Source organism: Xenopus tropicalis, chromosome 3, assembly GCF_000004195.4.
Source record: "Xenopus tropicalis strain Nigerian chromosome 3, UCB_Xtro_10.0, whole genome shotgun sequence".
NCBI classification, from domain to species: Eukaryota; Metazoa; Chordata; class Amphibia; order Anura; family Pipidae; genus Xenopus; species Xenopus tropicalis.
In genome coordinates this window covers 51,992,843-52,132,932 of record NC_030679.2, presented here as the reverse complement: position 1 = coordinate 52,132,932, position 140,090 = coordinate 51,992,843, and the positions used below count along the sequence as shown (strand labels likewise).

The following is a 140,090-nucleotide window of genomic DNA, read 5'->3' as shown; positions in this document are numbered from 1 at the left end:
TCATGACATGCCACAGCAAATCAGCTTTCACTCTGCTCTCACTCACACTGAGGCAGACCAGGGAGCCAGAGATTCAGAAAGGTGGGGGATGGGAAGACGCTTCAATAATTCACCATAACTTGTGCAACATTTTTAAAACCTATAAATTGTCAAGATGTTTGTCTATACTTTATATTTTCAATATTATAAGAAAAAATGTAAGATTGTTCCCCTTTAAACAGAACATCGAAACAGCATTTTGTTTTCCTTCCGGATATTTAATTTAAATGTAATAAACTACACAATAATCTTGGTATGTAAGATATTAACAAAATGACTGGCATGGCATTGGTAATCAGGATATTGGTGAATTATTTTGCATGTGCAATTAAGTTTTTAATCAAGAGCATTATGACTGAAGAATTCTCTTTCATCTTTAAGGAGCAGATTTATGATTGCTCATCCCTTTCGGCTTGAGCAAACCTAATGGAAATCCTGCGTAAATTAAAGGAGAAGAAAAGGCAAAGTCTATAAAGGATACCATTCAATAGTCCAACTACTGTTGATCTAAAATGCTATAGTTTTGGCTCTATTGTTGCAAGAATAACTGAGTTAAACTTACTACTAAGTTTACCATCGCTTTAGTGAACGGCGTCGCCATCTTGGAAGTGGGATGCCCACTTCCTTTCCTTCAGCGCATTACACTGCACATGAGCCTAGGCGCACTGTTCGGAATCGCTACTGTGTGTAGTGCCTCACCATAGCAACCGGACGCTTGCTATTGATGCGTGCTCATAGTGGGAGGGTGAGAGGGTGTGAAGGGGAGTGCTCCTGTTTGTGTGCGCTCACAGAAGAGGTAAATGTGCAGGAGCAATGCATTATGGGAATCCTCAGCGTTTTTTCTTCCTGTTTGGCTTCTGATCATTTGAACAGGTGAAATATGGGGAGACTTAAGGGCACTATTGAGACAACTGTAGGTATGCCTGCAGCTTGAGATTAACTCTTTAGTAGCCTTTCCTTCTTCTTTAAGGAAGTAAAAGGCTCAAGTAATCGTATATCTGCTCCTAGTCTTTGGTCATCTGAGGGCAAGAGTTGCGACTAAAGTATATACTTCCCCAAGATTGGTCTCTTCTTTCTTTGTAACAAGACAAAGTTGTAAGAATAAGCTTGTCGCAGGGCACCATCAGATCTAAGCAGCAACACTCCTTTAAAAAATATCAGCCAGAGCCCATAAAGTCATTTAACTCTTAAGCTTTAGAAAACTGAACACAATATATTTGTTCAGAGTATGCAAATATGGGCCTGAATTAATTTTGGTATTTAGCCAAATATGTTGTGTAATATTCCGTATTCGGTACATTGCTAATCTCAGTGGGCCTGTAGGAATGTAATGAGTAACATTTCAGCACTTGGATTGCAGATCCAGCCCTTTTCCCAGTTTAGGCCCTGACATATGACAGTATAGATACTCCAAAGTAATTATTAGCTAAAATTAATGGCCAATGTTTTAATCGTTTTAGTGATCTTTGTTAAATCCAGATTACAGTCCATGTTTTATATAGCTTGCCCCGAAGTACACAAATGGTTAGCTGGGTATACTGTATGGTGCTAATGGAGCCCTTTAGAGCGGTGCTGTCCAACTAGCGGCCCGCGACCCCCCTCTGTGTGGCCCCCCACCTGTCTGGCTGCTTTGATGGCTTACCTTTGAGTAAGCCTTAAATGGAATCAGTACTGTGATTAACTGGCCCCCTGCATGGTTCTCACCTCAGATTCAGGCTGTAATCCCTCCTGTATTGTTTAAAAATGTAATCCGCTGTGTTTTTCACACCTCTTAATACCTGCATTGTTCACCCCCTGCATTGTTCACACCTCAGGCTCAGGCTGTAATCACTCCCATTGTTCACTTCTTCACACCTCAGACATAGGTACTGTAGGCAGAGTATGGCACATACAGCCAGCATAGGGCAGGTAGAGTAGGCACACACAGGCAGCATAGGTCAGGGAGGGTATGGCACACACAGGAAGGGTAGGGCAGGCAGAGTATGGCACACAGAGGCAGCATAGGGAAGGCAGAGTATGGCACACACAGGCAGGGTAGGGTAGGCAGAGTATGGCACACAGAGGCAGCATAGGGAAGGCAGAGTATGGCACACACAGTCAGGGTAGGGCAGGCAGAGTATGGCACACACAGTCAGGGTAGGGCAGGCAGAATATGGCACACACAGGCAGGGTAGGGCAGGCAGAGTATGGCACACACAGGCAGGGTAGGGCAGGCAGAGTATGGCACACAGAGGCAGCATAGGGAAGGCAGAGTATGGCACACAGACAGCATAGGACAGGCAGAGTGCTGCCTGTGTGCCATATTCTGCTTGCCCTATGCTGCTTGTGGGAGGTGAACCTGGCGAGGTTTGTTGTGGGAGTTTGTTAGCAGTTGGAAATAGCCATTAAATGGTCCCTAAGGTGTGTAATTATGTACTGGGGGTTGCTCTGCTATCCACAGGGGAGGAGGAGGCATATGGAATTTAAGGGTATATCTTAATATGACATAATTCTTTCACATATGAATGATGGTTGATATCCCCACAGTAAGGACCAATCATTTGGGATTTTGCTGTGCTACCACCATTGTGATAAAATAGGTGTGGTTTGAAGTGGATGTGGTTTCAAAAAGGGGAGTGGTCAAAACTGGCTTCCATTAGTGGCCCTCCACCATGTATGCTTGAGAAATTCTGGCCCTCGGCACCGTAGAAGTTGGACAGCACTGCTTTAGAGGAATATATGTGTCATACAATCATGGACAAAAATGTTGCCATCTTTGATCTTTTAATGCAATTACATACTTCCTATAGCTTTCTACTACTCTGACAGTTTTGGCAACTATTATTTTTCTCTCTAGATCCTTCAGAGTTGAAGAATGCTTTCTCTCAAATGCAGTTTTCAGATATGTACAGCAGTGCATTTAGATCTGGATTCATTACTGCCCACTTTAGAACAGTCCAGCATTTTGTCTTTAACCATTCCTGTATGCTTTGGATGAAGCTGTATTCTTTGATCATTTTTTTCTGTTGCATCGAGGGACATGCTACCTGCCATGCCATGGGCCTAAAATATTTTGGTGCACAATGGACAGAGGATCATTGAGGTCTGTGGAGATTGATTTGTAGCCTTGAGATTGTCCATGCTTTCTTAAAATTTACAGTCTTATTCTGCTTAGTTCTTTTCTCCATGTGCAGTGTGGTACAGATATTGCAGGCACCTGCAACTCATCACAAGTTAACTAAATCTTAAAAATGAATAAGGCTAGAAACGCCTTATTTTATATACTGAACTTACTGTACCAGCCTTAAAGTTCAGCCCTGTAACGATAACAGTAATGATAAAGATTTTTAAATCTAACCCCCCAATATTACGCAAAGTACCCTTGAACGATATCCACATAGGCCCAACTTGTCCAAGCCTCTCAGCTGGTTCTATGCTATACTATTGCAGGGGAGTTTTGATTCTGTAAACCATATCAGGGTGAAATGGGCTCAGGATTTCCCCCAGTTTGACAATGAAACCTAAGAAGATATACTTGAACAAATACCTGAAATCAATATAGCAACAAGAGACCGCTATATACATGTTAAATTCCTCAACAGAGTATACCTAACCCCCCACAGGCTGGCACGAATATATCAGGGATATCCAGATGTGTGTGTGAATGTAATTTAGACCAGGGTAACTATTTTCATGTATTCTGGGACTGTCCTAAAATCCAGCAGTACTGGGCCACCATACTTACCTTTACCAACTCTTCACTGGGATTCCCAAATATCCGGTCACCTGAATTCTGCTTGCTGGGACACACTGAAGGCCTTATCCTACCCTCCAGTGACAGACTTTGCCTGCAGCAACTCCTGTATTACACCAAGGCCATCCTACTGACATGGAAAGCTACAGAACCACCCACCCTGGGATTCTGGATAAAACTGGTGGATGATCCACCATGACAGAAACTTACCTGGCACGTGGATGTCCTGCTAAGTTTGATAAAATATGGAACCGCTGGTTGGCGGACCTATGAACCAACAGCACAACTCATTAACACTGCCCAGCTAGACGCTCAGCAAACCTCAGACATGTAGTTAGGCACTGTTACAAATGAAACTGCCCACCACCGACTATTACGAGCATCTTTCTTTCCTATTCTCTTTCACTTCCTACTTTATTACTCTCTTTCTTTAAAAAAATCAATAAAGAAAATCTTTAAAAATAAATTTGTACACGGGAGCTCACCATCTTGAAATTTGTTAGAACTGTCCGTGACACTGCACATGCTCAGTGGGCTCTGAGTATCTAAGTAGCTAAGCTTAGGGCTTGTCACAAATGATCAAGCAGGAAATGGGAATTGCCTGTCATAGCAGCTGAAATTACAGAGCAGATAGCACTAGTGTTTGAGCATGCCTTGTATCATCACTATTTTTATTCAATGTATAGAGTATAGTGAGTTGATCCCAGAGCTCAGTGACAGCAGCTGTGAATCACAGCACAAATCTTTACTGCTAAAGGACTGTGGTTGCATTGAGCTGGTACCGAAGTCCGAAACATAATGTGCAGTACTTCTACCATACTTCTTTGTTAAGCTTTAGTTCTTTAAGGGTTTTTATGTGGTTTTATTAAAAAACTTCACAAAAGAGAATTAACAGAACTCAGACAAGGGCTCAGGTGACAGGTGAGAGTTTCTTCATGCAGTTTCTTGCTTTGGATCTTTCATGCATTCCACCACAAGGAACTGCATAAAGAAACACAGCTCTTATTTTCCTATGTGATTGTACTTATTGTGGTGCGGGCAAGCACCAAACACAGGTGAAAAGCTAGTGTTACAAACAGGACCCATACCAAATATGCAAGGCCTCTGGTGGCTATTAGAACCTTGAGATAGTAAATAGGCTGCCTATTAGGCACAATATTTGAAGAAATATAAATTGTAACAATAAAAGTAAAGCAAAAAGTAAAGGGCATTCTTTTTTTTTGTAGAGGTTTCTTGTTTCTGCTACTCGGGGTTTGACATTGTTAGGTCAAGAGTTGTGCAGATTGTTTATTAATCAGATAAATCATGCGGTTATTTCTCTTTAAGCTTTCCTCTCAGTGCAATTCAATAATGCTTTTTACATTTCACTCAGAATCAATACATGCAAATGATTTTAAGTGCTTGAATCACAGTAGAATAATGATCGTTGTCTGTATGTGAGTCGACTTCTAAATTAGTAAAGTAAATTGGAGCCTCCACGCATAGTACCCAGGGAACAATATCTGTCAGGATACTTTCTCTTTAAATTTTGATGGCTTGTACCCACTGGTGGATACATCCACTTTTGATGTCTCTGTGTATTTTGAAAACATGTTTTAAATTTCATGTTATTAGTGTAGATATTAATTAAGTTTTGATAAAACTACAAAATGTACTATTTAACGTTTGATTTACTAGGGGACCTTTTTGCTGAAAAAAAAATAATTTTTAAGATAATCTGTAGATGAGTTTTTTACTACAGTTGTCAAGATGCTTCCTCCGGATGTAAGGGAAGCTTTTCGCTACCCAAAACCACTCAAGGTGATGTTCTCATTTTGACTCATAAGAGATGTACCCCTGGACCTTCAAATCTAGAAGAGGAATATTTCCTACATTAGTGTTTATAAAGAAAAAGTAAACTCTAATGTATTGTATTGATGAGCTTTTATCCCCTGAGAATGAATCTGTATAGAAATTATAAGAAAAATTAAACCTAAGTAAACCATTGTGCTTCCCTAATTTTCCATATTAGAGATGATGTAAAGGTCTTCTGATAAAACTTCTTCCTATCACTGCTATGTTGCCTTATTATTATTCTAAAAAGTGAGATTATGGACAATTTGGTATTTCTGAATGGCAGATAGTGTTGTTTAGATTGCTATGATGCCATAAACCAAAACCATTGTGCCAGATGGACAGAGTGCAGGATTCTGTTTGGAGGACCCTGATATTAACTGGAGAGCAGTAAAATATTTCCCGACCTACTTGGAAAGTATGAGGTTTGAAGCACACGGCCCACCTTTTTTCCAAGGGGCATTGAAACTCGTGTTATACCTTAAGTCAAGTGATATGGGAGAAGAAACAATGACTTATATAAATATCTACATATCCGACACTATTTGTCAAGTTTTCCTTTCAACATCCATGATTTGTGAGTTTCAGAAGTTCCAGAAAATTTGGTCTAGATGGTTAGAATATAGCAACTAGCATGGTAGCAACTAACCTGTATATTGTATGCCTAGAAAATAATAGTACACATACTATAGTAGTGAATACTTATTTGGTGCAATTATGTTATAATATCTCGCTCCTAATTTTTTCATTGCCAGAATGCTAAAATTCTCTTTCCATTCTGATGTTGCTGGAATATAAACACTATGGCCCAATCATAGGTTACCAAAATACTGCTGCACTACAACCTCCAGCTCACTCTAATATCTCATGCAGCGCAAAGCTGGCCATACTCGCATCAATAGTTTCGTATAATATTTGGTGCGTGTATGGCGAATCGACAAGATGACCAATATCGCACAAAGCTTCAGATTTTGGTTGTCTCGTTGATTGGGGGGGGTAAAAGATTTAGGGCTGAATCGTCCAGTGGAGGTAGAATCCCAATTGTTTCTACCTCCATATCTGACAATTCATCCCTGAACGGCAATGGAGGGAGGGAACAACCTTTCCTGGGACCATTAGTCGCAGGAAAGATCGTTTTTGGTACGTGTATGGCCACCTTTAATGAATAATGGGAACTGTTGCCCAGCAGCCTCTTAAAGTGATAGTATACAAATCAGCAGTCCATTAAGAAACCCAGTGGTCTAACTACATATACAACACACCCCAGGGGTTGTGGACCCTGGGGTCTGCTGTATCATTGCCCCCCTCCCCAGCCCATCTTCTATGTTAAACTGCAAAGAAAACTAGAGGTAGAGGCGCAAGCAGGTAACGAGTGGGCCTGGGGAAACAGGACTGTTTGCTCTGGGCCCCTCTAAACATATTTTGTAGGTGGGAGAGGATGGTGCTTGAAAGTTACACTGCTAGAGAAACCCTAAATTTAAATAAGCCTCTGCCTTCCACATCATGAAAAGGATCATTCTCTGCCATTCTTTAAGTATTCTTTTTTTTAATAATATAAAAATTAGACTATCCTAAAATTATTTAGTATCTTACATAACATGGGACAATAGGAGATTCAGTTGTGTCCTATTTCCATTCAATTCTGAATATTAGCCACTATGCAGGTTTGTATGAAGTGTAAGATAAAAGGATACCGTGCAAAGATTTATAGTTTGTGGTTTTATTGCCAATAAGGTAATATGAAGACCATAAGAAATTAGGGCATGTGGCTGCAGTTTCTCCCTTGGCCCTGCTATCAATAAAACATCTTAAAAAGCTTCCATTTACTAGCAGGAGTGAGAGCAAATCAATACCTGACCTGCTGGTTCTGCAAATGTTTTCGCAAGGGCACTGTCTCTGACAACTGGTATGAGTTACTCTGCCTCTCTTCAGATAGACTCGAGCATGTCGATAAGGCTACATTCCAAATCAGTGATCACCGCCCCAGAGCTAAATATAAGAATAAGTTTGCATTTGCTTGCTAATATCTTCATTCTAATCACCAAGCTGGAAGTTTTAAACAAATAGACTATGTCATAACAAATATATTTCATTTATTCCCGTACTTTACAGCTAGCTCAGTCCTCTGGGTTGGCAGATTATCTTCTGTAAAGGAAATGTAGCTACAAAAACTATGGGCCATAATAAAATCCTTTCTCATCTTAAATGGTCACATTTTCCAACAAATTTGTGCTCAGTACAGGGGATGCATCAGGTAGGATTCATGGTAAATCTGTGTGAGGGCTGTTTGTCCTTGCTATGGAGAACTCCACCTACAGTTCAGCTGAACAACCCATGCTAACTTCTTGTTAGTCGATTATAACACAATAGGAAGGTCTTTGGGTCAGAAAAGAAACAATAAAAATTCTACATCCCAGTCTTTTTGAGCAATACCAGTGCAGAAAAGAAAAGCTTAAAGTGTAGTGGCCTATTAATAATCAGAACTACTAGGAGAAATAAACCCAAAAGGAAAATAGAAATAAATTGTTTCTTAAAGGGGAACACTACCTATATATATGTATATTGAAATAAAATGTAATTGTAAGCAACGGTTTGATTTGTAAATGTAATTTTTGTTCTCTGTCTCTTTCTGTACTTCTGGCTCTGACTTTTGAAACAATGTATTAGAAGTCACTTTACAGACCTGTGAAGGAGCATGCAAGTCTTTGTAGGAACTGGAGTCTTTGCTGGAAGATAGATGGCTTCTGATACATTGTTTTCAGGAGTCAGAACCGACAATATAGGTTAAACATAAGCTTTGCTTTAGACTGCAGTGACATATACAAAGAACTTTAAAGTTACCTCTGATTAGTGTGTATTAAGAAAAATAGGTGGAGTTTTTTTTATTAAAAGTAGATAACTATACATTTGCACTGAATTGCATATATTCTTGTATTTAAAGGCCTTTTCTGTATAGAATAAAAGATTGCCATACACAGGCAAACTGGCTACACTGTCTGCCCATTCAGCCCACAGTACCCAGCTATTGGTTTTATATGGCACAGATGGGTACTACTTACTGTGATGCAGGGCCCCACTTTTTTACATTTCATTATAGACCCCCCCCTCCCCACACACACCATAGTAACCAATTAATCCCACCCCTAAACACCCTAGGATTTCAAATGAAAATATAGAACAGCCAGTGGCATGACTATGGGGGAAGCAGAGCCTAGGAGTGTTGGGGTCCTCTATAGGGTATTCAGTGGGACACTGACTGATTATAAAAAATATTCCCAAATGTCAGAAGGAAGCAGTCATACCACTGAGTGCAGCAGAAGGGTAAGCATTGCAGGCTTAGTCTCACCTGTATTTCTGATGGATGACAGGCAATATATAATTGCATCCTCATTCTATGACTATGGTAGAAGACTGGAAACAGAGATACATAGCACAAACACTACAAGCAAAACAGGGTTGGTTGGGAGGCTGAAAGTGCTGTTTGAATGCATAAGGGCACTACTGGGTTTTCTTTTAATTAAGGAATTAAAATTTCAGGCTGTGCTGCGGCAATTTATCTTTAACTAAAATGAGTGGGCGTGGGTGATACAATGTAGCACAATGCACTCAAAATAAAGGGCCTACCCTTGAGTGTAGGTGTGGGTTTGTGTGGTGTTGTAGAAAAGCAAAGGGGCTTGTGGGAGCACCCTAAGGCTAATTTAAGTAGGGTATAATGAAGGTGTAACCAAACTGGTCACATTTGTTCCAAACTTACGAAAAAAGAGTGGTTGATCAATGCATATTCCATGGCCCATGGCATGCAAGTATATACATTTTCAAAAACAGGGATTTTTTGTTACACAATTAGGGCCATAAAATTGCTAAGTCACCATGCTATGTCAAGGTAAACTCCATATGGTGTCCTAACTGGCACCTCTGTGTGGTGCATCTTTTGGGCAAAATATCTCCTGCTCAAAGCTTACAGACTTAGGGGCTGATTTACTAACCCACGAATCCGACCCGAATTGGAAAAGTTCCGACTTGAAAACGAACATTTTGCGACTTTTTCGTATGTTTTGCGATTTTTTCGGATTCTGTACGAATTTTTCGTTACCAATACGATTTTTGCGTAAAAACGCGAGTTTTTCGTATCCATTACGAAAGTTGCGTAAAAAGTTGCGCATTTTTCGTAGCGTTAAAACTTACGCGAAAAATGCGCAACTTTTCGCGTAAGTTTTAACGCTACGAAAAATGCGCAACTTTTTACGCAACTTTCGTAATGGATAGGAAAACTCGCGTTTTTACGCAAAAATCGTATTGGTAACGAAAAATTCGTAAAGAATCCGAAAAAATCGCAAAACATACGAAAAAATCGCAAAATACCGATCATTACGAAAAAAACGCAATCGGACTCCATTCGACCCGTTCGTGGGTAAGTAAATCAGCCCCTTAGACTCGCCAATATATATGATATATAGTTACATGATCATAAGTAATTGGCTTCTATGTGCAAGTAAAAAAAATGGCAATAATTTTTTGAAAATAAAGTAAAAAACAATTTATTCTGTCAACAGTATCTTTTTTACATTTCTTATGTTTGGAAAGAAAAATCAGTAACAATAAAATAAAAATTCTAATAGTCTATATATACATTTGGGACACATTATTTTGCATTTGTGTATGATTGCGGCTGGCACTACTACAGAACCATTTGCAATTCTCGGCACACATACCCACCGATGTAATGATGGATCATTTGTCTATATCACTTTGCTCTATCTTCCATGGCAGATAAATCACTGCATGCTATTAAACCAATGACAATAAATTTCCCCTTCACTTTAAAAGCCCGCTGTTGGATATCTGAGAGCCACATTATTGTTAGAACTGACGGAATTCTACAGGGGAAATAAAAACATACAAGAATATTAGGGCAACGATTCTGAGATCTGAAAGGAAATAATTGCCCTGTTTCTCTGAGATATTTGATGGTTTAACATTGCAGAGTCATTTTGTTGTCTAGGCACTGACCAAAGAGCATTGGATTGCTGGCTGCCCAAGCATTACCAAAGGGGTTAATCCTTATTCCCCTTGGCCTGGTGTTTCCCCCAGGTGCAGCTACTCCTACTCTGCTTCCAAACTATTTACAGCAGAGGTTAGACCAGCGATTGCTGGGATGGAAAACTCATTTCTCCACCCCGCCTTTTATTTACACTCCTATTAAAGAGGCTTTCAGTCATTTTAGAATATCAGCAAGAGGCTGAAGCGAAAATCTGGCATAGCGCCAGCAAAAAACATTACCATGCCGATGAAAGATAGTCTGCGGCCATTTTAACCTTTCTCTCTCGCCTCCGTTTAAACATGCATTTGCCTGAAGGAGAAGAACAATTACTGAAAGTGATAAGAGGCAGGGGAGGGAGAAGCACTGAAAAATCTGTCATTTTAGATAAGAATTGGGTGCTGCTGCAGTGAACAATATTATAAAATGCAGGGGACATACTTTAATAACTAGATAATATATTTATTTTTATAAGCAGAATGACTTCATTCAGTTCACTGACATTAGTGACTATGCATCAACATAAATCTCACCTAACAAGTCATGTCATGTTCATGATTCTACAGTATATGTTGCTTTCGTTATAACTTAAAATAGACTATAATATATAAACGTCATCCAGTCTGTAACAAAAACTACCCTTTTTTATCTTAAGCTAACCATACATGGGCTGGTTTAGCTACTGATTTGGCCCCTTCAGGCTGAGCAGGCAGCTTCTCTGCCCATGTATGGACCCTTCCCAACAGATACCTGGCAAAAATGTGTCCAGATATCTATCTTTTTGTCCCGTCAGAGAGTACTACATCAGCATCTGCTATTATCCATTCACTGGCCTGGGAGAACCTTTTAGCCTGACAGGAAAGAGCCGGTGGTTTAAAGATGTACGACACTGCCTTTAATAATAGTTCTCTAATAATAGTTCTATGTATTAGAACCCCAAAAACATTTCTCCATGCTTTTAAGGGTGGTTACCCAAGGTCCCCCTGAGGTCCCTCCAGAAGAAAAATAACAAAGGATAGGTTAACCCTAAAAACATTTCTGTAAACCTAGAGCTCTCTTCTAAGCACTTTGCAATTTACATTATTTTTATCTGTTTAATTTCCAAGATATTAGACATATTAGACAAATTAAAACTAATGAATTTGATGACAACAGGACCACCTGCTGGTTATTTTGGCCACCTGGCTACAGTCAGGAAAAAAACAACTACAAAAAGACAGGTGTTGTTCTGTTTCTCTGTTAAGAATATTAGAAGGTATATTTGCATATATGGAGTAACTCAGATATTCTTTACCAATACATGCACATGGATGACCAGTGAAGGAAGAAAAGGAAAGAGAATGAGAGAGGAGAGGTATATACAGTGGCTTGCAAAAGTATTCGGCCCCTTGAACTTTTCCACATTTTGTCACATTACAGCCACAAACATGAATCAATTTTATTGGAATTCCACGTGAAAGACCATTACAAAGTGGTGTACACGTGAGAAATGGAACGACATTTTTTTTTACAAATAAATAACTGCAAAGTGGGGTGTGCGTAATTATTCAGCCCCCTTTGGTCTGAGTGCAGTCAGTTGCCCATAGACATTGCCTGATGAGTGCTAATGACTAAATAGAGTGCACCTGTGTGTAATCTAATGTCAGTACAAATACAGCTGCTCTGTGACGGCCTCAGAGGTTGTCTAAGAGAATATTGGGAGCAACAACACCATGAAGTCCAAAGAACACACCAGACAGGTCCGGGATAAAGTTGTTGAGAAATTTAAAGCAGGCTTAGGCTACTAAAAGATTTCCAAAGCCTTGAACATCCCACGGAGCACTGTTCAAGCGATCATTCAGAAATGGAAGGAGTATGGCACAACTGTAAACCTACCAAGACAAGGCCATCCACCTAAACTCACAGGCCGAACAAGGAGAGCGCTGATCAGAAATGCAGCCAAGAGGTCCATGGTGACTCTGGACGAGCTGCAGAGATCTACAGCTCAGGTGGGGGAATCTGTCCATAGGACAACTATTAGTCGTGCACTGCACAAAGTTGGCCTTTATGGAAGAGTGGCAATAAGAAAGCCATTGTTAACAGAAAACCATGTGGGGGACACAGCAAACATGTGGAAGAAGGTGCTCAGGTCAGATGAGACCAAAATTGAACTTTTTGGCCAAAATGCAAAACACTAGGGGGCACATTTACTAACCCACGAACGGGCCGAATGCGTCCGATTGCGTTTTTTTCGTAATGATTGGTATTTTGCGATTTTTTTTTCGGAAAAATGTCGCGACTTTTTCGTTACTAATACGATTTGTGCGAAAAAACGCGAGTTTTTTCTAGCCATTCCGAAAGTTGCGCAAAATCTGGCGATTTTTCGTAGCATTAAAACTTGCGCAAAAAGTTGCGATTTTTTTCATAGCGTTAAAACTTGCGCGAAACGTCGCACCTTTTAAGTTTTAACGCTACGAAAAAGGCGTTTTTTCGCGCAAATCGTATTGGTAACGAAAAACTCGCGACAATTTCCGAAAAGTCGTAAAGACGCCGAAAAAATTGCAAAAAATACGAAAAAGTTGCAAAATGTTCGTTTTCAAATCGGAATTTTTCCAATTCGGTTCAGATTCGTGTCTTAGTAAATGTGCCCCTATGTGTGGCGGAAAACTAACGCTGCACATCACTCTGAACACACCATCCCCACTGTCAAATATGGTGGTGGCAGCATCATGCTCTGGGGGTGCTTCTCTTCAGCAGGGACAGGGTAGCTGGTCAGAGTTGATGGGAAGATGGATGGAGCCAAATACAGGGCAATCTTGAAAGAAAACCTCTTGGAGTCGGCAAAAGACTTGAGACTGGGGCAGAGGTTCACCTTCCAGCAGGACAACAACCGTAAACATAAAGCCAGGGCAACAATGGAATGGTTTAAAACAAAACATATCCATGTGTTAGAATGGCCCAGTCAAAGTCCAGATCTAAATCCAATGGAGAATCTGTGGCAAGATCTGAAAACTGCTGTTCACAAATGCTGTCCATCTAATCTGACTGAGCTGGAGCTGTTTTGCAAGGAAGAACTACTTGTAAGGAGTGGCTACTTGTAAGGAGTGTTGGAGTGACCCACTGGTATACCAGGAAAACTCCTGGTTGGCCTACCTTTTTCTAACCAATTGGCCTATTTCATGGTCAGCCCCTTTTTGTGTATGGAAATTAAGAGGCTAAACAGATGGAAGAACAGGTTATAGTATGTAAAGAAGAGATACTAGGAGAATAAAGAAATTGAGTGAGAAGTTTGGAGAGTGGCCCTATGGTCTAAGGTTTCTGGGGAGGGGGCTGGCATTTCAGAAGGGCTGTGGGAGGCGAGAAGTATGTGCAATTAATTAACAAAGTATTCAGTGAAATAAACAACCATTTATTGGCTCAAAATTATACAAACAATTAAAAAAAAAACAAACATACTATACCAAACGATAGACAGGTGCATCCCAATGCCTCATGGTACCTATACTCCACTTTTGGAGTATATTGGAGTACAATTATTTGTATAATTTTGAGCCAATAAATGGTTGTTTATTTCACTGAATACTTTGTTGATTGATTATATATATATATTCAGGACCTATCAGTGACAAGTATGTGCCCAGAACTCATGAGCTTTAAAGTAAATATATACTCCTGTTTTGAACATGAACTCTTCAGTTGTGTTATGGAAAAAAAAACTTCATAGTCATCTAAATTCCTAAAATAATAATAAGAAGAAGAATCTAAAGCACCATGAATTCCACAGCACTCAGCAATAACATTTTCCCTTTAAACAAGGCTAGAAAAACTAGAAAACAAACTAAGTAAAAGGGGAATAATAATGAAGCTCTTCATATTTCCATTATACAAACCCAAAAAAGAAAATAAAATGAAGGTATAGTGCCCCTTTAAATGGAAAGGCTAATGCACTGTGTGGGTTTTTACATGCCAGTCCTTATCTGTCACTTTAGGTCAGTGGAGGATGATGTTTGCAAAACAGGAACCAGTCCGCGTTCCTTAGGGACCCTGCATTCTGAGAATGCAAATACTGACAATTTCACCTTAATCTTTTGATCTGAGTTCTTGTTTCCAATCATTTAACCAGCTGCTGATCCATGAAATTGCTTTTTCGGCATATCCTTGGATTGTTTGGTTATTTGTGAATGGCATTTATCAAGTGACCTGATGAAACGGCATTGCTGAAAGCCTGCATTCACTATTCAGTTTATCTCCCAGCCTTACAATATATTTGTGCGAGATATTGTGTGCCCTGCTGAATCAAAACAATGCTGTCATTTATGTGATAAATATAATAGCATGATATATCCTATACTTCTCTATTTCATGTTTATCTGTTTACAGCAATTGCTGCCATGATCTTAGGTGACTTTTAGTATACTTTATTTAAATAGTGGAAGCACAAGGATTATTATTATTGTCAACACAATGTGAATATTTTTCAGTGGAGATGCAGGCATCTTTTTTACAAACCAACCCTTCCTCTCCCCTATAAAGCATGCAAGTAGCCACTATGCAAAGTTTCATTTATATCATGATCCCGATTGATATTCATATTCAAAGGATATTGGTCAATATCAAAGATTAGGCAGATAAGGAAGTGATGAGAAGCAGCAACTATGGATCAGACAATTACCAATTAACACTTTGCTAAAACCTTACTCTTTATTGGTCTTTCTAATTCTGTTTTGTGATTTTAGCTAAACTAGTTAAACTTGATATGCTACAGTTTTCTAGGGCAGTCTTTATGTAAATATGTAAAACACAGTTTCTGGGTTGAAAAAGAATGGAGAATGGTGATTGTTGTATCAGTCTGTGTTCTGAGCATCAATCTCCTGACCTGCCACTGTACCCACAGGCCCAAATAGCTAGCATTAAACTCAGCAGAGAGATATTCTAGGCATGTTGTTGCCTGGAAAAACAGTGTGCCCTTGCCATAAAGTAACACAGCTCAATATAACATTATCCAAATCCTCCATGGCCAGAGGCACACTTAGTGCCAAGATATCATTTAATTAAAATCCTGCATCCTGATCTGTAGGGAGAAATTATAATTCCACTGTTCTAAATTGTTAAAGCTCAACAATAAATTTGGCTACAACTGCTGTATCTTGTGTTGGTCTTCTGAACCAGTCTAAGCCCCCCTAGCTAAAAGGGCTTAGTTTCAGCTAGCCAGGGCACCCTGAGCATGTGCAATGTTGCTAAAACTCAAAAGATGACCCAACAAAATAAGTTCTGCCATGGACAACATTTAAGGCCTGGATCATTGCTGTTACAGAGCTGCTGAATATTTGTGCTGGACAGTAGGTATTGTATATAAAATACTGCATTTCCAGGCATATTCATATTTTATCTTTTAGTTCTCATTGAATGAAACCATATCCGCCTTATCCAATAAATGTAAGAAGTTCCTTTAAGATTCTTGCCTGCTCTGTTTCCACTTGGCTTCCAGGTTTCACTACCTAAACCTACTGAATTCCGTATTATTGTATAATAACACAAAATGACTGATAGACTGTAGAGCTAATTGAGAATCTTTTCTTATGTGTAATTAAGATCAGAAGAAGAAGGGCCAGTGAAGTGAGAGAAGTTTACAGAAAATTGCCCAGGGGCTGACAAAAGATCTTAAATGATCTTAATCTGGTAATATATAGAAAAAACTTTGCCTTTGATGACTGCTGCTACATGTCTGTTATATGCTAAGGGCTTGCCAGACTACTGTGTATACAAAGAATGTATTTTCTAGGAAGTTCATATAAACAGCAGAGAAATCTCTTCCTGTTCCTGAAATCTCTAAATGCTTTTAAAGCTGTCATGGTGTAACAATCCATGTGCTTGTGACAAATATTTTACATGCACAATTCCAGAGTGAATGCTTAGGGGCAGATTTATCAAAATGTGAGTTTAGAGCTTAATACACAACAACTCACCAACGTTCTATTTATTCCTATGAGATTTTTAGAATCCTATTTATCAATGGGTGAAAGTTAGAGTTCACCATTTGATAAATACGCTTTTAAAAATCCCATAGGAATAAACAGAACATTGGTGAGTTTTTGTGTATTAAGCTCTAAACTCACATTTTGATAAATCTGCCCCTTAGTGTAATGACTTGTTCTCATGTAACAACCATATATTTTAACTGCTTTAAATGACTATCTTATCTACACATATAGGAAGGAAATGCTTCATCATGCACCATATAGTAAAATTGTCCAAACTTCCAAAACAGACACTACTACTCTCCCTTAAATGAAAAGGCCGATCCTGCTAGTAAGTCAGAAGGTTATTTGAGGCTGAACGCTTTGACACTTTATGAGCTGTGCACCCCAGGACCCCAACCGGAGGGACTCAGTGCTTTCAAATTGTGCCACTGTAACAAACACACAGGCATATTTTTGCATAGATTTGTTAAATGGTTAAGAGGTGTCTAGAAGAAGTCAAACTTTCTCATTGTTTGTCTACGTTGAATAACTTAGTGCATACCAACCAAAACAAATGCTACAGACACATTTTTGCTATGAATATCCGAAATTCAGAAAGAGGTAATGTACAAAGATTGCACGAGGTCTAGAATCCATAGCAACCAATTACATGTCTTGCTTACAGGCTACAAATACAGGTACGGCTATAGGACTGCAACTACAGTGTTAAAACTGCAATGTTTGGCACAAGTTGCCATGTTTTTACAATGCAACATCTTTTCCCATAATTCCAGCGCAGTTGTGGCAGTGAAGTGGTGATGTGGCTGATGCAATTGTGGGTGATGCATTAAAACACATGCAGCTGTACATTCCATTCAGCGCTATTTTGCTGTAACTCTGCATCCATTCATGCAGGCAGCTGTGGAAACCCTAAATCATGGATCCCCAACCTCTTATGCACGTGAGCCACATTCAAATGGAAAACATGTTGGGGAGCAAGACAAGCAAGGAAAAGGTTCCTGGGGGTGGAAATAAGAGCTACAATTGGCTACTTAATAGCCCCTATGTGGACTGGCAGCCTACAGAAGGCTCTGTTTGGCTTTGGAACCACATAGAGAACATTATGATGCACAATATACATATACTTGATATGTCACAATTCTGCAATATTGTATATAGTTCATACTTTTTTATAAACTTGAGATTTGTTCTTTTACTGCTGTGTGCCAACTGTGGTGTTACTTTACTGAGTAAATGCTTTCTAGAAGTCGTTTCATTATTTCTTTTCTTCTATTTTGCAATGTCTGGTTTTCTATTCTTCTTCCACCTGGGAACTGCATTTAAAAAGCAAGTGTTATTATAGAAATATTGGCAAGATTTGAAGGTTTAAGCATGGGAACTATTAGTCAGTATTTCAGGAGAACTCCTTGCCGTGTCACATGATTCACTAACAGTAAAGGGCTTTGAGTCTCTCAGCGCGCTGACTGCCCAGCTCAGGCCTGGGAGGCATCATTGGTGATTCATGTAAATGAGCCAGAGAATGAACAGCCCATTAAGTATGTAGAGATGTACTCAGTGCCTGAATATTTGCCAAAAGAAATAAGCTTTTTTTTCAGCAAACATTCATGAACAGAATACCCTGATGCAAAACACATACCAAGGGTGATCTGCTCAAGGGCTTGTATTGGGCTTGTGTAAGGAGATTGCTTTATAGACACATCAGTTAGATGCTAAAATATTATCATTTTCATGTTATATTAATGTGATCACCATAGTTTAATGCTTACATGAAATGTACTGTACTTGTCATAGAAGGCAAATTTCAGTAACTACAATGCCCAGCCTTCTGGTAAAGCTGGAGACATAGATTTTGGTGGGTGTCAGTGGCATAAATAGATGTTACTGGGCCCCACAGCAATTTTAACTTAGGGCCCCAAAACATTGGTAAGTTGACCTCTTCCACCAAGTTGCTCATTAATTAGGGCATTAGTGGCCCCTATACTCCCAGGCCCCCCTGCAACTGCTTCCTCTGTAGTTATAGTGGGTAGGCTTTGGGTATTTGCATGATTTAGCTATTAGGAAATACCTGTACAAAGCAAGCAGCAGCATGTTTATATGCCGATATAAATGTTGGTACTCAATATAATACTTTTAATTTCTGGAATAAAAATGTCTGCTCCAACCTTGGGTTTTTTTTTTCACCTCTATACCAAACATACAAAGCGTGTTCCTCTAATACCGGGGCTGTGCTGCATGTTTCTCTTCTGCTCCCTCCTATACACACCCCTCCTCTAGGCATATTGGCAGCCTTGATAGCCGCACCCTTGCCAGGAAAATTATGTTAAAATATATTATTTCTCTCTGTTACAAAAGTCTAAGGAATGATTTTGTCTGGCCCACTCACAACCTAACATACTCAGGCTGGAAGGAGCTAGACAGAAAGTAGGGAGGATTTAGGGGTTTTGCATCAGGTCTTGGTGTAACTAGATGGGGCTTGAGTGGATTTGGGACTTGGTCTTTATTGTATCATTACTGTTTAGCTTCTGGCTCTCCACTTCTCACCCAAATTTCAGCTATTAGCATGCCTGAGCACTGAATGGGGAATAACAGATATGCCCCAAATTGATTATCGCTACAACATAGTGAAAGTATTGAGTAGATATTGTATAGTACAAAAAATTATGCAAAGTACCAGGTGCATGCTGGAGCTGGGAATGTTCCTTCTCAATATCTAATTGTGCTTCCCACAAACCCTTGTACTGCAGAATATCTACTCAGTTTACTGTAAAGTCGATTCATTTGTGTCATATCTGTAATCTATAGGGTGTGATGATAATTGCACTTTTTCCGTTGTAGTTATTGCCTGTAAATAAAATGTTATTCCACTCAAAACATGTGTGCCTGGCCCCTTGCCAAAAAAACATCAAGAGACCTGGCGCTTACCCTTGGTTGTGCATGTTTTATTAACATGGTGAGGGGGACATTCAACAATAGAGCAGGTAATGGGTCCATGGACCCAGGACCCCTGTGGCAGCAGGGTCAGCTGTATTGTATTTGACTCCACTGGTCTAAATGTGACATTAGTATATATTTATCTGTTTCTACTCCACAAGTTACAGCAGCCAGCAATCACTGACAGTCAAGAGATCACCCAACAAATGTATATTTCTTATGCAGGTCTCACTCCAGGTGATTTGGGGTGCTCAGTAGGAATCCATAACTCTTGTAAGGAGCATACAGGTGCTGTACCCATGCTGAGTGGTGCCATAATACTTGTGCTCAGGGTGCTTGTCCCTTCTCGTCACCACCAGCTACAACTTGCCAGTAATTCCAAAACTTTGTCTACAAATTGCATCAATAGGCTCAGCACCATAGTAACTGGCACCCGCAATTGTGTTTATATTGTTGCATTGGACACAATGACACTGGAATTGGAGGGACATGCTGCATTGTGGGTAAAAACTTTGCACAATACATATCTAGTATAGGTAAATCTAAAGCAACTGGACTTGCTAAGTAATCATTAAAGACGTGCTTTAGATATACTTATACTCGATATACCATGACCTGGATGAATAAAAATCTTCATAGTCATTTTGCAGAAACACTTTTTTAATACTTGCTAGTTGTGACAAGGCTTTTAATAATGTTGTAAGATTTCCAAGCTTGTTTGTTGTTGATTTGGGATATTTATGGCATCACCTAGTGAAAGAATCCACCCAGATGCTCCTGAGAGAATGTCACATAGTAACTTTTGTTACTATCTATGCCTTTTAGCATATTGGCCAGTCTTTCACAATATGGGTGGCTTTAATATCTACAAACGTCACCCACTGTGGCAGTCTATTTAGGAGAAAATAAATGGAAGACTAACCCTGCGTCTAGAGATGTAGATATATATTTTTGCTTTAAAATGCTACATATGCTTGTGGTACAGTATATTGTCCCAGGGCAGGTAAAAAATATATAAAAACACCAATAAAAAGATGATTGGAGACGCTGTCCATTTTCTTTGCTGTCTTTTTTAATCTTGTGATGGGGAAATGTAGATAAAGCAACATCTGTGCTTTGCCACTCTCAGTTCAAGCTGGCTTTTGTCTCCAAGGCCTGTTCTAGCAAGGCAAAGGAGATTATTTGCGGATTGTATTGTTGAACTCTGCCTGTCAGTCACAGTATGTGTGTAGATGTATTTACTAGCATGAAATGTTTTAGAATTACCCAGGGAATTCCTATTACTGCTAAGCAAATCTATTGGTTTTCTGAAGAAGCTGTTGATACAAAGATTTATGACCGGCTATTTTGTGGCAGCAATTAGATGGGGGGCATTTGAGAAAAGGAAGTAAACAGCTGATTTTGTCTGTTTTGTCTATCCCTTGCCCATTCCACTGTTGGCTGGGAGACTTAGAGAATCTATACAGCCCTGGGAGTTCATAACTTGTCACTGGTGATAGTGGGATACTGACAAACAACAGTCCATTTATTATAAGAGCTTTGTGTCTAGAGTGTTCTTGCAGCAGCCGTTACATTAAAGCTTATAAGTTCTTCAATATTAATCATAAAACAAGTAGACTGTACTACCAAAAGTATCTGCCTGCCCAACATCTCATTCTAAAACTAATGCTACTATATCAGCCTCTGTTCTCCTGTTAAGATGTTCCCCTGTTACTTTGATTGTCTAAAGATGTTTAATTAAAAAAAATTATTTTGAATGGAATAACTGCTTTCAGCCTTTAACTTATGGGGTCCGGACCAGTGGCAGCCTCCCCTTGCTGAAGTTCTGGGGCTTCAGCACTCGGACCTACCAATAATTGGTAAGCTTACACTTACTTCACATTGCATTGGATTACTATTATAAAGAAAGAAAAACTGAATTGAAAAGAATGTAATTATATGTTTTAGATTTTGCTTTTACAGGGGCCAGAGGAGAAACAGGGCCATTATTCCCTCTCTGCCAAATAGTTGGCAGCCTGGTGGGTAATGTCCTTCTGGCACCCACCAAACCCAGATTCATCCATTAGACTGCCAGCTAGTGACAAGTGATCCATTAAGGATTCAGAGGACTCATTTTCTCTGTTCCAGAGCTGAGCTGGGGCAGCCTTTACACACTCCAGCTCTTAGCATTGTACTTGGCGGTGCCACATATTAGGTTTTGTGTAGCTACAAGTCCAAAAATGCATGATGTGTATGATGTGTAAGTGTCATAGAGACTGATGTGAATTAAAATAAAATCTCTAAGGCTGATAAATGCTTTGCCTCTGGGAAAAGTTCTAGTACAACAAGAACCACATCTATGATTTTCTTGTATTGATGGTTCTTCATTCATATTCCTTTCTCTTTCATTAATTTGGTTTAAGCCTTACCCCTTGTTTTCACTTATTCAATATCACCATTTTTACTTTTACCTACATTTTCATTTCATTCTTATTCTTTGGTTTGAACTTGTTTGGTTATTCACGTGGATTTTAATCGACACTGATTCCTAACAGGTTTGCTATACACATCACAACTTGGTGCAAATAAGAGTACAAGAAATACTGCACTATATGATATATCTTCATTGCTTGTACTGTGTAGCCCTAGCACTGGAGTATTTTAAGTCTGCTCAAATCATAATGCATTTTAATATGCCCAGTTCTAGTAATTTAGCTGCTGACGCATGGGTCACTCAGGAGGAAATTCAAAAGAGACTTGAACATGTAAAGGTAAAAAAAAGGTCCAGGACCGGGTATTAAGGTCCAGGTCCAGGGTATTAAGTGAGCTTAGTTCTGTGATTGCCAAACCTCTTCACTTAATTTTTCAGGATTCGTTGAGGTCTGGTATGGTGCTGAGAGACTGACGAATTGCTAATGTGGTGCCGTTATTTAAAAAAGTATCCCGTTCTCAGCCTGAAAACTATAGGCCTGTTAGTCTGACATCAGTAGTAGGAAAGATTTTGGAAGGGGTAATAAGGGATAGGGTACTTGAATACATTGCAGTTCACAATACTATTAGTTTGTGCCAGCATGGTTTTATGCGTAACAGATCTTGCCAGAATTTAGTCGCCTTTTATGAGGAGGTGAGCAGGAACCTCGGTGCTTATTATGGCAGTTGATGTAATCTACTTGGACTTTGCTAAAGCGTTTGATACAGTACCTCACAGAAGGTTAATGATCAAACTGAGGAATATTGGCCTAGAACATAATATTTGTAATTGGATAGAGAAGTGGCTGAAGGATAGATTACAGAGTGGTGGTAAATGGAACATTTTCTAATTGGACCAGTGTGGTTAGTGGAGTACCGCAGGGGTCAGTCCTTGGTCCTTTGCTTTTTAACTTGTTTATTAATGACCTGGAGGAGGGCATAGACAGTACTGTTTCTATTTTTGCTGATGACACTAAATTGTGCAAAACTATAAGTTCCATGCAGGATGCTGCCGCTTTGCAGAGCGATTTGACAAAATTGGAAAACTGGGCAGCAAACTGGAAAATGAGGTTCAATGTTGATAAGTGCAAAGTTATGCACTTTGGTAGAAATAATATAAACGCAAACTATCTACTGAATGGTAGTGTGTTGGGGGTATCCTTAATGGAGAAGGATCTAGGGGTTTTTGTTGATAACAAGTTGTCTAATTCCAGGCAGTGTCATTCTGTGGCTACTAAAGCAAATAAAGTTCTGTCTTGTATAAAAAAGGGCATTGACTCAAGGGATGAAAACATAATTTTGCCTCTTGGTAGGTCTCTGGTAAGGCCTCACCTTGAGTATGCAGTGCAGTTTTGGGCTCCAGTCGTTAAGAAGGATATTAATGAGAAATTATTCTTAATGGAGAAAGTGCAGAGACGTGCAACTAAACTGGTAAAGGGGATGGAAGATTTAAACTATGAGGTGAGACTGTCGAGGTTGGGGTTGTTTTCTCTGGAAAAGAGGCGCTTGCGAGGGGACATGATTACTCTGTACAAGTACATTAGAGGGGATTATAGGCAGTTGGGGGATGTTCTTTTTTCCCATAAAAACAATCAACGCACCAGAGGCCACCCCTTTAGATTAGAGGAACGGAGCTTCCATTTGAAGCAGCGTAGGTGGTTTTTCACGGTGAGGGCAGTGAGGTTGGGGAATGCCCTTCCTAGTGATGTGGTAATGGCAGATTCTGTTAATGCCTTTAAGAGGGGCCTGGATGAGTTCTTGAACAATCAGAATATCCAAGGCTATTGTGATACTAATATCTACAGTTAGTATTAGTGGTTGTATTTATAGTTTATGTATGTGAGTGTATAGATTGGTAGGTGTGGGTTGTGTGTGCTGGGTTTACTTGGAAGGGTTGAACTTGATGGACCCTGGTCTTTTTTCAACCCTATGTAACTATCTAACTATGTAACTATTATTTTATGTGTCAGATATGGGTACCCCACAAATATTCTACTTTATTCATAATGAGACCAAGAAGCCAAAACCATTCTAATGCAAAAATGGTTGGTTAAATAGTATATGAGTAAAATGTAAGTCAGATTTGACATCCAATTAGAACATTTTTGCTTGCAGACTTAAAAAAAATGATAAATTGCTGATACTCATGTTATTTTCTGAAATAGTTTTTTCTGTACTCATTTACTCAGTGATTTAAAGAAAAGTAGTAGAAGCTGGAAAGGGTCCGCTTACCTAGCACATACCTCCCTGATTTCCTTATGGGTGGTATAGAGACGCCAGAAAACTAAATATATAATGCATATCCACAATTTCCTGTTGCTTATGCATTACCCTTTATATGCCACATTTGTTTGACATTGGCAGGATATTTCAGAAGATAAACAAATGAAGAACCTTCTGGTAATTCCCTCGTTTACACTCATCTATTAAAGAATCGCTTGTGTGAGGCCGATGGCTTCATTGGCGAGTGGAGACGTTGCTATTTATGGGCTGTTTATGTAGGTGTAGAAGCTCATTTGCAATTTACCCTTGAGGAAGACGAGTGGTTTTGTTGTTTAGCTTTCGGCGTTTGCCATTTCTGGCTTGCAAAACATTGTTTTTAATTATTCCCTGTATTCCCAAAATGCTTTAAGTCAATCTATAGGAAAGGTGCATCAGCTAAAGAATCTTCCTCATCACAATTAGGCTCTGATGGGACTGCTTTCCATAGGGAGGTATAACAACAAATCAGCAAATGATTGTAGCTATTCTGATATTATAGCAACTGGCTGCTTTATATAATACAGAGAAACAGCTGTTTCTTGCACTGGCCCAGTACAGGCGCTGGGAACACCCACAACTGCTGAGATTTTAGAAAGTTTAACAACACGTATGGAGTGTACAATGTAAGGGTACAAACCAATGGTGCCTTCCTCTTCTTCTATTTTGGGAATAACTATGCTGCCTTCTTCCACATTAGGGCGATGTATTTTTAATGGGAAAATCTGTTTTATGAAAGACTTAAATAAATAGCTGGGAGTATGGCAAATAAATCAGCTCACAGTTCCAGCACTTGTTGCCCCTGTGCAGAGTTTATTTATACATATCTTGCATTCTTGCTGATTCAGTAAGACTAATTTATGTACCCTTCTTCTCAGTTAATCTCTTCCTGATAGAGGCACAGGAGGAGCTGACTTGGCTCTTTCTATCACATCCCGGTAGAGTTGCACATTCCATTGCTCCACTTACTGTGCATTGTTATTGCTGTTTTTTAAGCAGGAACATGGGAATAGCAGAAGAACCCTTACAGATATTTGACTAGATTCCTTCTTTAAGAAGTAATATCAGTATTGACATAGTTTAACATTTGCCTCCCTTAAGCAATATGACATGTAGTCGAGTTATACCAGGTATAAACATGCAGTGTGGTCCAGTTCTAGTAACCCACATTAACCAACCAGCGAGACTTCGCTGGTTTACCAAAGTAATGTGTCGCACTACAGCACCCAACAATTGCAGCCTTTATCTGTTGAAGGATGCTGGGTGCTATACTCTAACAAAGGTATTTGACTTTCCCAGTCACTTGTGCATCACAGAACATTATTTTATTCTCAAACATTAGTAATGGCAAGCACATTTACCATTTGCTCCTTAGAACATGTGACAGAAATGTGTTATTGGCCCAAGGTGAGGAACAAGTCAGAGGCATTGCTAGGCTTAAGAACCCAAGGGATGTCCCCCAGTGCTATAGGTCTTTTTGATAAAGATGGATCATGTATAGCCCTAGCTGCAGGGCTCTGCCTCCAGTCATTTGGAAAGCTGCCAATACCCCCAATAACAGAGAAAAAAGGGGTATAAAGCAGATAAAATGTAGATGAAATAGACAAAATCCACAATTTATATGTAGGTTTAATATTTACCTTTCCAGTAGTAAACCTACTCGATTACATTACTCTTTCAAGTGCAACATTTACCTGGCATTTTTATTATTCCATATGGGTGGGTGCGACCATATGGGTCGGTCTGAAAGAGAAGCAACAGAATATCATCCACACAGTTCTTTCAGGTAGCTCAGTTTTCTGTGTAACTGGTAAAATGTAAATTGCATTTATCAGGCACTAACTCACTATATCTCACCATTTCTTCAGTTTTTATTGCTTCTCAGATTATAAAATGTAACATTTCTTTTATGTTTGTCAGCAGGAAATCATTGCATGAGAGCTACAAGCCAGTGTTCATAAGATTGCTCAATGCGGCACATTATGGAATACATGTTGTTACACACCTATTGATTTTTTTCTGTTTGCTTTAGAGGTGTCTTCTTTGTACTGGGGTTAAAATCACAGGAAGTATTATCAGACTACCTATTCTTGGCAGGAAACACAGAATGCTGCTTAGGTAGACACATACGTCATAAGATCACAAAGACCTTTTTTTTGAAAACTAAGCACTGCTTCCAGGTCCTTTATACCTCCATGTTTTACTGCCCCAACTGATTTGTCTAATGGAAGAAGGGGGCCGGCCTATGGGCGCCCTATAGTGAAATCTGGCACTGATGATTAGGGTTGTAAATAGCAAATTATACAACAGGGCATCTACTTTTGTTCACTTATTATGAAATAACACAAAGGGGGTGATTTATTAATGCTTGGGTTTGATTATTTTTTCACAATTTGAGTCTTTTTTATGCTAAAAAAAAACTCAAATTTGAACAATATTTCAAACACTCGAATGTCTGGTATTTATTAGGTGCAAAAAAAAATAAATAAAAATTGTATGTAAAGATTTGCCATCTAAAAGCTTGGGAGTTTCTATAGTCATTGGGAGTTGTCCTAGGCTTAGTCAAGCCATATTTCAAATTTAAGATATTAAAGTTTTTTTTGAGTTTGTAAACTTAAAAATTTGACGTATTCAGGTTTTTTTTATTCAAACGAGTTTACCACATTAATAAGCGAGCATTCAATATGCTAGTTTATTTGATTTAGAAAAACAAACGAATACACAAATTCGAAAATGTATAAATAAGTCTTCCTTGATAAGCCTTTGGAAAGTTTCCCCATATTATACAAGGCAAAGGGTCTGCTTTATGGGGCTTAAGCCTGGATACTAGCAAGAAATCCTCTGCACTCACCCATTATCCCAGTGGAGCCAATAAAAGGGGCAACTATTTGGGGTTCACCATGAAAGCAAGTACGTTGCAGGTAAAAGTCAGTGCCTTTGGTAAATGTATATTGAAGCAGCAGAATTCTTAATGAATCAGACAAAAGTGAATGTAGGACTGGCCAGACCGGGGCTGACTTTGATGTAGTTGGCCAGCTTGAAGTATATTGCAATATATGGATAAACAACCCTTGTTTTGCTGAAAGGGAGACGGCATCTATTGATCTTAATACAGAGATTGTCTTAATATCACACACACACACATATACATACATATATATATACAGAAAAGAACAGAGCACACCCTAATAGTAATCAAATGCCCCAGGTGCTTGCAAAAACCATGTATATAGCAAGACAATGAGCCGCACACGCAGGGACTTTTTTAGAAAACAAAAAATTTCTTTAATGAAAACGATCCAACGTTTCGAGCACCAACTGTGCTCTTCCTCAGGGACAAACATATATATATATATATGACATTGGGCGAGTGCAGACGACTTCTTGTTCTTGCTGTTTATATGAATTTTGTGGTTACAAATTTAGAGGTGAGGACAACTTCCCCTCACTTCCCCTAGCTTTAATCAATTGCCCATATTTTGTCCAGTGGGACAGCTTACCGGTCTCTACAATGTGCCTTCTATGGGCAGCCATATTTATATTCCATGTCAGGCAGATGCATGATTTTCTTTATTAGATTTTATTGCCCCATTACACTTTCAACTTTCCTTAAACAGAGAGGTCGATTAAGGCAATGGCCTTAAACTAGTTTCTGTTCCTAAACCAGTTCCTTTTTTTCTTAAAATGTATATACAGTCACATGGAACTTACCAGTAAGACAAAACAAAACACTGAAAAGACTAAACAAATAACAGTGCATGTATAGTTGCCTATAACTCCCAACCAATATACATATACTATGGATACTGATTGGTTTGTTAAAACAATGGAAAGCTGTGTCCCTTGAAAGGTATCCATTTGTTTGGCCCATGGGATGATCAGGCAAATACCATGCCTAGTTGGCCAGTGTATGGCAGCCTTTAGGTAGAAAATCACTAATTAGATATGTACCGAGTTTAGTTTTCCAACACATGTCAGCTAAGGCTATAGGTACATGGCTGCATTCCTATAGGTACATGGCTGGTACTAGTAAATCCACAGGTACTACACCCAATATGATTACAGTGGAACATATCACTGGTAGAAATTAAGGATCATGTCATATTTTCAAAGATAAAAGCAGAGCAGAAAAAAGGGTAATATTAATGACCGCAAACAGGTAAACTATACTGCATATTGTTAAAATAATCACTAATAATTAGTGACCAATTTAAAATATATATGAAACTACTTATATTAGAGTCCTACATTGGGTCAGTGGGTAGACAATGGGTATGGGAGTTAAAGTGTGACTGTAATCCCCCCAACCCTTTCAGGAAAAAGACAATTTTACCCATTGACCTGGTTGACTCGGCTCCGGAGTGAAGTCACTTCCAGTTGTGTGGTTTCCTGGGTCAAAACCCAACGTGGGCCTTTCCAGGTATGGTTCCAGTGGGTTTGGAAAAGGGGCATAGCAGTTTTGCGGGTCCGTTTTGAACACTTATCTGCCTGACAGACCTGTGCAGGACTAAAGAACTTAAGGTCTTAAGCTGCGCTGAACTATTGTGGTTTAATAGAGGTAACACAATAAAAGTATTAGCAGAAATAATACCAAGCATACACCATTTTGGATATATACTTTTATATTTTGATCTCTTTTCAAAATTGTAATATACTATAATGTCTTTTTTCATTTTCATTGCACTTTAAATACATTTCAAAACACGTAAAATATATCCCTGTACTAAACTTCTTCCAACTACAAAAGGTTAATATTTCACAGTCACAAGAGGAACATTGGTTTAATCATTTGCATCTAAACATGTATTTTCCATTTATTTTTGGTAATTAATGCAACATTTACAAACAGATTACGTAAAATGCAACCACCATTTAAATATATGACCAAAAAAGGAGAGAAAAAGAAGAAAAAAAAAGCACAAATATACAAGGGGCAAGTAGCATGAGAGAGCCCCTTTTGGTGTTTAGGAATCACGTAGATCACAACAGATGATTATTGGCCAGAAAACGAATAAACATTAAAAGAAAAGTCCATCCATGTAATTTAAATCTGAAAGACAGAACATGAATGTTGCACTGGCATTATACAGCATGGCATCCAGTGTACTAAAATAACTCGTACAGGGTTATACTTGTTATTTATACATATATATATATATATATATATTTAGAAGAAATCTACAGTATATATACACTTATCTTTTTTTTTTTTTGCTTACTTAGAATTTTAATAGAACCCATGAAAAAATATTTCTGAACTAAAGACCATGTACAGGAACAGAGTAAACATATCAAGAAAAAGTACTCTTAACCCTTTAAAATATTAACTATTGTGGTTTCGAAGCATGTATGGAAACTGAATGCCACGAGGAGGAGGAGGCCTATAAACGTCTAAGCACCATATCAGATGCAATATCAGGCCATGCATAAGCTGCGGCTTTGTAGTGAAGGAGAGTCCTGTCTTGGCATAGAGCTGGCACAAACTGCCATAGAAAACTTTAGTGTACTCTGGCTATTATGGAGAGAAATGTGGGCAGAAAGGAGTGCCAGTCAGTAAGAAACAGAGGTGTTCGGATCCCACACAGAGATAACTAGCAGCACAATGGGTGTAGGAATATTACACAGAACTCAAGTGAAAGATAAAAGGCTCACTCATTCCAACATGTCCAGTCAGCTCTGTAACTTCAGTGTGTTTAACCAATGTGCTTTAGTCTCCAGTCCAAGGCTTTCCTAGAATTCATTACACAGCTGGCTTAAATATGCAGAATGCATCATCTTTCTAAGGAAAGGCAAATGTAAAACATAGTTCAGGATGCAAGAAAAGATAATTAACTCTTTCAGCTGCAACGGTGGGACACAAATAAAATGACTGCAATAATTCCATCCCTCCAGAACGCGTGATTTACAGTTTAAAGGAGGGATGGATAGAACTACATGCAGTAACAGAGGCACGCAGCCTAAGGCTGATGTCAGACGTGGCGTATTCTCAGCAAGCCGAAAAACGCTTGCCGAGAATGTGCCCAGCTACTGTAAATGCGTCCTACCTGTTCCTGCACCCAAATGAATGAGATGCGCTCGGGTGCAGGCACATGCAGCCGAAACATGCATAAAAATGCGAGAGGATGCAAAGTCTCACATTTTTATGCGTATTTCGGCTACATGTGCCTGCACCCGAGCGCATCTTCATTCATTCGGGGGCAGGCACAGGTAGGGCGCATTTAGAGTCTGACATCAGCCTAAGGGGCATCTCTGCCACTGTTTTGCCCACCTGGAATACACAATGCAATGAGGTTACACTGTACTCACCCTGTTTGCACACACAACTCTCTTATGTTTTGTAGCTCTATGGGAGGGGAACAAAATACTTGAAATCTCTTCCGTTTTACTTTGAATGGGAATCACCTGCAAGTGCCAGTGCGATTTGAGAAATGCCTAGTGAATGGTGGGCAAGCATACTGGTTTGTTTGTTGCCTTAACTTGACCACTTATATTAACACATACAGCTGTATGAAAAATGACTATAGAACACACCATCATTGGAGGCCAAATTTGCATTATATAGCCTCCATACCTTATGCAGGCTCTCTCTTTCACTATTTGGCCATCAAACAAATGTCAGTTTCCTCTTAGTACATCTATTTTCAGTTCTGGTTTATGGACAGTCATGTATCAATATATTATCCCCAATACATTTCTGAAGTTATCGTGGCTTTAAAACATTGTGTGTCCACAAACAGCATAGTTACACCATTGCATTTCTATGATATATCAAGGCCTGGAAACATACATTGTATCTCACCTTTATCATTTGTATGTTTGTTAAGATTGGTTTGCTTACATTAAAGTACTGGGCCAATACAATTTAGGTATCATTATGATTTGGCAGGTTACCCAAAAAGTCACATGCTAAATAGACTTGTACAGTAATACGAAATGGGCTCATCTGGCCTTAGTGAGCAAAACTTTTGTCTCTCACTTTACTTTAGGTATATCAAACAAGGCATGGGGTACTTCTACATGTGTCCATCACCCTCAACTCTAGCACCGGAAATATCCTCAGCATATTGTAGTGACTTTGCTTCCCAATGCAACCAAAGCATGTGTTAAGGTGGCCATACACGCACCGATATTATCGTACGAAACCTCGTTTCGTACGATAATCGGTGCGTGTATGGCATGTCGCAGGAAGCTGCCGATATCGGACGACTCGCCGATCGGACAAGTTTGAAAATTTTGATCGGGCGCCATAGAAGGCGCCTGACCAAAATTCTCCCTTCAGAGCTGAATCGGCAGAAGGAGGTAGAAATCCTATTGTTTCTACCTCCTTACCTGCCGATTCAGCCCTGAATGGTGTGTGGCGGATCTTACGATGTTTCGTGCGACCGATGGTCGTACGAAACATCGTCAGATCGCCACGTGTATGGCCACCTTTACAAGGGTAAGTCTGTTGCTTTTAATAAAAGAATAGGTTATATGAGTGTTTACAAAACCAACAATAAGATCAACGATTGGCAACCATCACCACCACAGGACTGCAATTCCCTGAACCCCCCTTCACCTTATACAGATGGCTAATGATGGAATATTTTAGTTTTTTACCTGGCTGCATATCAGAGAAGAAGATGACAAAAACTTTTTGGGATTTTGATCAGCTCACAGGACATCCTTACTCTATAATTATACTGTAATGTCTCACTGGCACAGATTCAGCATGCCTGTGTTTATAAGCAGCACCATAACAGAATATGTGATGCACAAACATAACCCAATAACCAGAACATTCATACAAACAGTGGTGCTCATATGCGCTGAGGGCAATGACGAGGCAATGAATCCCCGGTGATGGGACACTGCAGTAGTTTTATGTTTGCCAACAATAACACTTATACAATCAATTGCCTTTTAACAGCTTTTGCCTTCAGAAACTCAGGGAATATTTTGAATTATGTTATTTTTCATACAGTATCTGTAGCCTTACTTTGTATTGCATGTTCTCTGAATCTGAATAGACTAGTTGGCAAAGCACATGTGTGCGGCACATGATAGCAAAGGGAATGCAAAATCTGCTACCATTCTGTACTTGAGTTAGTTCCCTGGCTTTTGCTTACTGACTCCAAAGAACCTTGTGTTATTTTCCCATTCAGATACTCAGTGCCTGCTTTACTGTTAAAGGAATATGTTAGATACATTTTGCTTTTGAAAGGCCATTCTGATTATTTTGCAAAAGCCATAAACATTTTTAATTGTGTGTCTTTGCTGAACATGTCCATCGCATTACTGTCATCATCAACCCATTTTGATCTCTTGTTTACAGCTTCCCACTAAAAATTGTTCTACCTTGGGCAGATGGTGGTCAATGGTACAGTTTTGGTGTTAACAAGAAGTGGTGAGAGTCAGGATGTACTGACTTCTGCGGTTCCACCTGATACCATGTATACCACACCTGACTGTCGTCCACAAAAATTTCATTCTTGATGATGGTATTTTGCTATGATTAAAAGTCTCTTTTATATAAGTAGCTGGTTAGACTTCTTGCATTTTTAACCACACAAGTTATGGGGAATGGTCGTGGTTTAATTTGGGTCCATCAAAGAGAAAATATATACTGAAGACTTTCACCTGCTAAACTACATCAAAATCATTGTGATATATTTTCATGTTTTAATGTATTAGCTACAGCAGCCAGTAGCTGCAAATTATTCTTTTGGAGCTACAGTTAAAAGGACAACTAAAGCCCATATAACATTAGTCAATAAATAATGTGCATACCGCTACTGTGCCAGCTTGGGAGTTCCATGCCTCTAAAACGGTCCCATATTTCATGGAGTCTCTGAGCGACTGATGACATCCCTGGAATGTACAAAGCTTACTAATTCACACTTGAGCCTGCCCAGAAATGACCTACAGCAGCCTGAGCATGGGCAAGACCACTGACAAGAGGATGAGGCCAACCACAATCAGAATAACTAAAGCTAAACAGGAAGTGACAGCACTATTAGGTAATAGCGGTGACTGTCAGACATGTGGGCAGATGCATTAAGCAATTGTCCTGCAGCAACTAATTTGGGTTTAGGTATTTTTACTGTAAAGGAAAACAGATATATATACTGCCAATTTCAGCCCTGTACAAATATATTTTATGAATTACAGTCTGTATAACACAGACATCCTCATTTATGAACACAGGGGCGCAAATATTATCCTGGGTAACCTGTGTCCCTAACTAGGTGATTAAAACCAACATTTTACTCAAATACATGCTACACTGCAGACTGAATTTTGGTCATCCTGGCAAGTAATCAGATAGGCTGTACTAGGTCAAACCCTACTGTTTACATATAAGGCAGATAAAAAAAAAACATTTTCAAATTGCCTGTCAGGGCAGAGAGAACATAAAGCACTCTAAATCCATCATATGGGTGTTTAGTATGCAGCCTATGTATTATCAAAGGAACATACAATCACACTCTGCATGAATGAACAAGGCAAGGGGGCTGCTCTGAATACCAATGGAGTTACCTTTAGGGTTACCAACAGTCTCTCATAAAAGCTGCTCGTCATTAAATGAAAACTTTTGTTCATAAACCTAAAAACACTTGTTGGTAAACTTATATCCTATCTTTGGATATGTACATAAATGCTTGTAAATTGATAACAGCATTGTACAGATATAGATTTAAAAACAGTTTTCACATAGGTATGAAGCCAGGCGTCTGCAAATCTGCGTTTCTCTCTCTCATTGTGCTCATCCCTATTACAATATATCAGAAGTATGTTTCAATATCTCCTCTGTGAGATTACAAATACTGCTCCTTAGAGGATTCAAACTTCCATTCAAGGGGGCCATATACAGAGACAGGTCATTTAGCTAACCTCCAAGTCAATAAATGTTGTAGGAGAATCAATATAGATCTACAGTGATGCCATCTCTAGCTCTCATAATGAGCCACATTTCATACAGAGCAGTTATGGGTAATGAGATCTCTATGGCATCCTGCATAGATTCTCCACTGGGTAGCATTCATATGAAAAATGCAAATCATTTCCGTTTGGTTTGGAGGTTTTGTTTGATTTCTATCAGTATACATTCAAAGTTATGTTTCCCATGGTCTCCTTAATAGTAGGGCAAAATCTGCCAGAAGACATCGCTTAAGAGCCCACATAATGTATGCTACAGACTGCAGAAAGGGTCAACTGCTCTGTGTGCGCCTGGGAATCTATATCCCCACTTACTGTTTTATTAATGTGCTTCCTTGACCTAGGATTTGTATCCCCTGAGAAGTGAATTAATGTATCCTAAACCTCTAATTTCTTTCCCCACATGAACGATATCACAAATCAGAAAAAAAAGACTGGGTTGAGGGATTAAAATAATAAAACTGTGATTTTAAATGTGACACTAACATAAAATGATAAAAGGGCAATCCAGCTAATCTGCCCACCATGGCTCATTTATACCACCACTAGCGTCTTTCTTTAAGCCAATTTCAGTACCTGCTTTGAGCCACAAATAGTGACTACTGAAAGCTCCAAATGATAGGAATTACATCTACCATAGACTCCATTTGAATCAAATATTTCGAAATGATTTTTTCTGTTCTCTGTAAAAGTCTGTGTAGTGTGTACTTAATGGTAACTAAGCTGCATGAATCCATATTGGTGGCAAAAAAATCCTATTGGATTTGTTTAAATAATTTTAAGCAGTTGTAAGATATGGAGGTCTGTATTGCGGAAAGCCCCAGAAAACCCCAGGTCCCAAGCATTCTGGATAAAAGATCTTGTACCTGTATAATTAAAACTGTGTGTGAAAAACATTCATTACAGAACCACTAGAATGTGGTAAATTTGTACTGGATTTACACGACTGTTCCTTCAGTAAAGGGATAGAATAAAGCAGCCGACACATGGCTATGAAGCTAGAAATTCATGTCTTATTAGGTTAGTAAAAAAAAAAAAAGTACTTAATCCTTTGCTAATGGCCTTTATCAAGTATCTGTAGTGCTTTTAACACTTGCCATAAATCAGTGTAAATATTATTTAAATAGTAAGCCATTAAAAAAAGGACTCTTGAGGGCACTGACTGCTTGTGCATGCCTCACTATGTGACCGTCTTGGGCAGCACTGTTCAAAAGCCCTAAAAAGGGCCAAACCTATACAATGTTTTGCTATGTTTGTAATAACAGAAGGAAGAGAACCAAATACATACAAGATCAGTCACCAGTTTGTATGAAAACAGATGCCTTGAATAGATTTGATTATATGGCATAGGAGCTGCTACAGCAGCATGGAGGCAACAACGATAAAGACATGAAAATAATCAACTAAGGAGATAGATATTTCTAACAGGCACACAGAGTGCATTGCTACATCTAAACAGCCAATGACCTTTTAGTATGAGGGCAATTCTTACTGGATACTGCCAATTGCTCCTTTGCAGCCATACTGCTGTCTAGTTAAAGTGGGAAGCTTAGTTTGCAAAAATGTTACAGTACACTCAGATAGGTAAATACTACCGCATTTTTAAGCAGCCTTTTCTGCCAAGCGTAATTTTAAAAGGCACACTTGCAATATTTATGGTTTTCTTATATAAAATGAGCCAAACCATATGAATGCAGATAACGGTTTTACTGCACAGCCAGGTTGTAGAAGAAAATAGCATGCTATTCTCACATTTATGGGCTTATTTACTAATGTAAGGCAAGGTACAGAGTAAGAAAAAAAATCAATCTTTTGCACCTACAGCTTTCAGGAGTAAACCTTTGCATCGCTGATATATGCACTTTGGGCGCACGGTTGTGCCTATTATCAGGCATAGCTCTTGGGTCTGGTAAATGAGCCCTTAATACTTGTCTATTTGAGAGTTACTATTCACTTTCAAAACCAACACAATGCCACAGAGCTAACATATAACTAACATATAAGCCAATGCTTGTTTATTGAAACATAAATGCTCTTGCTTCTCCATTAATCTAAATGTGTGAGCAGCCTGATTATGCTTTCTGTCAGCGCTAACGCAATATTTGGCTTTAGTGAGTAAGAGGGCAAGCTGACAGCTTTCTTATGCCTTTTGAACTGTTCTGACTTTGATCTCTTCTGTGTAGGACCATTTAATCAAATTGCATGCTTTGGGCAGACAGAAATGGAAATGTGACAGAAAAGGGCTTAATAGATGAATAAACATACAAACAAGCAAAATGTTTATAGAAACAGGGAAAAGTTCAGCTTGCACTGTGAGGTGCAGTGCAAATGAAAAACACCCATTTTAAAAAGAATACAGCTTCTTAAACTGCAAAAACCAAACTAAATAAATAAAGTTAAATATACTCAATACATTTCTCTATGACGTTTAAAAGGGTCCTGACATGTACCTCTTTTTAGACGGAGAAATACAGATGGAGAAGCCTTTAGAGGTAATTCCATGCTGCTGCCTGCTCTTCTTGCAACAGTGCAGTTATGAGAATACAATAAGTACCTATCCCCACTGATGCACAGTAATGCAGCAATATCAGCACCAAAGCCTGCAGGCAGCTGAATGGATAACCTATTGGGATGCTCCATCTGCAAAAGCTTGCTTCCGGCTTAGCAGCCTACATCACCTAAATCAGCAGTTAGCATTTACTTTAGTGCTCCATGAAAGCAAATATCTGATTGAAAGCTATGAGCTACTAGACTTAGAGCAAGCGGTGCACCTGTTATTGCATTAACCACAACAGGCTCAATATCTTCCTTCTATTTTAAAATAAATGCCATAATGTAAAGAAGTACTTTTTGAACAAAAGGAAAACCAATTGCTTTAACTGGTGAATTCACATAACATTAGCAGCATTTAAATATACTCTCTCTGAGGTTTCTAAACCACAAGGTAAAATACAGCAGGGTTTTTTCCAGTAGTGAATTTGCTTTCTGTTCACTTTTAGAACAAATTAAATGTATATAAACAATAAAATCTGCCTTTTCCCAAAACGAATGCAGCCACAAAACGTTCAGATCATGATACTCTGTTTCCATGTTCCAAAGGGATGACGTAAACAGAGATGTCATCTCCTGAGCCCAGCCTGTCGTTGGATATTCTCCAGCCCCGGTCCTTGAGCACGCCTCTCGCCCGCATTACCAGGTCCTGTGCTGCCAGTGTGTATCTGTGCGACAGCAAAAACTCAATTACATCTCACAAACTGTGTGGGGCATGTTAAGCACTGCTTTTCTGCATTCTTACACTATATTGATCCCACCAGCACTTAAAAGATTAAACGGCAAAGACATTTATTATTTAAAGGCGCCAGAGCACTTGTGCATTTATATGCTCTAGGGATGCTTGTGAATGCAAGGCCCTTTTCTTCAATAAACTTTTATGGAAACACTTAAGCCTTATAAGTCTTCAGTTGCTATTACTTTTGAACATACTAGCATGAAACATAGTTCTGCTACCAATAAACTTCCAAAGGCTTATAAAATACAAGCACGTTAGATTTACGCACTGCTGTTTAAGCTCCCTTTGGAGACCAAAGGTTGAAATATGTTGGACACGTAACTTATAGCTGAGGGGTAAATATATCAAACATGTATAAAGTTGTGTTTATGAAGCGATATCCCACTATACTGTGCATATAAATAGTGTTGGCAAAGCACAAAGATACATCACCAGCTAGCAATGCCTCCCACAACTCATAGAAAACACAGAATGGAACACACATTTAAAAAGCATAAAAGGAATTATGCATCTCCATTTAATGATATTATATACTATACAATAAATCAATGCTTTGTCCTGGTATGTTTCCACAGAAGAATATAGTGTGTGTTACGTGTGGAAGGCACTACAATTGTATGTATCTTGGGCAGAATACTCTTGTTTTGGCTCGCCAAACTGTATATCAAAGAAGTTCAATGTTGACATAATGCATTGTATCATGAACTTCCCGAGGGAAGGAAGGTTTATAATTCTTAATTCTTGCATGTTACACAGGGCTAATAACTAATAACAACCAAATGTTTCCTTTCAAAGTGGTGACCAGTAAATACAACCTCTTGATTGGTTGCTACAGTTTAGTTTAGTAGATCTGGTGCAAACTTTTACTGCATTACCCCATATGATCTTTCCAGCTTACTGTTGCATCTACACTTGAGATAAATGTTGCTTCAGTTCATTTCATTTCTGCAATGATATGTATACAAACCTGTGAGGGTCATCAGGATCACAGTTTGCAAGGAAGCTCGTAACAGCTTCTAAAACCTCTTCATTGAACAAGACGTCCCATAGTCCATCAGTTGCCAGAACAAGCACGTCATCTGCACTGTGTTCATGTTGAACTAGATCATAGACTCTCACCTACAACAACATAGACACAAACAATTGACTTTTTGCCAAGCAACTTTACAAACAATAACTGGCAGCACAAATACCTTTTATTTACTCCATATTAAGTGCTATGAGAGCAAGTTGTGAAATCACAGCATTATTATTTACACTAATAAAAAATCATCTGGATTCAGACAACATAAAAAATAGCATTTAGGTTTCAGATCCAGCTGCTGTAACCTGAATTACCTCTCACAGTCAGCCTGACCAACTCCTCCTGGGAACTCACCAAGAGCCCGTACTGCTATCTGACCCACTTTTCAGTGTAATGCTTTCCATAGTTGGCTGCAACTGATCAGTGTATTAACTGAGATAGTAAGGAAGGTATATAATGCCGTACTATTTGCACCTTTAACAGTCATACTACAAATGTTAACCAGAGCCCAACAAATGGCTGTGGTAAAAATGTGATTATTGTACAAGCCCAAAATATAGGTCCCCATGCTGTTTGGGGTAGGTCTCTATAATCTCTATATTATAAAAATCTAAACAAGAGATATAAGTGGTTTCTAAACCAATTATAACCATCTAAACAAGTAGTTCTAGACCACTTTTTTTCAATCATTATATCTTTGTGTAAATAAGCTATCTTCCCAAAGTTTGGCAGGGCACATAAATTAAATTTCTGAGAGGCTCAGTAACTATAGCTATGTCAGTCACCTCCAGTAAAAATGGTTGTCTATGTTAAACCACCAAGTGACAAAAATGACATGGTCATTGGCTATATCGCCAAGATACACTTTACAATTTATGACCAATTCATTCCTGAAAAACAAACCCACTAAATGGTATTTTGTAGTTGGCTGTTTTGCTTCCAAATGATCTACATATTTTAATGTCAAATATTTCTAGGTATTCCTCAGCCAAAACTGGCCACATGAAGATACACATTCTGCCTGTGTTTACCTGTGATTATCAGCAAACTTCTATGAAAACACAGAATGTAATTATACATTGTATGCGGGGGAAGCTGCTTTAAAAAGAGAAATCTCTGATGGGACAGATGCCTAGAAATGCATGCACCCACAATAAGGCTAATCTTTCACAAAGTGGTTTTTCATGTATTGACTAGTAGAGTTTACACAATCCAGAGACAGGAGCTGGCCCATGAAATAGATCATTGCAAAGCTCTAAAAGGAATCTTTTGTGGAGTCTCTACTTCGTTTTCTTTGAGCCAGCATTCCAACTGTCACTGCACACTTCTTGAATTCCACACACTGAACCTTCCAATGTTCAGGCAGAGCTCGCAGCGCACTTTAATTAACCTAAGAAACAGCAGTCGATTAAAAGAAGCATGACGGCTACAGCAAAAGCTGCCAAGAGAAAATTATATTCAGTATTCCATTCCGGAGATGTACGCCTAGTCAGATATGCTGGTTAATCCTTTCAGTTTAGCAGTACATCTGGGCTGCACAAGCTCGTCTAAACATGCACTTTATTTGGCATAGTTACACGCCTCGGATGGTTTAATGCGCTTTTCTGCATTCTTTTCTCTCTGCGAGAAGGAAATGTTTATAAAATAACCAATCATTTTTTTGCAACTGATTTTCCACTTCTGACTCCTAAAATGAAGAAAAAAAAAAACTTAATTAACTTGTAGCCAATTGTGAATTATTCTGTAATTGTTAAAGATGTCCAAAAGCTGAGGTGCCATGGCTGCTGAAATAATGTTGCTAAACAAATCAGTGGCTATAAATGAATCGTCCTGGCAGAAAGCTGCAGCCATTCATGCTGCCAATACTCTGCTTAGATTCTTTAAGGCATGTAGAATTATTTGGAAGTGAAGCATTCAAGCAGATTTCCAAGAGACTTTATAGCTCTCTGCGTTAAACATGTAATGTGAAGTAATCTCTGGCACATGTGAAGTGACAGATATTCTTCCTCACATACAGGATTTATTAAAGGGTAAGTTCACAAGAACAAGAAATGTCATGTTAATCTAAATGTTGAAAAGCTGCTAATGTAAGAATCTTCAAATGTTCTTGATTTTTCACAAGAAAACCTGATTTGATTGCTTAGGAGTGCCTCGAACTATGGGCACTTGTGATTTGAGGTTATTCAAAAAAGTTGAACTGTCTTTATTAAATTGAGATATTTTCCATGGAGACTTGAAAAAATTGAGAATACGTTATGAAATCTCAATGAAGTAATATATCAGACCAAACAGGGAATAGTTTCAATGAGATACTGGTAAAAAGTAACAAGAAAACTGAAGCCTCACAGAGAAATCATTTATTTGTCTACTAGAAAGCTGCAAAGAGTTGGAAGAAGGTAAATAATTATTACAGGTATCGGACCCCTTATCCGGAAACCCGTTATCCAGAAAGCTCCGAATTACGGAAAGCCCGTCTCCCATAGACTCCATTTTAATCAAATAATTCAGAATTTTAAAACTGATTTCCTTTTTCTTTGTAGTAATAAAACAGTACCTTGTAATCGATCCCAACTAAGATATAAATAATCCTTATTGGATGCAAAACAATCCTATTGGGTTTAATTACTGTTTTATTGATTTTTTAGTAGACTTAAGGTATGGAGATCCAAATTACTGAAAGACCCCTTATCCGGAATACCCTTGGTCCCGTGCATTCTGGATAATGGATCCTATACCTGTGCTATAAAAATAAATAAATAATTAAACCAATTTAAAATTGACCATTCTATAACATACTTAAAGGTGAACACCCTTTAATGCACAGGTGCTATTTTTGCCTAATGTTTGAAAATGAGTCCAACTATGTTTTTAAGCAGGGCAGCCCTGAATAAATGACCCCTGCTTCAGATTCCAATATGAAATCACCCATCATCCACAGACTTAAATAAAAATGTACCTAATTATCAAATAAAATGGCAGCATAATGAGGCAAAAACTGCCCTGCAGACTGTGGCAAACTATAATGATAGACTAGAAGATCCAGATTTGATCAATGTATTTGTTCCTGATCCACTGGGGTATGGATTCTCTGTAAAGCACTGCACACATGTCTCATAAGTAAAGAATATTAAATATCATAGTATAACGTCTACCCATCATTAAAAGGAAGTGGGGGGGTGGAATAAGCAATGTATGTGTCAGTGTTATTTTCCCTTTTATATGGTGAGTCAGCCACTGACTCATGCAGTTCAATAGGCACAGGCACAGCCAATGGCTAGAGCATATTAAGCAATGCTGCCACCCACAACAAGTGAAATGAAGCCAGCAGAGCACTGATAGTTTGCCAAATATAAGGCCTATTTTAAACCTTCAACAATTATTATTAATACATAAGGTACAAGCAAGGTGTATACATCAAAACAAACAGATTGCATACAGAAACACACTTGCAGGAGGCACTGCATGAAATAACGAGGGAATCTAATGCAGTCATTTAATAGGATCTGAATTCAAAGGTAGTAAATGCAATATCTATGTAGCAATACAGGCAGACAGAGCCGATTCTACATGTGGGCTATCACTCACAGGTGCAGTCCAACAGAAAACACCAACATTTATAATACCTTTATTTAGTTACACCTCAGGCACCAAATTTTATAGGGCCCAGAGCTACAGAAAGGCGCAATCATGGGAATAGAAGTCTGCTGTTACATTCTTTACAATGATTAAAGGGGGTAGATCACCTCTAAGGTAACTTTTACCTCCATATATATTAAAAGGGCCTTTATGTTTCTGCTCATGTGTTTTTACTGCTACTGAAAAGTTTTGAATAAAGTGTTCAATGGGGCAATAGTGCCCTTAGTGCTCTCAGTGCTATAGAAGTGTATTTGTATAGTAAGCCACGACTGGTAATGAAACAAATAAGCCTTTGATCATTTTATTTCTCTATTTCAATAGGAGCGCAAAGTATAGGTTTTCATTACAAAGTCCAGGGTTAGCTGCTGGTCACAGAGATTACCTGAATTTTAAGGCAACTGCATGAGGAAAACTCATTTTGTACTGCCATTAAGCTTAGTGGCTGAAGGTCTGTGCAATTTGTAGAAGGATTAGCAAAATGGTCTCAATACGTTTTACATTTCAGACTAATTCAAGTGATATGCCAACCACAAAACAGATGATTGAACGAAGGAATTCAAACCATGCAATCTGATTGTAAGCAGATCTCCCCTTTCCTTTATTCTCCCTCTTAAAATCTTGCCTTTCAATACCTTTTGTCTTTTTCTTTCCCATGCAGTGTTCTGTCTTCCATCTGTGTAGTTTAATGCTGCCTTCTCATTCTTCCCCAGATGGAGATGGCAATATATGACTTCAAGATCGAACATTCTAAGGTTTAGGCATGTCATTATATTTTTGTGTGTAAATACAAGGAAATTTGAGAAATAGTTGCCCCTACAGAGCTTAAGGCAAATGGGCTTGTCAATATTGTTTTCATTTTAATTTTCAATAGAGCTGCTAAATGTCGCTGTGGCACAAAACTTTTTTTTTTTTTTACCACTTTGCTGTCTGCCCCTCTGCCCCCCACAGTTCCAATGTCTATGCTATAGAGTAAACACTAATTGCATTCAAACATTTTCAATGACAGGGTCAAATAATACATCACTTCCCAGCCAGTTGCTCTGTGGACAATGTTCTTTAGGACTAGCCCTTTGTGGGTGGTGGGGACACAGGGATGTTCTGGTATTTATAAATCTTAACACAGGCAGCGATAAATTAATTGGGAGTAAAAGTCCTTGCACCCCATTCTGGAGCACAAAGACCCATAGGTGCTCACCAGAGGCAGGGTGCAAATTGCAAAAATGACATGGTGAATTGCACATATGTGCCCCAACCCCTGATCACTTCTGTTTGATAATGACATTTATAGGTGGCACAAATGTATGTGCAAATTAAAATGCCAAAATCCTACATATCATTCCTCAATCTGTCTTTTAATGGAGTAGACTCTCTGGGGGTCATCTATTAACACTGGGAAATTTGCACACAGGAAGCAAATTTGCCCAGTATTTATAAAAGAACCCCCCTATGGTCAACACATCTGTTACTTGCTAGTTTTGATATTTTTTTTAGACATTACTGAGTCCTTTAAGTTACTTTTGCCTCTTCCATTTAAGTGTGTCATATTTGAAATGAAAGATGCCATAAGGAAAAACGTTGGTATTTGTCAGTAATTAGCAGTTTATATGCAGTTAAGTATAATGTCCTGTTACCTTGCACTGAACCAAATCAAAAGAATTAGGGCAGGCAGAAGTGGGCTCAGGTAAGGCCCCAAAAGGAGATTGTCAGCCTGCGTAAAAGTCCGCAAGTCCTTAAAAAATATTCTAATTGTGCCTGTACCTGGAAGCAATGAATACACCCAGTTGCAGGCACAGCCAGCCGATATCCACCAACAAATGCAAAGTCTCACGTTAGTTGTCTGACAATCTGCCTCATGGGGTCTTTCCCTTAGGAGGGAGTACTGAAAGTACTTCTGCTTGGCCTTTGACAAGGCAAAGTTGAGGCATGACAATAGGAATTTATAATGGATAGTGTAGGGGATTTCTTCCACATACATTCTGCAGATCGCATACAGAAGCGTAAGAATCTGGTTTGTGAGTTCAGCCAGGAGCGTGGGTTTTGACCCCGAGTATGCTTAGCCTGTAACGATGGAAATGAGCCAATGGTGGAGGGTAAATGTGGTTATAGTCACTAAAAAGAATATCAGGGTCAGACATAACCCTAAAGGAGGAGAACTGGACCTGAAAGGATAAACTAAGGCTCGTAGGGCTATATCATATGTATTCCAAATTAGGACAGTGGTGGAAGGAGAGTATGAGACAGAAAATGCAACCAAATGATGATCAAAAAGGGGGACAGATTTTTGCTAGGCTAGAAAGATCCAAAAAGTGGCCATCCTTAAAGTTGGGGTGTTTGTCCACTGCTGGAGTTCAAAAGAGGAGATTTGGTGGAGAAAATGAGAGGGCCATGGTTGTGAGGGTTTATCAATACGACAGTTAAAACATCCAAGAAATATTTCAGGTATGTCAGTACAGAAGAAGAAAGAGAAAGGTAGCAGAGGAGAAGGCTAAGGAAGGTCTGTAGATGATGAACACAGAGAGAGGATGCAAGATCAGGAAAAAGTGAGACAGAGTAAGAAAGCCTGATAAATGGGGTCCACAACATATTTCCGACAGGACCCGAGAGTAATAGCGGCACAAACACGGCTGTGGGGATCTGGATGGAAGTAGCTCCTTTTGGCTGACAGCACCACTTAATAAGAAAAAGTAGAAGTGTTAAGAATCACCCCATGTGGCTTAACTCTGAGGTAAAGAAGTTAATAGGGAAAAAAAGGAAAGCTTTTAAGAAATATAAGTCAGAGGGGACAGTAGCTGCGTTTAATGATTATAAACACTATAACAAGTGTTGTAAAACAGCAATCCGGAAGGCAAAGATAGAAAATGAGGAGCGCATCGCGGCCGAGGCCAAGACTAACCCCAAAAAGTTTTTTAAGTATATTAATAGTAAAAAGATGCAGGTTGAGGGTGTGGCCCCATTGAGTTATAATAACAATATGGTTACAGCGGATACAGAAAAGGCAGATGTGCTTAACCAGTTCTTTTCTTCTGTGTATACAGTAGAGGAGCCAGTGGGCCAAGTCTCACCCAATAGCTTCACTGTTGCCTCAGCTCCAACTTCACAGTGGTTGGCACAGGATATGGTGCTTAAAGGGTTACACACGATAAATGTAAACAAGGCACCTGGGCCAGATGGAATACACCCTCGGGTACTGAGAGAGCTAGGGGCAGAATTGCAGTGGACCTTGTCTCTGATATTCTCAGACTCTCTTTCATCAGGTATGGTACCTAGTGATTGGAAGAAGGCGAATGTCACTCCCATATTTAAAAAGGGAATAAGATCTCAGCCTGGCAATTATAGGCCTGTAAGTTTGACATCCGTGGTGGGCAAGTTATTTGAAGGCTTGTTAAGGGATCACATTCAAAATTATGTAGTGGAGAATGGCATTATGAGCAGTAATCAGCATGGCTTTATGAAGGACAGGTCATGTCAGACCAATTTAATTGCTTTTTATGATGAGGTAAGTAAGAAGCTGGACAGTGGGGATGCAGTAGATATAATCTATTTGGATTTTGCCAAAGCATTTGATACCGTTCCCCACAAACGACTGCTTTCTAAGCTAAGGTCTATTGGTCTTAGTGAAGTCGTTTGCACATGGATAGAAAACTGGCTACAGGATCGGGTACAGAGGGTGGTTGTTAATGGCACATTCTCTACTTGGAGTAAGGTTCTCAGTGGGGTCCCTCAGGGTTCTGTACTGGGTCCACTTTTGTTTAATTTGTTCATAAATGACTTAGGGGAGGGTATTATGAGTAATGTATCAGTGTTTGCAGATGACACAAAACTCTGCAGACCAGTCAATTCTATCCAGGATGTGACATCCCTGCAGCAGGATCTTGACCAACTGGCAATCTGGGCAGCTAAGTGGCAGATGAGATTTAATGTGGATAAATGTAAGGTCATGCACCTGGGATGTAAAAATATGCAAGCCCCGTATACCCTTAATGGGACTGCACTAGGCAAATCCATAATGGAGAAGGATCTTGGAGTCCTTGTAGATAATAAACTTGGCTGTAGCAAGCAATGCCAGGCAGCAGCTGCAAGGGCAAACAAGGTTCTGAGCTGTATTAAAAGGGGTATAGATTCACGGGAGGAGGGGGTTATTCTTCCCCTTTACAGAGCGCTGGTAAGGCCCCATCTAGAATATGCTGTTCAGTTTTGGTCTCCAGTGCTCAAACGGGACATTATTGAGCTAGAGAGGGTCCAGAGAAGGGCAACTAAGCTGGTAAAGGGTATGGAAAGTCTCGGTTATGAAGAAAGACTGGCCAAGTTGGGTCTGTTTACACTGGAGAAGAGGCGCTTAAGAGGTGACATGATAACTATGTATAAATATATAAGGGGATCATATAATAACCTCTCTAATGTTTTATTTACCAGTAGGTCCTTCCAACGGACACGAGGGCACCCACTCCGTTTAGAAGAAGGGAGGTTCCATATAAATATTCGGAAAGGATTTTTTACAGTGAGAGCTGTGAAGTTGTGGAATTCCCTCCCCGAATCAGTCGTACTGGCTGATACATTATATAGCTTTAAGAAGGGGCTGGATGGATTCTTAGCAAGTGAGGGAATACACGGTTATGGGAGATAGCTCTTAGTACAAGTTGATCCAGGGACTGGTCCGATTGCCATCTTGGAGTCAGGAAGGAATTTTTTCCCCTCTGAGGCAAATTAGAGAGGCTTCAGATGGGGTTTTTTGCCTTCCTCTGGATCAACTTGTAGTTAGGCAGGTTAGGTATAGGCATTATGGTTGAACTTGATGGACGTATGTCTTTTTTCAACCCAACTTACTATGTTACTATGTTACCACTTCAAAATCTGGGATATGCATAGTGGTTTTAAACTAGAGATGCGTTCTATGCCTGGCTGGCAGCACAGAAGCTATCAAGGGGATGCCTGGTAGAGTTGCCCATTAACAGGTTTGTTAAATTGTTAAATATTTGGTGCCAAACAGCAAGTTTGTCAGTCTAACAAACTGAAATGGTCAGGAACAGCACTAAAAACCAGGACAGCATATGGCAAGCAAGGGATAAATTCCATCTGGGAAGGGGACAGAAGTGGAAAATTTGCTGGCAGAAACTGACTGAAAAAGAGAATTTCTAGAAACCACAAAACAACAACTTTAGAACTGAATCTACACCATAAATCATTTTGTGTTTTCATAAATTGGTCTCCCACTGGATGCATGTATAATATCAGCCTTTGCTTATTTTGTTTTGCAGTGCCCAGTGAACTCTATATTCATCATATCCATTGTGTTTAATGTTTGCTTTAGATCATGTTTTCAAAGTGAACTCTTTCCAAAAAGAAAATAATCTCTTATAAGCTGGACCAGAGGAGGGCTTTGGCAAACACTGTGGCCCCTATTGTTGGGCAGGGGGGGAGGCGGTATATAATTTAGACATGTCCAACCTTCTGCCTTCCAGCATCCCCACCCTTTGGCTGTCAGAGGGAAGCAGAATAATATTAAAGTTAATATAAATAAATATTTAATGAACATATATCCTTTGTGCTTTAGAAGAAGATAGGCCACTGCCTTATCTTCCCAGCCATAAACTATTGCTGTTGAAAAGTTTGTATTTTAAAACACACCTTTACTTAAAAGGTAAAGACTGTAATAGGTGTAAGTAATAGGTAAGTAATGCTAAAACCTGCAGGGAACTAAGTTATACTAAGCTGAGCATAAGTCATTTTGGAGAGTAAATGTATGGATAGAGGCAAGGTCTGTGAATTGAGTGAGTAGAAACTGGAGGTGTCAAAATGTTGTGATACAAGGATTTCATCTTTGAGATGCTGAATTTAAATCTTCTACGTCTGAACCCATACTCACTAGCATTTAAAATCTTCATATGGAATGCACAAAAATGGTGGCGGTCCTGGTCCAAAAGATAAAAAATGTTCCTAGTGATGTTAAAGGTGACTTAAGGAATAATAACAGAAGAAAGATAAGGAATAAAAACAGAAGAAAGAATGCAACACCTTCTTTGAGCAGTATTACTGTAATTCTTATAACAGAGATTGTCAATTGTGTAATCAACAAAATGTAGTAACTATAAAAAGGAATTTGCTTTTTTTGACTTCCACTTAACTTACCTCAGGGACTGAGGATAGGAAAGGTTTAATATAAATATTCGAGTCATGAACTTTCAAATCATGGTCTCCAAGCCCTCTTGTTACACCAATAGTAGCCATAACTCGAGCCTGGGTGAAAAAGAAATCATATATAATACACAATTTTGATCAAAGAAGCACAATCAAAATTTTCCATCTAGCCTGACCAACGAGACAACCTTGCTCCACCAGTGCTCACACAGGCAACATGTACTATTAGATGTGCCGGGTTCTGTTACTGCCCAGAATCAAAATCCTGATGTCAGTATCTCTTTAAATGACCCTTACAGTATACATTTAGAACAAAAGCATTTCTCACTGATGGGCCCAAACAGCAAAAACTGCTATAATTCTGCTTAACATTTTTAATGGGAAATGTGCTGCCCCATAGCATACTATATTGATATAAAGCGAGTCTCTCTCAGGACTCTCATTTCTGATTCCTGTTTCCCTTTAGGCATCAGGAGCTACCAAGGGCCCACAATTTCAGTCAAAATAAACACATAAAGGGTTAGTACAGAAAGGGCAAAAGTACAAAACCATTGGTGACACATTAACTACCAACTGAATTTATATGGAATGAAGTTCATACACTCATTCATACATTTGTTATGCAATTAGTGCACAGTGATTTACTATATCAGACTTAAAATTAGAATCTGCTCAAAAAGTGACTGGGATCTACTGTAAATTAGTTCAACATACCTTTTTGCCTTCTCCATATATCAGGGGGAATTTTAAATCATTTTCTTCAATTGTTTTATATGCCCTAAGGGGGAAAACAACAAACTGTTAGCCATTTATACACAATAACCCAGGGCATTCAAAATATATTTACAACTCTTCTAGCTGGCATTCCCAAATGTCACTAACTCAGGTTCAGTGTAGTTATACTGGCCTAAAGTTACCAATATGCACACAGTATGGTTATTACAGACATCCAGCTATACTGTTTGATTTTATACAGGATGACTGCCATTCACTCAAGTCTCACCCTGATTGCTGTTAAAGCTAACTGCCCCTTCCACTGCTTCAGACTGCATGGTGCACCTTTTTAAAAGGCTTTCTTGGGGCAGTTTTCTGGCTGTCTGGCCATAAACTTTTATAGAACCTTCCATATTAACTTCTATTGTGTTACAATCTCCTTATAAAAAAACAACCAAGAGGTGCAGATTAAGACCACTAATGTGATCACTGGGGGCATGGGCTGCACTATTCATATAATATGCACCTTGACTATGTCACTATGTTGCCTGTTGAATTTGAAACATAGATAATGGTTTTTTAAGTTAAAATCTAAGGGGCAGATTTATCAAAATGTGAGTTTAGAGTTTAATACATAAAAACTCACCCACTTTCTATTTTGAGAAGCATATTTATCAAATGGTTAATTCATTGATAAATCTGTTTCTATAGGGTATATTTATCACGCTGTGTAAAAAGTGGAGTAAAGCATTACCGGTGGTGTTGCCCAGGGCAATCAATCAGCAATTAGATTTCAACAAATAGAAAATCAAAGCAAAGCATCTGATTGGCTGCTATAAACAACATCACCGGTGATGTTTTACTCTGTAGATCTGCACTCTGCATGATACCATGTTCCTTTTAGGAGCTGGAGATAGTTTTATATTGTTTGCACTAACCTTTCACTCATCTGTGCATTTATTACTATGTTAATTATTTTAAATATGATATTAAACAAGGGAAGGCTGTTTTGCCTTTGTACACTCTGCCTTTCTTCTAGGTGTAAAAGTGGGGAATTCCTCTAGGGAGTACTGCAGTTGGGCTTTGTCAGGGTTCATTTCAGTGATACTCTGGCTTGACTGCTAGCAAACTTGTGTAGTTGTGTTTTTACATCTCAACAGCAAAATATTTTACAGTTCACTTGAGAAGAAAAGAAGGGATAACAATCTTTTAAAACTCAGCAACATTGAGGTGCACAGTGATCGACCTGAGTCGAATGTCTAGATAACTAAATCAAAATACCATGATCGATCATTGTTTATAGTGACCTTTAATTACCAATTAGCATCTCAACTGGTGCAGCTGACACTCAGTGACCATTAATTCTTTCAGGAAATGTATGTACTATGTGTCAAATATGTCAATGTATTTGATACAAGAAACACAGGGGGTTCTCCCTATTTGCTTTTTCTTTCTACAGTATTAGCAGGGTGCCAACCCTCCCTCACTGTGCATTTGGCTGAAACAAGGAAGTATATTAGGTGTGTGGATACAGTGAATATTTTAGTACAATATTAAGCTGTTACCGGTTAACATAAATCATGCCGATGTAAGCAGGTTAAGCAGAACTTTCCAATAACATTATAACAAGCAGGAGATGTTTAAGTCCATGAACAAACAAGGCTTACAGAATGAGACAGTAGGATTTTATTTCATATATCTAAATTAGCTGCTATGAAAATACAGTTAAGATCTCTATATCTATATACACTGCTAATTGTGAGGCACATTCATTAGTTAAGAAAGATGTCACATTTATATTATCAGTGTCTCATTAAAACAGCAATTTACAACAGCCACAGAAGGGGCACATCACAATGCACATCTGCACATTTTATTTTCTGAAAAATCTGAACTTTTTGCCCTTTAGAATCAGGCACTCTCACATTTTTCTGTGTCATAGTGGGGCAAAAACTTTTTATCAACTACAAAAGTTTGGGGGGAATTATCTGCTTCATTAATATACCCACACTGAATTGGTGGGGGTGGGGGTGGGGTATTGCTTTTCTGTGTATTGCTCTCTGGGTATGTGCCAGCAGTCAAGGGTTTTGGGCAGACAGTGATGGTGGGGAGTGGGGGTGAATTTACAGCAGAAAGTGGGTGGGGATTGTGGGCATATGATGGTGATGGGGAGTTGGTGTGAGGTGAAAGCAAACCAAGAAACCAGCTTTAGGCACCCACACCTCTTGGCCACAACTTGGTTGCTATAAGAAAGTCAATTTTGCCAACTTTGACTGTGTTATAATGACAAAAATCAAATTATCATTATCCTCTACTGCAATATAATTAATAATAACTAGCTACTAAATATATAGTACAGAGCAATCTATTAATATGACCTTTTTGTGACAATCCTCACCTATAGACCTGCTTATTCTGTACAATTTGTCCTTAGCATTACTGATTCAATTTCAGACTTACAACTCTCTTTGCTATAAAGATCTTTGGCTATGTGAAGAATAAAGCAGATATCAATGAGTGCTTTAACTGTGCTCTGGGGATATATCTCCATACATCCGAACAAAACACTTACAGACAAGAAGCTACAGAATTAACGTACCTTGGCTTAATGACCACCAGGGGCAATGTAAACTTATACTAATTATGAAATAAGCCTTGAAATTTAAATCCAGGTAGAAAACAATTAACATTACCATTATGAGGCACTGCAGTGAATTATGTTTTATTATAGGGGCTCTAAAACCAAAAGCTTCTGAACCCATTTGCAATTTACAATACATTTAGATTTTTACTGTTTTCAACTGCTAACCTCATGCTTTTCAGAGCTGTTGTGTTGTTCAGGGCTGAAAATAATAGGCAGGGGCATCTCTAATAGACGCCACTCTCCATAGTTCTCTTGGATTCTGCTGAAGATTTTTTGTGACAAAGCATAGCTCTCAAAGTGCCATAAAAGTAAGATATTGGGTCACTTTGTCTGAACATGGGCTCCATGTCAGATTACAGCACCCAATATTATGGAGCTAAGATAACTGTGCTGAGTAAAGGCAAGGAGACGTTTCCCTCCTGCTGTCAGCACAGCTTAATATTGGAAACACAGCTTTTTAAAGGGTCTCTCCAAACTTAGGGCATAATTGTGCTGCAGGAGAGGTATGCATGGAGTACTGCAAGCTTAAACAACAATGCCATTAAATTGTTAGTTCAGCTTTAAGTTAAAGGAAACTATACCCCCAGGATGAATACTTAACCAACAGATGTTATTTTTATATTGAGTGGCCTATTAAAGAATCTTACCAAACCACAATATATACAGTATATCAGTAAGTCACCATTTAGTGATGGGCTGAGTGCTCCCTCAGAGATCACCTGACAGGAAATAATGCAGCTGTAACAGGAAGTAGTGTGGAAGTAAAAGGCAGAACTTTGCCCATTAATTGGCTGATGAGGCCTAGCATGTATGTGTGCCTTGGCTTATTTGTGTGCACTGTGAATCCTACCACTCCAGGTGCCAATTTTCTATTTAGGGTTACCCAACGGCACAAACTACAGTACTAAAAAAGTATATATTTATGAAAATAGTTTATTTGTATGGAGCAGGGAGCTGTTTTATATAACATCTTTATAACAAAAAGCTATATAATGCAAAAATCACAAAAAAGCCCAATTGCAAATTGCCTAGGTGGACAAGGGGGAATATCATTCTCTATATCATATTGGAAGTTAATTTAAAAGCGAACAACTTTTAAAGGTGTTAAGGAATTTAAAGCTAAATTGTACTAAATATATAGTTAATACTTCCAGCAGACAAATGCAAAGGGGAATGGAACATGAAGTTATTAGTTGTCTTTAAGATGGCCACACAATGGTTATTGTTGACCAAAACTGCACAACCACTGTAAAAGTACAATTTTCTTACTACAATTTGCATTGATCAGATTTTGAATTGACAGTTGAGGAATTGAATTAACCAAAACCACATGGCCATGTGCAAGGTCACCGGCCAGTCAGGCTTCATAAGGTTCCCTGTGATACACTCACTTTGCTCAACTGCAAAATAACAAGCTTTGTTCCATTTAGCTTTCCATGTTTTACAAAATTTGCAAAAAACGTGGGCAGCCAGCAATTACAGTGATTTGGAAATGTCTGGATAGTTTTACTTTTATTACATGCAATTTCCAAGTAAAAAAAAAAACTATTTGTCACCTTTTTTTTTTTTTTTTTTTTTTTTTTTAAACATAACAAAAATGAATAAAATCATAAAATATTGTCATACCAGTTTTTTAGTATAAAGGAGGACTGCGGAGGCATTTGCAAGTCAATGCACGTGTTCCTGCAGGATCTCACCGAGAACAATAGCTTTCTAATTAGAACGCTATCGGAGGTTGCTAGGCAATGGCAATCTTGATATACCCTTGCAACTGCATCAGTTAGATTAATGGCAGAGGAGAAGCAATTGGCATATCTAAGCTTCCCATTTACTTTGGAATAAAAAAAATCCAATACATTAATCCATGTTTTTTTTCATGTAACAATCTACATATGGCATAGATTTTCTTAATACATTGCCTGTTAGACGATTTGTTGGATGTGCTTTTCTATCTCACAGTACAGCACATTTGTATTCAGTAAAGAGCCTATGGTGGTCAACACAGCAGAAGCATGCATAGATTATAATGAAAAAAGTAATACTGGTTAAGCAGAGAAAGAGAGTGAGCAAGACAAGAGAAGATTCAGTTAATAAATGTGATACTAGAAAGAAGATAATATTTGCAGAGCTGCATACAGAGGTTTCCTAGCACAGTGCCTCACAGGCTAACAAATCAAAACTGAAGGCTGAGGTCAGAAGAAAAGACAACTGAACAAAGGTACTTAAATAAAAATACACCCCAAATAAATTAGTAGGTAACTGCTTATATACTTTCGAATTTGTATAATAATTTGCTAAGATACTTTATAATTTGTAGAAAATCTTTTGATTCTGAATCAGGAATTTAAAAATAAGCACCAGCTTTGAGGCCATGGGGAGCAACATCCAGTGGGTTGGTCAGCAACATGTTGCTCTCAAGCCACCGGTTAGTGATCACTGCCTTACATGACTGCAGGGTGATCAGTGCATCAAAATACACCTCTGGTGATAAACAACAATGAGAAGACAGGAGATTCCATATGACCTTCCCCTGTGGGTTGGGGGTAAGGCAAAAATATTGGGATCACTTTCTGTAAAACTCCTCAACAATAAGCAATTAAGATAGATTCTAAATTCAATAAAATTCAATACATATTATAGAAGATTAACAGAAAATGCTATTCACAGGGTATAACTGTGTTTTATTCCGACCCCTTAATACTCAAAATGAGGGCTGAGTTGGCGAAGTACTCTGGTGACTGGCTTTTCCAAATTCTGGAATGGAAGGTTGAAGAGTATCTTAATTGTCTACTTTAGAGAGGCAAATACAAATTAAAATAAAAAAAAAAAATTTGAAAGAAATACAAAATATTTAAGCTGCACAGTTAAATGTTAATGAATCTAGCTACAGATACAATTTTAACCAAAGGATGCTGAACAAGTCACACTAAGTCTAATGAAGTGTGTCCTTTAAGGTTAATTTATTCATTGACTTTGTAAGTCTTTAGCCCTTAATTTAATCAAACAATTATTACTACATAGCAGACATGGGTTTGCACAGAGAATCCTCTATCATTTCCCCATCTGCTAACCATTCCATTTTAAGCAGAGGAAAGAAACTGAAAAGCACAACAGACATTAAAAAAGGCAAAAGAGAACTTGCATGCTGCCAATTAAAACTGGCTAATCATTTTTTTATCTGCCTTGTTTTGCCTTCAACTCACAGATTAATAACCGCATTTTTCTCTTTTCAAGAGGAGCAGTAAATGCAGTCAACAGAAAGGTCATTCTCAGACGTCTAAGATGCATTTAAAGTGAAGTTTCTTTTTAATCACATCCTCAGAGATTGAAAGACCTTCCCAGATAGAAAAGGGAGTAAAAGGAGTCCCCAGTGCTAAACAGCTTGGCTATACTCCAAACTCTAAACAAAGGGATTGTGGAAGTGAAATATACTCTTGCATACTAATACACTTAATTAGATGCACCCTAACCAAACATACTTTCCTAGCAACATATCTATTCATGAGCAACAGTATATTCATGGTACTGCTGAAGCAAAATATGGGCAAATTATGTCATATTTATTGTGTTAAGCTTACTGATTATTCTGCAATGATTTGCTACAACATATGTTGCCAGTATAATTGAATTGAGATACAATCGTCATTAGATCTACAGCTGTTCTGTGTAAGAGAAAAATGCAAACTTGATGATCCAACAGTTTTAAGAAGAAAAGAAAAAGCTTAACTATAGTGTATAAAAATACATTGAAAAACATTCTGACATAATTTAGAACTAAGTACTAAGAGTTCCTATTACTTCTTTCCAGGAAAATGTTTTTCAACCAATAAGGAATATGCACATTTTTAAAGAGAACAGAGCAGGTATTTTTGTAATTTGATACTAAAATGTTTGGAATTAGGAAGGCATTAATTACCGTATATACTCGAGTATAAGCCAAGTTTTTCAGCACAAAAAATGTGCTGAAAAATTCACCCTCGGCTTATACTCGAGTACTCAAATAAGTCGACCTCCTGCTAGTGATTCCTCCACCCGCAACCATCGCTAAAGCCCCACACGCACGTGCAGCATCGACATCGAAAAACTCCTGCAGTCTTACATACCGGTGCTCGCAATAAGTTCCTTCAGTCCCGCTCTCTGCTTCCCACAGCAGCTTGGTGCTGTGATAGGAAGCGCTGAGGCTGAGCATTATCCTTCTACTTGTGTGCTCTTCTGTGCGCTCCCTGGGGCGGAAGTGACATCACGCGACCCTTCGGTTAATCATGGACTTGTCTTCCAGGTACTTACCAATGGTAGAGAGGGCATCGGGGGCCCAGCAGTCTGGTGGGGAGGGAGGTAGGGGGCCCAGCAGTCCAGTGGGGAGGGAGGTAGGGGGCCCAGCAGTCCGGTGGGGAGGGAGGTAGGGGGCCCAGCAGTCCGGTGGGGAGGGAGGTGGGGGGCCCAGCAGTCCGGTGGGGAGGGAGGCGGGGGGCCCAGCAGTCCGGTGGGGAGGGAGGCGGGGGGCCCAGCAGTCCGGTGGGGAGGGAGGTGGGGGGCCCAGCAGTCCCTAGGCTTATACTCGAGTCAATAAGTTTTTCCAGTTTTCTTAGGTAAAATTAGGTACCTCGGCTTATATTCGGGTCGGCTTATACTCGAGTATATACGGTAGTCTGTTTCTATACAGTCACATATATCTGTTACACATGAGATGTTGTTTACTGCGGCCAACAACCAGAATGTCACAGTATGATATTAAAGAGCAAAAAAGCACAACATGTAAAAAAAAAAATGACACACATAAATAAACACAAATAAACCTAAAAAACATCTAAAACATTGTAATAAAAAAAACTTTGTGGTGTTTAATGCTTAATCCATTTATCTTATGTTTCACAGCAGGATGTTTTAATTTGTAAATTATTATGTGAAAACCTAAATTGTGTGATCTTACCAGCCTGTCATGTTGAAGTCCCTGTACAGCATCATTTTTCCCACCTCTTTTCTCTGTACACGTCTTGGAAATTCTAAATGTGTAAACTCATTTCCTAGTAGATGGGGCTGTAGAAATGCCTGGAAAAAAGGACATATAGTTGTATTAATTACATGTGCATCTGAATGAGTCCCAGACAGACCTGCAGAGGTTACAAACAAAAATGAGAAGATAAAATTGTTTTTCAATATTCAATCAATATTAACATTTTTTTCACAAACTGTTGTGGCTTGGCTTTTACTGAACACAACCTAAATAAATAGGGCTTATAATTTTGTTGGACTGAATGAAATATGAAGAGCAGTTTTTACTTCAGTATGCGCATTGGGACAGGTTTGTCCCATAAATGCACAGTTTCATCTTAAAGGAACAGTAACACTAAAAAATGAAAGAGCTTTAAAGTAATAAAAATATAATGTACTGTTGCCCTGCACTGGTAAAACTGGTGTGTTTGCTACAGTAACCCTATCTAGTATAAATAAATTTAAAGCAACTGGACTTGTTAAGTAATCATTGAAGACGTTTCACTACTCATCCGAGCAGCTTCTTCAGTTCAACTGACTGGTATGGGAAGTCCTCAGCATATATACTCTTCCACTAATCCAATCACAATGGCACTTTGTAACTCTTCAGAAAGGTGACATCTGAAACTCACAGAGGTGTGAATGCTGTGGAGTTACTTTGAAAGGATTACCAAAGTATCATGCAACTCTTCAAAGCAGGTGTTACTTGTTAGAGTTGCATGAATGGATGTGTGAAGAGTTCTGAAACTGCCGGGGTACAGATATTAGAACAGCATTGTATGTAGCAGACAGATGGTGTCGAAGTCCCCCGCCTCTGTTAAGGGATGGTTTCTCCACTTTGACATGAATGGCCTCTTTTACACCTCTTTCAAACCAGCGGTCTTCTTTGTCCAAAATTTGGACGTTGCTATTTTCAAAGGAGTGTCCCTTGTCTTTTAGGTGTAGAAAGACAGCAGAGTCCTGGCCTGTAGTATTCGCCCTCCTATGCTGAGCCATTCGCTTGGAGAGCAGTTGCTTTGTCTCACCAATGTAAAGGTCTGTGCACTCCTCGCTACACTGGACTGCGTATACAACATTGCTTTGTTTTTCCTTTGGTGTTGGATCCTTTGGGTATACAAGTTTTTGTCTCAGTGTGTTGCTAGGTTTGAAAAACACAGGGATGTGGTGTTTGTTGAAAATTCTCCTGAGTTTCTCCGACACTCCTGCTACATAGGGGATGACTATATTGCGCCTTCTCTCTGCCTCAGGACGGTTATTCCTTTTGGTGTTCCTGTTGGGCTTAGTTGCTCTTGTTTTGACAAAGGCCCAGTCTGGGTAGCCACAAGCTTTCAGTGCTCCTCTGAGATGTGATATGTGAGTAGTGAAACGTCTTCAATGATTACTTAACAAGTCCAGTTGCTTTAAATTTATTTATACTAGATATACCATGACCTGGATGAATGAAAATCTTCATAGACATACAGTAACCCTACTATAATTTATATAATAAGCTGCTGTGTAGCCACGGGGGCAGCCATTTAAGCTGGAAAAAAGGAGAAAAGGCACAGGTTACATAAATGAGAACAGATAAGTTCTGTAGAATACAATAGTGTTTTATCTGTTATCTGCTATGTGCCTGTGCCTTTTCTCCTTTGAATGGCTGCCTCCATGGCTACATAGCAGCTTATTTATATAAATTATAGTAGACTTTCTGAAGTAAACACACAACTTTTACCAGTGCAGGGCAGCAGCACATTATAGTTACTTTTCTACACTTTCATTTTTTGGTGTTACTGTTCCTTTAAGTGTCCACTGAGAAGTGAAGGCCATTGTTGCCAAATGCATTATGTGCTATCAATGATGGTAGGTAGTGGGCGTTTCTTTTCTGGTGCAAATGTGACATTAGCCTAAATGTTTGTACATAGCAAAAACTGTATATAATACACCAATATCTTGTAAATAATAACCTTTATAAATAGTGTCATCATGTCATCGGTTATAATCAGTTATAATCTTGGTGTCATCAGTTATAATCAGTGCTTAGTGATGTAATTTATGCCACATGACTCACTAAAATTTGTGTATTATAATTAAGTACCCCCTGTTGAAAAATATAAGGATATTAGAAGTCACCTTGGAGATCCATGACCTGTATAAAAGCACTCTGCCTTTATACTTATAACCCCATCAAGTTCTGCCAGTGTTACACTGAGTGTGTGTATGGCTCACTATGGCTACACTGCAGCTCACTGATAAACAAGACATACAAAATCTAAAATTGTATTTCTGGACACCAAAACCCGGCATGCAATAATAGCAGGCTGGAGGAAAATGATTTTCTTTGCATTTATTAGTTGTCCCCTTTTATAGCAACTGTACCATACCACCGTACCATGTCTGCTGTATTTTTGATTTCTTACAGATAATCGTATGTATGTATATCTTTATTTATAAAGCGCTACTTATGTACGCAGCGCTGTACAGTAGAATTCATTAATACAGACAGGGGGGTTAAAGATAATGGATAAATACAAAGTACAACAATAAATACAAATAAATACAAGGTACAGTTGCAATAAGAGTCAGAAACACAAGATGAAGGAGGTCCCTGCCCCGTAGAGCTTACAATCTATATGGGAGGGGTAACTAACAGACACAAATAGGCAAATATAAGTGCTATAGGTCACAGTGGGTGACATTACAGTATAAGTATGGCAGGGTTTTCTTCTGAATACAATTTAAAGGTTTCACATCAGATGTTGATTGCGGGGTTAGTGAACATTCACGGCACTGGAGACGTATAAATGTGTTCCCACTGTGCCTCTGCAAGCTAACAGCTACACGCTATTCTGCTCTCTTGCACACTATATTATGATACTGAAACTAAAACTTGGCAACATATCTTGTCAGTGGCTCTTGTACAAAGTGCATGGTGTACCTATCATATGTAGAAAAAGGAATTCTGGGACGACATACATTTTCATGAACACTCGGCCAGGGTGTATGTGAGCGGGTGTTCCTCTTCCTGCTTTGGTCTTCTCACATGTGCAGTAAAGTGTACAGCCAAACAAAAAAGCCAGCTTTATGTCACTCAACTGCGCATGCACAGGCCCGGGATCGCTGTGAAAGGAGAAGGAAGAGGATCGCTCCCCTGCATTTACCCCGCGCTGGTTTAGTTTTATCCTAACAGGAGCACTGGCCTGGGGTTTCAGGTAAGAGATTACCATCACTGGGGGGGTACCTAAAATTTTGCAACCACCCCCCCCCCCCCAGTGATTGAGACTTTCCTTCTCCTTTAACTGAAATTAAAGATATTAAAAAAAAAAAGTACCTTTACTCTTTATGACTGTTTTACTGTATTGATAATAAACTGCATAGCAGACAGTGGTACTATCCAATATTATAATCCATACACAGGCTGTATAGAGAACTCTTTTGTGATGGGAAGTTTCGGCATCTGGAATAGGCATCATTACAAATTTGTATTAAAGGGGATATAAATGATCCTAAGAACACCTACAAAATGTCAGTAACCACTTGTGTTTGGCAACATAAAATAAATGTGTCTCTTAATAATAGCTAATAAAATAAAAACATGTATGTGTGTTTTTTTTTTTATTTCTAGAGACTTTGACATCAACTTTAGGAATGTATGACCTATTATGGAAATGCATGTTTCTACACCAAATATCCCTATATACTTGCATTATTTAAATAACAAGAACTGAATGAATAAAGAATCGAATGAAGAAACCCTCATTTGAAATAATCACCTACAACATTTTTTTGTTGTTTGTTGTGAATTTGAAATGCAAATGTGCTATTCTGACTTCTATTATAACAACTTCCCTTCACATTTCTAATTTCCCCCTACTATACAGTACTTGTTAACTCCATCTGCTGGAATGATGCATCATTTTACCACACCTTTTAGTATGCCTAACATCATACAGGGATGGGCCTGTTATCAAGAATGCTCGGGACCTAGGGTTTTCTAGATAAGGGATCTTTCTATAAGTTGGATCCCCATACCTAAAGTCTACTCTAAAATCATTTAAGCATTAAATAATCTCAATAGCATTGTTTTGCCTCCAATTAGGATTAATTATATATTAGTTAGGATTAAATACAAGGGACTGTTTTATGAAAAGGGTGGTTCACCTTCAGGTTTACTTTTAGTATGTTACAGAATGGCCTCATCTTTCCAGCTTTCAAATAGGGGTCACTAACCCCAGCATCCAAAAAGCTATTGCTCTGTGAGATTACAATTTTATTGTTGTTGTTACTTTGTGTTACTTATGTTTCTGTTTAGGCCCACCTCTATATTCCGCTCTCTCTTTCAAACTGTTGCCTGGTTGTTAGATTTAATTGAACCATAGCAACCAGATAGCTGCTGAAATTCCAAACTGAAGAGCTGAACAAAAACCTAAATAATTCACAAACCACAAATAATTTAAAAAAATTATTAAAAAAAACAAATTTAAATTGTCTAAGAATAGCACAACTTCAATTAGACCACCCAAATCATGTATCTGTATTATATTCTTGGAAAGTAAATGGGATGCTTTTCCTTTCTATTCTCTGTTCTGCTCCACATACAAGAAAAAGTAAATTATTGCTCGGATTCACAATGTCTCCAGGCAAGCATGAGGATACCCTAATAGCCCATATTTTCTAATAGCTCATATGCAGTTTCTTCTAAATCATGTACTGCAGAAAGACAATAAAACTGGGATATGCAGGGGAGCTTTTACCACCTGCCATAGTACATGCCATATCTAAATTAGAGCTTTTTTTGTTCTGGAGGAAAGTGAGACTTTTCTCAACCGTTAAAGCACCTGTTCCAGTAAGAAAGCTTCAAATAAACAAAAAACAAAAACCTCAGTAGAGAACAGAAAAACTACAAAGAAAAAAAAAAAGCAAGCAATAACTGCAAATGTACTAATATATCCAAATGAAGCTGTTTTTGTATAAATTTCAATATTACAATGCTTAAGGTCAAAAAGGGTATAGGTTTAATTAAAATAGTAATGCCATGTGTGGCCTTTTGCTGAGTGAACATGATATTTCTTTACAGAATGCAGTTTAACTCCTCCGCATAATTTATGGGGCTGAAATGTTAACACATTTGCAGTAATTGTTTGAAGGAAAGGAATGCGTGAGATGCGAAAATCTCTGTGGGAGGTAAATTCCTGCTCAGCAGAGAGCATTTTGCCTAGTTATAGGTGAACTACCCACAGCTTTTTTTTATTAAAGCAAAAATATGCCTGATTGAAAAGAAATCGGCTTCATTCCTAAAATATGTGCTAGCAGCCCACTAACCTGCTTTAGGTACATTAACTATGCAGGTACATTTCCACAAAAACTGGAAAAACCAGAGATGGCAAAATATAATAACCAGTTGTTTATTGCTTTGCTGTGTTCATCATGATTTTACTGTATATATCGGCTTAAGAACCCTAGAATACAATTTTTTTTATTTTTATTTTAGTCCTGTCAGAAATCTTTGGGTTTAACATGAGTCACAAGTACTGAGTCATAGGTACTGGCATATAGCTGGAAATAAAATTCTACTATTGGGCATAAAGTAAAGAGACACAGTCACATACACCAGGTTTTTAAAATCTCTGCTTATAAGTATTCAAATGTATAAGTGAGAGCTTGCCTCACACACACAGTATTCCATTCAAGTAGAAAACATGGCATGGCATTTACTTATCCACATCTTTGCATGAACATGTAAGCCTGTTGTTTTTCTGCATAAGCCACATCTTACAGAATGCTAAAGGAAGCATATCCAATGTATCTTGATTGATCAGACATTAACTTACCATAAATCATCAATTGTTTTTATATTCCTTGTGTTCCGAGTAGGGCCTTAATGTCCTACTATTTACTCCGTAACCCTTTAATTATTCTAAGACCCCTGTTTGTTATAAATGAATGTAAAGTGCTCTGTAATTTACTGGCATTATATAAATAAATGATGATGATGATGCTGAGTGTGCACTTACAGATATGACAGAAGCCCTCTTTAGTGTTAGTGAAAATATCTTTTTTCTTTTCACATTGTTTCATTTGGAACTAACATGCCTTATTCACTGGGGATCCTATTTGCTACTTTCTGGCTCTAAATGTTTTTTTCCCATAGTTGCTTAGCCCCAAGATTCACAAATGAAATACCAATTACCTGTTTAGTAAAATTGAAATGTAACTAGTTGCCCATTCTTATAAGAACTAAAAGGGTGAAGGACACATGGAGCTACTAGTAGCAGCTATTTGTCAGGGCTACTAAACACCAGAAAATACCCTGCCATAGACAATACTGAGAACTGCCTCTGCTAAAACACACGTAGAGACAATAATCAGTAAATGATCAGCATTGTCTCTGTTGCTGCTACTTGTAGCTCTGTGTGTCTTCACCCTAAATGAGCTAGTGACTATGGGTGAAAGATCTCTGTGTAAGTCCTATAAACTAAAATGTAATTTCTCAATTTAGATTCAATAAACAGAGGTAGAAAATCAAAAACTAATGTTATAGCCTGATTTCAACACTTGACAAACCATTAGTTGCTGAACTGCCACACACATTGTGCTGGCATTTTTTGTTAAATTTCAACAATATCTGCACAGCAATAGATTGAGATTCCTCTGCACAAATAGTACCATAATTCTGGTTACACAGAGTCTCGACTCCCCCCCCCCATGGGGTATCTGACTCCAATTGTTTATTGGATAGACATGTTGATGGCCACAAGGCATTGATCTGGCGGAAGGCATGAGGATTATTCATTTTAGGATCAGCAAGGGACCTGATATATATATATATATATATGCACTGCATTTGGTCATCTTTTTGCTGTTTTGGACGGCAAAACCAGATATTACTCGTAAAGATCACTGTACGCTTTTGCCGCCCACTGACTGAACTTTAAAAGATATCTGTGTGTAGCCGGCTTAGCTGCTGCTATATGGCTGTGAGAGGGTTACTGTGAACCAGATTGTTAGCATCAACATAGTTTTGTTTTTATAACTACCATTCTCTTCTGTCTCTCTCCCTTGAACTTGAGACTGCATAATTGCCATCGGATGTACAGAGCTGGATAAGCAACACTGAAGGTTTCAGGGTAAAAAAAAAAACAGCTGTCACCCATTTCAAATAATTTGCCATATGCAAAACTATATGCCTAGAAATATATCAAACGAAAATGAAAAATACTTAGAGGCAACATTATGCATGCAATTCTTCCATCTATACAAAACAAGGCGAGCAATAAGATCTTCCTCTGTACATTAAAGAGTTGAAGGATTCACAGGCAATGGAAAAGGTCACACCATTATTTTCAGCCTTATCTGTTACGGAGATGTCGTAGAGATATGAATATTTACATGTGAAGAGATGAATCTAAATAGTGCTTCAGATCTGGGGGGAAAAGGGATAGTGAAAAGAAAGCCAGCAAAAAAGAAATCCATCACTGTGACTTTATTGAGTCAGTTAGCTTGTAAACTCTTTGGGGACATTTACAGCCAATTATAAGACTTTAAGACAGAAAATGGAAAAAAAAATCATGAAACAGTACCCTTAAACCCTGCCTAAAGAGATATAGATAGAATTACAGTTATATGAGAAAGACCTGAAAGTCCCACCGTGACTGTGCGTTGAACCCTTAGACAGTTTTGTCAGACCATTGTGCAATCTCATTTAAGGGTTCTAGGTATTTAGTACCAAATATACCTGGTTTCATGGGACCTTGACATCAAAGAGACCACTTTGGAAATACTGCAAACTAATAAACTTGGTGATTTACGAATCTGTATCTGTATGAATGTGTATCTGTATGTTTTCTTGGTTTACATTTAAAACTGACCAAAGGCAAAACATAGGGCATAGAAAAAATATATTTTCCTGTAACAACAGCCTTATGCCCAGTGTAAATATATCAGTCGGGTATTAAATATAAATGTTTAAAGACAGATTCTACTCTGGGGCCAGAAGCTTACATTTTACCAGGAATAAAATGGTTGGCTTTTCTCACTTGATATGTGCAACTATAGTTTACACTAGTGAGAATGAAGTTTCATTATAGACAGGTATGGGAAAGTCAAGCAAGTACAATGGCACTGCTGATGTTCTAGTATTCAGAGTGATTGGATGATTGTAAGTTAGGCATGAATGGCAGATCTCTTGGTTTACTGGAAACAGTGTGCCTGGCTATTAATAATCACAAAACAAAAACTGTAGTACCGTGTTAGCCAGTGTCAAAAATAATAAAAAAAAAAAACAACAAAATACAAATACAAGAGTATTGTAGAAATGATACCTATATTGGCTAACAATAAAAATACATTGCAAGCTTTCAGAGCTCTAAGGCCCCTTCATGTATTTTGCCTGATGAAGGGGCCTTAGAGCTCTGAAAGCTTGCAATGTATTTTTATTGTTAGCCAATATAGGTATCATTTCTACAATACTCTTGTATTTGTATTTTGTTGTTTTTTTTTTTTTTTATTATTTTTGGCTATTAATAAAAATGCATTGTGAGCAGGGGATCACTAGTGAGATTACTGGGTTCTAAACCCATAGCTCAGTTGTATGATTCGTGGAGCCATATGCTGGTATGATATGATAATTTTAAATGGGCCATTCTGTAAATCTTGCCAATAATTTAAATTTAATGAAAAACCCCTTCCTAAAAATGGTTTTGAAAGAAATGTCATTTTCGGCAACTTTTGAATATTATTTTTGTGAATGTAATTGATATCTGTCCAGCTCTTTTAAATATTCTGTGCACTTCTTCTGCTGATTATCAGTGTACAGAAGCATGTAAAGCATTGTAGAAATTGATCTTCTATGAAGGAAAGCTGGCTTCTACATAGTTGTTTTTGTGTAAGAAGAAGCACTTCAGAAAGGGACAATACTGCTTTCAATCAAAAACTTTAACAAATAATTTGTTTTTCATTCAAGAGTAGTTTGCCTTAAAATGAACTTAAAGTATAATGTAGAGATCAGTATACTAGTCACTTCATAGCAGGTATGATGGATAGAGTCTGATCTGCTGTATGATATGAAAAGAACAGTAGCAGATAGCAGAGGTAGTACAACTATCTGATAAAGCAAAAATCACTGGCAGGCCGTAACATTTTTACCAGTATGTGTGTGCCCTATATTTCCCCCACCATGATTCTACAGAATGCCTCTGTAAGATTTCAGCAGTAACAGAGAGCATGATGAAAGTAAAAGCCCCAGAAATGTTATCACTGCTGACCTAGCGGCTTGTCGCAGTTGCAAATGCTAAAAATGCTAGGTTCTCTATTAACAATTTATTGTACAGCTGGCCAGCCTACTACAATATACAAACTTTACATATACACTGTCCTCAGTTAATAATAATAATAATAAATCAGAAATATATACATATATGGGACCCATTATCCCATACCTGGGGTTTTCCAGATAAGGGTTTTTTTCTGTAATTTGGATCTCCTACCTTAAGTCTGCTAAAAAAAATATTTAAAAAGTAATTAAACCCAATAGGATCTTTTTTGCATCCAATAAAGGGTATTTATATCTTAGTTGAAATCAAGTACAAGGTACTGTTTCATTATTACAGAGAAAAAGGAAATCATATTTAAAAATGTGAATTAGTTAATTAAAATGGAGTCTATGGGAGATGACCTTTCTGTAATTCTGAACTTTCTGAATAATGGGTTTCTGGATAAGGGGTCCAATACCCGTATATTCAACTCAGTTCATCACAGGTATATAGATTTTATGAAAAAATACTTTACACAAAATAGGTCAACATAGCCCTTTAAATGAACACTACAAACCTTTTTCAGTTCCGTGAAAACTTCAGTGTATATCTCCAGTTTTGTTTAAAAAAATGTTGTCAGTACATTTGTAATTATGCCAACAATTATCTTGGGTACTTATATAAAATATTAATCAGCTCAGCCCTTCAGGTAAGTATGACGCCATTTAAGAGCAGTTGCTGGTTCTAGTTTAGTATTATCATTTTTGCTTGCTTTTACAGCTTATTCCCAACACCACAAATTGTTTACACTGGCATCAATGATTTTGGGACATGTATTCTATAAAGCAAGAAGTCTGTGGTGGAAAAATTAGAATTCGAGTTCTAGGCAGGACCCTTGTTCGAAAACTTTGCAGCTATTTTTCCATACCAACAATGGAGTGTATGTGAAATGTGTAGCAAAGTATCTACACTGGCTTCATGTTATACAAATATTGTGTAACTGTGATGAATTGAGTTGAGTGTATATTTATGACACATTATAGACTGAGAAGATTTTTGAAGTTTTTTTACATTTGTGGTAGGCTGCCAGCCACATTTTTTAAAGTGTGTAATAAATTGTTAATAGAGAACCTAGCATTTGTATTTTTTCCTCTTTCTTGTGTGGAATAGGGTTTGTTGCCTTTGGTCCTTGGCAATGTGAGGTTCTCTACCACCTTGCATTTACTCTTATATATTGTGATAATTATTTTTTACACTACACTGTATGTAAAACAACAGATCCATAAAGTCTGGATGTTTTGCATAAAATAAAGCTGCAGATGCATCAGAAAGAAAAGGTGAGCATCAATCAAAGCAAATCAATATATACAAGTCTGAACGAGACATGGCTGATCATGCACACACAGAGAAATTGCATAGAAGGAAACCTTGCAAAGTGCAAAATGAAAATTAGGGGAGAGAAAGGAACACTTAGGGGCACATTTACTAATCCACGAACGTCCGAAAAGCGTCCGAATGCGTTTTTTTCGTAATGATCGGTATTTTGCGATTTTTTTGTAAATTGTAGCGACTTTTTCATAGCATTACGACTTGAGCGAATTGTCGCGACTTTTTCGTAGCCGTCGCGCTGAGTATGAAAGTTTCGGATTCATTCAAGCTTCAGTATCGTGACTTTCCTTGGGCCAGGTTGGAGCTGCAGAGTGCCATTGAGTCCTATGGGAGGCTTCCAAAATCATGCAAAGTCTGAAAGGTTTGCCCACCGTTTACGAGCACTCAATATGAAAAAGTCGCGACAATATACGAGCAAATCGTAACGGCTACGAAAAAATTGCAAAAATACGAAAAAGTCACAAAATGTGCCCCCTAGTTTGTCAAGAGTTCAGAGAATACAACATAAAGTGACAAAAGTCTTTTTATTAGAGACCTTAGAATTGTTTTAAACTGTTCTGGTTAGAAGATTTTAGGGTTTTATTCCTGCACATGCAAATACTACATTTAACTTGGAGGCCGACCTCTACAGGTATGTCCAGATATTAAAGATGCAGGGCAGGTTAAAAGAGACTGCTCAGTCTGACACTAAAAGGCTAGGAAATGAAACGTGGTCTTCATGCATTCCATTATGATCTTTTTAAATGTACTGACAATTTTGACTTAAACGGATTACTATCAATGTTAAGATGTTTACAGGGTAACCCTTTTGAAATAAAAAATAACAAAAGTGGTATAAAGGTGATACCTTTATTGGCTAACTAAGATAACCATAGCAGGCTTTCCTGAGATTTTAGTTCCTTTTTCAAGCTGATATCAGATGTTCTAAAAGCTTGCTATGATTATCTTAGTTAGCCAATAAAGGTATCACCTTTATACCACTTTTGTTATTTTTTACTTCAAAAGGGTTACCCTGTAAACATTTTGACTGGCTAGCACGGTACATCACCTTTTCCTGTATCAATGTTAAGAAAAAAATTTTTTAAGAACATAAAGGGAAACAAAAGCACCTTAAGCATTGCAGTCTCATACTAACATTGCTGTTCAACCTGCTGGCAGAGGCGAAGCAGTTTTTCTCAGTAAGACATTGTATATATCAGACGCACTGTGTCAGCTGGGAAACGAAAGCAGTATAAAAGACTTATGTTTAATCCAACCATTTCTCCTAAGAACCAGATTGATTATTTCCTTGAGGGAGCTGTAAGGGTAGGTATTATCTTGCAAGATTTATTCACAGTCTTTACAGGGGAATGGAATCTGATCCACCAACTCCAGCTCCAGATAGCATTGGGTGCGGGTAGCTTTTTCATCTATGCAATTTATTTGGATGTGATTATTCAGCCTTTATTTCCAATACCAGATTTCTGTTGACATGATACACTTGGTTGTTTAAATCCTTTGCCCGAAGCTCTCCCACTAAATAAACAGTTACTACACTGTTCTATAGACATTCATGATCTATACTGCCAGGAGAGGATGGGCAGGGGTATTAATCTAGAAATGAAAACACACATATTTACCTCTTTATTTAAAGTTTTTTAAATGGTTTAACAAAAATTTTCTGTACTTCTGGAACAGTACTATGGGTTTTTCAAAATGCATGGGACCTGGGATTTTTCTGTAATTTGGCTCAGCATGTTTTCATCATAGGAAATAATTACATATATTTTCAAAGTAAAATATACTTCACTTACACTATATAATTTTTTTAACAAAATTATTACATTTTGTTTCCTTCAGTCTTGGAAGTTACCATCACAGCAAGCAGGCAAGTGCCATTTTGTGGGACACTGTTATTAAGGCGGGGCAGGCAATATATGATTGACGATGCAATTGGTGAGATTTTTAAATACATTTAATACACGTATGGATGACTTATTTAAAAAAAAAAGTTAAAGTTTCATGTTGGGGACATGAGTGGCAGGTCCCCTTTAAATATTAAATAAACCCAGTAGGATTGATTTGCCTCTAATAAGGATTAATTATATCTTAGGATCAAGTACAAGATACTGTTTTATTATATTTTTATAAAAGGAGATCATTTAAAACATTGTTAATTTCATTAATTCTGAGCTTTCTGGACGGTTTCCAGATAACAGATCCTATACTTGTAATCCCATCTTGCAGACAACATATTTTATATTTTTAAGGCTATGTTGATGATGTCTTCCTAATTTGGGATAGCACCACTGATGAAGTTGCAGCTATTAGCTATTTATTTTGGCAGAGAAACGCCACGCTAACCTAAAACTCTATGTAAGCTTTTGACTCAATTACATTTTTTCAATTAGAAGTAGAACAGAAATAGTTTGTGAATCTTCATCCATCATTACAGCTCAGTTAATAAACATGATAATATGATCATTCTGCCCCCATGTGACAATTTTCATATGAACAGTTTTATGAAGATAAACCCACTTCTCGTTTAGTAGACTTACCCTGCATGAGCATATGCCAAGTCCAGGATTCCACTGAATTCTAGAACTTTTGCAAGATTCACATTTGAGTGATTAGTATTCCAATGAAATTCATCTAAAGGCTTGATTTTTTTTAAAATTTGGGCTCTGGACAACTGAGATGATGCAATTTTCTCGATTGTGCTGAAATCTGAATATCCCAGAAAGGGTTTGTTGTCCGGACAATCTTTTTTTTTTTTCAGAAGAATCTTAAATGTTGCCAAATACTGCGTAGATTATGGTTTTTCGAGTGCTCTTGTAAAGATGAATGAGTTAAAAATAAATATCCCTTTTTGCAAACCATTATACATCCTAACTAAGTAAAGGCAGGGTAGTAAAATTCTTCACTGTTATTAAAACATGTCTGGTATTTTGACCCACATCCTGTAGGACAAATAAACTGTTTAATCTTTGCTATAACAAAAAGATTTTAACCATTTTAATGCTGCCCTATGTGTATTGAAAAGATATGTTTAAACCAAATGTGGTTACTCTTAGTTCAAGCTTGGACCAAGCTGGCTGGGTACCCTAGGTGACCCAGCCGGCCACCTCACCCCCACCATGAGAGCGGGGAGCGACTAGAAAATCAGTGGTGGGAGTAAGAGATCCCGGAATAGGGGTGGCAACCGAGGTACCTGCCTAGCGCCCCCTCGCTGTTGTGCCCTAGGCAGGTGCTTCTTCTGCCTACACCTTGTTCCGGCCCTGCTTGCCACCTAAGCAAATCAAAGCAAATGCAAAAAGAGATATCATACATTTATGGCACTCTCTCTCAAGCTGCACAAATGCACCAATGTATCTGCAGGCATAGTTCATATTCAGTACAGGCAACATTTATAATGATGCATGTTCAATAAGCTTTTATACTAATTCTTTATGAGCTACACAAAGATCTCTGTTTAAAAATAATTACAAAATCTTTAAATAAGAATACTAATGTAATGGCTTTGCTCAGTATATCAGAGCTAAAACAAATGTTAGTCCTCTGGCATAACATTGCCTACAAGGTTTTACAAACAGCGAAAGGTCAGCATTATTTTTTCAGTCAAGCATCAAAAAGCAGGATAAGGTCTTCTGTTGTTATGCAGCAAATCACTGAAATGTGACAATCTCGCAGAGGCTTTCAGTCTATTGTTGCTTTCCTATTCTGTGTCCTCCACTGAACATGCACACAATAACCTTGAGTGAGGTACAACAGCTAGACTTCAGCAGCACCAATTAGTTTATTGCTCTCAAATACTGACACCTTGGTCACCGACCAACAATTTTGAAAGCCTCTACTAAAAACTCTTTAAGACATTTCAAAATATTGGATCAAACTCAGTGACCTTTAGGTCAAAGGCATTTAAGATGCAAGAAAATGATTAACGCTGCATTAATATAAAAGTGTTCTTCACAATGTGCTGTTAGAATATTTATTCAAATATAACCCTTTGTTCAATAACACCCATGGATAAAAAATGTATACTCATCATGCGCATTCATATTTCATCACCTGATAACTAGGAAGCTATTCGTTGAAGCTTCCAGAACTGCATTGACACTAGCCGGTCATATTTAACAAGCACCTCAAGGGGAACAGCTCATTTGGTCCTGCCACTATTTCATACCTGAACCACCGGTTTAAAATTTCTACACACCCCCACAGAAAACAAGTGCATGCGCATCGCGTTTAAAAAGACGCCGCGGCCTTCAGTCCAGTGCGAGGTGATCGTCTTTACTGATTGACACTAAGCGGTTCCTGTTCCTGATTTCTGGTTTTGACCCCTGCATCTGCTCCCGACTTCGGCTCCCTTCTGAATTTTGATTGAACTCCCGGTTTGTGACTTCGGCTTTGTACCTCGACTCTCCAAGTTTGCTGCCTGTCCTGACCTTTGGTTTTGTTCATCACACTCCTGTTTGCAGCCTGTCCTGACCTACGGCCTGCCTTGTGACTTCGCTTGCTTGATCTTGTTTCCTGTTTTCCGAACCCAGCAGAGACCTGTGCATCAGTTATTAGCACCTCTGCTATTCCTCATCTGAGCTCACCCTGTCTGCATATCCAGGATCTGAGTACTCAGTGGGAAGCGTAGGGGAGTGCTTCTGTCATCTTTCCTGCAATACAAGCATCTGGCAGAGGTAAGCCTGACAGTATCACCTCGCCAAGATAAAGATGGATCCGGCTGATGAATCTGCTGCTTCTCCTTTTGATCAAATATCCCAGCAATTGGCATCACTAACTCAAGCTGTGAGGGACTTGCAAGGTAGTTATCAGCAGTTACAAACACAGGTTCAAGGGCTGAGTGATCCATCTAACCCTGTCCCACCCGCTGTGCCTTCTATGTCTGCTTCTCCTTCTGCTGAATACACAGGATGTCCTTTTGAACCCAAGGTACCGCTTCCTGATAAATTTTCTGGTGACAGACGTCAGTTTCGCACTTTCATTAATAGCTGCAGACTGTTATTTTCTCTTCAGCCCTATACCTTTTCTTCAGAACAAACTAAGGTTGGGGTGATGATTTCCTTGTTATCGGGGGAACCACAGACGTGGGCTCATCGGTTGTTGGAGCATCGCAGTTCTATCATGATTGATGCTAATACCTTCATTCATGCTATGGCTCCGCTGTATGATGACCCCCATAGAGAAGTCACTGCTGAAGCGGCTCTACGCTCCTTGACACAAGGTAAAAGGCCTGTAGAAGAATATGTGTCGGATTTCCGTCGCTATGCCGCTGATACTGAATGGAATACGCAGGCTTTAAAACATCAGTTTCGCATTGGGCTGTCAGAAACTCTGAAAGATGAATTGGCCCGTGTGGGGGTTCCTGAGGGTCTTGAGAAACTTATTGACCTTTCCGTCCAAATTGATCGCCGCTTGAGGGAAAGACGTGCAGAAAGACTTCAGCCTTCTTCAGTGTCTTGGTCGTCCCCGAGAACCTCTGGGAATTTTCAAGCTGCTGCCCCTGCGATTGACACTTCTGAACCCATGCAAATTAGTCTAGTGAGGTCTGCTTTATCTTCTGAGGAACGTGCCCGTAGACGCCAGTTAAACTCATGTCTATATTGTGGTCAACCTGGTCACTTCCTGAAGGATTGCCCAACCCGTCCAAAGGGTAAGACTAGATGCCCTGCAATGTCTCCTTGTGTGACTTTCAGAGAACCAACATCTCTTTCATTTCCTGTTGTTTTACAGTGGCCTCAGGACTGTCTCAAAAGCACAGTGGTCATTGATTCGGGAGCCTGTGGTTGCTTTATGGATCTCGACTTCATTAAAGAACATGCTGTGCCCACTCGACCTAAGATGCAACCGCTATCATTGAGGACAGCTGACGGTTCGCCCATCACTTCTGGTCCTGTTACCTTAGAGACTTTGCCTTTGGAAGTATTTTTGAACTCTAAACATGTTGAAACCATTTCATTTGATGTTGTCGCTTCACCTTTATTTCCTATTCTTCTGGGGTTTCCTTGGCTAAGACTGCACAACCCATCAATAAATTGGAACACTGGGGACATTCATTTTGATTCTAAGACTTGTTCTTCTCATTTGTTAGAGATTTCTCACTCGTTGGCAGTGTCTCCTGCAGCTGACACTCAATTTACTGTTGTTCCTAACTATCTCCATGAATTCAAAGATGTTTTTGACGAGAAAGGTGCTGACACTCTTCCTCCTCATCGGGTGTATGATTGTCCGATCGATCTGTTGCCGGGTGCCGCCATTCCATTTGGTCGCATTTATCCTTTGTCTGAGCCTGAATTGATTGTGTTGAAGAAGTATATCGATGAAAATCTTGAAAAAGGGTTCATTCGTCCATCCACGTCTCCAGCTGGGGCCGGTATCTTCTTTGTTGAGAAAAAGGATCATTCGCTACGACCTTGTATCGATTACAGGCAATTGAATTTGATCACTGTGAAGAATCGTTATCCTCTTCCTTTAATTCCAGTATTGTTCCAGAACTTACGAGAGGCTAAAAAATTTTTTAAATTATATTTGGATTATGTAACGCACCCGCCACTTTCCAACACCTCGTTAATGACATTTTTAGAGACTTCCTTGATCAATTCGTTATAGTCTATTTGGATGACATTCTGGTTTTTTCTTCTTCAATTAAAGAACATGAGATTCATATGAGAAAAGTTTTCAGCAGGTTACGAGAACATTCATTGTTTGCTAAACTTGAAAAATGCGAGTTCCACAAGACCTCTATTGAATTTCTTGGTTTTATCTCAACCGATGGGATTCTCATGGACCCTAAGAAGGTTTCAGCAGTTCTGAATTGGCCAGTTCCGACTAATTGAAAGGCGACACAGAGGTTTATCGGTTTTGCTAATTTTTACAGGAGGTTTATTCGCATCTGAGAAGCCAGCTAATGAAGGCTTCCCTTTAAATATGCCCAGTTCTAGTAATTTAGCTACTGACGCATGGGTCACTCGGGAGGAAATTCAAAAGAGACTTGAACATGTAAAGGTAAACAAAGGTCCAGGACCGGATGGGATTCATCCCAGGGTATTAAATGAGCTGAGCGCTGTGATTGCCAAACCTCTTCACTTAATTTTTCAGGATTCATTGAGGTCTGGCATGGTGCCGAGAGACTGGCGGATTGCTAATGTGGTGCCGTTATTTAAAAAGGGATCCCGTTCTCAGCCTGAAAACTATAGGCCTGTTAGTCTAACATCAGTAGAAGTTGGAAGGGGTAATAAGGGATAGGGTACTTGAATACATTGCAGTTCACAATACTATTAGTTTGTGCCAGCATGGTTTTATGCGTAACAGATCTTGCCAGACTAATTTAGTTGCCTTTTATGAGGAGGTGAGTAGGAACCTCGATGCTGGAATGGCAGTTGATGTCATCTACTTGGACTTTGCTAAAGCGTTTGATACAGTACCTCACAGAAGGTTAATGATCAAATTAAGGAATATTGGCCTAGAACATAATATTTGTAATTGGATAGAGAACTGGCTGAAGCATACAGTACAAAGAGTGGTGGTAAATGGAACATTTTCTAATTGGACCAGTGTGGTTAGTGGAGTACCGCAGGGGTCAGTCCTTGGTCCTTTGCTTTTTAACTTGTTTATTAATGACCTGGAGGAGGGCATAGACAGTACTGTTTCTATTTTTCCTGATGACACAAAATTGTGCAAAACTATAAGTTCCATGCAGGATGCTGCCGCTTTGCAGAGCGATTTGACAAAATTGGAAAACTGAGCAGCAAACTGGAAAATGAGGTTCAATGTTGATAAGTGCAAAGTTATGCATTTTGGTAGGAATAATATAAACGCGAACTATCTACTGAATGGTAGTGTGTTGGGGGTTTCCTTAATGGAGAAGGATCTAGGGGTTTTTGTTGATAACAAATTGTCTAATTCCAGGCAGTGTCATTCTGTGGCTACTAAAGCAAATAAAGTGCTGTCTTGTATAAAAAAGGGCATTGACTCAAGGGATGAGAACATAATTTTGCCCCTTTATAGGTCCCTGGTAAGGCCTCACCTTGAGTATGCGGTGCAGTTTTGGGCTCCAGTCCTTAAGAAGGATATTAATGAGCTGGAGAGAGTGCAGAGACGTGCAACTAAACTGGTAAAGGGGATGGAAGATTTAAACTATGAGGTGAGACTGTCGAGGTTGAGGTTGTTTTCTCTGGAAAAGAGGCGCTTGTGAGGGGACATGATTACTCTGTACAAGTACATTAGAGGGGATTATAGGCAGATGAGGGATGTTCTTTTTTCCCATAAAAACAATCAACGCACCAGAGGTCACCCCTTTAGATTAGAGGAACGGAGCTTCCATTTGAAGCAGCGTAGGTGGTTTTTCACGGTGAGGGCAGTGAGGTTGTGGAATGCCCTTTCTAGTCATGTGGTAATGGCAGATTCTGTTAATGCCTTTAAGAGGGGCCTTGATGAGTTCTTGAACAATCAGAATATCCAAGGCTATTGTGATACTAATATCTACAGTTAGTACTAGTGGTTGTATTTATAGTTTATGTATGTGAGTGTATAGATTGGTAGGTGTGGGTTAGGTGTGCTGGGTTTACTTGGATGGGTTGAACTTGATGGACACTGGTCTTTTTTTCAACCCTATGTAACTATGTAATTTCTCAAAGATTATTTCTCCCATCACTGACTTAACTAGTACCACTAAACGTTTTCATTGGTCTTCTCAAGCTCAGTCTGCTTTTGACAAATTGAAGGAACTTTTTACGTCTGCTCCTGTCCTCAAGCATCCTGATCCTTCGCTACCGTTCATTGTTGAAGTGGATGCTTCGGAGACTGCTGTGGGAGCTGTCCTTTCACAGAGGTCCGGTTCTCAGAATTTTCTTCATCCTGTGGCATTCTTTTCAAAAAAACTCTCCTCCTCTGAAAAGAACTATGATGTTTCTGACAGAGAACTTCTGGCCATCAAAGTAGTTTTCGAAGAGTGGCGTCAATATCTAGAAGGTTCCTCCCATCCTATTCTCATCTTTTCGGATCATAGAAATCTGGAATATTTACGTACAGCCAAACGTCTAAGACCAAGACAGACTCGCTGGGCCTTATTTTTTTCCAGATTCAATTTTCATATAACATACAGACCTGGTTCCCAAAATCATAAAGCCGACGCCCTTTCTCGTATGTTCCATGAGGAGAATTTTGAAACTCAATCTGAAACCATCCTAAGTTCTCAAAATTTTTTGTTATTACAAACTGATCTAGTTGCCAAGATGTTGGAACAATCCTCTTCTGTAGTTCCTTCTGATCAACTTCGGAATAAAGATGGTCTTCTATTTTTTAAGGACAACATTTTTGTACCAGAAGCTTTACGATTGGATGTTCTTCGATTAATTCATGATCATCCATTAGCAGGTCACATGGGGGGGGGCGCAAGACTATTGATTTAGCTAAAAGATCTTTTTATTGGCCAGGGATGATCAGAGACTGTAATCAATATGTTTTGTCTTGTGAAGTTTGTGCCCGTTTTAAGGAATCACGCTCCAAACATTTAGGTCTCCTTCATCCATTACCTATACCTGACAGACTTTGGGGTTCAGTTTCCTTGGACTTTATTGTTGAACTTCCTCACTCTCATGGTTTTAACACTATTTTTGTGGTTGTTGATCGGCTATGCAAGATGGCACATTTCATTCCTCTGACCAGTATTCCGTCTGCAGTAACCACTGCTGAAGTTTTCATCAAGGAGGTGGTTCGTTTACATGGGGTTCCGGACGAAATTATTTCCGACCGTGGGGTACAATTCACTTCCAGATTTTGGAGAACCCTTTGTCATGCTTTAAAAATAAAACTTGCTCTCTCTACTGCATTCCATCCTGAATCCAACGGTCAAACAGAGAGAACTAACTAAACCCTTGAGCAGTATCTGCGTTGTTTTTCGTCTTTTTTACAAGACAATTGGTATGAACTTTTGCCACTAGCGGAGTTTGCATATAACAATTCTGTGCATTCTTCCATTAAACAAACTCCTTTTTATGCCAATTTTGGGTTTCATCCGCAAGTTCTTCCAAATTTTCCTAAAGAAGTTTCAGCGCCAGCGGTCCAGGATAGACTTTCCTTTATTTCTAATAATGTTCGAATAATTCAATCGGCTATGAAACAGGCTCAAAGAAATTAAATTTTTTGCAGATCGCAAGCGAAGAAGTGATCCTGAATTTAAGTTGGGAGATTCTGTGTGGTTATCCACTCGCCATATCAAACTTCCGTGCCCAACTAAGAAATTAGGTCAGAAATTTGTTGGCCCGTTTCCAATCACAAAACAAGTCAACGAGGTAGCCTTTAAGTTGAAATTACCGTCTTCCTACAAGATTCATCCTGTGTTTCATGCTGCGTTGCTAAAACCAGTGGTCAAGAATCGCTTTGTGGGGAGAAGTGCCAAGACTCACGATCCTGTTTCTATCGAAGGTGTTGAGGAGTTTGAAGTGCAATATCTGATCCAATGGAAGGGGTATCCACCAGAGGAAAACTCATGGGAATCTGCATCTGATGTTCATGCTCCCTTGTTGGTAAGAAGTTTTCATAAGAAACATCCTGAAAAACCAGCACCTACTTGCGCCCGGAGGTCGCACCTCGGGGGGGGGGGGGCAATGTCAGGCGATCCGCACTGCTCGTGCTCGTTCAGCGCATGCGCGATGATTCGCGTGCACCCGTGCGTATCTGCGCACGCGCATTGACGCGGTCACGTCGGTGTGCGCACGCTTCGGCGCATTTTCGCGGGAAAACAAGCGCATGTGCATCGCATTTAAAAAGACGCCGCGGCCTTCAGTCCAGTGCGAGGTGATCATCTTTACTGATTGACACTAAGCGGTTCCTGTTCCTGATTTCTGGTTTTGATCCCTGCATCTGCTCCCGACTTCGGCTCCCTTCTGAATTTTGATTGAACTCCCGGTTTGTGACTTCGGCTTTGTACCTCGACTCTCCAAGTTTGCTGCCTGTCCTGACCTTTGGTTTTGTTCATCACACTCCTGTTTGCTGCCTGTCCTGACCTACGGCCTGCCTTGTGACTTCGCTTGCTTGATCTTGTTTCCTGTTTTCCGAACCCAGCAGAGACCTGTGCATCAGTTATTAGCACCTCTGCTATTCCTCATCTGAGCTCACCCTGTCTGCATATCCAGGATCGGAGTACTCAGTGGGAAGCGTAGGGGAGTGCTTCTGTCATCTTTCCTGCAATACAAGCATCTGGCAGAGGTAAGCCTGACAATACTTGGGCTAAAGTCACACATTGCATAGGGTTCACTGTTCTCCACCTGCATTTTGTAAGCAGCTCTCATCTGCAGCTTCATGTAGCTGCATTGACAGGAACAGAATGGGCCTGAGTGCAGCAGCATTAATTGAGTACTCATCCATTTCTCCAGCAATCTTACTGGCATTCCTGGGGTTAATATGTTTATTGTACATTTTCTGCAGTGTTCTTATGAGCACATCTGGGGGTAATGGAGAAATCATCCATTTCTGTAGTGATCTTACTAGCATGTCTGGGGTTAATGTGCTCATACTCTTATTTGTTCCAGTGATCTTACTGGCATGCATGGGCAACATGAAAACAATCTTTATTCTAAATGAACAATCCCTATTTAATGTGTATGTTTTGCTGACAGGTTTATAATGCCTCTTCTATGCCCTGCTCTAAGCAATAACTTCACTTTTTCTAAAACTAGTCTCTTTAATATAGATTAATTTATATTCTATTGCATGTTCCTTAAAGGCCACATTGACTATCCGGATAACTTGTGTTTGATAATAATCTAAATTATAATGTGAAGCAGAGTAGTTTGGCAAAAAAACCTCTGTGGCTGTGTCTTTTGCTGGGAAAGTTTATGTGACCAATGTAGTGTTGGTGAGACAAACACAACAGGTTCCATTACCATTAAAATACAGAGCAGTTTAGAATGCAAATTCAGCCCTTGGAAACCATGACGTGGCTATCTAATTACAGACAAATGCTACCATCAAGCCTACAAGAGCAAAGCACAGAAAGAGCCAAGTGTTATTTTCTTTTGCAAAATGATTACAAATTTATCGGGGAATAAAACATAGTACGGCATTAACAAAAGCCTAGCCACAATATTTCTTTTCTCTTTTCAAATGTGATCAGTAGGAAAGGATTTTGATAAATGGCCTGAAAAGTAGCAAATCAGTAGGAAATCTGTATGCTTCACTGTGCAGGGCTTTTCTTTTTGCAAGGTATTAGGACAAAGGACTTGCGTATTTTCCTATTCATCTTTTGATTTCATGGGGAGAAAGGTTAGCGGGAGTAAAGTAAAAAAAACTGTTCTAAATGTGGCTTGGCCACATGGGAGCATGGGTTCTTCATCAAATGAACACTCATTAGAAACAATGACTGGATAAATACCAACAAAAGTGTGAGCTATGTCATTACATAGCATGCTTAGGAATGAATTACGCCAACATCCTACAGCAGTAATTCTGATGAGATCTCTAATACATGGAGCCGGTGGAAGATACCCATCCCAAAAAGAAATAACATTTCTCTCTATAGAACATCTTAAGCATAAGCACAGGGAAATTTGCAGATTTTTTTTTATTAGATAGGCAACTGTGCCTCCATAAGAAACCTATTTCAAGCCAAACACAGCTGACAAATCGCTCTCAGACATATGTCTTGCTTTGGGCAGTGGTCTAACATTTTGACTTAGAATTCCCCTTTGGTCAGGAAACCTCTTAGTTCATAACAAGATTAAATATATAAGAAAGGATTTGGGTATCAGCAAGCTGTGCTTGCAAGAATATCTAGGACAGGAAAGCATTTCACAATAAACCTCCCCCTTATTGACTGTGTGTATCTTGGAATGGAAATAGGCATTTGTCATACTAAACAACCTCTGGGCAAAACTCCAGCCCCCCAGGGGTGCAAGCCCCACAGTTTGGAAACCACTACGTTAGGTTATCAACTATACTCCCAATAGTGGAGGAGGAGCCTGCAACCAAAGTCTAATTTACTACCAGATTTTGTGAAAACATACTAATAAATCATGTTTTAATTCACAAACTAAGCTAGGGTCTCCTATTATGAGTGGCAGCCCCGATCCAAAGCAGTGGCTGGGTGGGGCAGTCTGAACATGTGTCTGGTAAGATATAGGTTGATTGCTAATTTGTTGTTTTGGATACTCATGGAAGAATGGAGTACCATGACTCTAATGACCACATTTATGTACCTGAAAACCTCTAAGCCATTAGATCTCCCATTTCCAAATGTTTATTACTGTCTGTTTATTACTGTGTATCTAATTCATATGAATTTAGTGGCACCACCATACAGGAACTACAATAACTAATCACATGACATATATCTACAATTATCTACTGTGGATAAAGGAGTAGAAAACAAAGTTTACCAAATATTGGAGGCGCTGTCGTTCTGTCTCTGGAGTAAATTCTGAAGACATTGGAATGATTTCACCATTTCGGATAATTATAGCTCTATAAAATAAAATTGAATTAAGCATCCTTCATTTATATTTAAGAAAATACAGAAGAAAACACAAATTTACCTCATTTACACATTTCATAAAATCCTTCTGTTTAATTTAGAGTTTCTAATAATGGGTAGAAAAGGTTGATCACATTTATTTAAAACCACCTTGTGACTCTTCATTTGTCTCCCTGTATATTCCTGGCTATCTCTTCCACTCCTAGCTCACAGCCAACATCTTTTTACACTATACACACCCACCACTATCTCTCATCTAAAACAAAACAGCACTTTGCTTCCAATGTTATGTTCCATTATAACATTTGTGCAACTTTTTTCCCTAACATTTTTAGTCCGTCTATGATAGACTTATAGTTATTGGTCAGCTATATGGCAAGTTTCAAGTTAAAGGTAAACAGACTTATTCTCCACAAGGTTATTGTCTCTACAAGATATCTTGTTCCTACACATATGAAAGATGCCAAGTGAATATTACTACTGTATATACTCGAGTATAAGCCTAGTTTTTCAGCACCCAAAATGTGCTGAAAAAAGTCACCCTCGGCTTATACTCGAGTCAGGTGACATGGGTCCCTCCAGACTAGCACCCTCTCTCCTTTGTGTGCAAATTAGGCCACCCGCAACCAGACCCTCCAGTGCCCTGGCCTGCTCCCAAATTCATCTTCATCTACCATCCTCGCCTGTCCCATTCTGCACTAGACATTGCACTTTATATTCGATATAAACTATATATAGTTTTGAAGGATTTTAACGCTTTGTGTTTTAGCTTGGTTACTGATTGAGCTAAGGGGGTAGTACTCTTAAGGTATCATCATTGATACCATATTGTTTTTGTTGACCCTCTTCTCCACTAGAGCTAGTTTACTGTTTAAATAAATATTTAAAAACACATACCCCACTCATTTAACTTAGCAGTAGCTGCTGCATTTCCTACCCTAGGCTTAAACTCGAGTCAATAAGTTTTTCCAGTTTTCTTAGATAAAATTAGGTACCTCGGCTTATATTCGGATCGGCTTATACTCGAGTATATACGGTACTCTGATTTACTTATTATTTTTGTGACTATACTGAAAAAACAGCTGTCTGAAATGGTTTGCAGCACTAAAAGAAAATTATCATACCATAATACTACCACTTGCTATGGCCACTTAAGTAGATCAATGCAATATATTTTTGCTTTACTACTCAATATTCGACCTGGAATTTCAATTTTCCCAGATCTTTTTGTACATTGAAGATTGAAAAATAAATTTCACACATTATGGACACTTAGTAATACATAGTGTATGCTGGTACTTTTAGAAATGAGCAATATTTAGTGCAAGCACGAGTTCTGAAGTCACCCCTGGCCTGGCCTGCCCAGCCCTACACTCACTTTTATCTGTCTCATTATGTATTCTATTATTTCATTCTGCAAACTGCTTTTTCAGGGTAAAAGCTCTCATGTGGCCGCCCTCTTGGTTGAAAACTACAAGGACCACATGATAGAAGATGGGAATTATGGGAGCTACAAGGAGGAGCTTGCCACTGAACCTATATAAACTATTAATACAAGGGAAATTTGTGTTCATCATTAAACTATTTTAATTAATAAAGTGGTGGCACAATGACCATATAAAGAATGCAGAAAGAAAAAGATCCTTTGTGCTCAGAGGGTCCTTTAACATGCCCAGGGCTTAATGTACTATGGTCTAATATTTGTTTAATGAAAGGTTTCTTTTCTAAGTATATACAGGTATGGCTCTCTTCCATAGCTAATTATTATTGTTGTTTCTAACTATTTCCTGTTTCTCTGTAACAATACTAAAATAGTACCTTGTACTCATTCCTAACTAAGCTGCATGAATTATTCATGTGTTGGTCAAGTAAAACGCATCCTGCATCTGACCCTAACCTGCAAAACCTAAACCCACACCCTAACCAGCAAAATGTTGCCATTATTGGACCCACACCCAACCTGTACCCACATCCTCCTGTTCCATTCACTACTTCTGCACGTGTCTCTGGTTCTAAGATAGGGAATCTTCAGGAGAACAGGAGGAGTGTACTTCCTCTGACCCGCACCCAACAACAACTTGGTCAACCCGCACATCAGTAGCATGAATTTGTGCTGCTGGAAAATCAATAATATTCGGTTTATGTCAAGTTTTTTTGTAACCTTATGGTATGTCGTTACAAATTAAGAAAAAATCCCTTATCTGAAAAATCCCAGGTCCCGAGCATTCCAGATAATAGACGGCACATTTGTATAAACAGAAAGTAGCGCAAGCATTTTAGCTGTCCAATAAATCAATTCAGATTACATGGCAGCCAAGAAATGTGTATCACCATTTACATTTTCAATGACCCAACTGGGCTCCCTTACAAAGCTGGGAAACAATAGGCTAATAGGGGTGATGAAATAAACAGAAGTTTGAATTATTCTAATGCTGGTAAAAGTTTTATACGTTAAGATGCTCATAAGACAATAACAGTTGTGACGCTTAAATAGCACTAAGCAAACATACTTGCCGCATTACTAAAACCAGCAAATATTTCAACATTAATGCTTTTGCAGTTTGCAAATGTGTTAATAATAAGTGTTTGTTAGCTACTAAGTTAATAATTACATTTTAATATTTGCAGAGTGGCACAAAACGAGTCTTATGTCTCATATCTCATGCCTCTTTTAAAAACAATGTGCCTTCCCTTTTGCAAGAATAGAACAAAGAAATATTATTTCCCGCAAGGTGCACAGTATTTAATGATAACTTTATTACAATCTAATACAATAATAGCACTTTGGGGTGACTGCTACAGACGGTATGGAGGCACTAAAAACCACTGAAAGGCAGGGCACCCTAAATTGGAACCCCTATGGGTTCAAAAGTCTGGAGAATCAATGGTGCTGTATCCCAGCGTGTAGCATTGCGTCAGTTACTGGTAATACAGCCTTGTTTGTGTTGCATAATGGCTCTTACTGCACTGAATCCCTTCAGAATAACTGCATTTCCAGGCATAGCAAGTAACTACTCTGTCTTATTGTTCCGTGTTTAGTAAATAAGGTCTTATGTGTTTTATATCTCCACAGTCTGCCTTTGTATGCTTTTAAAAGCTATCAATAGTTTTATTAGGCAAAATGTAATTTCTTCAGACAATTCTTGGCTTACCTGCTGTCACCAGCATTGGCTACATATAATTTCCCCAACAAGTATACCACAATAAGTGCCGTGCAACCACCCGATATACTGTATGTGCTTCTTTCACGTTCAATTCGTAAATCCTGAAGAAAAAACAAAGATTTTATGTTAATAGTAAAAAGTTAAGCACCTTCCTTATGAAACTATGCTAAGTATTACCTTAACATGATCAGACATACAGTGGTGTGAAAAACTATTTGCCCCCTTCGTGATTTCTTATTCTTTTGCATGTTTGTCACACTTAAATGTTTCTGCTCATCAAAAACCGTTAACTATTAGTCAAAGATAACATAATTGAACACAAAATGCAGTTTTTAAATGAAGGTTTACGTTATTAAGGGAGAAAAAAAACTAAAATCTACATGGCCCTGTGTGAAAAAGTGATTGCCCCCCTTGTTAAAAAATAACTTAACTGTGGTTTATCAATTTCAATTTTCAATTTCAATATCAACTTCTGTAGTCACCCCCAGGCCTGATTACTGCCACACCTGTTTCAATCAAGAAATCACTTAAATAGGAGCTACCTGACACAGAGAAGTAGACCAAAAGCACCTCAAAAGCTAGACATCATGCCAAGATCCAAAGAAATTCAGGAACAAATGAGAACAAAAGTAATTGAGATCTATCAGTCTGGTAAAGGTTATAAAGCCATTTCTAAAGCTTTGGGACTCCAGCGAACCACAGTGAGAGCCATTATCCACAAATGGCAAAAACATGGAACAGTGGTGAACCTTCCCAGGAGTGGCCGACCGACCAAAATTACCCCAAGAGCGCAGAGACAACTCATCCGAGAGGCCACAAAAGACCCCAGGACAACATCTAAAGAACTGCAGGCCTCACTTGCCTCAATTAAGGTCAGTGTTCACGACTCCACCATAAGAAAGAGACTGGGCAAAAACGGCCTGCATGGCAGATTTCCAAGGCGCAAACCACTTTTAAGCAAAAAGAACATTATGGCTTGTCTCAATTTTGCTAAAAAACATCTCAATGATTGCCAAGACTTTTGGGAAAATACCTTGTGGACCGACGAGACAAAAGTTGAACTTTTTGGAAGGTGTGTGTCCCGTTACATCTGGCGTAAAAGTAACACAGCATTTCAGAAAAAGAACATCATACCAACAGTAAAATATGGTGGTGGTAGTGTGATGGTCTGGGGTTGTTTTGCTGCTTCAGGACCTGGAAGGCTTGCTGTGATAGATGGAACCATGAATTCTACTGTCTACCAAAAAATCCTGAAGGAGAATGTCCGGCCATCTGTTTGTCAACTCAAGCTGAAGCGATCTTGGGTGCTGCAGCAGGACAATGACCCAAAACACACCAGCAAATCCACCTCTGAATGGCTGAAGAAAAACAAAATGAAGACTTTGGAGTGGCCTAGTCAAAGTCCTGACCTGAATCCTATTGAGACGTTGTGGCATGACCTTAAAAAGGCGGTTCATGCTAGAAAACCCTCAAATAAAGCTGAATTACAACAATTCTGCAAAGATGAGTGGGCCAAAATTCCTCCAGAGCGCTGTAAAAGACTCGTTGCAAGTTATCGCAAACGCTTGATTGCAGTTATTGTTGCTAAGGGTGGCCCAACCAGTTATTAGGTTACTTTTTCACACAGGGCCATGTAGGTTTGTTTTTTTTTCTCCCTAAATAATAAAAACCCTCATTTAAAAACTGCATTTTGTGTTTACTTGTGTTATCTTTGACTAATAGTTAAATGTGTTTGATGATCAGAAACATTTTGTGTGAAAAACATGCAAAAGAATAAGAAATCGGGAAGGGGGCAAATAGTTTTTCACACCACTGTAGCTAAACTGAAACTGATTCTATATACAAGGTCACCCAAGTCATGAACAGACTAGAATGAGGAAGAAAAATGAAGAAAACTTATCAGTGTCCATCTAAACATATATTTTTTAATCAAGATTTCATAAACTTCTGAAACCAGTCATTTAACACTGAATAAAATAAACCACTTTATAGTAGTAACACACAATGGCAGATGTCTTAGGGCAATGACACATGGAGCTACACTACTGGTCACGGCTACAAAATGGACATTACTGATAATTGTCTCTATGTGTGTTTTAGCCATTAGACAATTCTCAGTATTGTCTATGGCCACAAGTAGCTGGCTAGAAATAGCTCCGTGTGTCATAGCCCTTATACCTTGGTGGGAATAGTTTAAAAAAAGCATGCAGTCAATTTATTGGTCTATGGCTATTAAACAAAAACACTTATTTCATATAAATGCATTCACCTGAGTGTGCAGCAAGTCTTAATCTGAATTATATGAAGCTACAGTTCACCAAAACTGTGGCCCAATGTTGCAAGATCATGATTCAACTCTATACTCTGAAACTGCATACGCCTAAACTGAAATCAATGCATAAAGCTGATTAAATTATTATTCATATTTTTGGTTAAAGAAATTGTAATGGCTAAAATTGCATGAATAACACAGAAGTGCATGAATTCTAATACAATGACAGCTTGCAGTGGGTTTCTCCAAGACAGTCAATGAGCAAGGGCTCAGTTAGCTAAGAATATTAAGGCCTCTGCCTCTCTTGTTAGCACAGCAACTGAAAACAACTATCTTCAAAGGAAATGTAAAAGGTTTGAAAGGGTTTCCCAATTAAAGTACCAACAAGACCTACTGATACAACAGAGGGCCCTTTCAAACCATTTGATTTATTTAATATAAGCTTAGGCTAATAGCACACAGAGCATTTGCAGCCAGTGGAGAAAAATCCAAATCACCCCCACCCTTGCCTCCTCTAACTGATGTGGTACTGGGCACAAAAATGCTCTAGTGAGTTGAAAAGTGCCAGTGCCCAATGTCCAATCACCGCTAACTTAAACTATTTATTCCTGCAAAATAATATTTTTTTTTACAATTCTATTTTTCAGTTCAACAATCGACCTTCAGCTTAACTTTCTTCATGCTGCCTTGATTTTTTAGATACAATGATGAATAATTCTGCAACATATTGCAAAACTAGAATCACTATAAAGATATAATGGATCTTGAGGGCCCAGTATACGGGTAGCCAAACTGGGCCCAAATTAAGCTGACCAGATCCCTTGAAAATCCAGGGACACATCTAATAAATACATGCTGCAGGGCTGTACTGATTGTATTTCAATTAAACTGCAATCAGTTCAGCCCCACTATCTGGATTTTCTAGACGTGTCCCTGGATTTTAAAGTGATCTGGGCCAGATCCATTTACTTGCCAACATTAAAACTGGAGTACGCCAGCTGTCTTTTATGGATGATTAAGACTGTTTATTAATTATGAGGCCTGCAGCCTGAACATCCCTGCTAAGAATCCAGCGTCCTATATGAAAAAGATAAGGCTAAACGATAAAACATTATTCCAAGACTGGCATCTGAACAGGAGAAAATGTCTAAACACAAACAAAAAAACCCCACAAACATGAAAAAAAAGACCAACTGCAAACTGTTAGGGGCTGATTTACTAAGACACGAATTCGAATTGGAAAAATTCCGATTGGAAAATGAACATTTTGCGTCTTTTTCGTATTTTTTGCGATTTTTTCCGGCGCCTTTACGACTTTTCGGAAATTGTCACGACTTTTTCGTTACCAATACGATTTTCGCGAAAAAATGCGAGTTTTTCGTAGCCATTACGATTCGCTCGTATCTTGTCGCGACTTTTTCGTATTGAGCGCTCGTAAGCGGCGGCAGAAACTTTCAGACTTAGCATGATTTTGGAAGCCTCCCATAGGACTCAATGGCACCCTGCAGCTCCAACCTGGCCCAAGAAAAGTCTCCCATAGGGCTCAATGGCACTCTGCAGCTCCAACCTGGCCCAAGAAAAGTCTCCCATAGGGCTCAATAGCACTCTGCAGCTCCAACCTGGCCCAAGGAAAGTCACCATACTGAAGCTTGAATGAATCCGAACACTACGAAAAAATCACAACATTTTGCGCAACTTTCGGAATGGCTACGAAAAAGGCGCGACTTTTCGCGCAAGTTTTAACGCTACGAAAAAATCGCCAGATTTTGCGCAACATTCGTATTGCAACGAAAAAGTCGCGATCATTTTCCGAAAAATCGCCAAATACCGATCATTACGAAAAAAACGCAATCGGACGCATTCGGCCGGTTCGTGAGTAAGTAAATGGGCCCCTTAGAATTCTACATCTACATTTTGCTTACAGTTGATTTTAAGGTGAACTACACCTTTAACTGGCTGCTCAGTTGAGTAACTACATGGCAGCTCCTATGCATGGAAATTAATATATGGAGATAATTAAAGGCCCCGTAAAAATAAAGCCTGCTTTTAAATAGATTATAATGTACAGTAACCAAGGGTTGCTAAATGGCAAGGAATATGCCAGTCACAAGACTACCATAAAATACACTTCTCTTTCAGTTGTTTACAGGCACAAATAAAACTTTATACTGATAACATTCCATTAACATTACTATTGCTTTTAGGAAATCCAAGAGCTGGTGGGTCAATCAATCACTGTACAGTAATTTCCCAAAATATTTACTGGAATAAACCACCATGTTTTTCTTTAGATTTTTTTCCTCTCAATATATCCTTTTACGAATATTCTCGAGCAGAATATGTTTCTATATATTATATTTAGAAAGTGAGGGGCAGCTGAATAAGATGTAAAACAAGAAGCACCCGAATATTAACAATGATGCAGTTTTTTGTGTGTATTTGTTTCTGCGTTTTGGAACACTTGGGCCTTTCTGACGCTACAGAGTGAACATCGCTGTGATGCAATATCAGTGCAGCAGGGTAGACTTTTCATAAATGAATGGGGTTAACGTAAATATCATCCTGTTACTTGAATGGAAAATCAGAATATATACATCTGATTTCCATGCAATTTCACTGAGATGAATGGAAATAGGATTCTCTGACAGGTGAATATGCTGCAACTCCTTCCAGATTTAAAGCAAAACAACAGCACTTCCCAATCAGGCTAAACAGGTTCTACCCGATAACGTTTATTTGCCAGTGTAGAACATGTTCAGGGGATGGTGCCCCTTTATCAGGTTTATTTTGCAGCCTTTTAAGCCCTGAGGCATGTCATCATAACAAATAATCCAGTGGCTACAAATGTGGGCTATTCCAAATGATCTCTTGGGATATCCGCAAGGCTGCTGCTGCCATGAGACAAAGTGAGAAACTTGCCTTGGGTGACAGCGTGCGGCAGACTACCAGCAGTAGTAAATAACGCCATGCCTGGTAATTTTAGCAAACAAAATTCCAATGATTAAACCAAAAGTACAGTCCTTCTAGTGCAGAGAGTGTGTTTGGAAAACAGTATTGTAAAGGCTGTCTTAGTGTGGCCCAGGGCATAGAATCACTGTAGGACATTCTAGATCAGTCCTGTCCATTTGATGGCCTGCATCCAGCCCACTGGCCCAACCCTGCCTGTGTGCCATACTTTGCCTGCCCTAAGCTGCCTATATGTGACATACTCTGCCTGCCCTATGCTGCCTGTGTGTGCCCTACCCTGCCTGTATGTGCCATACTCTGTCTGCCTTATGCTGCCTGTGTAAGCCATACTCTGCCTGCCCCATGCTGCCCGTGTGTGCCATACTCTGCCTGCCCTATGCTGCCTGTGTGTGCCATACTTTGCCTGCCCAATGCTGTCATATCCAATCAATATATGTTGAAGTCTTTAAAGATAAATATCCCATCTGCATCAACTAGCAAATTTAGATATTTGGTCTGTCCCTTCTATTGTTTATCTATATGAATACTGGTACTGAAAGTAATCATATGTTTTGGTCAGAGCATATAATGCGGTAATCATTTTTTTTAGTAACATTTATTTATAAAGTGACCAATGTGTTCTGTAGTGATGTACAATACTGAACATACAAACTTCAACCAATAACTGATACAAAAGTTAAAAAGGGCCCTCCTCAATAGAGCATACAATCTAACATGTACACTTACTCTACTCACTTAAGGAACGGCTCTGTCCCCAAAATATTGTGCTTTATGCAGGCAAATAAAAGTTACGGGGTCCCCTTTGGCATGATTGAAAAGTACTTCTGTTTCTCTTTAAACTTACATTCATATAGCAGTGTTGATAACTAGTTATAGGGCACCTGGTCAATTACAAAAGCACTCAGCAAGCAGCTTGTTCTATGCACATTGCAACACTCACAGTTGCATAATATGGAATTGCAAAATCACAATCACGAGATATGTCTGTGGATTAATGGGTGGACCAACTAGAGGCTTGATCATACTCTTAAAAAAAAAAAAGTTGTTTTGTGATATAAGAGATCAATTCATAGGCAGGGCCCATCATGCTCATCTGAGAGAAAAGGTACAGTAATGTAACACTATTATGACTAAGCCAAATGGATATTTAATAGGCAGTGACTGAAAAGGAAGTATGCTGTACAATTTTATGGGCTTGTGAATATGGCCAACAACACTGGCCAACCAAACTCTTATTCACTGACACCTGCAGGCCAGCACTGAAGGCTACAAAAGCAAGCAGCATATAAGGATGAGCCAATTAGGTATATAAGCTGAGATTTGAGACTGTAAGCACTAATAAATGAGCAGGCCCCATGCCTACAGTTTCAGTCTGTTTCCACTGAATTAACACATATGTACAGAAGCTTGAGCATCTAAAAAAAATAAATGATTAGGCTGGGCATCTACAAAAGCTAAGAATCTACAAAAAAAACTAATGATTAAAAATCCTACAAGCAGTAGGAAGTATTTCCCCTTTGGCAAATATGGCCTCAAATCAAAATAACAATTTGTTCAGAAAGATTCTCAGGACAAAATCCAGGGGTAGAAGAAAGGTTATCTACAGTATGTTCTAGCCAAGTGATTCGCCAAAGAAAGCTAGTATTCTTCTCTTCAACATACTGTATTAACAATCAAAATAACTCTGCTGGGAATAACTACATTAACAACAGGATTTGCCCTTATGAACCATAGTGGAGAAATGACAGACCAGAAGATGAGTGATTCATTTTGCTTAATAATGGATGTTTTTTGCATTCTCTGTTAGTTCACTGTGACCTTGTGTGTTGTACAAAACATTATCTTGCTTTACTCCAGGCACCAAATAGCTTCTGGTCCTTTTAATGTGCTTTAGAAATTTCATGTATTTATCAGTGTAAATAAGCAGAAGCTTTAGAGAAACAGTAATGATCTTATTGTCAGTGGCCATGTGTAAAGATTCATGTGGGACAAGCGTTTAGACTACCTGCAAAATTAACAAACCATTTTGGGTAAATTCGTTCATTTGACCATAGGGGTTAATTGAGTTAAATTTCAAGTTACAGACATGGATAATAAAATAATAAAAGAATTTCTCCATATGAAAGATGAACCACACTGGAAAATATTGGTCCCCCATGGTCTAAATAAAGAATATGGCCTACATCCTACTTTAGATACATTTGAAGGTCCTAGGAAGGCATTTTGGCAGATACGCAAATATTTTAGGTTTGATAAACTGTAAGACTACTATGGATAAAACAATTGTAAAAAGTACCTTTAATTGAAATATACTGCATTTTATGTATAAATTGTAGTCACAAGAAGGCAATGTTAGTAAGGCTTTATATGGTCCAGGAGGGCAAAGGGTATAAGCTTGATAAAAGGCCAGTGTAGCCCTGAAGTGTCACTGTTTGTGGCCTGCACCTATATTTTACAATAAATGAAGAAGCTCAATAAAGAAGCTATTAGATTGCTGCTGAAGTTGTTCATGTGGGGGAGAATACATACTGGCTTTTGCCATAACAGGGACAAGGTTTGAACAAGTTTAGCAACCAATCAGTGACAATGTTTTATTGTTCTGGTGCAGTTAATTATGTAATAGTAATTAAAGCAGATTATTAGACTGCCAACTGAGCCAAACCCTGACAATGTTTTTTCATCATTTCAAGAAAGCACAGACCATACTGACAGGCCAATTTTCTTTACAAAGGTAACCGTAAAATGGACTGAATCAGTGGGTTTAGGTGACGAATGCAATAAATGGTGGGGAAATAGTGGAATACCAGTGGATTAATATGACAAGTGCTGAATTTATCACTTCTGATTCTTAGAAATCAGAATAAACATTTGCAGAAGCCAACACTTCAATATAGATTTTGGTCTAGTCACAGTAGGTAGTCTGTATGAGAGGTGAGCAGCTTTAGCATCAGTCAACAGAATGCTGCCATTGGTTGGTGAACAAAATGTCTTTTGTGCAGGAAAAATTGCCAAGATTTTTTCATTTATACAAGGTTGCCACCTGCTGGACAACATACAGAACAGAATGTAATATATGGAGCAAACAAAAAAGTACTGTATCTAGGAAATGTTATATAAAGTTAGAGTTAGTTCACAAGGTTAACAAAACTACCAATATTTAAAGTGGGTAAAGCACTTTATAAGGTGGAATGTTGTAGAAGGTATGTTGATTTTCTTTGCTAAAACCCTAATATTATTAACAAATCCACATAACTGCAACATTTTAGTTACAAAGGATTTAGACAGGAGGGCCATTTTGTACATATGGAGCCTATTTCTTAAGGGTACGCTACATGAGTAACCATGCCACAAAATGTAGCAGTATGTTTTGTATGAGATAATAAGATCACAATAAATGCATTTGAAACATTTTCATGGGTAGAGCCTTCCATTTGTATACAGCAATTAAATGTTCTCTTTCCTGATAAAAAAAAAGTGTCCAGAATAAAATTAAAACAACAACATAATGTTTATGGAATCCCATTACAGTCCCATTACATACTTTATGATGATTTATTATGTCATTTTCTTCTTGCATTTTTAATATCAACAATAACACTGAAGTGTTGTGCAATGTCGATGATACATAGGAAATAACAAAATACAATACTTAATCATGTGAGTCAACGGCTGAATATTTTGATAGGAGGTACACCAGGTGAAGAGTGGTTTACAGAGGATAATGAGTAGAAATAAAGAAGGGAATGTGGAAGAATGCAAGAACTAAAAAACAGTGGTTTTTAGTTATACAATCAAAGTGAGCAAAATCTCAAGTTCTTAATTTATGAAGATCAAAGTCATTAAACATAAGCCAGGGCAACCAGACAGTTCTGTATTTTGCAAACTCTATTTCAAACATATTGAGTATCTCAACTTAAGCAAACCAATTTTTAATAGAAGGTATGGTTTTTGGGTTTTCTAGGGCTGTGGAATAAATTGTTTAGCAGCATTCAATAGAAGGGCTTCACTACTCCCACAATGAAGATGTACTCTGCAAATCTCCAAATCCTATTCACAGGCTAGTCCCAGAAGATACTATAGGATAAGAGAGATTCCAGATCCCCTGAACCTCCAAACAAGTATCCCTAACATGTTCATAGACTGTGTGTGGTACCACCAAGTATTTTATTATTTAGCTCCTTGATACAGAAGCATCTAGTGCTCCTAATTTTTGTAGGAGAATTATTATCTTTAAATTAAATCTATACGTCTATCACCCAGGACTTTTAGAAGAGAAGGGACAGCTGATGTTATTCTTTTTAGGCATTTATAGACCTTGTGGGGGTAAAGGTCTATCCAGTGTGCTTTACCCTCCCAGGGTATGGTTAACGTGTGTTATGTTGAAGAAATAAAAATGATCTAATTGTGATCTAAAAGTGCTTATTCGGTAAATATGTATTTGTGAAAGGAATGCTGTCACAGGAAAACAGGTTTAACTTGTGGGGAACACAGGAGTATTAATAAGTAAAGTGGGTTAGTTTGAAAAAAGTGGTTTAGTTTGAAAAGACATTTATCCCACATAGTCACGTTATTCAAATTGAGGGTCATCACTTACTTCTGTACAGTTTATCAATCCAAGGTACATGAAAGAGGTAGGTAAATGTTCTTGTTTTTCCCCAGAGTTTATACTCTGTATGATGAGACAAGTCAAGGATGTGTTTAAGGACTGGTGCTAAACAGAATGTTATAAAGTCTGCAGCCGTTCCGTGCCAAGATATCTCAATTCCTTCTGTAGATTAGTAACAAGAAGGGGCAGAGCCCCTTCAATTTAATGTATTTCTTAAAGTGGTAGTTCACCATTAGGTTAACTTTTAGTATCTTAAAGAATCACCAACTCTTAGCAACTTTTCAATTAGTCTTAATTTTTTATAGTTTTTGAATTATTTGCCACCTACTTCTGCCTCTTTCTGACAGCCACAAAACTATTCCTCTATGAGGCTACAGTGTTCTTGTTATTGTCACTTTCTATTACAGGGATGGAATCCCTTATCCGGAAACCCTTTATCCAGAAGGTTCTGAATTACAGAAAGGCCATCTCCCATAGACTCCATTATAAGCAAATAATTCTAATTTTTAAAAATGATTTCCTTTTTCTCTGTAATAATAAAACAGTGAGTTTGTGCTTGATCCCAACTAAGATACAATTAATCCTTATTGGAGGCAAAACAATCCTATTGGGGTTATTCAATATTTAAATGATTTTAAGCAGACTTAATTTATGGAGATCCAATTTACGGAAAGATCCCTTATCTGGAAAACCCCAGGTCCCGAACATTCTGGATAACAGGTCCCATATCTGAACTTATCTTTCTATTCAGGCACTCCCCTATTCATAATCCTAATTTTCATTCAAAGGGCTGCCTTGGTTAGGAAATTTGCACTCTAGAAATAGCTGCTGACATTTCATTCTTGAGAGCTGCTAAAAAACAAAGAATTTAAAAACCACAAATAAAAAATGAAGACCAACTTTTGTCTCAGAATATCAATCTCTACATCACGCAAAAAGTTAATTTTAAAGGATATGTAAAGTCTATTTCACTGCTCCGGCATTTTACTTACCTTCCGACCGGTGTCCCAGACATCCCTTATGCCAATCCCTGTTCATACATGCGCATTAGAATAAACCTACATGATCTACTCTACTGCACATGCGCAAGATGCCAAACATTAGGTAAGGAGATGCAGGCACAACGCTTCCATGGGCTGGTGCAGTTTTCTCCTAACATGAGCACTGGCCCAAGGAAAAGCTTGGTGATCTATTTCACTGGGGGGTGCCTAACATTTTGGCAACCTCTAGTGAAATAGACTTTACATTTCCTTTACGGTGAACAACCCCTTTGAGAAATGATATAAACAATATAATAAATGAATATAAGTCTGAAACAAGAAACGTATATACAATCAAGGCTGGTCTATATAAACAGAACCACCGTTAGTGTTGGGCGTGCTGCTTTTAATGGCATCAATAAAGCTGACATTTTAAGTGGATATCCTGTCATCCGGCGTACTTAGAGTCATCTCTTTTGCTGAACATGTATGGGGTACATTATCCAGAAAGTTAGGAATAATGGGAAACCATCTCCCATAAACTCTATTTTAATCAAATAATTCAATTTCCTTTTTCTCTGTATTAATAAAAAAAAAATAATAAAACAGAACCTTGTTCTTGATCCAAACTAAGATATAATCAATCCTTACTGGAGGCAAAACAACCTTATTGGGTTTAATTAATGATTTTTAAGTAGATAAGATATGGAGATCCAAATTATGGAAAGATCCATTTGGGTTGTGACACACGGGGAGATTAGTCCCCGAAATGCCATCCCACTGGCTAAAATGTAAATCACCAGTGGGATGGCATATGTGGTGGCACAATTTGCTGAAGTAGCCGAAGTTGCCTTGAAAGGAAACGTGGCGACAAATCTCCCCGTGTGTCATAGCCCCTAAAGGAGAATGCAAGTCAAAATTTAAAAAGCATACTGCCCAATAGTCCTCCTATTGTTTAGTAAAAACGCCACACTTTTGGCTCACCTAATCAAATATTTACTCAGTCACACTTACTTCACATTTTCTAGAACAAGCAGCCATCTCTAAAAAGGTATTCTCCCTTCCTTTCCCTCCTTGCTTCATACTGCACATGTGTTTTATTCCCTCCCCTCTGCCAGATCCGCTTCTGATTGGCTGGTGGGCATGTGTAGCTCAGAACAGCAGACAGGATCAAGTTACACACATGCTCAGAGAATAGGAAGGCTGCCGCTGGCAGCCTACAGGGAGGGAAGAGAGATTTCAGTGATGTCACTGTAGTCTTCACACTGCTGTAGGCTGCCAGCTCCATATCTCAGAGAAGCAAGCAGGGATCTGGGAATTTAGACATGTAGTAAGTACTTAAAAAGAATGACTTTAGACTTACTTTTAATTTATATTAACCTTTCCTTGTCCTTTAATCAGAAAATCCCAGGTCCAAGGCATTCTGAATAACAAGTGCCATACCTATACCTAAATAGCTTTAATCTCTGAGATAAAGATGTAGGATATGTGGGAAATGTGTAGAACAATAGATTTAGAGAAATTCACTTTAAAATGGCTGATCTTGGATTTTTTTAGGTTAGTGATAGTTATTATCAGGTGTGCAGCACTAAAACAAAAAATTATCAGCATAAGCTGCTACAGTATATTGTGAAGTCTCTTCGATATTTTCCCTGCATGTGTTGAATTAATCGGACGGTGTACAGAAATGGCTCCAAGGCAAGAACAAATAAGACCATATATTTTACTTGTGTTTGATATATTTAATGAGTTTTTCCACTCATTTAGATAAGATCTTCAAGGATAAAATCTTTCTTTAATAGCTTTCCCCTGGTTAGGAGAGCAAGGAATGGAAAAATGTTATTTAGAAAAAATGCAGAGAATGCAGAAAAAAGCAGGAGCTGCAGGTCTTCTTTACTTCCTGCTGTTTTCTGATAGTTTAGTTTAGGCCAAATATTCAGAATAACAGAAGCCAGTTCATAGTCTATCCGTCCATTTATCCTGGGGTCCAATTAATTGGATAGAGTACTTGTTCAACCACGGTATATGGCCGCCATTACATTTCAGTATGTAGCATAAAGAAATTGTCACACTTGTCATCATTCTTCACTTCTTATTCTTTGTGCTTAGTATTTGCCTTTTTTTGGCTTGACAAAATAAAATTTAAAATGGCATGTGGTTGGTAAAATAAGTCTATTAACTAAAAGCGGTTTAAGTGGAGCTACATTACACATTACAGTTTAGGTAGAGCTACATTACACAAATGAACAGTAAAAAATAGATCAAATGTGGCACTGGTTTAATACTCACTTTTGCATTCATACATTGGGGATACTTGCCTAGAAAGGGTCAAAGCTAAATCCTTACCATGCCCTGTGAAGCTAAATGCCATTCAATCCCCCCTATTACCCTCAGGTTCACTGGCACAAAGGCTGGAATCTATAAAAAATTCTTCTGTTATATCTGAAGCAGAAATTTATCTTCAAATTCAGGGATTCTCCACAGAAGCCACAGCTACCATGTGCATCCAGGAGTTATACAGGTACTTTTCCTACATATAACCAGAGGCCTTTTTGTACATTACCCACCAATTTAAAAATATTACACAATTTAGTGAGATTGCCCTGGACAAATAGCCCTGGGAACATATAAATGACAAAATGGTGATGCTACAAGAAAAAAATGCAAAGAATTTAATAAAACTGCCCTGTCTCTAGTCATGAAAAAGCATTCAATGTCTCCTCACTCTCACTATTTCTCACCTGAATAAAAGTCCCTAGGAGCCATCGAGATGTGCATAATACAAGTTTTGAACATGCAAGTTTAAAACCATAAATGTGCACCTACCATCTCCTTAAAAGCATTTTCAAGAGCTCCAATTACAAGGCATTCATGTGGAATCTTTTTCTCTGTAAAGAATCGTGTTGGCGGTGTGCTGGGTGATCCTGGAGCACCCGATCCTCCACGTAAAGAAGCTGCTCTAGTAAGTGTTCTACTGTTGCTCGAGGTGCTTTCTGGTTCTTCACCCAAACAGGTAGGTGGCAAAACAGCAGAATTCTTCAGGATATCTATTATGTCTGGAATTTGCTCTGCTATATGGTGATGGAGAAGTTTGGATGCAACAACAGCAGCTCCTGCTCCAGCGTGACCATCAAACAGTGCCCAGTAATGGAATGTTATTCCATCTACTTCCTGATAAACAATCCAAAAAATGATAAATAGTTAACAGTGTAGTTACTTTTAATGTATGAAGGAAATTCTTGTATCTAACACATTTGTACTGGTTTGAAGTTTTTATTTGCCACCAATTTTTTTTTAACATTTCTAATAAAAAGCAATACAAATGCATATTGTAATCCTTCTCCCCTACTAAATTACCAGTGTGATTCATATTAGAATTAGGTCAATTCCATTTTTATTTTAAAACAGAAACATAAAAGAAATTTTATTACTTAAAACTGTTTACTGTTAGAGAAATAAAAATCTCTTAAAATTGAAAAAAAAAAAATGAGGGTAGCAGAAAACAGAAGAACGTAGGGAAATTTTGTCCCTGATCATTTTAGATGAGAAATTCTTGTTTTTCCAACAGGTCAATGTGTTTTATAATTTAATAAAAAGAAGAAAAAAAATCACCAGCAGCAATTATATTTTTTTGTCTTTTTTTGTTCAAATACTTTGAGACAAATCTTTACGATCTAATTACTAAAACATATTTTGAATCTTTGTCTGTGTAAGATAAACTCTTACGATGATTTTGTCATGTTGAAAAAGATAAACACCATATATAGTTTTTTTACATTTTGGGTTTTTTAGGATTTCACCACTAATAGAAAAGGATATAAAAATTCATATATGTCAGTTCATAAACAGGAAATTCATGAATAAAATGAATACATTTAAAAAGAATAAAAATAATTAAAAGATGGAGGGATTCAGGTTATACCACTAGATGGTGCATCTTTGAAAAGCTCACCTTCAGCCTGCAGCGCGCCTCATTTAACCCTTTTACTCCCAGCCAATTTTTTGTAAACAGAACATGTATTGCCAAGCAATTTTGAAGCATTTTGCGCTCATTACATTTGGTAAGCTTTTTCGACAGGAAAGCCTTTATGAAATCAGGGTTATTATATATTGTTTTTTTTCCGGTACGAAGTGGACATTAACATACATGCTTTATTTTTTTATTATTCTTAATGTGTAACCAAAATTTTGGGGTAAATGTGCAAAAAAAGAAAAAAAAATCAAAAGTGTCTGATTTTGAGTGTGTTTTTTACAATAAAAATTAATTTTACTGACAAAAAATTTTTTGTTTGAAAAAGCCCTGATTCTGCTGAACGCAACGATACAGAACATATGTAGGTCACCCACTTTTTCTGTCCAGGAGACCCCCCAAAAGTAAAATAGAATTTTGTAAAATTTTTACAGCAAAACTGAATAGATAAGCATATATCTAAGTTAAGTGGTGTAACTAACATCTTAATGTGAAACACCCCCATAAGTTGTATATTTTTAGAAACTACATACCTCTAGGTTTGTAGATTTGGTATACTTTTTGGTGTAAATGTACTTGTAGAGGAATCTCTCAGCTCAGCAGAAAAGGGGCAGGACTGGGTCTGGTCTGAACTTATATACCCCCAACAGTAACACGTGTCTGCTGGTTGGGGTCATGAAGCTAATCATCAGGTTGGTGGGAGGAAAAGAGGCTCAGCTCGTTGCCTAGGAGGTATGCTGGGTGAGGTACGGGGGGGGGTGCTTATTGCTGTCCAAACAGCAGATACGTACCTATTACATATCTGCTGTTTAGAGACACAGGGGCACTGATCCGATCTGATCCGATCGGTGGGAGAGGAGGGGGCCTCTGCTCGTTGCCTAGGAGGTATGCTGGGTGCAGTACAGGGGGGAGGCTGTCAAAACAGCAGATACGTACTTATTACGTATCTGCTGTTTGGAGACACATGGGAGATCCAATCGGTAGGGGAGGCGGGGAGGATAAGAAGGGGGGCCTCTGCTCGTTGCCTAGGGGATGAAGGTATGTGGTGGGTGCAGTGCAGGGAGGAGGGAAGGTGATCAGAGGCAGCATTCTACTTTCCAAACAGTAGATACGTACTCACAATGCATCTGCTGTTTGGAAGCATGGGGGCACAAATCCAGGTGGTGGAAGGGTTAATGAGCCCTGTCCTTGTTGCCAAGCTGCTTCCAGAGCAGGCTGATGCTGGGTGGGAGCGGCTAAAGCCGCAGATGCAGTGTGAGCCTGCTAAATGTCAAACAACGTATCTCACACGCGCTTGGCAGTTAGAGGCTATTTTAGTAAGCATGTATGCAACACGTTGTTGGCAGTAAAAGAGTTAAAGCAAGCCTACACAAACTAACATGGGTGCATTATTTAACCCTTTGATACTCACAGGAGTAGAAGAAACATAAAAGGCCACATGAGAAAAAGTTTACTTCACCGTAGTCACCTCTGTTGGCTACCCCCTAATTCAATTCCTGGGTATATCTAACTACATGGAATTGTACCTGCCCTTCTCTCAATATAAACTGAATATAAATTACTGTTCCTCCTCATTAAGGTAAAACTATGTAGGGGATCAGAGAACTCTTTCCCCTGTTTCTCTGTCTGTGACATAATCCAGCCTGGCTACAGACTGGGGAGGAACCTGACTGGCTGGATGCCCCAGTGCACTGTTGGGAGAGAGAAGGCGTGCCGAGGTTTGGAACCAAAAATCAAGAGCGGGCCCAGCAGTTTATAAAGGGAGCTCCTGTTGTTTTGCCAGCTTTTGGAAAAAAGACCCAGAATCAGTAGCCAGTACAACTTACTGTGTGTTCAGACTGCAAAAAGAGAAGTCTGCTGGGCTGCTCAGTGTGTGTCCCCTGGTGAGAACAGGTATTGCTCGCTTGCCTGCTACGTGGGAGAAGCCACCTTTCCAAAGAGGAAGGTACTCTGGGGCAGGTAGCACTTCCTGGGGGACTTAAGAGCACTTGGAGAAGGGGCTGAACTGAATAAAAGGGTTGGGGTCTATCCGGATCCAAGTTGGGACTGGGCACCTACAAAGACTGTGCCAGGAGTGGGTAGACTGCACGGGTTCCTCAGGGCTGGATTATCAGCTATCCATAAAGTTGTTTTACATTCAATTTATATAAAGTTATGCTTGCTGCAAACTGTGTGTGAATTATTTTTCCTAGTGGAAACCCCCTTGAGGTGTGCTCCTCAGTGTCCACTAGGTGGCGGCAATGCGCTAAAATCCCAGTTCCCAGTACCTTTCACTATTGCAAAGGGAACAAAATCTGCTGTTTTAAGAAAGTATACAGCCCAAATAAGTGAGTGCCAAGAAAGGGTTACAACTATCTCTTTATATTTCTTTATAAATATAACTGTAACACTGTAAGAGTTGAGGAGGAGGGCAGAGTATGGGGGCCATTTTACACTGGGATTCACCTTGGTTGTTTGGTATGGTATACACTTTAGTGGATTTAACATTTTTGCTAATTATTTGTCACTAATAAATGTTTTGTGTGTAGCACCACATTGTCTGTTATCTATTATGAATATCTTTGTTGTTGCTACTGTTCATTTCCCCTATTGTTTTTTTACTTGAAAAATAATCTAGTGTAGAAAAGAAAAATAATTTTTAGGTAGCTAGTTTCTGCTGGAGCTAAACAATATGTTATGTACATTAAACCCACAGTGTTGTATGTAGTTATTGTTACAAAATTAAAATAAATATATTTTTGAAAATTACATTTTTTTAGGAAGCTTTTCTTCTCTCTTGGATGGATATAGCATATACTGGTACTATTTAAAAATCCTTCTCATCTCTGCTGGTCTCCTACCAAATTCTAAAATGAAGCCTGAAAAGAAGTCTAATTCCAAGGTTACAGGATTGCTTCTTGGACTTTATACCATGAAATGCCATTTCCATGGTCTATCAGTTAATTTGCTTCTGAAAAGAAATGTTCATAACAGTCTGTGGCTGAAGCACAGAACCAGAAATGACACGGACACATCCAGCTAGATCATCATGATTCACACATTCATTATACAGAAAGAAGGTGAACATCATTATTAAAATACAGATCTTACAAAGTGTTAAAGGGAAGGGAAAAGTGACTAATGTTAAAATCTCTATCTAGCACACATCTCAAATGTATGCACTATACGCCTTAATACAAAGTTGATGACAAGTATAAAATGTGATCACACATATGCTAGACCTGCACTGGGCAGTTTGTGATTAACCTAAAGATACATATATTTTCATATATAACTAGTAGGTACCATTAGAGAGAATGTTCCATGCCACCCTCTTTAGCAACTTTAATGGCTTTAGACAAGAATGTGGTCCAATATAAATGTACTTCAGGTATGGGATCCTTTATCCAGAAACCTCTGAATTACGGGAATGCCATCTCCCACAGACTCAATTATAAGCAAATCATTATTCCTTTTTTACTGTAATAATAAAACAGTACCTTCTACTTGATTCTAAGATATAATTAATCCTTATTGGAGGGAAATCCAATTGATTTTTACTAATGTTTAAATTATTTTTTGGTAGACTTATGGTATGGAGATCCAAATTACAAAATGATTCATTATCCAGAAGACCCCAGGTCCCGAGCATTCTGGATAATAGGTCCAATAACTGTACTATAAGAGAACAAACATTGGATTTTGGTGCATTAAATGAGGTGGGCCAGTCACAATAACTGAAAATTTAAATTTTATAATGGCCATCATTAAGAAACCTTAACTATGTCTGACCTTCCTTGCTACCATCATGAGTGCAGGGCACTAATAGTGAAGCAGGTTGCACCCTATAAGACCAACCCTTTATTGGGATGGTTGGAAGCATTCTTGAGAGATTATTAGGTTATTTTCTATTTTTTATCGCTGATATATTGACGATTTGTAGTTTGTACAGTTACATAGGCTGAGTTTGACCAACTTATTCAGAGCTTGGAGGATGAAGAACTGAAATTGGTAGTAACGTCAATATTTAGCCACAAAGAAATAGTATTTCTGGATTTGAGGACTACAGTAAGCATTACAGTAATTGGTACAGTTTTTAAGAACACACTGTAAATTATGTGCAGGTAAATTAATTAATAAGAGCGGATCCATGCCACCCTAGACTTATTAATAGATGTATTTCTAAGAGACCACAGGAGGGGACTGTTTGAAAGGCACCTACACAAACATGCAGACCCATATCCACACACTGATTGAAAGCCCCCGCAACATGCCCAAATGTTTTTATATATCACAATAGTCTGTCTTTGCTTTCTCTCTCTCTCTCCAGTCTTTCTTTTAAACCAGTGCCTGGTTGCTAGGGTAAAATGGACCCAAGAAACCAGATAGCTGCTGCTTGCTAAATTCTAAACAGGAGGAATTGCTGAACATAAGTGCAGGCATAAGCCAAATGGAAATTACAGACAAAACAGCTTATAGGAATGATTTCTATTTCATTTATCATGTTATATAGGGGATCATTATCATCATAATACTGTCTACTAGCTACAGAGTTGTAACTTTTCTTTACATATGTGTAAAGGGTTAATACTGTACAATGAATCCTATACTTAAATTTACTTCATGTGTCTTAATCTAACTAACTGTGATTTTTATGCATGGCATTTAAGTATTATAGGAATTGTGTGTAATATTTGTTAGCAGCTGATAAAATGCTGTCACACAAAACTCCTTAGACCAGTGTCTGAACCTGTTACTAAGGCAAAAGGCACACTTGCCTGTGCCGCAGCTTTTCTCCAGTGAGCTAACCTCTGCTGTTCTGTGTCTCTGCATTGACAAAGGCCTGTGTGCAGACAAATGGAGCAGATATCAGCACAAAAATGACTAGTTTGTGTTTTTGCACTGATATCTGCTTCTTGTATCTGCACAAAGGCCTATGCCACCGATACAGGGAATATGCACCATATCTGGTAAGCACAACGATTTTCTCCTACTACTCACCGACATTTATGGACCTCAAACGTTTCATCACATTATTAGTGTATGGCTTGCCCATTAGTTATGGATACCTTTTACATACCTAATTACGCAATTTCTCAACTTGTATATATTATATATACTTTTATGTAAGCTTGTTAACAGCCTACTAGCAGACCCCGTTGTTGGGCCTGGGTGCAGTCCAAACAAAAAGTAAGCACTGGCACTCAAAGCAGATAAAGCAGGGCAAGCCCTTGCAAGTCAATGCTTGACTTGCAAGTCAAAGGGGCTTTTGTGCTCCGAAACGTTGCACGTTCGCAATAAACTGCAAGGGCAATAATCGCAACATTTGCAAGGCCTTGCCCTGCTTTATCTGCTTTGAGTGCCGGTGCTTACTTTTTGTTTGGACTTTTTGGGAGGGTACCGATCCCTCCAGCATTTATGCACCAAGCTTCACTGTTTTGGAGTGCCAGGGTGTACGGGTAAGATTCCTCTTTCTTGGGTGCAGTCACACTCTGCAGGGTACTGTGCACCCCAACCTCCTTAGTTAACATTTTAAGACAAGTGTACATGCTATTGGGTATCATAATGCAGATATTGGATATCATAATGCAAATGCACCATCTGGTTAATATTAACAGCACTCTTCCAGTTGTGCTGGAATTGCTCATCATGAGCTTAACATGTTACAAAAGAAAAATACCCATCAATCAAGTTCTTCCGGCAGGAAGATGTGGCGTAGAATGAGCTTACGTTTAGGCTACTGGCAGTTAAACAAATAAATGCTATACATTTTAAGCAATGGAATAAAATTCCCAAACCACAGGTTGCTCTGCTAAAGCTGCTGCTATATACAGTGAATACTGTACTGCCCTACTGTAAAATACAACGATATTATAAATCACTGAAGATTTTCATAGTCATATAAAGGCATGGGGCCGAAGGATAAGTGCTTTTATACAGGTCATGGAATGCCGAGGTGACATAAGGTGACAATATACGGTACTCTACTTATTATAATCCACATGTTTTGTTGAGTCATGTGACACAAAGCACATAGCTAAAGAAAAGTAGCATTTAGTCACCTGGTTGTCTTTAAGCTGTAAGCCCTCTGCGTTTGGCAGAGATGACCTCCTTTTGCTTGAAGAGTTTTTGTTAGGTGTAGACTGGACTCCAGATTTTTTCTTCACAAACACTACCTCACAGCTTGCTTGATCCTCATTGTGTGTGCTTTTACCCGCATTTATCACTCTACAAAAGACAGAATTTTACTATATTAGGAATACAAACTATATTTTGGAATCACTTTAGCTAGGTGAATACAAGTGAATTGAGTTGTGCATTTTGGGTTTTCGCTCTGATAAATATGTCCAAGAGTGTGAAAGGAGATTACATTTAAAAAAGCCTCTTACCCATGTTAATTGACCAGGTGTATAGATCAGAGGCAAAAGTCCATGATCAGATTAAAAAAAAAAAAAATCAATGTGCAAACTAATAAGAGTTAGCTATAAATAGGATATTTATGGGCATCAGTAGTTGCTACATTGCAAAGTCATTGCTCAGGCTATATTATGTGCCAATTAATAAATTGTGTATAAATGCCTCCCTGACATATTGGGGCATATGTACCAAAGTAAAATTTCACCAAAGTTCAAATCAATTTACCAGGCATATTTTCACAGCACAACTCAAATTTACTAAGAATTGTAAATGCACTTTTGTGAGAGAACGCTGTGAGAGTGCTGAATTTTCTCCTGGTACAAATTCATTATCTCCATACAATTATAGTAAGAGGTGGAGGTGATGTAGACAATGAGATCTATCCTCATAATGGCTGTTTGTCAGCCTGAACCTGTAGAAATTACTTTTGGTAAAAATGTGTTCTTGTGCTTTAAAGGGGAAGGAAAGGCAAAGTCACTTGGGGGTGCCAAAATGTTAAGCACCCCCAAGTGACTTTAACCGCTTACCTTGTACCCCGGGCTGGTGCCCCTGTTCGGAGAAAATAGCACCAGCCCGGGGTACCTGGAGCGCAGCACTTCCTCCTTCCGCCTTCCACTTCCTAAACTGCCGGTGGCCGGGCATGCACAGTAGAGCGAAAAAGCCGACTTAAATGTTTAAGTTCGGCTTTTCACTCTACTGCGCATGCGCGCGCAGCGAAGCCGGAAGGAGGAAGCGCCGGCAGCTACCCCGGGCTGGTGCTGTTTTCTCCTGACAGCGGCACCAGCCCGGGGTAAAAGGTAGGCGGTTAAAGTCACTTGGGGGTGCCTAACATTTTGGCACCCCCAAGTGACTTTACCTTTCTTTTTCCTTTAAGTAAATTGCCGAATATTCTCTGGAAAAAAATTGGCTGGTGAATAGATGTCAGTGCGAAGAGAGTTATCACCAGTTCATTTGCCAAAACTTGTCATACTTGCATTTTAGTAACTTACTGATGTTATAGAAAATTAAAATTAGGGATGCACCGAATCCAGGCTTTTTTTTGAAGGATTCGGTTTCGGACGATTCCACAGTCTCGGTCGAACCAAATCATAATTAGCATAAATTAGCATATGCTAATTAGCATTTGGAAAGGGTTACATGGTCAGGGGGGGAAAAATGTTCGCTGTGCACTCAGCGTGCGGCAATTTTTAACCCTTTCCAATCCTAATTAGCAAAAAAGTGGATTCGGTGCATCCCTAATTAAAATACACCAAAATCAACATTTGTCCTTTAGTTAATATGCCCCATTGTAGGCAGGACTTTATACCTGGCCAATAGCAAGTACAGGGCTTCCTTGTTCTATACTTTGAGGCTAGTACCTCATAAGCACTAAATGCAAAACAAGTTAAATACAACTGCTTTTTGTTTGACATTTTAACACAGGGAAATTTGCAGGTGTTTCTAGACCGAGCATGCTATTTCCTAGCATACATATTACATAGGATACTTACAATACTGTAGATACATTCATACGCACACATTAGGTTTATATGTTTTAAATTCTATGATGAAGAGGGATACATGGGAAATGATCTTGTTCTTTACAATAAGGCAGCAGTACTTGGGCTTGTTAGCCTTTAGTTTAATGTTACAGTAAAGATAAGTATCATACAAGGGACCTTGTATTCCCTCCTTCCCTCCTAAGGATTCCCTCCTTAAATGTAATTAAAACCATTCATGCTAGATATTGCTTGGTATGCCAGTTACTATTCAGCCATTCAGAACAATGCCCTGTTTTAAAGGAGTGTTGTAGCAACGTCAATTATTTGACAACAAAAGTTTACATGAGAACACGTAAAAGGATAACAATTATTACAACAACCAAACAAATAATGCCACAACCTCTTTAAGATGCCAAGCTGGTTTGCCACCAGCTTCTTTCCAAAACTAACTCCACATCTGGGGCTATATACCTACCCACATGGTCCCAGGCCTGCTGAGCTACCAATTCATCTTTAAAGGAATACTGTCATGGGAAAACATGTTTGTTTTCTTTTTTAAAGAAGGAAAGGGTTAAAAGAGCGACCCATAACTGTAAAGGCCTCATGTCCCTGTAGCTGATCGCTACCTTTTTTTACCTGGATAGCCTGTATATTGCCTGCACTATTCGATTTTCATAAATGCTGTATTTGTTCTATTGCGGCCGCCATGTTGGATATTTAACTTAATCCAACATGGCGCCGCATGAGGAAACGCGCATGCGCGGATCTTCTCCCTCCCCCTAGACGCGAGAGTGTCCTACTCCTCCTGTCCTACTCAAGCTGCTCCTGCTTGTGAGATGGAAAGCGCGCTCACAGCGTATGTTAAATGCGCATGAGCTTACTCAGTAGCTGCTCTTAGTCTCCGTGCAGGAGCGATGCATTCTGGGAATCTTCTTTACACAACTCAGCGTTTTTTCTTCCTGTTTGGCTTCTGATCATCTGAACAGGCGAAATATGGGGAGACTTAAGGGCACTATTGAGGCAACTGAAGGCATGCCTGCAGCTTGAGATTAACTCTTTATTAGCCTTTCCTTCTCCTTTAAAAACACATCAGTTAATAGAGCTTCTCCAGCAGAATCCTGCATTGAAATCTGTTTTTCAAAAACACAGATTTTTCTATATTTATTTTTGAATATAAACACTTTTCCTAAAAATATACTATTTGAGTTGTATGTGCCACTGGATAATCCTAAATAGAAATTTTTTTATTTTTTTTTAAAAGGAGAATGCAAGTCAAAATTTAAAAAGCATACTGCCCAATAGTCCTCCTATTGCTTAGTAAAAATGCCACACTTTTGGCTCACCTAATCAAATATTTACTCAGTCACACTTACTTCACATTTTCTAGAACAGGCAGCCATCTCTAAAAAGGTATTCTCCCTTCCTTTCCCTCCTTGCTTCATACTGCACATGTATTTCATTCCCTCCCCCCTCCTCTCTGCCAGATCCGCTTCTGATTGGCTGGTGGGCATGTGTAGCTCAGAACAGGAGACAGGATCAAGTTACACACATGCTCAGAGAATAGGAAGGCTGCCGCTGGCAGCCTACAGGAAGGGGAGATAGATTTCAGTGATGTCACTGTAGTCTTCACACTGCTGTAGGCTGCCAGCACCATATCTCAGAGAAGCAAGCAGGGATCTGGGAATTTAGATATGCAGTAAGTACTTAAAAAGAATGCCTTTACACTTACTTTTAATTTATATTAACCTTTCATTGTCCTTTAAACTTTGTTTTTTATTTTCATATTGTCAGACATATCTGTTAAGACATTCATTATGGTGTTTTGTTTTACATTCAAGACAAAATATTTGAAATATAGAAAATTTGAAATTAACATTCATAACAAGGTTAAAACTTTTAGCTCATACCGGTTTTCTTTGGGCCTTATGAGAAATAGCATTCACTGCAAGTAGTCAGACAACATTCTATTTATTTGTTGGCTCCTGGGGGTCCGTAGTGAAAATTGCTATTTTACGTACTAAGGGCCATCCCTATGGCTCATACAATGCACTGTGCTCACACACTAACCAAGGGCACACATACATGCTAGGTTACATAAGACAACAGGGGGCATGCACAATACTCTGTGTGCAAAAGAAGGCAGCAATTGGCCATTTTTGTGCAATTTACCTATTGCATGGGGCACTGTGCAAATATCTGCAGGTCTGGGCTCCATTTCTGGTCAGGTGATCTCTAGGGATAACACAGACCATGAAAAAAAGTTGTCTCGAAGGGAAGGATGTAAAAGGAAAATATTTAAATTATATGTATATGCCATTATAGTCTTCCTTTAATTCACATCCCCTCTGCTACACTAAACCATTTTCAGGAAAGTGGACTGGGGCTGATTTGAAGCAACACAGTTCTTTCTCTGCCTGATATATTGTTTAACAGACAGGGCAGAACAGACCTACCTGCTGCACATGACCTTTTGTTCATTTTTCCATGTCAGAGAGATTTGCAGTGGAAGAAACATAAGGCAGAACAGAGACTGGCAGTGTTCCATGATTGCCTTATAAAAACTTATTGTGCATCCATTATAAATGTCGTTGCTATAATATACATATTTATTTTACCATGAAATTGCTTTCTACATTTACATTTGCTTCATTTCTGAAATCTTTTTTGTTACAGTTTGCCTTTACACAGAGGATCTACAGGCCATAAAACCAGTTAGTGAACAGTATTTCATAGTATCCAGAAGGAAGCTTTAGCTACTGTAATGTGAGCCTGGTATTCCAACCAGATAAGGCCAGCAGGTATGAAATCAACTGGGTGAAATCAAATGACAAAAATAACATTTAAAGGAGAAGGAAAGGCTAATAAAGAGTTAATCTCAAGCTGCAGGCATACCTTCAGTTCTCTCAATAGTGCCCTTAAGTCTCCCCATATTTCTCCCATTCAGAAGATCTGAAGCCACACAGTTAGAAAAAACGCTGAGCAGGGTAGAGAAGATTCCCATAATGCCTCGCTCCTTCCCAGACTTGGCGACTTGAGACCTTCGGCGGCGCATGCGCACCCCCCCCCCCCCAGCGTCCGGCTGCCATGGCAGCGGCAGCAGGGGCACAGAACAGAATCGGCACTGCACAGAACGGCAGCGGCACAGAAGACAGCCGGCAAGCAGGTGCTGGTGGTGGGAGAGGCAAGCGGCGAGCGGGTGGTGTGTGGCACTGGCAAGCAGATGCTGGTGGAGGGAGAGGCGGACAGAGAGATCGGACGGGGGGGGGGTACGGTCCTGACCAGAGAGAGAGATCGAGCGGAGGGGGGGGGGTGCTGACAAAATGGTGGCGCCGTTCTCTGAAATAAGTATGTAGAATGTAGCAGGTGTATCTCTGTAAATCTTTCATTAGGCAAGCCAGAATTATAGCGTTTTTACACAGCATAGTAGTACTATTTAATAGTGTGCTTCATAGATTTTGACTTTCCTTGTCCTTTAATGCTGCAAGGGCAATTTTCATATAGTACACCACAAATAAAGGATTTTAGGAATTGCTTAGGAATTGCTTTAAGTCTTTCATAGTTTTTCTTCAGTTTTAATTTTAAAATAAATGAATTTCATTTTTTTTTTTGTTTTGTAAGCTAGGCTGGTGACCTTCCTATCTGATAAAGGGAAAGTAACAGTAATTTTAAGTTTCAGCTTTTTTAAAGTTATAAGCAAAATACATTGAAACTGAAACCAGTTTGTGTCTGTGCTCAGCTCTGCTGTTCTTAGTTTGCCAGACTACAGAAACTGTCTCCTCCAGTTCCCTTTATCAGCTAGGAAGGTCAGCAGCCTAGCTTACAGGACTTTTATAACAGGGAAGATAATGAAATTCATTTTAAAACTAAAACTGTAGAAAAAACACACTGTTATACTCCATTTTCTCAGTTCTGTTAAAGGGGAACTTACTTGAAAACAATATTTCATGTATACTTCATATGGTAATAAGAAACTTTCTAAATATAATTAAAAACCGATATACAAGCAGGAGTCCACTTTTTGAAAAACAGGCCTAACACATTATCTAGGCAAAGGGAACACAGAGTGATGATGCATTAAAGAAAATAAACTGCTAAGAGGGGGCTTTAAATGGCTTTAAAAATGGCCAAAATTTTTTAGTGAGTGTATATTGGAAAATTATATTTTATTTTTCATTCTTTGTGTGGACATGCCTTTAAACTGATGCACTAGTTGACTGATTCAGACCAGTAAAGCTCAGAGATGTTGTATAGCATGGGCAAGCCCTGCGGCTCGGGTGGGAACAGACAGGATCAGCGCGCTCCCAGCTAGTCATGGACAGGCCAAACTTTGTCCTTGGTTCCACCCTGCCCCCATGACATCAGCTCCCCCGATTTTCCCCCTTTTTTGACAATTATTGATTATTTTTATACTTGAGCCTGCCCACTGTCACGGCAGGTAGGTTGCACGCAGGTAGAAAGGAGGTTTTATCGGGTTGGGATGGGTTGGGAGTGGGTGGGTAAGGGTTAGATCACTACAGCAAACGTGTTCCATAGGAGCTAAAGCTGTGTAGAGCAATGTATGAATTAATGTCTGTTGAACCATCTATCAAAGTTTATTAAGTTAGTGATCTTGGTTACTGAGCTGCTCCTGAGAAAAATTGAAAATAAATTTTGGATGATTAAAAATTAAAGTAAATGTATCCCCTATTTGGCTATAAAATAGTCAAACCCAGGCTAGTACAGGTATTAGCGCATGGGGTACATGAGACTCTCTTAGACAGGATGGGCCTTAGCTATATGGAAGATACCTGCGGAGCGAGGGTGTAGTGGTACTACAACTCACTGTAGCTGTGTGCAGTGCAAAGATGGACGGCAGAAGGTTCTTGCAGTTGAACTATAGACACAGGTTTATTGTCATAAACAAATGGATAAGTAGGGTTATACTCACAATGCAGATACAGATGTTAAATGATAGTAGTACTCTGAGGACAACAAGAGAGGATGCACACCGGTTTGTCCCACCTCCTTTAGAGTCTGGGCAGGGTAAATGCACCTGGTCAGCTTGACACCCCTTTGAAAGCAGTCAGGATAGATACCTCAGCCCTTAGCTTGAATACCTCTAGCTTTAAGAGTCCTACAGCCAACTGTGTATCTGGGTTAGGTACTGCCTGTCTCCTATGTTTTAACCGTGGCCCTGTGCTGAGGCAACACTGTGTGTATGGAAGGATACTTCCAGCTACTTTCCTTGGTGGAGCCAAAACTGCTTTTGCTTCCTTCCCCCTCTATCTCACTTTTCTAGAAAGTGCTCGACAAGAGTAACTATCTAACTGGTTCTTCGTTCACGGGGTCCCTGTCCCTGATTTCAAGTATAAGATGGGTACTCTAGGGCAATAATGGCTTTACTGGGGCCTTGTGCTGCTCACAGGCTCAGTGACCTGTTCCTGAGACACAGAGGCAGCCAAAGAGGAAGCCACACCTCCTTGTTAAACAATATATTGGAGTGCAAGAGGTGTGATCAACCAAATAAACCAATAGGCAAAATGTAAACTAGATACAAGGGTCTTTGCCAAGTAACAGTGGAAATAAGGGTTTAAAGCCATAGGGGAAGATCAACCCTATGGGTCCCTAACATTTTTGAATGCAAAAAAAAACAAAAAATGAGAATAATACCGGTAATTATTTTCAGTGTATTACTGGAAAAAGCTACATTTTACAAATGTTAAAAAATCTGGGTTTATTAAAATTCTCATTATATGCAGTCATGCTCTTTTTGCAAATGGCAGATTTATGTTTTATACATTAAAAAAAAAAAAAAAAATCTGGAAGTCATTTTAAGAAATTACCATTGGTAACAACAGATTCCAATCTCAGTATATGTAACATATTATTTAATGGAAAATCGCCTGCAACTTTACTTTAATAAAAATAATTCTGTCACATCTGTTCTTGTAACTGTAAGAGTAATACAGAATACAATTCAGAATCAAACAGTCAGCACTGGAAGGGAAATGCGCTATTAGCTGTACTGCTAGCAAAGACCTTCACGGTAAAATGCACATTGACTGCTCTTTAATGATCTTATGTTGTAAGGAGACCCTGCATGAAAATATTTCCCTGTAAATGGACCTCAGAACAAGTGTGGACTACTGAGCACCTGACATGACTATTATTACAAAGGAATACCCATTGGCATAATACTTTTAAAAGCGTGCATGGTTATAACCCAGTGAATTTTACAGCACCACCTCTATATAGCTCTACTTAAGAGCATCTGGATAATTGGCAATTACTATATTGCTATATAAAACAGAAAATGTTAAAGCACTCATGCCGAGAAAAAAAGACACACTCTGGGGCAAATGGAAAATGCAAGGAGACAATTCTGAGACAATTGGAAATTGGTCTTCATTTTGAAAACTAGAGCAAATATTTAAAAAACTATAAAAATTGAAAAAAATAAAACACCAACTGAAAAGATGCTTAAAACTGGCTATTCTATAACATACTAAAAGTTAAGTTACAGGTGAACCCCTTTAAAAAGTAACCAAAGCTTTAATATTGTATCTTCCCCTGCTATGTGTCAGAAGAGAAGAAAACAGATTATCTGCCCCCCCATTTTACACCTTAAATGAACAGTAACAATAAAAAAATTAAAGTAATTAAAATATAATGTTCTGCTGCCCTGCACTGGTAAAAGTTGTATGTTTGTTTCAGAAACCCTACTATAATTTTAATATATAAGCTAATGTGTAGCCCAAGGGTTAGCTTTTCAAACTGAAATACGGCTAAATGGCACAAGTTACATAGCAGATAATAGATACACTCTGTAAAACACCATTGTATTCTACAAAGCTTATCTGTTATCTTCTATGCAACCTGTACCTTTTCTCTTTTTACAGATTGAATGATGCCCCCGTTGCTATACAGCAGCTTAATTATATGAACAGTGGGTCCTTAACAGTGTACAAGTCTTTACTATTTGGCTTAAAAGTCCATTTACTAAAGTGGGATGGCCCAGGCCAAGAGCGGCATAAATTTTGAGGTGGCATGCCGCCCAGCCACACGTAAAATATGCTCCCATATAGAGCACTGGGGACTGGACACACAGAAAACTTCAGCGCGTCCTGTCCCCAGTCTTCAGTATGCAAGCTGCAAGGATGGAGCATGCACGCAATCCTGATGGAGGAAAGGGGCAGAGAAGGAGGCCGGCCTCTGGGTGCCCATTAAAGAAATCTGGCGCTGAAAATAAGATAAAGCCATTGATACCCTCTGTAATTATTGTATCCACAAAGCAATAAACTCTTAAATAAACTCTAAGTTTTACTAGGGCCAAAACTATCACTTTACAATACCAATACAGGTATAGGACCCATTATCCAGAATGCTCGGGACCAAGGGTATTCCAGATAAGGGGTCTTTCCGTAATTTGGATCTCAATACCTTAAGTCTACTAAAAAATCAATAAAACATTAATTAAACCCAATAGGATTGTTCTGCCCCCAAAAAGGATTATTTATATCTTAGTTGGGATCAATTACAAGATACTGTTTTATTTCTACAGAGAAAAAGGAAATCAGTTTTAAAATTCTGAATTATTTGATTAAAATGGAGTCTATGGGAGACGGGCTTTCCGTAATTCGGAGCTTTCTGGATAACGGGTTTCCGGATAAGGGGTCCGATACCTGTATTTAAAATCAGTTTCTCTCACAACTGGAAACAATGGCATTATGTGAAATAACACCAAAAATTGAGACTAGTCTAGTGAGTGAGATGGGATGCTAGTTTTTAATGAGACAGGTGCTTATTGTTATTTTAAACGGAAAAAAATGATATCTGATAATAATTAACAAACCACAATGTATTTTATAATACATTAATAAAAATGATGTACTGATTCAACGGAGTGATAATTCCTCTAAACGACTGTTGTCTATTTCATTACTACATTTAGCACCAAACATATACACATTAGCTTACACTTACACGCAATCCTTGCTGGAGCTTTAACATATGCAATTAATCACTTAAAAAAGTGCCTTATACTCCTTTGCCTTATACTAAAACTTGTAAAATGGTTATAGGGAAAAAGTCATAAAATGTTGTGTAAAACAAATAGCTCCATTTAACCCTGATGTAAAATGCTATTCAAAAATATAGGCACTCAAGACAATACCAGTGTTTACACAAATGTTTTTCAAGGTGATTTCCCTTTTTTTACATAAGAATTTTACACCCTGTTCTACATATGTCAACAATTGCTACAAACCTTTATGATTACCTATGATTTTAGAGTGTATTGTTAGTAGCAATGCATGATGTATTCTAACTTCGCTTTACATACAGGCATAGAGGTGAGGCAGTCACTTACTTTCACCTTCCATTCTGCACTTCCTAAATATCACTGCACACCTCTTATTCCCCCTCCCTTCTCACGATACATTGGAATAGGCTTTATGTGCCCTATTCTGGCACATATACAAGATTCTGGCACGATGCAAAGCTTGTCTTGATAACAGCATCTACAAAATAGTGCCTGTTTGCTTGCTGTCATTGTGAATTCCAAGACAGAAGGAAACAAGATTAATATAATTTATAAACTGTAATTCTTAGGGGGGGGCGACAGGTCCCCTTTAAGCGTAAAAAACACTAATACAAGACTTTGCCATCTAAAAGCTATCATGGTCATGTAGAAGTCAATGAGAGTTGTCCTGTAACAACCATTATTTAATTTATGGTTTTAAAAGGTTATAGTCCATGATGATTCATGGAAAAACAAAAAAACCTCCAAAAACGTATGATTTTCATTTTCTTTTCATTTTTGTTCCACATTTTATTCCCTTCATGCTTTTTTAATTCATATATTTTAATATGACTAGATATTTGGTCTTACTGGAAATTAGTTTATTTGTGGTTTCAAAAACTCTAAAACCACTATCAGAGTGTTAACAAATGTGCCTCTAATTGTGTGACTCACCCCCTTGTTTATAACCTGGACTGACTCTGGATCCACCCTTATGTGCACACTCCATTTACTAGCCTGGCGTTGGCCTGTGTCAAAATCAATTTTATACAAGGCAAAATTTATTTAGCCCACAATGGAACTGCAAGGCTGCCCAGATGTGGTTCAGCTATAAGATCATATTACAAAGCTATTAACGTCTGCAAATCAGAAAAATTAAATGCTAATGTTGCTAGGAGGAAATCAATATTAAAATGTTGCCAAAAAGGCCTACACGATGTATCAATATTGACTAGGGACATCTGAAATGGTAAAGGAAAAATAACAGCTATAGTAATTAAAGACTGTATTGGGTGGAGATGTCATCAAACAACTTGTGTCTGAATTGTTTTGAAGGGCACACAAAATTTGGTGCGTTTTAGCGCATCACCACATCTCATCCTCATAAAAAAATTGTGGTTAAAATTGTACTTTGCACAGTGCACTTGGCACTTGTAAATGAGCCCTTATTTGTCATGTTGAAAAAAAAATAAAACGACACTGCAAAAGAGCTCAAAACAGCTCGTATAGAAAGTTTAATTTAAACTGTTCCATGTATACTGTATCTGGTTGTGACAAGATTACTAGTCAACGTTTTTCTAACGGATACCTACAGCATTCTCAAACAGGGAGGTGGGTAGAATGCAGTAAGCACAACGTTTCTCAGAAGCACAAATCATGCCTTACTTTAATCAAATTCATTAATAAGGAAATGTTACTGCCTACAACTGTATTAGCTTTAACGTATGCATTACATTTTCCATTTAAAAGAAGATCATGTTTTTCTGCATTTTTCTAGAGGAAGCGATTTAACTGAATCAGGCAGCAAGAAGTAGTAACAGAAAATAAATCCAATTATAGGATTCCGTATGTTACATGTCATTTCTTAGGACTCAGACTAGTAGAAGCATCTGGCATCTATAATTAGGTAAACATACAGTACAGGCAACAGATTTTCAATCAATGACCAGAAGTATTTCTGCAATTTGCTCATATGTACATCTTGCTATAAAAAAATACTTTTTTTACTCAGGCAGGCCATTGAAATACTGAATACAGTTTATTTAAAGCAAAGGGCTTATTTACATTGGTGAGCTTATTTATAAGCAAATCATCTCAAACTGAGCACTCAAATAAATTAGTAAAATCCATTCTTGCAATGTATACCGCAGAGGGTCCATGCACACAATACAGCTATACTGTAAAGGTTAGATAGCACATTAGGCCTGATACCACCAGTCATACAAATTATCTCCAATAAGATATATGAAAATAGAATTTCATGCAACATCAACTATTTATCAGTGATTAGTGTGTTTCCTCTTGGGACATTAAGTTAGCTTGCAATTGGAGACTAAATGGCAATGGGTACAAAACCTTAAACAGATGTCAGCTGATAGTAGACAATTACTAGCTACATTGGTCTTTTATATTGATCTATTCTATAGAATCCCCAGGTTTGTAAATGCCTATTTAACTAAATATGTCAAATGTAATAAACAGATCATTAAAGGCATGGACACACAAAAATTGCAGGGGAGGCAGCCAAAGGGCAAAATAAGCAAGCAGCTACATGAAACATGTAAAGAATACATTAAACACACGTATTTGATTTTCTGGATAGGTTTCCAAAAATCAATGCTGCTCTCTATTCATCACAATATCAATGAAAGCAGACAATGTTTCACTCATTGTGATCTGCATGTCAACTCAAATGCTACCCCCGCACCCTCTCTTTAGCAGCAGAACAATGTAAACAAAATAAGGGAAAAAGACAAATACAGTTTCTTAAGGTGGCCATACACAGGCCGATTGTAGCTGCCGATATTGGACAGCTACCGATTCGGCAGCTTATCGGCCCGTGTAGGGACAACAACGACAGGCCTGCCCGACTGATATCTGGCCTGAAATCGGGCAGATATCGATCGGGCAGGTTAAAAAAATTCCGTCGGATCGGGGACCGCATCGGCTCGTTTGCCCTGGTCCTGAAATCCTTCAAACTATTAACACTATTGTATAATCATTTTTGCAAGGACTATCCTATTATACATTATATCCCAAACTGCTTTCGAATATACTAAATAGTTTGGGGCAGATTTATCAGAATTCAAGTTGTGAAAAAAAAACACAGATGTGAAAAAAACAACAGTGATAAAACTTGTCTGACTTTTCTTATCAAATGCTAGGTTAAATAAGAAAGAAACACGACAGAATATTCCCATGCGCGTTTTGTCTCAGAAAAAAAGTCATACTCTGGCAAGAATCATGTTGTTGCATTCATTTTCAATGAGGCTAAAAAACTTGAATGTTTTAATAACTGGGTAAATAAATCAATAAAGTTGTTAGAGATATATTGACTTCTATTAAACCTTTCCAGCTTTTACTTGCCTAGTTTTTTCTGGCAACTTTTCAAGGATTTTTCTTCAATAAACACAGACTATTGATGGTCTGTAGCACCAAAATTAAACATTTTAAATAAAGGTGAATAACAAAAATATTTTTTTCCTGACACGGGCTCTTCAGACTATTGTCTGAAGGTGAACATCCCTTTTAAGGGCTCGTTTTGCATAAAACATAATTTATATTTGTATAAAAGAAAAGATTACTCACTGCTGTGTTTTGGTCACAGAATAAATTATCTGCAAATGCTGGGCAGATAAAATCTATACTAGGAGCACAAGACAGTTCACCAGTTGCTTTTTCTAGAGACACAAAACCAAGTGCAACAATATGAAGATATGCAATGTAGAACAGTTTTGTAGGTTATTAACTGCAGGGTTTTATGGCCCTTTATTGGTACAGGTATGGGACTTATTATCTGGAAAGCAATTATCCAATCCTATTTAAGCAAACAATCCTTATTTTATTGCCGATTTCTATTTTTCTCTGTAATAATAAAACAGTACCTTGTACTTGATGGTAACTATGCTGCATTCATTCATATTGGAAGCAAAGCAATCTTGTTGTGTTTTACTGTTTAAATGTTCAAAGGCGTAAGAAACAGTGCTCCAAATTACAGAAATACATTTTATCCAGAATATAACAGGTATTCCAGATAGTAGATTCAGATAATACGTCCCAAGCCTGTCAATTTCTTCTCCAGCAAAGTATCTTATTTGTTCAATGTAATTAATGTTATCTAGAGGCTGGGCTAATTATTTAGTATTTGTTCTTTTTACACTTAAGCCATTGTTCATTCAGGCAGGATGACCCTGTATTTTAAAGAATAATAGATTCGTTTTAAGTTGTGCCCCAAGAAAGCACACTTGCATAGATGCGTTAGTAGAAGAAGAAATGCTATTTTAGAAATCCCACCTATCATTGTAAAACTTACACTTTAATCCTTAAATAGTAAAATACCACTGTAAAGTAAAACAAAAGAGAATTCACTTGCTAGAGATGTGTATATATATATATATATCAAGACATTAATGTATTACTTTGCAGGAGTCGGCCACCTCGCCCCCCACATGCGCAGTGGGGTGGAGTCAGCAGAGGTTGCTGCCTGGCACACACCAATCATGCCTAACTGCAAGGCTGTGTACTGATGGGTGAATGGAGGGCTGTTTTAGCTGTGCTGCATACTGCAGCTTAACACAATACAATGTTTTTTTTTTTTATAGTTTTAAGGAGAAATAAAGCTTGAGAACAAGGTCAGAGTAGGTGTTTGCTTTTGACAGAGCTGCAGGGCACAACGCAGTTCAAACAGAGCTCCAAACACCTGTGTGTACATAGCATAAGCATTTGAGATGTTTCAGTATACTAACCAGAGGACAGTACCGGCAGTGCAAGAATTTGTGGGCGCAATAAAAGAGAATTAATTAGCATTCAGCTGATGCAAGAGGTTAAACGATATGAGATGAAGTGAATGTGCACTTTACGTTTGCTTGCAAGAACTGCACTGCTGTGTGCATGCTCATACACTGAGCAATATTAGCGACACTGTGTGCACATGCTGTCAAACGAGAGCGTACCTTCTCCAGACTATATCTTGGTCTGCAACATCTTGCATGGAAGAACTTTTTTTATTTCCTGTGATCTGTGATTCATTCCTGTTATAACATACAAGCTAATACAATCACAAAGAGACTCATATTTCACATTAAACTGAATACACGGAAAAGCTGTGAAACTGTCCAGCCTGCTCAGTTCCCATGGCTACCATAGCTTGGAGATTTTCTTTACATGTCACTATAGTCATATGCATTACTCCTAACCTCCCACCCACAATCCCTTGTTCAGTTCTTCAGGATGGCCCGAGGTGGTCCACAAGCTAACACTTGACACCAAAGTCTAACCAATACTGGAGAAAGTATTGGGGAACTAGACTTGATATTGTGAGGAACTAAATGAGTCTTATACAGATTATTAGTCATTTTACAAGGTTGTGTCACAAGAAAGAACCTTGGGAAACCCTAGAGGTAAACTAAAGGTATAATTCTAAAATAAAGAATTTCAAGAATGATTATTTCCAAACAAATAAGACAAATAGGAAATGGTGAATGTATTGTTTTATATAGAGATGTGTTTCACATATATAATTTGTTGGTGTTCATACAGCTTACAAGATTATACTGGTGCAATCAGGCCCGGATTTGTGGCGAGGCCACTTTGAAATTTTTCTCACATACGGAGTAATGTGGACCTCTCCCCACTGCTCCGTATGCGAGTTTAAATGGAAGCGCAAATGCGCACACCGGGGAAAAGCCGTGCAAATGGGGTTAAGGTTCTTTGGGCGCCGCGACAGCAACTCCAGTTCTGGGTGCAATAATCACTCCACCACAGATCCTACTTATACAGTGGCCCCTATTCCATCCCATGCTGTTAACCCCCAGGCTATATTGGCACAGCAACATTACTTATCACCCACCAACACTGCTCTATTGAAAGCGGTATCACATTTTTATACGTTTTCTGTTTTAAAACAACAAGACATTTTTAAGCTTTAATATTAAAACATCTATGAGCAAATTGAAAATCTGAGTGTTGATCATACCTACAATGGAGACTCCAGTTTGGAGAGCTCCTTTTGAGTGCTGCTGGTACTTACAGTCTTTTCCTTCACACAAAACAGTTTCAAACCTACTTTCAATCCAGTGACACCAGCCTAAAATAAATGTTCCTAAATATGGGTCACACCCCTTCTTCCATGGATGCTGGAAAAATGGCGTTGGGAGCAAGGCCATAAGCAAGAAGAAATCGAAAATATTGAATATCAATCAAAATCACAAGACATTTTCAGAAGGGCTTGTAGCAGAAAGCAAAATTACAAAAAATTAGCTCTTTACATGATCAACATTTGTTAAAAACTAAAATACAAATATTTTCTTTTTATTTATCCAAACATTTTAAATTACAACACAAGCTGAAAAAAAGAAGGCAGTTCCATATACTTAAGCTAACTTTAGTCTGCATAGGGTTTATTACAATCCTTATTTATGCTAGTCCATAGTTTACATTAGCCCTGGCTTGATTCAGTCATCCCCTCTCCTCTAACAACAAAAACAACTAACCAAAAAGTAGTAACAAATACTAAAGAGCACTAAAGTCACAATGCTACACCTTTCCATAGGGTGGAAAATAGGAGGAAGCGCCCCATGGAGGGGCATAACTACCTACATTCTAATGCAGTTTTTATTGAGCTGATCCACAAATTTAATCCGCTGTAGAACTGAAAATATAAGGTTTAAAAAGAATATTCATCACTTGGGGCAGAGGTGTCCAGACTTCACCAGTTTCAGCAGGGAATACTATCTTACCAAAATCACTGCAACAATGCTATTAAAGTAATGTGCCAAGCAAAATGTAATTTAAATTACATTGCATTATGACAAAAATATGGATAACAGGAAGCACTAAGTAATATAATCTATTTGTGGCCAGTGCTCTGCTCTGAAGATCTATTGCTCACCAGATAAAGATAAAAAAAGATTGGAGTTTCACAAATTTAAAGCAGGAATATATTAGTATTGGGTGTGGAATTTAGGATTGATAAACAGCTAGCCAAAAATATCACCCTGTCACTAAACAGCCCAGTCTGAGTACATAATGAAAGTGAATATTTTTTGCTCTTTTCCAAAACATGCTTATTTATTTTAAGTAAGTCATCTGCAAGGCATTGCTTTAGAAAAACATTCTGAAAAGGCTTTCTATTCCTTAAAATATACACAGGACCTGGCACACTGCAGCACTTTGTACCATTATTTTTTTCTAAATTACTTAGCTGCATAGACAACTACTGAACCATATTCTAGTGCATTTGAAAAACCACTATATTTGTTCCTCTCTCACGGACACAAACAGCCTAAGGTAAACTGCAAAGAAACCACAGAACCAACATCAAGCTACATCCTTATTCTGAGATGTTTACAGAGATTGAATCACTAAATTCATTCTGATACACTGTACAGTGTCACGTGAATGAGGCACAAGGCAGACTTTGATATAAATAGGCATTGCTGCATTTCTCCTTATCAGAAGTATTTTTAAACTCTTTTTTCAGTTGCTACCCTGTTTTTGAAGCACTGAATCAATAATAAAGTGATGGCATTGTGGTGGGGTGTAATATAATGTAATTTAACCAGACACAGAAAATGTTATTTTTTTTATACCATATAGTGAAGAATTTAGGGAATACAGATATGAGACCCATTATCCAGAATGCTCAGGACCTGGGGTTTTCTGGATAAGGGGTCTTTCCGTAATTTGGATCCTTAAGTCTGCTAAAAAAAAAATATTTAAATAATTGGATTATTTTGGCTTCAATAAGGATTAATTATATCTTAGTGGGGATCAAGTACAAGCTACTGTTTTATTATTACAGAGAAAAAGGAAACCATTTTTAAAAATGTGAATTATTTGATTGAAATGGAGTCTATGGGAGATAACGTTTCCATAATTTGGAACTTTCTGGATAATAGGTTTCCGGATAAGGGGTCCGATACCTGTATTGCGTGTATCTCAGATTTCAGTAGATTTCTGTAGGATGATAAAGGCTTACGGTTGCCACATACAAAGTTAAATGTGTGGTAAAATTTTTACTTTGGTTGAAAATGTTTACATATCAAAAGAACTGGGCACGAATTCCGAAAAATAAGCCAGAAGGCAGGTTCAGCATTTGATGTTCCCTCTCTGCGGGAACCAAGAAAATAAACATGAAAAAATATGGATTGAGAGCTGCAGAATGCCTTAGATACTTCATTAAAATATAAAAATATAATTTATTTCATTTTAACACTCTTCAGACTCTGTAAATTTGCAGTACTTCAGATGTTCTTGTTATTTGTTATATAGATATAGATATAGATAGAGAGAGAGAGTATAAATATTATATATAAATATATAAATATTATATAGATTGACCTACTAAACAAAAAATTATATATATATATATATATATATATATATATATATAATATATATATATATAGTGAGGGCTGACCGGGATTTGGCAAAGCTTTGTCCTAAACCCCCTATTATGGCATACACACGGGGACGAAACCTACGGGATCTATTGGTCATGACGGATCCGGTTAAGAGTTATGTGTCTCAGGGGCCCATGTGGCTCAAACCGAACAAACCGGGTTGTTTTAGGTGTCCAAGTTGTATGTCATGTAGATACATGACTCCTGGTGAGTATTTTCACCATCCACATACAGGACAAAAAATTTAAATTAGGCAACATATCACATGTACCACGAGTTATGTAGTCTATATGGTAACCTGCCCTTGTGGGTTATCATATGTGGGAAAAACGGACCTCACACTCCGTATTCGTATGGATGGACATAGGTCGGCTATCAGCACGGCCTTTTGTGATCAGAAGACAATCAAACCCGTAGCAAAACATTTTTTGGAGATGGGGCACAGATTGCCAACCTTTAAATATATTGGGATTGATCATGTCCCAGCCCCAAGACGTGGGGGGGATAGAGCCCGTATATTGTTACAACGGGAGACATATTGGATTAAGAAGTTAGGTACCCTGGCCCCTAGGGGATTGAATGAGCAATGTCAGTTTGGTTGTTTCTTGAATACAAGGTAGAGCCAGCATATGAGATATTACCTTGTGTTTGTCACTTTTGGGTGATTTTCTTACTTCCCCTTGAAATGGGGGAGGTAAGTGGGGGAGTGGTTGGGACACACCTTTTAGCTATGATGTATTTATAAGGATGTTTTATCACGGCCGTTTGTATTTTGAGAAAGGCTCTAGGCCGGAGCCGAAACGTTGATCAGATGGCAATTTTGGAATAAAAATCAAGTTTTTAAGCTAAGACCCTGGAGTGCGCTCATTAGTTGATGAATATATATATATATATATATATATATATATATATACCATCCTGATGATGATCCCACGAGGATCGAAATGCGTAGATGCGATGTTCTAAATAAACATAAAGAAAACTTTTTATTCTACCCCAGTGCTTTCTACAAATCTGTTGTGTACCCTTTGGTCAGCACCCGGCGAATGCCTTTGGAGCGGTGAGTGCCGATTCAATTTGGACTATATATATATATATATAATTATTTGTTTAGTAGGTCAATATATATATATATATATATATATATATATATCGTATATACTCGAGTTTAAGCCGATCCGAATATAAGCCGAGGTACCTCATTTTACCTAAGAAAACTGGAAAAACTTATTGACTCGAGTATAAGCCTAGGGTGGGAAATGCAACCGCTACTGCTAAGTTTCAGTAATCAAATAAATAACAGATAAATAAATAGATAACTTTAGGGAAAGAAAAATGCTACAGCAGCAGACAAAAGCAAGTTTAGGAACGCTAAGGAAGCTGCCATACTAATTATCAAGTACTTGGACCCCAGTGTACAAGTCCCACCACAGTACTACAATAGTAGTTACAAGGGCAAAATAATTCTTGATGCTGGACTTAATACAAATAACATTTTTGTCCGTGCATACATACCTCCACCCTACCACTTGTGTCTGTCCTGCCGACTCTTGATCTGAAGATGTAACGCGCTCGGCACACCCATCCCCCCATCCCCCCCTCCCCCCCGTGGACGGATGTGTGTCCTCCCTCCCTCCACTTGTGTCCGTCCTGCTGACTCAGGATCTGAAGATGAAAGGCACGGTGTGCGTGCGCACACATGCTGGTGAAGCCTTCACAGTTAGATGAGCCACCTTACAAAAAAAAACCTGCTATTTTCTCACCCCCAGTGGATTTCATTATTAGAAAGCTGGATGTTCATCTTTTCTCCAATAAATCTTTTCTTGCCCCAGGTACTGCCTTGCCCTCTCCTGCTGCATCTTCTGGGTAACATCTCCAATTTCAGTCAATAAGCAGAGCTATACAATACATTTTAATTGTATATTTATTTTATATTCTCTGTTTTTTGCATTGGCAAGGTATTTATGTTTTGGAGCTGAGGTGTAGTAAGAATACTTTATCTACACCCTGTACTCACAAAATTTTTTAAGACCTAATGCACTCTTAAATTACCTTGGCGCCACTATCTGTATACAGCAAGAATTGAAATGCCAGTGTGTCTTGACACTCGAATAATAAAATGACTGAGTAATATTTATTTACATTACGCGTGTCCATCCTGCCGACTCTTGATGTTGCGCTAGGCTCACCCAACTCCCTCAGATACCACAGACAGAGGCTTTATGAGGTACCATCTTGTCTCTAAGCACCCACTGGCCTGTAGCACTGGAACCCCAGGTATGTTAATGACACTAATAGATCGTTTCCTACACCCTACCAGTTGTTACTAAGCAACAGCTCAAAGTCAGAACAGATTTAATTAATAGAAATTTTCTCTGTAAGTGGCTGTCAGACAGCGTAAGTGCAGATTTAAACTTATGTGCGCTCTGTTTCTAACTTGTGTCCATCCTTGGAAATCAGCATCAGGAGATATAATGCACATTGTGCAACCGCAAGGAACGGTATATGACCATCCGCGTGGGAGACATGCGCGCGAACGATTGCGCGCTGTAAATCCAAGGCATGGTATATGACCGTACGTGCGCCGACATGCGCGCGAACCAATGCACATCCGTACGCGCATGCTCAAGCACGCGCACATACGTCGGCTCACGGACAGACTGACGCACGCCCGTCCACGGGGGGGGGGGGGGGGGGGGGGCTGCGAGCGCATTACAGCGCGGTGGGGGGTGCAAGTGCGTTACAGCGCGTCGGCAGGGCGGACACAAGTGGAGGGAGGTAGGTAGGGGGGAGGTATACTCGAGTATAAGCCGAGGCGAGAGTTACTTTTTGAGCACATTTTTGGTGCTGAAAAACACATTCCTAAGAGAAGGGGAAGGGAGTTCCTAGCATTCTGTGGGGGGAGCAGGAGAGGGGAGAAAGAAGAGAACTGCACAGACTCTGGCCACAGGAATTAAGGATGTTTCTGAAACAGGAAGTCATCATGTTTACATGATGGAACATCATGTTTACAAAAAAGAGACAAGAAATCCTGTGTTTCCTTTGATAGAGAACTCACTGCAGCATTACTGTAATTGCTTATGGCTGTATTTACATAGACCTTTCTATAAATCTAGTTTTTACCTTTCCTTCTCCTTTAAGTAGGTCTTTCTTTCTTTCTCCCACATGAAAATACTCTCTCTTCATTTGCATGAAAAGTAGGAGTCCGGGAAGAAAACCAAACTTCATTCTTGAAATATCCATTTTCTTAGAATAACCTCTCTGATCAGCAACTGCCCTGGCTGTGTTTTAAAAGCCAGTGGGAGCTTTAGCCTATAGGGTATTCCAGGAAAAAGGAGATTGAAAGAGCATTTCTCTCACAAAACAGTAGTTCTTTCATTTTTTTTGACTGAAATTGTTACTGCAACAATCACAGAGACAAAAGTCATGTTTACATTACTGCGGGACTTTGAACATTTAACAGTATTAGAGTGATTGTGCTACACAGAGTTCCATCACACAGAATCCAGAGTTCCATGCACTGTTTAATGTTTCTTAGCCCACTGTAAGTTTAGAAAAGAAACAACTTTACAGCAGTTTTAAAATATGTATGTTTAGAAAAACTGAATATATTTACAGAAAACCACCAAGATTTTACATGCATGAATTAGGACTATTTTTAGTGGGTATTTTGCTGTAATTGTCATGTTCAGAAAAGTACATGCATTTAATCCCAGATTAAAAATGCTCTGCAAACACCAGAATGGGCTCACAAGCCAAAAAGAGCAGACTGGTCGGATACTTATGCTCCTGCTATGAGGAAGTCCTCAGATAAAGTCAGTAAAGTATAGGAAGCTGGTTTTAATGTTTCTGTTCTCATAATTGTACTTGTAAACCATCACATCAGTTTAATGAGCAATATTTAAAAAGAAGAAGGAGGCTTAGCATGGTGACCATAATTACCCTATTATTTATAAAAGAATCCACCTAGGTGGCACAGATAAAAAAAGTATAGGTGCACAATTAAACCTAAAAAAACTAAACCATAATACAAAAACATAAAAATATGTATATTATGGATTTTATATATATATATATATATATATATATATATATATTGTGAGAGATGCAATGGGAAAGGTCCTTATTTGGTGTATTTCCACCAGTGTTTAAGGTGGGATACAAATGGCCCAAGGTAAAATGCCTGGTTTTACAGCAGGTAATGCTGTGTTGGAGTAAATCTCCTTTAAGGCTTTGATTTGGCCAGCTTGTAGAGAGCTGCCTGATTAGGCTGCAGGTGAGCAGCCAATAAAAGGGTTGTGTGAGTTACACAGGTGTTGGAGTTGGAATTGAATGCTGACTGAGTGAAGGTCACTCTCAGAGCAGGGCACAGAGCAGGAGGGCTGCCTGTGTTAGGAACTCCCAGAGGAGCTGGGGGTGCCTCCTGCCGCTGCAGGGAGCAGAGGGAGTGCTGACCAAACGGATGAGTGCTGAGAGGGCTCAGCAAGGCTTACTGTGAAGCCTGAGTGTTCCAGAGTGTGGAAAATAACCCTGGAAGGGGAGAACCCTGAATAAGGGACATCTCAAAACCCTGAACTGTGTATGAACTATTGTCTTTATGTTTCTGTTGGGAAGAATGGGCCCTTAATAAACCTGAGTTTTGCCTGAAGACTTGGTGTCCCTGTCTCTATGCTCCAGATCCTCTGCATGCCTGCCTGCCTACCAATGCTAATTCCCCCAAAATTGCGTGTACAGGCATTCAGCATGTCACAATATATATATATATATATATATATATATATATATATATATATATTAATCACACAAAAAACACTCACAGGACTTATTCAAAACAAAAAAAAAATGGTGTTTTATTCAACGTTTCGGCTAAAACTTAAGCTGTCTTCAGGGTGTCCTGAAGATGTCTTAAAGGAGAAGGAAAGTCATTTTGGCATTTTACTGCCAATAGATTAGCCACATTAGTGCCACCTAGAACACTATATTTATTCTGCAGAAAGCTTTACAGAAAGTTGTAACACCACAGGAAACATACATTTATACAGGTCATTTATAGGCAAAATCTAAAATCTTGGCATAGTTTACTGCCAAGTTTTTTTTTAAATAAAAATACAAAACATTTCAACGAGTCACAATGTAACACATTGTGGAGACAAACAAGATTGTGACATGGAGGTTCTTCAGTAATACCCCGGGCTGGTGCAGTTTTTAGCAAACAGGAGCACCGGGCAAGGGGTACCGGGTAAGCATTATACCGTATTTTTCGCCGTATAAGACGCACTTTTTCTTCCCCAAAACTGGGGGGGAAAAGTTGGTGCGTCTTATACGACGAATACTCACCCCCAGTACCGCCAAGTCATCGCCGAAGGCTCCTTCTCTCTAATGCGGCAGCGTCAGGCCTTTTTATAAGGTTGTGCCCGTGCGTATGACGTCACACGTCAGCGACGAGGCGCAACCTTATAGAAGTGCCTGTTGTAGCGGCATAAGAGAGCAGGAGCCTCCGGCGGTGACTTGGTCTGTTGGGGGTACATTCTATGGGGGCAATTGGGGGCACTGTGTGTGGGGCTACTGTCTATGGGGGGTACTGTGTATGGGGGAAATTGGGGGCACTGTGTGTGGGGCTACTGTCTATTGGGGGTACTGTGTATGGGGGCAATTGGGGGCACTGTGTATGGGGGCAACTGGGGCACTGTGTATGGGGGAACTTTCTATTGGGGGCACGGTGTATGGGGGCTACTGTCTATGGGGCAATTGGGGCACTGTTTATGGGGGCAATTGGGGTACTGTGTATGGGGGAACTTTCTATTGGGGCACTGTGTGTGGGGGCTACTGTCTATGGGGCAATTGGGGCACTGTGTATGGGGGCACTTTCGTAATATTTGGGGGGATATTACCCCCCCGTGGACGTCCGTACCATGCATCCTCTTCCCCTTGCAGTGCCGATCGGCGCGCACTGACACTGCTGACATTGGCGCACGCACCTCTAGTCATGCAAAGCACACAGCAGGATGGCAAGTACTTGATAATTACGGTAGTATATTATATAGTTCAGAATCTTTTTTTTCTAGATTTTTCTCCTTTAAAATTGGGTGCGTCTTATATTCCGGAGCGTCTTATACAGTGAAAAATACGGTAATCACTGAGAGGTGGCAAACATTTTGCCCTTCCCAGTGATTTAACCCTTTGTCTCCCTTAATAATATACGTGTTGCAACCTGATAACATTCAATTAGGGGTAAACTGCACAAATTAAAAAGTATTCTAAAAGTTTGTACAATTAACACCTTTCTTTGAGAAACTACGACTGCCTTTACATTCTGTTTGGGATATCTATGGAGATGTATTTCAATGCAACAAATTTTTGGAAAGGAGAAATAAGGTAAGGCTAGGGTTTTCCATTAAGGGAATTCTCATTAGCACTGGGTTAAAAAGAAATGTTACAAAAAAATACCAACCTGATGCATGTCAGGATAACTTATCCATTATATGCAGAAACAAAAATAAATGAAACAGCCAGGAGTGTATCTATGTGGCATATGTATAAGGATTTATTATATATAACATAAGCCTAGAGCACATGGCAGCAACATATTCCACCTCCCCAACTGGCATTTGATGTGATCATGAAGGCTGAAAGTAATGTACATGTGTACTTGTCCACATCTTGCATTTTGTAAAAGGCACCTAGCTCTAAAGGTCTGGGTAGCTTAATACTGAAGCAAACAAGGTTGTTATTATACAGGTATGGGAGCTGTTATCCAGAATGCTTGGGACCTGTGTTTTTCCAGATAAGGGATCTTTCCGTAATTTGGACCTCTATACCTAATATTTCAATACTGAATAAACCGAATAGGGCTGTTCTGCCCCCAAGAAGGGGTATATATCTTAGTTTGGATCAAGTACAAGGTGCGGTTTTATAATTACGGAGAAAAAGGAAATAATTTTCAGAAATTAGAATTATTTGCTTATAATGGAGTCTATGGGAGATGGGCTTTCTGTAATTCGGAACTTTCTGGATAACGGGTTTCTGGATAAGGGATCCTATACCTGTACTAGAATAAGCCTATTGGTTAAGATCTGCATTTGCAGGATAGAAAAGGCTTAAATACACCTGTTTATGGTCTTTAAAGAAAAATGAAAGCGTAACAAAGTAGATATGTTAACTAGTAAGGTAGTAAGTTAGATTAACAAAAGACATATTTCCATCAAGTTCAACCTTTTATGCCTATAAAACCTGCCTAACTGCTAGTTGATACAGAGAAAGGCATAAAACCCCTTCTGAAGTCTCTCCAATTTGGCACAGAGGGGGAAAAAATTGCTTCCTGACTCCAGGATGGCAATTAGACCAGTCCCTGGATCAACCTGTACTATGAAATATATTGCATATTTTTTTTGACTCAGTACCAAACTAAGGCAACCACAGTCATTTTGTAGTAAAGATCTGTGCCTCCGAATATGCCCCAGTAGCTCCCTATCTTCTCTTCTGCTGATAAACTGCACATGCAGTGCAAGTGCTGCTGTCACATACCGAGCTTAGGGGCTGACACACAATATACTGCATATATAGAATATAAATGTCATAATACAAAGCTGATTAGTAATTAATTCAGATACTTGTTACATGGTCAGCTCCGAACCCATTGCAATTAACATCAATATTTATTGATCATTATAGCAGCATCAGCTTCTATGAAAGGCAATCTTTATTTTCCGCCTCAAGATTTGCAATGACCCCTAAGTTTTACTGCCCAGAGCCCACTGAGCATGTGAGTTTCACTGACACAAAATCAAAGATATTAATATTTAGGGTTTAGTTTCCCTTTAATGGAGGAGGGCGTAAGTGGTATGAATGAATACCCAACTATTTACACTTCAGAGATATTTTGCAACATGTGCCAGAAGTAAAATGTGTTAAGTACTGCATGTTTTAGAAAGTATGTGAAGTGCCTGAACATCAAGTTTCAACAACTGTTTGTAGAAGCCTGAAAAAAAGTATTTTCATAAACAATAAATGTTTCTAACGATTGGTGTCTGCACACCAATGGGGGAAAGACATTAACCAAAAGCAGCTCATATACATTAATTCATTAGTTAAGATAATTCCAGATGTGAGAGATGATATACAGGAAATAAAATTATTGTTGAAAGCCAGCAAGCTCAAAGCTTAAATCATTTTGTAACTTAGGAGGTCTAATTAAGAAGAGTGTAATAATAAAAATATCTAGCACTATGCATAACACAATAAGTGATATCATTTTGAAAAAAAGGTTCTATGCCCCAGTTATGCCCAGGTTCAATACCTATATCAGGATCTTAGGAACTCATCCAATTTACCAATACTAATGGCACTGCTTATAATGTCATCACTCCAAAAGCCACAGAAATCGCTAGTTGTGTTTCAGGCAGCAGGGTAAAACATTACACATATTGTTATCCTTTTTGGTGCAGGAAAAAAAACAAAATGTAATTTATAATTCATAAATGATCTCACAGATGATTTCAGGTTTCAAAAGCAGATATTGTCCCCCAGGGTAAAACTACGTATAAATACACAAATATATCTCATTAAATCTCTGATATACCAATATTACATGCATGTCATTCTCATTTAAAACATTTTCCTGCACCCACATAGTGAACATCCAGGGGCTCTGGGTCATCACCAGCTCAGCTTTAGTGGCTGCGTGATTATAAATATAACTGTAAGCATTTCATTAAGACATATATATATATATATATATATATATATATATATATATATAGTAGCTACAATTCACAAATCCACATGATTTGTTTATCAGAATAAATCAAAGTACAGTGCCTTTCTCTCAGCTTTGCTCAATAAAATACCCAGCATAGCTAGAATGCCCCCAAATCAGCATAAATGCATATCTATAGAGCATCCCCTCTGCCACTTGCTAAGCTACAAATCCCAGAAGGAAGTGAATTCCAGGTGTAAGTGATCCACAGAAAGTAGAATAAATGACAATACATTGTGCCTCAAAAATAATTACATAAAAGGGGGATACATTTCCTGATTTAAAATATTCCTACCAATATACCAAAACCAAGCAGCCACTTATAATAATTAAACAAGGAAAATCATATAACGCTCAGTATCTTGGGAGTTTGAACAGATAAGGCAAAGTGCACTGAGTCTTCCCTTAGAATATTTACCCTCGGTTATGAATTTTATGAAATGTCGCACAATGCACCAAATCTTAGTTCCATCCCCTGCCCAATGATTTTGTGTCTATATGAAAAAGTGTATGTAAAAGGCTGACCAACCACTAGTTTACATATAATACACAAGAACCATGAATATCCTAAATTATATCATCATGAACTGTGCTTAGTGATGTCACTAGTTATAATTCATGCTTAGTGATGTAATTTTTGTCACATGACTCAATGAAATTTGTATATTATACATTTACAGGTATGTTTATAAATGCTTCATGTTGGAATAGTTTCAGAGCAGAAGCATGACTAGCAAACCAGAAAAGAATTGCCAATCAGTGGGCACAGCTGCCAATCAATGGGGGGAGGGGAGAAGAGAGCAAGACACTTTACAAAATTCTATCTCTCTGGCTCGTACAAGGCACTATATTCACATAAACAGTGCATACAGTTGTGTCACACGGTAAGTGAATAATCACGCAGAAAATCACAAAATGGTCGCTCAGTGTGAATGATTAAAAGGGGAATTTTTTTTTGATATGCATATGCCAATTTCATAACATGCTTTGATAGGTCACTTATTAGGATATCATTTATAGGATAGTTAAGTTTTATTCAGAATGCATAGTTCTGGTTTTTAGGATATAGATGTAGAGTACTGCCTTGGACTACACTAAATATATAAATATCCTAAAACTTCAACTTCCTAAAGGTTAAAAATTTTTAAGAACCATGACTTTCTTCATTTCAAAACGGATATAAGCAACCATTTAACACAACACTTTTTTCAGTCGCAGCAAATCAAAGCCAACTTGTTTTCATCCACCACAGAGAGGGTTCTCTCCTTGAGCAGAACGGGAGCAGGAAGCAGAAAGTTAAGTGGAGAGAAAAATGCACCCAGGTTAAAATAAAGGCATAGGCTAATGTGCACCAAAAATATTAGCAGATTTACAAAAGGTAGTACGGGGAGTTTAACTGCTGCACTGTATTTCAGGGAGGGAAGGCATTGCACAGGGCTACAACTGCAGTGAAAATTGTATATCTGCCACCATATTTATATTCAAAACAAAGCATGCAACAAAATACCTTATCAGTTTGTAAAGATACTCTACTAGTTGTAAAGATACTCTACTGACCAGTTGTTGATACTCATTGTAGAATTCTGCATCCTGTTCATTAATACTGGATTAAACAAATTAAACACAATGAAACACCAGAAGCTGTGCTTTAGCCAGAGAGAATTAAAAAGGGGGGGCCATTTTTATAATCCCTTTTTAATTTGGCTTGGCTTTAAAATTAATTAGCAGTTTCAAATACCTTTGGGAAGTTTTGTACCTTTTCAGTAAAGTAATACTGATCTTCCTGTCTAAAAATCATCAACAATAAAAATTACTTTCCCTATAAATACCTCATACGTTTGATTATATAGTGGTGTGTGTTTGGATTCTATGTATTGGCTGGAACAAACTGTATCATTTTATTGGTCCATCCAAAGAAACTTATACTTGATCCCAATGTATTAATAGGCTAGAAATATAACAGAAACAGCAAGGCTGACCAATTATGTTGGATACCCTAGCTACACTGTAAAGGAAAGCTAAAGCGCCACAAATATTTAGGCTAGAAATGCTAAACCTTACGTATTCAGCTTCAGTAGCAGCCCAAGGCCACAAAAGCCCTTTTAGCAGTGAAGATTTGCACCTCTAATAGTGCTCCTGGTAGCTCCCGATCTTCTTTTCTGCAGATTAACAGTTACATACAATATAACATATCCCAATACAAACCTCATTAATAATTAATTTTAATGTAAAGTACAAGGCAGGATAGAAAACATTGCATTCCCCCAAGTTACGTTAGCAACCCCAGAGTGGTTTTGATGAGAGACTGTTATAGGAGAGGGCCTGAATAGGAAAGTAAGTTACAAAAAGTAAAAACAAAATACTGTACCCTCACTGAGCAATAGTTTTTTAGCTGCTGAGATCAGTGACCCCATTTGAACACTGCAAATAATTCAAAAACAAAAAAATAATGGAGACCAAAATGAAAAGTTGCTTGGAATAGGTTATTTTATAGCATAGTAAAAGCTAGTTAAAGGTGAACCACCCCTTTAATTATTTGCTTTCACCTTCTGCCTCTTTCCAGCTTTCAAATTGGGGTCACTGACCCCAGGAGCCAAAAAAAACTATTGCTTTGCGAGGCTATACTTTTACTTTTGTTCATTTTTTTTATTAGTTATCTTTCTATTTAGACCCTCTCATATTGATATTCCATTGCTCATTCAAATTGCTGCCTGGTTACTAGGGTAAATAAGACTCTAGCAACCAGATAGCTGCTGAAATAAACTGGAGACCTGCTGAACAAAATGCTAAATAACTGAAAAAAGAAAAAAAAATAGACCAATTGCAAATTGTCTTAGAATATCAATTTCTACATCATACTAAAAGTTTATTTAAAGGTAAACTACCCCTTTAATAACATCATGGCACAGTCTATGAACCACAACCTTCCCACAGAAGTGCTACTTCACCCAAAAGTCGCAACCAAACTCACTGCATTCTCCAGCATATTATAATTAGTGATTGTAGTCATTTACTTCAGATCCTGGGCCGCTGCTCCTCTTTGTCCAAAATGCATCTGGCCTGGGCACATTCCTCTTAGTGCATGCTGCCATACTCTTCCTTTAAACCAGCCCTGGGTGAGTGCATGCGCGGTATATAAATTCTTTGTGTATTTCTGTATTGTGCAAGCATAAGCAAAGAAGATGCTAGGGCAATAAAAGAGCGTGGTGGAGCGGCACTGAGAAGAAAAGTATTCCTGGCCACAATAAGCCTTTTTCTCAGAATGCTCAATTTCCACAATGCTCTAGCTTTCTTACTGTTATTTATCATAAAAATGTAAGCTTCTCAAGTCTGGCTACTGGGTCCTTCCAATACCTATGTTTTGCTCTGTGCTTCTTTGCACAATTTACTAGCACCTTGAAAAAATAAAAACAATTGACTATTCTTTCAGGTTTGTGTCTTCTCATCATTGGGAGGTAGTACACTAACATGTAAATATTATCGTTTGGATATATGAAAATCTGAGTGGTTTGGCCTCTTTCAGTTGAAATTGCTATCCATCAATGTCTGAAGAAAGTTATGGCAGACTTTTCTGCCCTTTAGAATGTGAAAGCTGTTCCAACAAAAAATAGATTGTAACTTCTACAGGGCAGTGACCCTTCTGTGTCTTTAAACGCATGACACTTAAAAGATGCACTTGTATAGTAAGCATTTTTACATTGGTCTGCATTATTTATCTTGCATGGTTCTTGTACTACAACTATATAAGTTTTTCTGTTGTACCTCTTTCCAGCCTATATCCAATCAGCAACCCATAATAATACGCCTTTTGGGTAAGGACCCACGGAGCAGTTCAGTTGTCTGCGACAGAACTCTGCTATCGCGGACGACTAACCGCTCCAAAATGGATTTCCATCAGCAACAATAGCAGTCGCCGGTGCAAAGCCCTTCGCATTGCTTCGGTTTTCCGAAGTCTTGCAATAGCCTTTCCACCGGAAACTCCTATTGTTGCAGACGGAAAGGCATTTTGGTTAGTCGCCAGCCATAGCAGAGATCTATAGTGGATCCTTAGCCTTAAATATAACTGTGTACATGTGAATTATAAATGTGTACAGCACTAAGTATACAAGTAGTGCCATATAAAGATTTACATACAAATGTGTACAGTCTAGCTAAATCCCCCCCAAAGGCCATGTTGGAATCTCAGGGTAAGGCCCCACCTGTTCTTGTTTGTACCCGGAAGCACTGAATCCACCTGTGTGCAGGCACATGCAGCCGTTATCCGCCAACTAAAGCAAGACTTGGAATTTCTTGGCGGATATCGGCTCTGTGTTCCGGCACCTGGGTGGATTCAATGTTTCCAGGTGCAGGTACAATTAGAAGATTTTTCAAGCATAAGGGCGGATTGTCAGCCTGTGCTTATATGCAGTCTGACAGTCCACCTCGTGGGACCTTAACCATACCCTCACAGGAGTCTCACACTCTTTCACCTCCATTAAAGGGATAATGTAATAAAAAATAATAATTTGAGGGTTTTTAAGGTTATTGTGAGATGCCATATTCTACAGGCAGAGGAAATGCTTGAAACTACCTGTGCTGATTGGCAACTTAAAATGGCTATATCAGGATGACCTTAAGGTGGCCATACACAGTAAGATTTGATCTTCTCCCGATATCCCCACCTATGGGTCAAATTAGAACAGCGGGTATAGGCGCCGTCGGTTGATGGTTGAGCTGATGCAGCCCCTGATCCGATGGAAAAATCAAACCAGCCTGATCTAGCTCTGGACAATTTCAGGCCAGATGTCAGTCGGGCAGGCCCGTCATTCGTGCCTGTACACTGGCAGATAAGCTGCCGAATTGGTCTAAAGGACCAAAATCGGCAGCTAGAATCGGTCTGTGTATGGCCACCTTAAGAGGTGCCAGGGGTCTAGCCCTGCCAGACTAAGCCATTAGCTTACTGTCAGTGCATTGGGGCTAAATTGATGACCTGCCTGATTGATATGTGCCCATGAATCAGCTAGATCGATTAATGTTTATTATAAGCCATCCAGATAAATTGATATTGGTCTGATCCTGCTTAGTTCTGGGGAAATGTGGCTGTGATACTGGGCATATATTTGATTTTCCTGACATAAAGCAGGTTTAGCTTCTGTTGTTAGCCAAAAAAGAAATCAGATATAGTCATGTGAGTACCAGGAAGTTGATTCCCCAAGAAAGAGCAAAACGTGCCGATAACTTTTAGAGCAGTAAAGTAAAATATTTGTTCCCAAACTATACTACTTTACACATTGTATTCTGACAATGTCATCCCTTTTTATGCAGCATGTTCAGCCCATGGCAGTACTGCAGGAATAAAAGCTGAAGGTAGAAGAAGAAGGTAGAAAGAAACATTTTTAAACATTAACCAAAACCTTGCATTCAATCTGTAAAACAATTAAGCATAAATGATAGCCGATACATAAACCCTTTTATATTGCAAGCAGGGACATAACTACAGACGAAGCAGACCCTGTAATTGCAGGGGTACCCAGGAGTATAGGGGGCACTAAGGCCCTAATTAATAAGCAATTTCAATATATATCTTGATAGAAGATGTTTTGGGGCCCTATACTGAAATTGCTGCAGGGACCAGTAAGATCTAGTTACGCAACTGATTGCAAGCTCTAAGGAACAGGGCTTTAGTACATGTTTGAAACATAGTTTTATTGTGCAGCATCATGGTATATGTTTGTGTTTATGAATATTTGGTAATAAAAATAATAACCATGGCACATATTGCCTGAATTCAAATTGAAGCATGTGCGTAAAAAAATCTGCCCATTTGAGTTAAATATTCATATATTGCATTTATATGTGTTTTTTTTAGTGCATTTTTTAGAATTCAAAACACATCTCATTTCTAATGTTTTAAAGGAGAAGGAAAGGCAAAGTCACTTGGGGGTGCCAAAATGTTAGGCACCCCCAAGTGACTTAAATCGCCTACCTTTTACCCCGGGCTGGTGCCCCTGTTCGGAGAGAACAGCACCAGCCCGGGGTAGCTGCAGCGCTTCCTCCTTCCTGTTCGCGTGCGTGCGCATGCCCAATAGAGTGAAAAAGCCGAACTTTAACAGAGAAGTCGGCTTTTCACTCTACTGCGCATGCGCCGGTCGTGGGGTCCTGGCAAAACGAAGCAGGAATCGCTCGCTCGCAGGTACCCCGGGCTGGTGCTGTTTTCTCCTAACAGGGGCACCAGCTCGGGGTACAAGGTAAGCGATTAAAATCACTTGGGGGTGCCTAACATTTTGGCACCCGCAAGTGACTTAGCCTTTCCTTCTCCTTTAAGAAATATATTTTAGAAAAATGCAGCATATTGCAATGTGCGAGTACAAAAGGGCAGAATATAATAGAATTAATTTGCTGACACACATTTAGGTATACTCAGAACTGTGTCTTAACAGCTAACTCTACTATTGTATCCTGGCAGGGCATGCTGGGAGTTGAATGTTCATGTTTGATTAAAAAATAAATAAGTAAAGGCTGCCCTATTTACCATATCTTAATTTTCATTTTTTGCATTATCACTAGAATTAACACACAAAGCATTGTCTTCTCTCTCTCTGGGGAACAGCACATATCCCTTATATATGTACATGTAAACATGCATAGGTCTGTCATTCATTTCCACTTCTGGGCTTACACATGGCCTGCAGCACAGATGGAAGGGGAGGATGTACAGTACGGCACAGCCAATAACAAGCCGTCCAATGCTCTCAATCAGTGAGCTGAACACGACAATAGTAAGGATGCCTATTCATAGCTCTATTTGATTCTTTTTGACATCTGCTGTGTTGAAAACACATTTACAAAGGTTTATCCTCCAAAGATGAATGAAGAATAATTGATAGTAAGAGCTGGATAATCACTGCACTTGCACTAAATGCACACAACCGCTGACTATCATACTGTGCTTTGAGCAGTTCTAGAGATCACCCTGTTGCTCATCATCTGCTAATGGGGGCTCATTTACCAACATAGGTGGCATATTGCACCAGTGCAGTTCATAAGACATACCAATCAAATCTTTGCTTTCATTTTATCACTTCCAGTCATCTGCTGATTGGTTGTATTGGACAACTTCACTGATGCAATTTAGCACCTATATTAGTAAATCAGCCCCACTGTCTGCTCCCCAATAATTAGCCATATGATTATTCTCAAATCCAAAACATTTGTCTTTGCCAAGAAATTACACAATAAAATGTCTTTTTTTCCTTATTTTTCCACTGAAAATTCCTGATTTCCTGAAATTCTACAAACCAACTCTAAATACCTTTTGGGGAATACCAAGAGTAAAAAATATTCCATATGTCAGCTGCCCCAAATTAAAGAGATAACACAAAACGCACTTAACTGACAAGCGCCCCACTACCTGAATGAGATTTAGCAACAAAATACTTGTCTGTATATAAAAGAAAGAAACAACAATAACACATGGCATTATTTAATTTTTTTCTTTTCTTTATATATGCCCACAATCCACAGGCCCTGTCACAGTACACCAAGCAGCCAGCAATTTTAGCCTGTAGTCCCTGTAGCTATTGTGAAGCTACAGCTGTCAATATTTCCTTTTAACAGCCGTATTACAGGGGATGTTGGAAGTTGTAGTCATATAAGAGCTGGAAGCACTAGTGGACTAGGCATGTTGTGACCTTGGGAAAAATGCTAGAGATTTTAGGATGGAGGGGAGCGTTATGATGCACATTACTCACTCCGCATAGCCGGTGCTCCATGGTAACCTTTGCGTCTCCTTTAGGATGAGGATGGGTCTAGCGATATGATCGGCCGAGCACTCAATCTCATCTGGAGACAGACCGAGGAACTCAGGTCTAGTATATGAGAACCTGACAGGCAAGTCAGAGCCGTTGACATGTTCCAAGCCGGAGCTGCCAGCCATGATTCCTCCCATGAAACTGACCACGGCAGATTTGACTCTAGTGAACATATTACACGCTGCTAACTGCTGGGAAAAGCATTCATTAAACAGCAAACCAGGGGGATGTCACTGCTACTTGCAGCCAGTCGACTCACTCCAGCTGATCTCCCTTCCCCCTCCCCGAATGCAAATCGCTGCATGGATCAGGCTAGCAAATATCAGGCGGAGGAAGCAGCGACATGTGTCAAATCTACGCTTCTGCCTGCAGCCTCCCAGCTCTCTGTGTGATCTTGGAGCTAAACCTTTGATCATGTGACTGGTGTATGGTCATCATGTGACCGGCAAAGATGTGTTTCGTCTCGGAGTGAATTCATCCTCTTGGGATAAAGGAGCTGCGTGCGCTGGAGCTTTCTACCTGCGTAACCTGCTAGTCACTGGGAGAAGCGGCGCGTCTCATTGGCTGCACCAACCGGGAAGAAATAGTTCATATTACTTTAGCTGAAGTTATTATATTTATCAACACACACATA

At 38.7% G+C, this 140,090-nt stretch overlaps 1 protein-coding gene across 1 annotated transcript; it reads right to left on the bottom strand.

The window, feature by feature from the left end:
* Window positions 1-36,413: 36,413 nt before the first annotated feature.
* On the bottom strand, window positions 36,414-139,738 carry ppm1h (protein phosphatase, Mg2+/Mn2+ dependent 1H). The gene is made up of 10 exons (NM_001017305.2): window positions 139,397-139,738; window positions 104,675-104,840; window positions 97,490-97,834; window positions 83,827-83,939; window positions 80,580-80,664; window positions 56,532-56,650; window positions 48,958-49,021; window positions 48,235-48,342; window positions 38,416-38,567; window positions 36,414-37,377 (listed from the first exon to the last, which is right to left on the bottom strand). The coding sequence occupies exons 1-10, from the start codon at window positions 139,627-139,629 to the stop codon at window positions 37,230-37,232; spliced, it is 1,533 nt and encodes a 510-aa protein (NP_001017305.1). The 5' UTR covers window positions 139,630-139,738; the 3' UTR covers window positions 36,414-37,229.
* Between the last annotated feature and the right edge of the window lie 352 nt (window positions 139,739-140,090).

Coding starts and splice junctions, on each gene's coding strand:
- ppm1h (NM_001017305.2), bottom strand. CDS start 139,629: ATGTTCACTAGAGTCAAATCTGCCGTGGTCAGTTTCATGGGAGGAATC. Junction 104,841..139,396: donor TGGAGCACCGGCTATGCGGA/GTGAGTAATGTG, acceptor TGTCTTTTGTAG/AGTGATAAATGCGGGTAAAA. Junction 80,665..83,826: donor GCCAATGCTGGTGACAGCAG/GTAAGCCAAGAA, acceptor TTTATTTTATAG/AGCTATAATTATCCGAAATG.